Source organism: Stegostoma tigrinum, chromosome 20 (assembly GCF_030684315.1).
Source record: "Stegostoma tigrinum isolate sSteTig4 chromosome 20, sSteTig4.hap1, whole genome shotgun sequence".
Classification (NCBI taxonomy): Eukaryota; Metazoa; Chordata; class Chondrichthyes; order Orectolobiformes; family Stegostomatidae; genus Stegostoma; species Stegostoma tigrinum.
The window spans coordinates 57,008,783-57,152,961 of record NC_081373.1 but is presented as its reverse complement, the minus strand read 5'-3'; the positions used below and the strand labels follow the sequence as shown (position 1 = coordinate 57,152,961).

Here is a 144,179-nt window from a genome sequence, read left to right as displayed (position 1 = left end):
TGAGTAGCTTCCATTTGGCAAATTTATGTACATTGATTCAATGCTATTTTCTGTATTTAATGAGTCTCCTAGATCCTTAAATCAAGCTGTTATTTAAGCTCGCTTATTGCTTAACATGGGTTCCCTAAATGCATGTGTTCAACAGCATTCCTGACAACTTCATAGCCTTCTGCTTCTGAAGTTGTCTTTGCACTTCTGAACAACTCAGGACTTCTCTGAGCCTTCTACAAGCCTCCTTGTTTGAAATTTGGTATCAACAGCAGAATTGGTATCTGCTGTCATGCCCTCTTGTCCAGAGTGTGAACATTCTTCTGAAACAAGCCATGCCTTCACTCCACTTTAGAAGCCAAATTTCCTATTGATATGTTGATATTATTTGTCATCATATCTGTACAAAGTCAATAAAACAACATCTTTAAATGGTATTTTAACTTTTTTCTAAGCTTCTCTTCAATATTTCAGTTTAATTAGATAGATTTTACTTTTAGATATTAATAATGTATTTACAATAAATAAACAAAAACTTTCCATAACAATCATGTTCTATTTAAGTCAATTTTGACATGGCATTCATTTCCTGCATATTTGCTCTTAATAAAACATACATATTTTCTTTTCCAGTGACAGGAATGATATCCAAATTATATGGTTGTGGCAATAAACCACTGATGAGGTCTAAAATGCATGCTAAAGACGTAAATGCATGGCTCAAAAATTGGTAGAGGAGAAAAGGGTTTGGATTCATGGAATATTGGCATCAGTATTGGAGGGAAGGAGGAAACTGTTCCAATGGGATGGGCTCCACCTAAATCATGCTGGGATCACAATATAGGCAAATCGTGTAACTGGGGCTGTGGATAGGGCTTTAATCTAGATTGGGCTGGTGGGAGGGAGTTTCAGTTGCACAGAACATTATGGAAAAAGTTAAACATGGAGGGAGTGGGCTCAGGAAAGGTTATGGTTTGCAAAACAAGTAACAGGACAGAGACTATGAAAGTTCTCAGGAATTTAACTTCAAGCACAGCTGAAAAGGGGACAACTATGAAAAGGGCGGCAGTCAATGCAGGATTGGGAGTATTGCACTTAGATGTACATAGTATATGAAACAAGGTAAATGAGCTTGTATTGCAGATTGAAATTGGCAGGTACAATGTTATGGGTTTCACAAAGACGTGGCACCAAAAAGATTAGGGCTGAGAACTAAATATCCAAGGATTAATTCCCTATTGAAAGGACAGGCAGATGGCAGAGGGGGTGAAGTATCCTTGTTAGTAGGAAATAATGTTAAATTGACAACAGGAAGTATTGTAGAGTTGGAAGGTGTAGGACCTGTGTGGGTAGAGTTGAGGAACTGCAAAAGAAAAAAAGACCCTGATAGGAGCTGTATATGGGTCTCCTAGCAATAGTCAGGATGTAGGGAAGGAAGTAAAATCAGGAGATAGAAAAGGTACGAAAGGTACTGTTACAATGCAGTCTGAGGGGGAGAAGACTGAATTAGATGTAATCATATTACAACTGAGTAAAGATAACTACAAAGGCATAAGGGAGAAGCTGGCTAGAGTTGATTATAAGGGGAGCCTAGCAGGGTAGACAGTGGAGCAGCAATAGCAGGAACTTCTGGTGATAATTTGGGGGACACAGCTGAAATTCGTCAAAAGGGAGAAAAAACATTCTAAAGGTAGGACTATGGCTGACAAGGGAAGTCAGGGACAGTACAGAAGCAAAAACAAAACATACAATATGGAAAAGATGAAAGGAAAGCCAGAGAATTGGGAAGCCTTTAAAAACCAGCATTGGATAACTAAAATAATATTAAAGAGAGAAGATAAAACGTGAGGCTAAGCTGGCTAGTAATATAAAAGAACACCGCAAGAGTATTTTAGATACATAAAATGTAAGAAAAAGGCAAGAGTGGGCACTGACCACTGGAAAGTGAAGCTGGAGAAGTAGTAATAGGAAACAAAGAAATGGTGGAGGAATTGAATAATTAATATACAATAGTTTTTGCAGTGGAAGACACCAACAGCACACCAGAATTTCAAGAGTGTCAGGGAGCAGAGGTGAATGTAGTGGCCATTACTTAGAAGAAGGTGCTGGGGAAGCTGAAAGGTAGAAGATGGATAAATTACTCAGACCAGATGGACTACACTCCAAAGTTCTGAAGAGATTATGGAGGCATTGGTGGTGATCTTTGGTGAATCAGTGGAGTCAGGGAGGGTCCCAGAGGACTGGAAAATGGCTAATACAACACCACTGTTTAAGAAGGGAAGGAGGCAGAAGACAGGAAATTACAGGCTGGTTAGTCTGACCTTGGTCACTGGTAAAATTTTAGAGTCCGCTATTAAGCATGAGATTGCAGAGTACTTGGAAGTGCATGTTAAAACAGAATGGAGTCAGCATGGCTTTGTCAAAGTGAGGTCATGCCTGACAAATCTATTAGAATTCTTTGACGAGCTAACAGCGAGTTAGACAAAAGAGTCAGTGACGTGATCTATTTGGATTTCCCAAAGGCCTTTGACAAGGTGCTGCCAGGAGGCTGCTAAATGAGAGAAAAGCCCATGGTTTTAGGAGCAAGGTACTAGCAGAGGATTGGCTGATTAGCAGAAGACAGAGAAGGGGTATTTTTTAGCTTGGCAGCCAGTGACTAGTGGAGTTCTGCAGGGGTCAGTGTTGGGACCACAACTATTCATGTTAATTATCTGACAAAGGAACTGAGGGCATTGTTATTAAGTTTGGAGATGACACAAAGGGACAGATGGTGTTGGGGAAGTGGGAAGGCTGCACAGGACTTGGATAGGCTAGTAAAACAGGCAAATGAGTGGCAGATGAAATACAATGTGGGAAAACATGAGGTTGTACTTTGGCAGGAAGAATAGGAACAAAGACTATTTTCTAAGCAGGGAAAGGCTTCAGAACTCTGAAGCATAAACAGACCTTGGGAGTCCTATTTCAGGATACTCTTAAGGTTTACATGCAGGTTCAGCTGGTACTTAGGAAGGCAAATGCAATGTTAGCATTCATTTCAAAAGGGCTAGAATACAAGAAGACAGATTCACTGCTGAGGTTGTATAATGTTCTGGTCAGAGGCCGTTTGGAATATTGTGAGCAGTTTTGGGCACCGTAACTAAGGAAGGCTGGTTAGTTTGGTAGTTTGGTTGGGGGGGTGGTGGCCAGAGGAGTTTTACAAAAGCGATTCTAGGGATGAAGGGCTTGTCTTATGAAGAGTGGTTAAGGACTATGGGTCTCTACTTGAGAGAGTTTAGAAGGAATCTTCTAACAGTGCAGTCGTCAGCACTGTTTTCAATCAGTCAGACACCCTGAATCCATCTTCAATTCAAATTTAATACTGCTTTTTAATAAACCTGTTATCACAATGCTGAAATTTAGAACAAACTTCTGATCATCTTTAGATGAGGAATCTCATTGAAATTTACAGAATACTGACAGGCCTGGACAGAGTAAATACGGAGATGTTTCCATTAATAAGAGAGACTAGGACCCCCGGGCACAGCATCAGAACGAAGGAATGACCTTTTAAAACTGAGATGAGGACAGGAATTTCTTCAGCCAGCAGGTGGTTAATTTGTGGATGACATTGCCACAGAAGGCTGTGGAGGCCAAATCATTGTATGTATTTCAGGCAGCAATAGATAGTTTCTTAATTAGTAAGGGGTTGGCATTGGGAAACAAATCAGCCATAGTCAAAAGGCAAAACTGCCTTGACAGGCCAAACGGCCTAATTCTGCACCTATAGCTTATGGTCAACTCAAAGGTCTCTTATTCCATAGTTGAATATTTCTGCTGTCATGAATTCAGATTTTTGGATTCAGGGTGTCTTTGATTGATTGAAAACAGTACTGAGGACTGCACTGCTACCAACTAGTATTTTAATAGTAATGAACTACGCTAAACCATTTAAACTGGCATTATTGCCAATGCCAATCTTAGTGAAGTTTTATTTAAGGAGAACAAGATGGGAATTGATTGACTAGTTGGTAGCGGTGCAGTCCTCAGTACTGTTTTCAATCAGTCAAAGACACCCTGAATCCATCTTCCATATAAATTTAATACTGCTTTTTAATAAACCTGTTATCACATTGCTGAAATTTAGAACAAACTTCTGATCAAATCCACTCATGCTAAGATACCGCAAAATCATTTGTTTTATTTTAGGCACTGTTAATTCAGAGATTGGCCTTATTTTGCTTTTCTACACCTTTCTTGGCCTTGTCTCACACTGTTGGTCAAATAATTTTGTTTTGAAAAATTCACTTTTAGCCAATCTTATGGCCAAAATATAACTTTGCAAATAATGAAACAACATGTTCAAGTGTTGAGAATGTTTCTCCTAGGTTTGGTATTTTCATCAATACATACAAAACAATTGAATACATTTGATTGATTGTTGAAAATTTGTTAGTCTACTTTTCATTCCAAACAACATAATTTTACGTTAATAAAGTCTACCCAAGTTCACAAAAGAAAATATTTCTACATCAGTGAATGGAATTTGGTAATATGCCTTTATTAAAGCAATTTTTTGCAACAAATGTGATTGTTCAACACCCTCAATGCAATCGTCCTTTTCTGGAATTAAATAAGAATATGCATTTGTTACCCATGTTGATTTTGTAATAATCTATACACAATTATTGTGATCCATCTGGTCTCAGAACTGCCACAAAGATGAGCTCAAGCTACTGTGACTCACTTCAATAATGTCATGGTCCATCATGAACCTGACACATGTAGCTGGCCAGAGATAACAAGGTGTAGAGCTGGATGAACACAGCAGGCCAAGCAGCATCAGAGGAGCAGGAAAGCTGATGTTTCTGGCCTAAACCCTTCTTCAGAAATGGGGGAGGGGATTTTCCAGAGGGAGGAGGGTAACTTCTTCAAGGCAGGCATCCTTAGAAGAGGCTTCGCTGTGGGGTTAAAATTGTTTCAGATATAGTAGGAACTGTAGATGCTGGAGAATCTGAGATAGCAAGGTGTGGAGCTGGATGAACACAGCAGGCCAAGCAGCGTCTTAGGAGCCAAAAGCCGACGTTTCAGCCTAGACCATTCTTTGGAAATGGGGGAGGGGATGGGTTAGGATTAGGGTTTCCCCTCTCCCATTTCTGAAGAAGGGTTGAGACCCGAAACATCAGCTTTCCCTCTCCTCTGATGTTGCTTGGCCTGCTGCGTTCATCGAGTTCTACATGTTGTTATCTCAGATTTTCCAGCATCTGCAGTTCCTACTATCTCTGAAACACATGTAACTGGCCTACTTTCCCCAGTTAGTTAGTTAAACATGAATTTCCCTTAAGAATTCCACATTTTTCCATGTGAGCATTAATTCTACTTTGAACAACTGTTTCAAGGTTTCCAAATGCTAAAGGTAAACTGACTGGTCTATTATTGCTGAACTTATCCTTACAACCTTTTATTTTTGAACACGTGTGTCATATTTGCAATTCTCCAGACCTTCCTAGTTTGCTCTAACTTAATATGGTACTGCTTCATCTTCTAATACCATCCAACATTCTGCATCTTATTCTTCATTTCTAATATAGGCTGGTGTTCGTGCTAATTCAATTTAAACTCTTCCCAAACATTGTGAACGTCTTGCCAGGACATTGGTCCAAGTCTTGTTAAGCTGTAACCTGTCCTTTTTAAACAGAAGTGCATGGGTCCTGATGTAACAAGAACATGAAGCCCTTCTTCGTGAACCATACCTCACGCCATAGACTGGTTCTCCCAATGTTCCTGTTTCTATACTTTCTTACCAACCTGTTTAGAGGTGTCATTACTCTGGAGCAGATGGGACTTAAACCCAGTTCTCCTTGCTCAGATGTGGGGACACAACCACCGCACAACAAGAACCCACATTTCCTGTTTCCAGCATCAGCACAGCATACTGGAAATAATCTAGAGATTACAACCTTCAGAAATTCCTATTTTTAAATTTTCTTCCTATATAGAATCTGAGTAGAATCTGGTTGTAGGACCTCAATACCCCAACTTCTGGCTTGCTCTCTTTCTTCTGAAGGATATTAAGCATTTTTTCCATGATGTCCTTTACTGGTACAGGAAAGCAACCCAATGTGCAGAATACCTGTTTGTTTGCCCGACCATGGAATCTTCAAAATATTGCACTTATATATTTTGCATTGACAAAAGAGATATAAACATAGATTGACCTGGGGGTATGCATTCACAATTCTTTTGTGAAGGCAATTCTTTTGCAAGGCAAGCTTCTCAGGCCATTAAAAGTGCATTTGGCTTGTAAATATGGGAACTTGTCTTCAAAAAGGTGCCTGGGTTTGAAGAGGGTATGAATAAAATAGAAGCAAAGATTGTTTTCCTTTCAGCAAAAATGCAAAAAGGATAATTAAATAGAGGTAAAACATTTCTCTTTCTCTCATACTGACTGCTCCTCCCCCTACTTCCTCCATTTCTTATGTTTAAGCAAAACAGTCTTGAAAGGATTATGCATGAACATCATTAAATGTTATTGCAGGTGGCTCTCTGGCCACTCCAAGATGCTGTGGTTCACCTGCTCCAGAGGTGTGTAATATCATCTCTGAGCAGGTTGATTGGGAAATAGCTTTAAACCAGACAACTTCAGTTCCATTTAACAGTGAAGAGGCATTGGAGGTGGGTTGTATGTAGTCAATCATACCAAAGGCTGCACAGAAGTCGCAGGACTAGGAATGGTAGTTCATCTTTTAGCACAGTAACATAGTAGGGTTGCTGAAGGTAAGCATGCAGGTGCAACAGGTGGTAAAGAAGGCAAATGGTATGTTGGCCTTCATTGTGCGAGGTTTCAAGTACAGGAGTAGGGATGTGTTGTTGCAGTTATACAGGGTCTTGGTGAAGCCACATCTAGGATACTGTGTGCTGTTATGGTTTCCTTTTCTAAAGAAGGATGCTCTTGTTCTCGAGAGAGTGCAGCAAAGGTTTACCAGGCTGATTCCAGGCATGGCAGGGCTGACGTATGAGGAGAGATGGACCAGGCTAGGATTGTTTTCGCTGGAGTTCAGATGAATGAGGATGTTCTCGATAGTGGATGTTTCCAGCACCAGGGGTCACAGTCTGAGGATACCATTTAAGACAGAGATGAGAAAACATTTCTTCACCCAAAGAATGGTGAGCCTGTGAAATTTATTACCACCGGAAGTAGTAGATGCCAAAACATTGAATGTATTCAAGAAGCGGCTGGTTATAGCATTTGGAGTGAATGGGATCAAACGTTATGGGGAAAAAGCAAAATTAGGCTATTAAATTGGATGATCAGCCGATCATGATGAACGGCAGAGCAGACTCGAAGGGCTGAACAGCCTCCTCCTGCTGCTATCTACTTTTTTTCTAAATGATTAGGAATGGCACATGCCAGACAATCACAGGAAGGGAAATTTATTGCAGGGATTCAAACATTGTGTTCTAAGAAATGTGAACAAATGTTTAGGCATTGACGACATAATCAACATAGAGAAGGAAAGGGAGATTAGAGATGCATCAGTAGCTTATAAAAGATGGTGGGAAAGAAAGAAGAAAGGAGGGATAATACTAGGGGAGGCAGTAGCATTACGGTATTGTCACTGGTCTCATAATCCAGAATATGCATTACAGTGGCTTATGAGTAGCACGGTGGCTCAGTAATTAACACTGTTACCACACTGCACCAGGATCCTCAGTTCAATTCTAAACTTGGATGACTGTGTGAAGTTTGCACATTCTCCCATGTCTGCTTGAGGTTCTGCTGGGTGATCCAGTTTCCTCCCACAGTCCAAAAATGTGCAGGCTAAGTAGGCTGGCTTTGATAAATTGCCAGTAGTGTCCAGGGATGTGTCGGCTGGGTGAGTTCGTCATGGTAAATGTAAAGTTAAGAGGATAAGGTGGGGGTGTTGGGTCTGGGTGGGATGCTTTTCCAAGGATTGGTGCAGACTCAATGGCCTCTTTCCACACTATACAGATTCTGCGATTCTAATCCCAGCTATTGCTCCAAAGATGTGCATTTGCATCAATGAAAATGTGGAGATAAAAGCCATCCTAATCATTATATATTGTTGTATAAACCCATTTATTCACTAGTCCTTTATGTCATCCTGACCTAATCCAGCCTACATAAAATTCCAGGAGCATAGCAATGTATTGACTCTTAACTGCTCTTTGGAATAGCCTAGCAAACTACTTAGTTCAGGCGGCAATTAGGGATAGGCAATATATGTTGTCCCAGAGGGAACCGGTGAGAATAAATCATTGGCTAACTTGAAAGTCACAAAACAGAACTGATTATTCAACAGAGATAATTAGTTACAGAGCTGGATGAACAAAGCAGCCAAGCAGCATCAGAGGAGCAGGAAGGCTGACGTTTCAGGCCTAGACCCTTCTTCAGAAATTTTTGAAGAAGAGTCCAGGCCTGAAACGTCAGCCTTCCTGCTCCTGAGATGCTGCTTGGCTAGCTGTATTCATCCAGCTCTACACCTTGTTATCTCAGATTCTCCAGCATCTGCAGTTCCTTCTATCTCTGGTTATTCAACAGCAGAGTAGAAATGGGGTTAAAGGACCTCAGAGATATATTGACTGAACAAGATGATCTGGTGAATGCATTAGAGGAAATCAGAGGGAAGCTAGAAGAAGCCGCAAATCCAGAACACCATAGTGCCTAATTAAATTTTTTGTGGAAGATTAAAATGGTGCCGTTGAACCTCCTCATCAATTTGGTAACAATGCTGCCTTACAGCACCAGGATCTCCGGTTCGATTCCACCCTCGGGTGACTGTGTGGAGTTTGCGCATTCTGTCCGTGTCTACGTGGTTTTCCTCTTGGGTGCTCCAGTTTCCTCCCACAGTCCAAACGATGTGCAGGCCAGGTGGACTGGCCATGCTAAATTGCCCACAGTGTTCAGTGACGTGTAGATTAGGTGAATTATAGGTGAATGGGTCTGAGCGGGATGCTCTGACGGTCAGTGTCAACTTGTTGGGCCGATGGGCCTGTTTCCACACAGTAAGAATCTTTTAGATTCTACAGATCTTTTGAAAGAAATAGGTGTCAAGCTATGGGAACTGTTCAACTCATTTCAGAGTCTCTCTTTCAATGTATGTAGAAGGTGGAATATTTAGTTGACCAGGTCTGGATTGATAGTTTTGTTTTGACAACATTCAAGGAGAGGCTAAGTTTTATATACAGAATTGATTAGATTAAAAGTGATTTGCAAATCTGGTGCAGAGGTGAGCATTTAACAAAGATCTCTGCAAGTCAACACCTGCAGTTGTTGTTACCACACCCCTGAATTGCAGTGAGTCCTGGACTATGTAGCTGCAGAGTGAGAGCACAAATATGCCTCTGCCACATTCTCCAGATTCAATGGAAAGACTGTTGAACAAACACTTGAGACAAGTGAAGAATGATGCCTCATTATTAGCACTGACACACTTGCAGAAGTCAAAATTAAAACCTTTGTGCGATTCTGTGTCTTAACTTCTAGTTTCAAGAATATGTTTAATGCAAAGCCTTGGCTTTGCTTGGACCATGATGATGTCAGCAGTAAATAAAACATGTTATAAATGGAATTAACAAGCAGTCTGTAGCTTGGCTCATGAAGTCTTTTAATTTGTAAATAAGACAACTTCCTGTAATTTCTGTGCCATTCCACCCCATTGTACAGTTGTTCAATGATTGTTCAGTTGTTGTTGTTCACATCATTTTAATCTCCAAGATCAGAAGTGATTGGATATGGAGGTATATCTGCAACATAATCATCTCTTAAATCTCATTGCTCTATATCAACACTGAGTAGGCAACTCACTGATTGTGTTCTTAGTGTTAAACAATTACCAAGCTACAGACAGAAATATTTATAGATGCATTAATTGTGGAGGTATTAGTGGTTGTTAAAAGCTTTATTTGCTGTCACCCTACACAGATATAGCACAGTTGAACAGACATCAAGTAAAGATTCTATTCTGCTTCATCACAAAAAAGAACATTAGGTCCCCAAGTGTGCACAAAGAGAGGGGGCCTGGATCTAAAACTAGTACAGCATTCTGGTGAGCGAATTCCATATCATTGTTTTTGCTGCCAATGATTATTTTTGGGACAGAGTAGTTGGGCTTTAGAAACCTACCTAAATTGGGAAGTGGGCCATCCAAGTCAAGTTACTGACTTCAATGTTAAAGAACAGTTTGGATCTTTGGCAGGAAAGCAGAGGTTACATGCTGAATCAGGAATAGACCATGAGCATAGGGTCAGTAAATGGCAGGAAACTAGTTATAGACACACCATCACTTAGATCAGCCCATACAAGGCAACTACGTCTAGCAGAATTTTAGCTACTAAACCAAAACAGGTACCATCAAATGGAGATAAAATGTAGAGCTGGATGAACACAGCAGGCCAAGCAGCATCTCAGGAGCACAAAAGCTGTGTTTCGGGCCTAGACCCTTCATCAGAGACCCTTCCTCTCTGATGAATGGTCTAGGCCCAAAACGTCAGCTTTTGTGCTCCTGAGATGCTGCTTGGCCTGCTGTGTTCATCCAGCTCCACACTTTGTTATCTTGGATTCTCCAGCATCTGCAGTTCCCATTATCACAGCCATCAAATGGATACATTTTTTCTTTATTCATTAATAGGACGAGGGTGTCGCTGACCATACAGCATTTATTGCCTGTCCCTAATTGCCCAGACGGCAGTTCAAAGTCAACCACATTGTTGTGGGTCTGGAATCACATGTAATCCAGACCAGGTAAGGGTAACAGCTTCCCTCCCTAAAGGAGACTGGTGAACGACAATCGAAGGTCACTGTCATCATTGGATTCTTAATTCTAGATATTGTACTGAATTCAAATTCTACCATCTGCCATGGCAGGATTTGAACCCAGGTCCCCAGACCTATCTCTAGATTAACAGTCCAGTGAAAATACCACTAGGCCATTGCCTCCCCTTACATGTTGTGGGCAGAGTGGTTTGTACATTCTTGGGCAATGCAAATAATCATGACCCTCCAGGCATTATGGGGCCTAAGGGGAGGGAGAATTTTCTAGCTGAAAACAAGGAGGCAACAACTCACAATGAGAGTGCAATTCTCAGATATTAGGTCTAGTATCAATGAGAATCACCATCTTAAGCAGCAGAGGCAGTGTCCTGGACGCAGGCAAGCAGAGGAGCGGGACTTAACAACTTCTCCTGAAAAAAAAAAAATAGCTTTGGATCTCAGCTGCAGTGATATCAGTCAGATGTTGATAAACCTTCACACTATGGTAGTGACATCAAGCTACCTAGAACTGACTCTCCTCCGAGATGGGGACACATGGCAACAAAGGGAAAGCAGGTGGTCAGAAGCAATGTCAGCCTACTGAAGACTAAGATCATTAGACCATAAGAAATAGAAACAACAGTAGGCTGTTCAGCCCCTCGAGCCTACACGCCTCATGTCCACTTTCCTACCCCTTCCCCATTACTCTTTTTTCCTCTACTGATCAAGAATCTATTTATCCCAGCCTTAAATGTGCACAAGGACTCTGTTCCACAGCTCTCTCTGGCAAGGACTCACAACCCTCAGTGAGGAGAGATTCCTCCTCATCTATCTTAAATTGGTTCAGAGATAGTAGGAACTGCGGATGCTGGAGAATCTGAGATAACAAGATGAAGAGCTGGATGAAAACAGCAGGCCAAGCAGCATCAGAAGAGCAGGAAAGCTGACGTTTCGGGCCTAGATCCTTCTTCAGAAAATGTTCCTCTGATACTGGTTGGCCTGCTCTGTTCATCCAGCTCTTACCATGTTATCTTAAAGTGGCACCCCTTTATTCTTGTTTGAGATTCTCCTATGAGGACAGGAGAAACATCCTCTCAGCATTTAACCTGTCAAGCCCCTCAAGAATCCTATGTCTTGATGAGATCACCTCCAATTCTTCTCAACTCCAATGAGTAGAGTCCCAATCTGTTTAATCCTCACTCATAAGACAATCCTTCCATACCAGGGATCATCCTAAAGAACCTTCTCTGAACTAGCTTCAATTAAATTATATCTTTCCCTAAACAAGGGGCCCAAAACTTCTCTCAGTAGTCCAGATGTGGTCTCACCAGTAATTTGTACAGCTACTCAATTCTTTAAAACATAGAACAGTACAGCACACGAATAGGTCCTTCAGCCCATGATGTCGTGCCAAACATGATGTCAAATTAAACTAATGCCTTCTGTTGCTTTTGGTCCATATCCCTCCATTCCTTGCCTATCTAAAAGTCACTTAAACTCCCCTACCGTATCTGGCTCCATCACCACCTCTGACCGCACTTTCCAGACTCCTACCACTCTCTATGTGAAAAAACTTGCCCCTCACGTCACCTTTAAACTTCCCTCCCTCACCTTAGCTGCATGCCCTCTCGTATTAGACATTTCAACTGCCTATAGTCAGCATTGAATTATGTGTAATTGGTAGTAATTTTTGTGAAGAACAGAAACTTGAGCCTTGTTTCTACCAACCTGAAAGTTAATTGGAGAATGGAATGTATTTTTAAAATCTTTAACTTTTGTGATGACTCTGGGAAAAACCAGATTTGACTTCCAGCACACCAGTGAGGCATTACATGCAAAAATCAATAATTAAAAGACACAAATAAAGCATAAAAAATGACAGATTATATTCGCTTGCTTTCTTCGCACATTAAAGTTCCAAGCGTTTGTTGCTAACAAAGCCAAACAAAAATTCAAAATTGCTTTTCCTGCCATCACTGAACATTCCCTTACACCTTGATACCTCAATGTTACTTCAAAAGCTTTGCCACTAGCTTGCTTTAGCCTTACAATTCCCAACAAAGGGCATGCTTCAGCCCAAATGCATCTATGTGATAAGGATTGTTGTACCTATCTGGCACCTCCATATACATCCCAAATTCTGTCCAGCTTTGTAGTTCTTATTGTCAGGCATCTTGTATTAACCTTACTTTTAGTTTGCTCATAGCCATTAAGATTCCCAATTACTTCTGCTGCTGTCAGTATTTCTGGTTTGTACCATATTTCTTGTCCAGATTAAACCCAGTCCTGCATCTTGCCTTCTATCTCTTTCTGGGCTTTGTTTGGCCTTTCTTCATTTTAACTTTCTTTCAACAACTTTGATTTCATTCAAGGGGTATGCTCACTCCCAGACCCACTATTTGGGCTTGCATGAATTTTCATCCCTTTTACTTTTGTACTTCATGTTACCAATCCATGTGCCAAACCACTTGATCCTCATCCTGTACATTCACCCAGCTTTTATAATTTCTGAGGCCTTCCCTGCTCTACTTATAATAGTGGTATTTCTCCACTGACTAGTTCCTTCTCGTAAATATTTGACTTAAGAATCCACTTTTGGCAGTTGTCATTTGGGACTAATTACGTTACATCAATCATCAGAACTCTTCTGTCCTTTAGACAAACTGTTAATTATAGCAAGATAATAAAGTGTGAAGCTGGATGAACACAGCAGGCCAAGCAGCATCTCAGGAGCACAAAAGCTGACGTTTCGGGCCTAGACCCTTCATCAAAGCACGTCAGCTTTTGTGCTGCTGAGATGCTGCTTGGCCTGCTGTATTCATCCAGCTTCACACTTTATTATCTTGGATTCTCCAGCATCTGCAGTTCCCATTATCTCTATTAATTATAGCAGTCTGGTCCTTATAACTGTGAAACATATGAATTTAAGAACTCTCTGGCTCCATAGTATTTTCAATAACTCCTTCAGAATCTGCAAATTTGTCATTCATGTCAAACCACCCTGAATATTGTATCTGCATAGCCTAATCCCTATGTTGCACAATTATTAGTTTTCCATGTTTACCAATAATCTTCCATGGCTCTTCCATTCTTTAAGCCTCTGTCTCTTATAATAAACCACTGATCTCCCAGGCCAAAATTAGTTTCCGATTGTTTTATATAAAGCTGATATACACATCACCTGTACCCTCATTCCATTAGGTCTCAAACATTCCTTCACAGCATATTCATTGGTACTTCTAGGCTGACTAGTTTCTAGAGTGGAGACGTCCATGTTTCATATTTTTGTAGAAGATGAGTTACAGCCCCTCTTCCAGTATCTGAAGGGGTTGCTCCTCAATTCCTGTCGCATATCAGTCCCATGCTGCTGGTCTTTGGCCATCAACATGATCAGTCAGCAGTCCATAGGAGGACTACTCAGCCCGACTGCTTCTCTCTCTTACATGGTTACATGCATGCCCATGAGTCTATGGAGAGGGAGCATGTGAAAGGCACTGATATTCATGAAGCCTTCTGTGATCAGCGGGTACCAGAGTAAACTTGGGAGTATTGTCCATTTTGGGAATGACATTTTAATTGAAGTTTTTCTGTTTCCCTAAAGTTTTTGATTTGTTTTTGTTGCAGCTGTTCTCTTAACAGGGTATCAGTAGTATTCCTCCCAAATGGGGTACAAATCTGCTTATGCGTTTATTAACAAAAAGGTATAATTGACCACAGACTGAGGCTGTAGTTGTTGAGTCAGCAGATGTAAGTTTGTAACTTGTAATGCTGGGAATATTTTTGTTAGCTCTTATTTATAGATTTGCTCTGGTTCTAGCCTTCACCTGTCTGGAATATAAAATAATGCAGAAAGCACTAGGGAAACTCAGAACATCTGGAAACATCCCCTGTGACTCAAACAGTTAACATATGAGCCCAATTTGACTGTTCTTTGGATCTGGAGGAAGCTGAAAACACATTGGCTTTTATTCAGTTGTAAATGGGGTGGGGGATGAAACAGGAGCAAGTGGAATAGATGGGAAAGGTGTCCAATACAAAAAGCAAGAAAGTGCTAATGTAGTAAAGAAGGTATTGTAGATGAAAGGTACATGTTCATGGTAGGTGTTAATAGCAGAAAATGAATCAGCTTTGAGAACAAACCTATGAAAATAGAACACTGAGGCAATGGGCAAGGAGGTGGTAAACAAAGATAGGAGACAGATTTCATGATCTGTATAGTATTGTACCAGAGAAAGAGTTGTAGATGGGCCCCAAGAGGAATTGGAACAATGAATGTTCCATTTTTCCCACAAAGAGACAGGCATAACAGGGATCTATGTGGATATACATAGCCACCCTTTTACATAAGAAAGTGAAATGAGTTAAAGGAAAGCTGAGTTTCTCCATCACTTTCCGTTTTTATTTTAGATTTTCAGTATGCACAGTATATTGCTTTTATTCATTTGATGATTTTCTCTAATGATCTCTTGTTTGGCACCTAATCGAAGCTTTTGAAAATTCAAACATGCTACACGCATTGGTACCCCATCAAACATCTTTTTAGTTGCAATCTTAAAGAAGTATCATATTTGTCAAATACTGTTTGACTTTCACAGATCCATATTGATCCTGCCTTATGATTTTTCACATGTCTTGTTGCCATGTCCCCAAAAAAGATTCCAGCAATTTTTCTGCTGAGGTCAGGGTAACTTGCTTATATTTTTTCTCTCTCTCTTTTCCTCCTGTCTTGAATAGCAAGGTCATGCTTCCTGTCTTCTAATCCTCAGGGACATTCTAGAATCCAAGGAATTCGAGAAGAATGAAACCAATGCCCCAAGGGCATAGCTACATATTGAAAATCCTAGCATGTAGGCTATTTGGATTCAAGTACAATCACATACGACTGTCCTTCCAGGTCTGTTATAGTCATGTGACCTCCACCATGAAACACATACACTGCTGCCAGCCGCTGTACTGGCACTTCAAAGAACTGTGACCTGATTGCTTAAACACATGTCTTCTAGTGTTAGATATTTCAACTCTGACGAAAAGATTTTGACTGTGAATCCTATCTATGCCTGTCATAATTTTATAAACTTCTATCAGGTCTCCCCTCAGCCTCTGCCACTCCAGAGAAAACAAACCTGGTTTGTTTAGCCTCTCGTTATAGTTCATACTCTCTAATCCAGGTAGCATCCTGGTAAATCTCATCTGCATCCCCTCCAGAGCCTGCACATCCTTCCTGTAATGTGGCGATCAGAAGTGAATGCAATACTCTAAGTGTGGCGCAGCCAAAGTCTTATCAAGCTGCAACATGGCGTCCTGACTCTTGTACTCAATGCCCTGACCAATAAAGGCAAGCATGGCATACGCCATCTTTACCACCCTATCCACTTGTGTAGTCACGTTCAGGAAGCTATGGACTAGGACCCCAAGATCCCTCTGTACATCAATGTTATTCAGGGTCCTGCCATTAGCTATATATTTTCCTTTAACATTTGATCTCCTAAAGTGCAAAACTTCACACTTGCCCAGATTAAACACCACCTGCCATTTCTACACCAATATCTGCAACAGATCTATATCCCAACGTATTATTTGACAACCTTCTACACAATCCACAACTTCTTGAGCTTTGAGTCATCTGCAAACTTACTAACACACCTACCTATGTTTTCATCCAAATAATTTATACAAATCACAAACAGAACACCACCAGTCATGGACTCCAGCCAGAAAAACACTCTTCCAGCACTACCCTCTATCTACTATGGGCAAGCCAATCTGAATTCAACTGGCTAAGTCACCGTGGATCCAATGCATCTTAATCTTCTCAATGAGTTTACCATGAGGAACCTTGTTGGAAGCCTTACTAAAATCCACGGAAATAACATCCACCATTCTACCCGCAATCACCCCTGTCACCTCCTCAAAAAAAATCAAGTTAGCAAGACATGACCTGCCCCGCACAAAGCCCTAATTGTCCCTAATTAGGCCATGCTTTTCCAAATATGTATAATTCCTATCCTTAAAAGGCAAATGTAGCATTTTGGACTTGTGGCTCATCTTTCACAAGTGATACAGCTCCATCCTGCCTTGGATGTAGTGCCACACCAGGCAAAGTGTTGGGATATCCCACATCTGGCTACTAATATTCCAGCTGTGCAAGTCTCCTGCTTCTCATGCAAAGAAGGTTGCTAGGATTTGGCTGAGCATTGAGCTCACTGCCTTATGCTGATGACATACTCCTCATGGCTATCTATAAATGACTACAAGACCAGACCAGAACCTGGGAATTCACTGCAAAGTAACTTACCTCCTGACTCCCCAAAGCACGTCCACCATGTATAAGGTACAAGTCAGGAGTGTGATGGAATTCTCTCCATTTGTTTGGATGACTACAGCTCCAACAACATTCAAGGTGCTCAACACCATCCAGACAAGGCAGTCCACTTGATTGGAACTTCAGCTAACATGTTTAACATTCAATACCTCAACACCAACACACAGTGTCAACAGTGTGTGCAACCTACAAAGTACGTGGAAAGAATTTGCCAAGGCTCCTTCAACTGCACTGTCCAAATCTGTGACCTCTATTAGTTAGAAGGCCAGGGCAACAGAGACATAGGAATACCTTTACCGTCAAGTTTTCCTCTCGGCCGTACAAATCTCGATTTGGAACTTGGTGCTCTCCTTCAATGTTGCTGGGACAAAATGCTAGAGCTCCTTTCCTAACAGCACAGTGGGTGTCCCAGCACGATATGAAATGCAACAGTTTGACAAGGCAAAAGAAAACAAATAACTGTGAATGCTGGAAATCAGAAACAAAAATTGAAATTGTTGGGAAAATTCAGCAGGCAGCATCTGTGGAGAGAAAGCAGAGTGAATGTTTCCGATCCGGTGATAGTTCTGCAAAACAGTTCTGAGCACACTTTCTTAAAGATTCTCTATGGTTTCAGGGGCAAACTGGATGACATCCAGAGACAGGCGCTATGCTAACTTCTCCAGTAAAACACTCATCCACCATCTAGGATACCGCCAACGACACGAGCCCATACTAATGGAATGGAGTTCCTCCAATGTATTTTAAAAACCCAACAAGGCAAGATTCACCCTCTCCCCATCCCCTTCTCTGATGAAGGGTCTAGGCCCGAAACATCAGCTTTTGTGCTCCTGAGATGCTGCTTGGCCTGCTGTGTTCATCCAGCTTAAGATAATAAAATGTGAGGCTGGATGAACACAGCAGGCCCAGCAGCATCTCAGGAGCAAAAAAGCTGACGTTTCCGGCCTAGGCCCTTCATCAGAGAGGGGGATGTGGTGAGGGTTCTGGAATAAATAGGGATAAATAGATAGGTGGAGAGAGTATAGGTGGGGAGGTAGGGAGGGGATAGGTCAGTCCAGGGAAGACGGACAGGTCAAGGAGGTCGGATGAGGTTAGTAGGTAGGAGATGGAGGTGCGGCTTGGGGCGGGAGGAAGGGATGGGTGAGAGGAAGAACAGGTTAGGGAGGCAGAGACAGGTTGGACTGGTTTTGGGATGCAGTGGGTGGAGGGGAAGAGCTGGGCTGGTTGTGTGGTGCAGTGGGGGGAGGGGACGAACTGGGCTGGTTTAGGGATGCGGTGGGGGAAGGGAAGATTTTGAAGCTGGTGAAGTCCACATTGATACCATTAGGCTGCAGGGTTCCCAGGCGGAATATGAGTTGCTGTTCCTGCAACCTTCGGGTGGCATCATTGTGGCACTGCAGGAGGCCCATGATGGACATGTCATCTAAAGAGAATGGGAGGGGGAGTGGAAATGGTTTGCGACTGGGAGGTGCAGTTGTTTGTTGCGAACCGAGCAGAGGTGTTCTGCAAAGCGGTCCCCAAGCCTCCGCTTGGTTTCCCCAATGTAGAGGAAGCCACACTGGGTACAGTGGATGCAGTATACCCACATTGGCAGATGTGCAGGTGAACCTCTGCTTAATGTGGAATGTCATCTTGGGGCCTGGGATAGGGGTGAGGGAGGAGGTGTGGGGGCAAGTGTAGCATTTCCTGCGGTTGCAGGGGAAGGTGCCGGGTGTGGTCGGGTTGGAGGGCAGTGTGGAGCGAACGAGGGAGTCACGGAGAGAGTGATCTCTCCAGAAAGCAGACAGGGGTGGGATGGAAAAATGTCTTGGGTGGTGGGGTCGGATTGTAGATGGCGGAAGTGTCGGAGGATGATGCGTTGTATCCGGAGGTTGGTGGGGTGGCGTGTGAGAACGAGGGGGATCCTCTTTGGGCGTTTGTGGCTGGGGCGGGGTGTGAGGGATGTGTTGCGGGAAATGCGGGAGACGCGGTCAAGGGCGTTCTCGATCACTGTGGGGGGAAAGTTGCGGTCCTTGAAGAACTTGGACATCTGGGATGTGCGGGAGTGGAATGCCTTATCGTGGGAGCAGATGCGGCGGAGGCGGAGGAATTGGGAATAGGGGATGGAATTTTTGCAGGAGGGTGGGTGGGAGGAGGTGTATTCTAGGTAGCTGTGGGAGTCGGTGGGCTTCAAATGGACATCAGTTGCAAGCTGGTTGCCTGAGATGGAGACTGAGAGATCCAGGAAGGTGAGGGATGTGCTGGAGATGGCCCAGGTGAACTGAAGGTTGGGGTGGAAGGTGTTAGTGAAGTGGATGAACTGTTCGAGCTCCTGTGGGGAGCAAGAGGCGGCGCTGATACAGTCATCAATGTAACGGAGGAAGAGTTGGGGTTTGGGGCCTGTGTAGGTGCGGAAGAGGGACTGTTCCACGTAACCTACAAAGAGGCAGGCATACCTGGGGCCCATGTGGGTGCCCATGGCCACCCCCTTAGTCTGTAGGAAGTAGGAGGAGTCTAAAGAGAAGTTGAGGGTGAGGACGAGTTCGGCTAGGCAGATGAGGGTGTCGGTGGAGGGGGACTGGTCGGGCCTGCAGGACAGGAAGAAGCAGAGGCCCATCCATCCAGCTTCACACTTTGTTATCTTGGATTCTCCAGTATCTGCAGTTCCTATTATCTCTAAGGCAAGATTCACTATTGGATCTAATAACATGGGAGCATCCAGGACAGATAAGAAAAGCAAAATTTGTGAAACTTCTGAGCAATAGTAATCACAATATAATATGCTCCAAGATGATAAACCAGAAAGACCAAGTTAATAGATTGAATAAAAGCTGATTTTGTAGGGCTACAAGCCAAAATCAGAACTTGGGCAAACAAAATGGGTAACAATATTGATAAACACTTATGCTGATAAACACTAGAAAACATTTGCAATTATGTTCAAAACGATGATTTTTTTTTCTAAAATGAAAGAATACGCCAAAATACTGTTGGAGCTCTCACAATAAATAAAGAGATAAAGGAACAATCGAGGGTTAGGAAACAGACATACAGTAGGTACACAGCAGAGGAGTACATGTAATGAGATATTATGCCAACAAGCTTACAATTATGGCATTTATCACTCTGTCTTTTTTGAACAAGATGCAATGTGTTCAAAAATTGCAAGCCTCCAGTTCTCTGACAACTCCTATGCGACCAAAGCTTCTATTTTCTTTCATTCCTACTCTTCTCAGCAACTTAGGATGCTTGCTGTCTGTAGCTGACATTTCACTTTAGAGTGCTGCCAGCCTTCTATCTATTGACTTCTTTATTTGATCTAGTTCAATTTGTTTGTCTCCTTTATCTGATACTGGCACATCCTCAAATTTGTCAGGGAGGTACAAAGTACTCATTTCTTATCTCAGACAATTCTCTGCCTTCAAAAGATTATTTTGATTTTTAGCTCTAATTGACCTTACTCTTCCTTTCATAATACATATCTTCATAAAAAGCTTGTGTTCTCTTTTATCAGCTTTTGTTTCCAATGAACTGCACTGGATCACTTATCAACTCTCTGAAAATAGGGAGTCGTACCTCTAACGATATCAATATAAAAACTCAAAGTCTATAGAAAACAGCACAAACAAGTAGGAAAATACAAGGAAAGGCTCACTGATTAATCAACAGACATGATTTGTGAGCAGAATTAAGCCTTTCTCCTGATCAGGCTCTGAAATCCTCAGATTTTTCACAGGCATTCCAAAACTGGGGGGAGAAAGAAAGAATGAATGAAGGAAAGAGACAGAGAGATAGGGGTAGAAAAAGCAAGGATGAAAGAGAGGGAGAAACAGACTGAGAGAAAAAAGAGAAAAGAGAGAAAGAAAGACAGCATGACGGAGACAGTGAAAGTAAGAATGAAAAAAAGAGAAAATTAAGGAAAGGAGACAGAGGCAGAGAAAGCAAGGTTGAAAGAAAGAGAGGCGAATGTTGATAGTGGGATATATGCACAACGATACTGCCTTTGAATATCAAGGAATGATGGTTAGATTCTCAATGGAGATGATCATTGTCTGACACTTGCATTGCACAAACGTTACTTGCCACTTGCCATCCCACCTATTGTCTATCTTGTCTAGACTGCTTCAGTATCCAAGGAGTCATGAATGGTGCTGAACATTGCACAATCATCAGCAAACATCCCCACTTCTGATGGAGGACAATCATCGATGAAGTAGCTGACATGAACAGAATAGTAATTATCCTGAGGTATTCTTACAAATGAGATGACTGAACTCCAACAACCTCACTCATCTATCTTTCTTTGCACCAGGTATTACTCCAACCAGCGAAGATGTTTGCCCTGATTCCCAATGATTCTAGTTGAAACAAACAGATACATTTCTGGATTATTTAAGAACGAGACAAGACAAAAAAAGAAAACGGAGCGAAGATGACTGATGTCCAGTGACCACAACCATCTTCCTATGTGCCAGGTATGACTTCAACTAGCACAGACTCTGCTCCTGATACCCATTGATTCCAGTTTTGCCAGGGCTCCTTGATTCCAAACTCAATCGAGTGCAGCCTTAATGTCAACGGCTGTCACTCTCACCTCACCTCTGGTATTCAGTTTTTTTTTGTCCATGTTTGAACTAAGGCTGTAATAAGGACAGGAGCTGAGCAGCACTAGTGGAACTCAAACCAGGCATCAGTGAGCAGGTTGTTGCTATCAAGCGGCATCTGCTCAGCAATGTTGATAATGCCTTCCAGAACTTTAGTAATGATTGCGAGTGGACTGATGGGGTGATAACTGGTCGGGTTGGATTTGTCCTGCAGAGGACATACTTCAGCAAGTTTCCTCATCAGGTAGATGCCACTGTTGTAAACTGTGCTGAAAGAGCTTGACCAGGGGAACGGCAAGTTCTAGAGCACAAGTCTTCAGTACCATTGCCAAATGTTGTCAGAGGCCATAGCCTTTGTAGTGTCCAGAGACGTGCAGGCTAGGTGGACTGGCTGCGGGAAATACAGAGATAGAGTAGGAAGTGTGAGAATAGGAGGGATGCTCTTTGCAGAGTCAGTATGGACTCGAAGGGCCGAATGGCCTGCTTCCACACTGTAGGGATTGTATGATTCTATGACGCCACCTACTTTGCAGTAATTAGCAATATCTAGTCCCCCCTGTTCAGAAATGTTTTAGCTCAGAACTATCAACAAAATATCCCCAGAAATCTATCTCACTCATCAGTTCAACAAAACAGAGATAACTCATTAGTAAAGACACCTCTTGGTAAAGAAGCAGAATAGAAAACTGATAAGCTTTTTATTATTATCATACACAATAATATGAATTTTCTAACCTATCAGAGATTCATAAGATACTAACTAGTTTTAATCACAGAACTGTCTACTTCAATTTATGTTTTAAGAAAGCAACTCCTGACTTCTATGTGTTTCTATCATTGAGTACCATTTCATTCCCTGCTTTAGTCTAATTTTATTCAGAATCCCGATATTCCACATTTTGTTTATGGTGTTGTAATATGCTTTGGGATCTCATATGTGCGCCTACTTTTGATTCCTTCGTAAATCACACACTCGAGTTTGAGAATCTTGATATCAGCCTCAACATTACAGTAAAATTCCATCTAGCAGTGTTGTCCTATGCATCTATCAGTGCTAAAGCTTGGACAGCTTGTAGATGCCATATGTTAACAATATAGTTTACTTTAGAACAGCACCACCTTAGAAGCATCTTGGGATTTATGAGGGGAGGTTAAAAAAACAAACATGAGCATCCAAGACAGTCAAAACTAGGATAGTCTCACATGGTAAACCGATATGGACTGCGCATGTCATCAGAATGCCTGACACAAAACTGCTCAAGCACGTATTAATAGATTTGCCAGACAGTTTGATCACAAAGGACTAAAGAAAATGTGTTCACAACAATCACAAAACTGCACAAAGTTCCATTAACATTGTGAGGCAGATGTTTAGTTGCAATTAGAAGGATGATTCACGGAAAGAATTTCTAACAAGATCAGTCACTGAGATGGAAAAAAACTACTCAAATCAACAATGTGCTCCCAACTCTGCCTAATGTTCTCTCATTGGGTGAACCTGTAAGGCCAAGATTGGTTCATATCCTAAATCATCTGCGAACCCACAGCCAACACCGGGCCATCTGCAAGGATGAATTATCTATGACATGTGAGATAGCCACTTCTTTGCCACCCAGAGTCATAGAATTGTTACAGTGGAGAAGTAAGCCATGTGGCCCACTATGTCTGCCCCAACTCTGAGCATTTTGACTTTCTAGTAATCTCTTGCCTTTTTCCCCACAGCCCTGCACTTTGTTTCTCTTCAAATAATCACCAATACCCCACATGCTCAACTTAACTTCTATCCACTTCAATTTGAGGCACTGCATTCCAAACACGAGCTACTTAAGGAGTCACACAGCATGGAAACAGACCTTTTGGTCCAACCAATCCATGTCGAACATTATTCCAAACTTAACTAGTCCCACCTGTCTGCTTCTGGCCCATATCCTTCCAAACCTTTCCTTTTCATGTACTTATCCAAATGTCTTTTAAAAGTTGTAATTGTGCCCACTATCACCATTTCCTCTGGAAATTCATTCCACATGGCGAACGACTCTCCGTATAAAAAGGTTGCCTCTCACGTCTTTTTTAAATCTTTCTGCTCTCACCTTAAAAGTGTGCCCCCAGTCTTGAAAGCCCCCATCCTAGGGAAATGGCAGCATTATCCCTACCTATTCATCTCATGATTTTTTTAAACTTTTAAGAGATGACCTCTCAACCTCCTACCCTCCAGTAGAAAAAAAGTCCCATCCTATCCAGGCTTTCCTTACAACCCATACGTTCCATGCCAAGCAACATCCCGGTAAATCTCTTCTAAACCCTCCAGTTTAATAATATCCTTCCTATCACTGGGTGACCAGAACTGGACACTACTACGGAAAAGGCCTCACCAACGTCCTTTCTCTCGTGTTTTCTTCCCCTTGCATTTGCTTCGTTTGCAAAGTACCCTTTGAGATTGAGCATTCCTCTAATCCTCCGAATTGAATTTCCAACACGAACCTTACGAGCTCTAAAATTTCCACCACACATTTCCTCCCACATCAATCACACGAAAGGATGTTTGAGGAAGTACCTTATAAAGAGAGCTATTTGTAAATCTGATCTGCCTTTCATGCACTCATTACTCCGAATCAGCCCTTCCTTCGCCCAGGTGCAATACTAAACCCTGTCGCGAGGATCCGCTCGCTCCACTTCACTGGCGTCTCTTGAGATTGCTGCTTCACCTGTCTTTGATTGGTTGTTCAAATGTCCATCTGAGAGATTAAGCCTGTTGGTTGGTGGGTGTGCAAAGCTGGGCGGAGCCGGCCGGCAGGTGAGCCGGAAACGGGTGTTCCCCACGAATGTTTGTTGTGGTCGCGCGACGGACCAACGGCCGGAGCGGAGCGCGCGCTCGGAATGGAGCGCGCGCGTAGGGGGTCCAGGACGGGACCGCGCAACCACTGCCAGCGCTTCGACTACATCTGTCTCAAAATTACGCTCATCGTTTACTCCACTTTCTTCTGGGTAAGTGGCAAAAGGGAGGGGCAGTGGTTGGGATCTCTATGTGAGTGTGTGTGACTCATAGGAACTCCGAGTGGGAGCACCTTCCCTCAGCGCAGGTTGCCCTCACCCAGGAGACCTGGCGTTGGGGTTGGAGAGCTCCCACCCAGAACGGTGAATTCCTGCCGTAGGGATTGACGTGCAGTGTTCACGCCCGGGCACAACTGCAAACTGTCCTTACACAGGAGGCCTAACCCGTCCCAGGGTGCCGGCTGGAGAACCCCCACCCCGAGGCGTTGGCACAAAGCTACCAATGAAGACCCTGCAAGGAGTGTTGTTACTTTGAGGATCTGACAGGTTCACCCCCACGGCGGGGAGGGACCCCAACCATGGTACACAACACAGTCTGCTTCCAACCGTGGAGACCTAATGTGGTCCTGACAATGTGTCCTGACACAGAGCATCCACTATGTTTAGACACTTACACTTCATGCAGAGATTATTGTGCTTAGTAATAGCAATGGACCTGAAACCACAACACACTGGCATTCCTTAAAACTAGCACTGAGTGTCGTGCTCGAACATGTTTGAAGCTGTTACTCTTTACAGAGTCCAAATTCAGGCAGATATGAAAGAACAAACTTGCATTGTATTTAAACTTTTACTAAACTCAAGATGCATGTCCCAAATGCAACCAATGAAACAGTTGAGTAGCAGTCAATGGCGTTGAGAGATATGGTACTGAGGCACTGTCTGTATTGTGGTAATTGTATGAATCATGGCATGCACTTCAGGATTCCACAGTAGATGGTGGGCAAATGACCAATTGGTTCAGGGCTACATGATCAGCAAACGCTGGAAAACCTGTGCTGTTGTTCTCAATGTCATGGGATTCTTTATATTTAGAAGGCAGATTGGACTGTGTCAAGTCTTATATGAAAGACCAGACAAATGAAATACTTCTAAAGTGTACTCATTTTTGCAATACAGTGTGCATAATAGCATACAGATTGAAGAATAAATATGGGCTTACTTCTGCACTTCAGTGAATAGTAGCATGGGATCTGTTGCATCCATCCATTCATGAACCAGGCAAATGGCACCCTGGTTTGACATCTCTTCTGACACCCACAGCACAACACCCCTTCAGTACTGAATTGGAGTTGGACTAAAGTTACAAACCCAAGATGTAACCCACAGCTTAATAGCTCAGAGGCAAAAGTTCTAGCAGTAAAATAAGGATTTTATGTGACGTTGTTTTTGTATGGTGAATATTAATGTCCCTGAGATACCCTGGCATGCATTCCTGTTCCCAGATGAGGTTGGGCAAGTGTACCAATAGTGTATCTCTGCTGAATTTCAGAATATTGCCAGGGATTCCAGCTACTCCAGAGACCTTTTATTTTTCCAGAAGTTGCCGGGACAGTTCAACAGGTCTGGCAGCGTCTGTGAAGAAGAAAATCAGAGTCAGTGTTTCGGGTCTGGTGACCCTTCCGCAGAATCTTTTAATTTTCAACTGTCACATGGGTTTATCATCTTTCTTGCTGAATTGGTAGCTGGGAGTCTGATTTGGATATGATATTGAGGAATGAAGTTGAAGTCATTCACATTGAATACAGAATCTCAGTTGACAGCTTCTGCAAAGTGTTCTCTCCACTGAACACTCACTAATTGTCTGCCCTCGGTCAGCTCCACTCCATATTTGCTTCTCTGTGATCTCCAAGTCAACTTCGCATTTCAAGCCTAGGTTTCTTGTTGACTTAAATAGTCGAATTGTTGTCTGTAACAGTAAAGAAGAAGGTACATTATGCAGTGAGGGCACCTTCATGTTTGAGAAGGAAGAATGCCTTGTTTGCCATTGCGTTCCTTGGGGAGAAGTTTGAGATTAAGTTGCCTGTTGTGTTAAAGTGGTTTCTAAAGGCTCTATCATGGACACTATGACCTACCTCACCTTACAGGAAGTTATTAGAATCAAATCCTGAAATTTGATTATCAATGCTAATGATGCTTTCACAGTCTAATGAGTGGAGTTTAGTGGGCTACAAGAGTCAATTTAGAGTTCGGCCAGTGCATGATTTGACAGTGCTGAAGAAACAGCACATGACATTAATAATCCTCTTTAGCCATAGATGACGCCCCAGAAGAATGGAAAGTAGTCAATGTTACTTCCATTTTAAAGAAGGGCAACAGGGATAATCCTGGAAATTACAGACCAGTGAGCCCATGATAGTTTCAGATTTGAGAAGCCATAGATCATAGAATCCTACAGTGTGGAAACAGGCCCTTTGGCCCAACTAATCCATACACATCCTCAAAACATCCCAACCAGACCCGTACTGCTATAACCCATCTAATTTACACATTCCTGAACGCTACAGACAATTTAGCATGGCCAACCCACCTAGCATGCACATCTTTGGACTGCGGGAGGAATCTGGAGGATGCAGAGGAAACCCTTGCCGACATGGGGAGAATGTGTAGACCTGGGTCGCCTGAGGGTCGAGTGCGTCAAGTTCTTAGGAGTGACAATAACCGACAACCTGTCCTGGACTTTCCACATAGATGCAATGGTCAGGAAGGCACAACAACGCATCTTCTTTCTCAGGCTCCTTAGGAAATTTGGCATGTCTATAAGCACCGTCACCAATGTTTACAGATGTACCATTGAAAGCAAATGTCTGGGTGCATAATGGTCTGGTATGGCAACAGCAGTGCTCAGAACCATAAGAAACTACAGAAGGTTGTGTGCACAGCCTAGATGGCCACAGAAGCCAACCTTCCATCCGTGGACTCCATTTACATGGCTCGTTGCTACAGAAAAGCTACCAGCATCATTGAAGACCCATACCCCAACAATGCTGTCCTACAATCTGTTCCGTCATGCAGAAGATACGGAAGCTTGAACACAGACCAGCAGATTCAGGAACAGCTTCTTTACAGCCATCGTTAGAGTTTCTAACTTCAAACAATGCTGATCTTGCTAATGTTGACCTTGCCTAACGCCCACTGTGTGTGACATAACTTCTTAAGTTTTTTTTTCACCCTGTTATGTGTATGACCTTGCTTGCTATGATTTGCCTGTGCTGCTCGTAAACAAGGCTTTTCACTATACTTATGTACATGTGACAGTAAATAAATAAATCAAATTCAATAAATAAATAAAATTAGACTATGGAGTTACAGAAAGCTGTAGCACAGAAGGAAGCCATTTAGCTCTTTGGGTCTATTCTGGCACTCTGTAAAAGTCACACAAATATTTCCACTTTGCTGCCCCATCTATTAAGCCTGTAATTTTTTTAAAAATTAAGTTTGCAGCACGTGTGTTAGCCTTTAGTGACTTATTGACAAGGACACCCAGGTCCCTTTGTACGTTAACATTGCAGTTTCCTTACCATTTAAGAAACACTTTGCAAATCTGTTTCTCCTACTAAAGTGGTTGACCTCTTGTTTTTCCATATTATATTTCATTTGCCATGTTTTTGCTCATTCTTTAAGCCTGTCTGAATCCCCCTGAAATTGTTTTACATCTTTCTCAGAACAGATTCCTACTTAACTTTATATCGTCGGCAAATTTGGAAAAACTTTCATATTATATGGAATTCCATAGAATAAACAGAAACGGGCCATTTAGTCCAACCTGTCCTTGCTGGTGTTTATGCTTTGCTGCAGTCTCCTTTCACCCTTTCTATCGGGATTACTGTCAATTAATTCCCTTCTCCTTTTTATGCTTATCTCGAGTTCACATCATTACTGTTTGTCTCAGACTTTAGTAGCAGCACCTTAGATAAATATGTTCCTTGTGATTTTCTTACTTTTTTTTCCACACCTAATTGAATGATATTGTTGGCCTCTAGATTTGTATTTTCCCATAGTGGAGTCACTGTTTGTGTATCTACTCCATAAACACCTTTCCTAACTTTAAAGGTTCCTGTTAGGTTACCCTGTTCTATTCTAAAAAAAAATCTATTCTGGGTACATCTTTTCCTGATGGGTAAAACCTCCCAGTCCTGGTATTACCTTTGTAAATATTCTTTGAAAAAAACAAGATGCTCTGGATGCTGGAAATTTAGATTAGATTAGATTCCCTGCAGTGTGGAAACAGGCCCTTCAGCCCAACAAGTCCATACCGCCCTTTGGAGCATCCCATCCAGACCCATCCCCCGCTATTACCCACACGCCCCTGAACACTATGGGCAATTTAGCATGGCCAATCCACCGAGCCTGCACATCTTTGGACTGTGGAGGAAACTGGAGCATGCGGAGGAAACCCACGCAGACGCAGGGAGAATGTGCAAACTCTGCACAGACAGTTGCCCAAGGATAGAATCGAACCCAGGTCCCTGGCGCTGTGAGGCTGCAGTGCTAACCACTGAGCCACCATGCCACCCCTAAGAAAGACAGAATAGAAAAGCAGAAAATGTGTGAAATAGAAAATGTGTGATATGGCATCATCTGTGAAGAGAGTTAATGTTTCAGTTTGATAAACTTCTATCAGAACTGGCACAAGTTTAAAATATAAACGGCTTTGAGCAGTTGAAAAAGTGAAGGGTGGAAGAGTAGGATGATATGGTGGAAGTCAGGAAAGATCGATTTATAATTGTTATGAAAAATCAAAATGAGGCATAACCAAACAAGTAAAACAGTACAAGAGTGCCATTCAGATAACTAGTAAATGTAGCAACTGTTCAAATGAAGTGTAAAGGAATTTAAGAGCAAATAACTTTTTTTTAAAATCCAGCAATGTAAAAATGTTAAACAAAATGGGACAGAGTTCATGATCTAAGGTTGTTGAAAAAGTTGAGTCCAAGAGACTATAAAGTGTCCAACTGCAAGTTAACGTTCTGCTCAAGTCTATATTGAGCTCATTGGACTATCACCCATTCCATGACTTTACTGATGATCGAGAGTACACTAATAATTAGTAATTGGCCAGATTGGATCAGTCCTTTTTGTGAACAGGAAATACTTGGACAATTTTCCACAACATTGGCTAGATATTGGTGTTGTAGCTGTATTAGAACGATTGACTAGGTTGTGGCTAATTCTGGCATCAGTACCAGTACCATTGCTGGAATGTTATCAGGGCCCATGACCTTTGCAGTATCCAGTGCCTTCAAGCGTTTCTTGGCATAACATGAAGTTAATTGAACTGTAAAACTGCCATCTGTAATGGAGGGGCCCTCCAGAGGAAGCTGAGATGGATCACCTATTCAGCATGCCTGGTGGATGAAAATGCTTCTGCCTTCTCTTTTGCACTGCTATTCTGAGTTTCCCCATCATTGATGATGGGAATTCCGCAGATTCACAACCCTTTGGGTGAAGACATTCCTCCTCAATTTAATTCTAAATCTGGTCCCTCTAATTTCAGGCTATTCCTTCTTGTTCTAGTTTCACCTGTCAGTGGGAGCTACCTCCCTGTTTCTACCTTATCTAATCCCTTTATAATTTTATATGTTTCTGTAAGATACCCCCTCATTCTTCTAAATTCTAATGGGTATGGTCCCAGTCTACTCAGTCTCTCCTCATAAACCTCATATTGTTCAAGTAATAGTCCCCTTTTACTGTTATTCCTACCAAATTGGATGACTTCACATTTGTCAGCCTTGAATTCCATCTGCCAGACTTTCGTCCATTCACTCAAACTGTCAATATCCCTCTGCAGACTTTTAGAGTCCTCCTCACATTTTTCTGTACCACTCCTCTTAGTGTCATCTACTTTGACACACTACACGTGATTCCCCAACTACAAATCGTCTATGTAAATTATAAACAGTTGCAGCCCCAGCACTGATCCCTAAGACACACCCCTAGTCAAGGCTTACCAACTAGAAAAGCACTCATTTATCCCCAGTCTGCTTCCTGTTATTTAACCAATCCTTGATCCATTAGCACTTGACTCAAACCAGTCTTTTGGAACTCTGCCAATTTGGTCAGAAGGGATGTGACCAAACCATCTTTGGTGATAGACATTGGAGATCTCCCAACCAGAGTAAATTATGTGCACTTGCCATCCTCCTCCTTCCAATTATGTTCAATATGGAGTGGTACTGATTTAATAGCTGAGGGGAAATAATATAATCTGCAGGACATTTCCTTGGTATGAGACTTTGAAGTTCAGAGTTGATGCTGCGGACTCCCAGGTTAATACCTTCCAAATTCCATGAAACTGTGCCACTGCTTTGGGTGGGTCTGTCCTGTTGGTGAGACAGGATGTACTCGGGGATAGTGATGGCACCTGGAACTTTCTCTGTAGGCTTTGTTTCCCTGAGTATGAGGTTGGACTGTTGATGACTCATCTCTGGAACAAGTGTTCTTATTTTGTACTTGGAGATCTAGTAATTGATCACCAGTCAACATGATGACATGGACAATTAATGACTGTAATATCTATTACTAGTGCCCTTTTGTCAGCTTAAATTGGAAGACTTATTAACATCACAAGTTGTCCCTGTCGGTTTCCACGCTTTTTTTTCCTCTTTCTCCTTTTCCCCTCTACTACTACTGTGATTCTCTCCACCTGTCACATTTTCTTCCGTTCGTTTTTATTCTTTTCCAGGATGTGGGCATTGTTTGTGGCTTATTCCTAATTAGCCTTAAGAACATGATGGTGAGCTGCCATCTTGAAAACTTGCAGTCCATATGCAGTAGGTACACCCAGCAAGGAGTTTTCCTGATACTGAGAGCAGTGACTGGTGGAAGGACCTTTTTGAAATCAAAAAGAATGTGCTGTTATTGTGGTTAAGGAGTCAGTGCTGTTCCTTAAATTGTACATTGAGTAAATTTTAAGTTAATTCCTTTCATGGGTTTAAGCAGAAGTTTAATCTTGAAGAATATTTGATTTGCAGTTTCCTTCTGCTACTAATTGTGAATTCTGTGGGAGGCTGGTGTTCTTTATGTTTGATCAATAGTTTTTATTCATTTGTGGGATGTGGGTATCATTGGCCGGCCAGCATCTATTGTTCTTCCCTAGTTGCCATTGAGAAGATAGTGGTCAGCTGCCTTCTTGAATTGCTGCAGTCTGCCTGTTGTGGGTTAACCCACAATTTCATTAAGGAGGGAATTCCAGGAGTTTGACCTAGCAACAATTCACTTATAGATATTTGGTATCACGTTTAAAATTAATCTCAGCAGTTATGGAAATAGTGCATGTTAAATGTTGTAGAGTTTTGATTGTATCCCCAATTTATTTTATTTGTGCTGACACTTTATAAGTTGAAAGGTTACGCGCCATTCATGTATTTGGAAGTCCTTCACTTTATGTATGTTTCTTTTTGTGATGATTTTGTGAAAGCCTTAAATAAAGCAAGTGACGTTGCATATTACTAGGTAGCAATAACAGAGGTCCTGTCACATTTGCACATTCATTTTAGTACTGGACATATATGAAAGGAGAAATGAGCTTTGGTTGCCAATCAACAATTGTGAGAGACTAATTGCAGCAGATGGTTTAGTTGATAATATCAAGTAAGTAGTTGACCTGGAGATTTTGCAAAAGCATTTCTAGGTTGATTACGTGTTAGTATGCATTAGAAATGCTCTTAACTGACATTGGCATGCTTCCCAGATAAATATTTGCCTCTGCTTACCTACTTGAAACCTTTTAAAATCTTTGCTTTGATGAATGCAAATTGTCACTTTTTCCCTTCTCATTGTTTAGACGAGCAATACGAAAGTTATTTTCTACTAATGCATTATGTGAAAGGAACCAGAAGAGCAGCTTAGTTATTTGCTGCAAATATTACATTGATGATTTCACAATAACCTGATAAAATGTATGGTATAACAGAGATGAGTGTCCAATGCTTTGTGATGAAACAGCCTAAAGAAGCATTGTGAAATTGAGGCTACATAAATTCACCCTTTAGGTTTTGTGGCATCAGAACAAAAGTGGGACAGGCACAAATGCTTGACAGATTTTATTCCTTGTCATTCAGTGCCTCAGATTGCAAAATAAGCCTATGCTCTTTTCAAAGTCATTGTGATTAGATGAGAGCAGGGTAACCACCAACAATTCTTCACTAGATTATTTTGATGCAAAAAAGGCAGAAAAATGATAAAACAACAAATTAATCACAAATAATTGGTAGCTGGCAAGGCTGAATTAATAGTATTACTGCAGCTGTGCTAATAGGAATGATCTGTGCTACTCACAATCCACAGGATAGCATATTTGCAGGAAAGTTGTGTGGTAACTGATTACTGAGCTGAAAAACCAGCTGCTAATAACAACATACAAGAGGAAGAACAAAAACAAAGTTGCTGGAAAAGCTCAGCAGGTCTGGCAACATCTGTGAAGTTAAAAACATAGTTAACGTTTTGGGTCCAGTGACCCTTAGTTCTGAGGATGGTTACAGGACACGGAACATTAACTTTGTTTTTTCCTTCACAGATGCTGCTAGACCTGCTGAGTGTTCCAGCAACTGTGTTTTTGTTCCTGACTTACAGCAGCTGCAGTTCTTTCCGTTTTTACAAGAGGAAGAAGCATTTTTGGGGTGTATGATCCAGAAGATTTTTGCCTCAAAGAATAATGGCATGGAGAAGAAAGGATACAGATACTTCTAAACCCAGGAATGAATATTAGATGATAGTTTGAGGACAGCTGGTGATGTAAGCAAGGAGACACAGTACAACAAAGTTTTGGCTGAAGAACATCCTTTGATAACATTTTCTTAAGATTAACAATGTGTATCAGTCTTTCATTAAAACATCCATCTGCCCTATTTTATAAGGCATATCCCGGTCACTATCATCTTTGCTGACACTGCAGTATTGGTAGTGAAAATTCGGGTCAAGCTGAAGATGGTTCAAAATTCTTTATGGTAGAGTGAAGGAATCTTGAGAACTGGAAATTTGATAGAGCTAATTGTCTGAGATACCAGAATGTAAAGGTGTAGGTCAGGATAGAATTTTGAGAGGTATAGACTGGCATTGCAGACTACTAAAGATTGTACCTTTTTACATGTAGATCCATACCGAGATCTGTTCAAAGCCACCAGGTCAGAAAGAAAGATTTAGACGACTTGTTTTATTTAATTGATGGAAACCTGTGAAGGAGCAAACACACTTGTTCGAGATAACTTACCAAGAAGCAATTCCCTGTAGTGGGAATTGGGATTGAAAGTTTCTGAATGTCATAGAGGGCTTTGACTGGCTCAGGGATTTATGGAAAGCATTATATAGAAGGTAGAATACTGAACATAAATGAAAGCAAAGTACTCTTGCAGAACATTAAGGGAATGTTAACTGTCTTTCGCCGTGCACCCTCAACATCTGCTCCTCCCACTTTGTCGACAGTACATATACCAGCATTTCCAACCCCCTACAGTTTCAAAGAAGTGTCAGAATGGATTTGAAACATTAATGCTGACTATGTCTCCACAGAAACTGCCAGGCTGGCTGACTTTCTCCAATACTTTGCTTTTATTTGAGATTTCCAGCTATTGCAATATTTTGTTTGTGTACCTTCAAAGTAAGATATTTATAATCCATTTGTAAAAAATGTGGCTGAGTGAGAATGGAAAAGTGGCTGTCAAGACTATCTCTGATCAGATGGAATATTGTGATTCCTGCAACCTGTTGATTGTAGTTATAGAGTAAGATATTACCAAATTTTCTATTTGACACCCTGCCTTCTGAGCTATGGTCCATTGTTTTACATTGGGGCAGGCTTCCATTCTATCTTTCTTCTTGACCTCGCTGGTCGCATGTATGACAAACGTGTTGGGCAAAATGAATTTCTGAGGGACCACCTTCTCAACTGCTGTTAAATACCCCCTAATTTTTTTCAAAGATCATGGCTGTTCTGATTGTTGCGAAGTTGGGTACAGTATGTGTGGATTGGGTGGCAGGAAGTTTGAATTTGGTGTTTATAAAATGCTAGTGGGGAAGGATTGCACGGTCCCTTCAAAAGATTATGTGATTTTTCTGTGCTCAGCAATTTTAAATGGCTGTCTGTGAGCAGCAGCTTGAAAGTTTGCAAATACACAGAGAACACCCGAATTGATGCACTTGTATCGAAAGGCCTTACAGTTAGCAGGCCAAGCAGCACTTTTTACCAAGACGCTAAGTTTTGAATTTAGACAGTCAATTTGAACCACGTAGTTAGATACCAAAAAAGAAATTAAATTTAAATCTGATGGTTTTGACAACATGGAGCAATCCTATTGTAAGAAATTGATATGTCGTTAAGGGTATAAAAAAAAGGCCAATTGGACAAAAACGGGAGCGCTAACTGCCATCTACCAGAGTTAACAGCCCTCAGCTCTTGAGAGAATCACTGGCTCTGACAGAGTCCTCTAGGTCTTAGAGAAAGCACCATCTAAATATCAATGGTACCCATGTCACAGCTAGTTAATATTCCTGATGGAAGAATCAATGGACAAGACGTTCCTGACAGACGAATCGACAGGCCATTCTGGAATACACGTAACCTGGCTGTAATTTCGAGAGACTAAATTCTATCGTTATATATATGAATGAGATTTGTATTTATTGGAACAGCATACTATTAGAATCTTGTTGTATTTGGCTGTTCGGCATTTATTCGGTTTATTATTTAGTTTAATTGTTTGTTCACTGTTAGATAAATAAATTGTTATTTGTTGATTTGTAAAGTGAGTGTCAGGAATTTATTTTGTTTAACAACTAGAAGTTGCTGAATGGCTGGTTACACCACTGTTAACATTTCTTTCACAGATTATAAGGTGAGGTACTCCTTTTTGGGTATTTTCGTGTTAGTTCTTGGGATGGGGGGGGTCAACTTCTGCTTTGTGACATTTTGGGGGCTTGTTGTCTGGGATTTGGGCAATCTGAACAGATTTAGAGTACAAAAGCTCACAGTAGATTTAAACAGTCTTGGGGACTAGTGTCCTATATAGGTCTATAAGTAAAATTCAAGTGAGAAGTGGGAAATCTGTATAATTTTGATTTCTTGGTTAAATCATAAATCGGGAACTGGCTCTTAATGTTGCTAAAGGGGTTCTGGGGGTTGAAGATGTGACCAGAGAGTGGAAAAGAAGTGAAAGGCCTTGGGTGTTTTCATGGCAAAATTGTGGGGGACATAAAGTAACAGTGCTGGTGGTTTAAGAAAGGCACTGGGAAAATAATAGTATAAGAGGATAACCCAGTGGAACTGGTTGACGTAATGAAGGAAATCCCGAGAGAAGACAAGGAGCTGCAGGACATCACACGGTCTAATCAAGGGCTGGTTAGCAAGATAGCGCCTGATCTTTTCAAAAGACTTGACCTATATTGGTAAGATTTACTCAGGTAGGTAAAGAAGTTAAAATGTTGAGAGTTATGGGAGCTAGTCTGTCCCTAATAGTAAAAGATAAAAATATTTGCATTCCTTCTGAAATATTGCCTGAGATAGCGGTAATCCGTGGAATATATGGAGAGAATAGTAGTGTTCCCTGTGTAAGGTAAGACGAGGAAACCCAATCAGGACTGGGAAAGCGATAGTGGAAGTGATGGAAAAAAAATTGGCTATTCCACGTGTACAGTTTATTCTTGGAAGCAATATAGTTGGATCACAGGTGGGAGTGATGCCCATTTTAAATAGAAAAGCCAAAAGAAAACCCGGGAACTGAGGACTTAAAAGAAAATTACTTTGGAATTTTTCTGGACTGTGTGGTGACGAGATCCCACAGCCATGAGTCAAAACAAGAAAGGAAAGAAAAGAGAAAGATGAGATCATAGATGTCTTGTTAGCTGACACTTTTGTTTGATGAAATGGTACGAAGAAAAACGTACAGGTAGAGAATCAGCAGAGGTGTTTAGTTCTGAAAGATTAATGGACTTACAACAAAAAGAGAAAATGATAAAGATTTATGATATAAAGCCTACTCGGAAAAGGAGTCAGTCTATTCCAGAATCATGTGACCTTAAGGATAAATTCTTAAGGTGGAAATGGAGACCTTTGCAGGTTAGAGCAGATGAGAAATGGGCAGAAGTTCACCAGATTGTGTTGCCTGTAGAATACAGACAGGAAGTATTGCAGGTAGCACATGAATTATTTGTAAGAGGTCATCTAAGAATGAGGAAGACTCAGGCTAAGATACAGAAGCATTTTTATTGGCCTGGATTACATGTAGTTGAATTTTGCTGTATCTGTTATATGTGTCAAATGGTAGGAAATCCACAGGCAGTGAGAAAACCAGCCCCATTGATGCCAATTTCCACATTTGAAGAACCTTTTTTGCATGGGTTGTAATTGTGAAGGTCCGCTCCTTATAACCAAAAATGGGAACCAGTGCTTGCTAATGATAATGGATAAATGATTATAAACCAGTGAGCCTTACCTCAGTTGTTGGTAAAGTGTTGGAAAAGGTTATAAGAGATAGGATTTATAATCATCTAGAAAAGAATAAATTGATTAGGGATAGTCAGCACGGTTTTGTGAAGGGTAGGTTGTGCCTCACAAACCTTAGAGTTCTTTGAGAAGGTGATCAAACAGGTAGATGAGAGTAAACCGGTTGATGTGGTGTATATGGATTTCTGCAAGGCGTTCGATAAGGTTCCCCACAGTAGGCTATTGTACAAAATGCGGTGGAATGGGATTGTGGGAGATATAGCAGTTTGGATCGAAATTGGCTTGCTGAAAGAAGACAGAGGGTGGTAGTTGATGGGAAATGTTCATCCTGGAGACTAGTTACTAGTGGTGTACTGCAAGGGTCGGTGTTGGGTCCACTGCTGTTTGTCATTTTTATAAATGACCTGGATGAGGGCGTAGAAGGATGGATTAGTAAATTTGCAGACGACACTAAGGTTGGTGGAGTTGTGGATAGTGACGAAGTATGCAGTAGGTTGCAGAGAGACATGGATAAGCTGCAGAGTTGGGCTGAGAGGTGGCAAATGGAGTTTAATGCGGACAAGTGTGAGGTGATGCACTTTGGTAGGAGTAACCGGAATGCAAAGTACAGGGCTAATGGTAAGATTCTTAGTAGTGTAGGTGAGCAGAGAGATCTTGGTGTCCATGTACACAGATCCTTGAAAGTTGCCACCCAGGTTGACAGGGCTGTAAGAAGGCATACAGTGTTTTAGCTTTTATTAATAGAGGGATCGAGTTCTGGAACCAAGAGGTTATGCTGCAGCTGTACAAAACTCTGGTGCAGCCGCACTTGGAGTATTGCGTACAGTTCTGGTCACCGCGTTATAAGAAGGATGTGGAAGCTTTGGAAAGGGTGCAGAGGAGATTTACTAGGATGTTGCCTGGTATGGAGGGAAGGTCTTACGAGGAAAGGCTGAGGGATTTGAGGCTGTTTTCGTTAGAAAGAAGAAGGTTGAGAGGTGACTTAATCGAAACATATAAAATAATCAGAGGGTTAGATAGGGTGGATAGGGAGAGCCTTTTTCCTAGGTTGGTGATGGCGAACACGAGGGGGCATAGCTTTAAATTGAGAGGTGAAAGATATAGGACAGATGTCAGAGGTAGTTTCTTTACTCAGAGAGTAGTAAGTGAATGGAACACTTTGCCTGCAACAGTAGTAGATTCGCCAAATTAAAGTACATTTAAGTCATCATTGGACAAGCATATGGACGTACATGGAATAGTGTAGGTTAGATGGGCTTCAGATCGGTGTGACAGGTCGGTACAACATCAAAGGCCGAAGGGCCTGTACTGTGCTGTAATGCTCTTTGTGTCTACCAGGTTTCCAGAGGCAATTCCATTATGGAGTGTCAAGGCAAATAGGGTTGTGGAGAAGTTACCTGCTTTCATTACCCATTATGGACTACCTAGGGATATTCAGTTAGACTGAGGGTCCAATTTTACTGCCAAATTATTTAAGGAGGTTAAGGATAGCTTAGGCAGCAAACACTTTAAATCAAGTGCCTACTATTCCTGATTCCTAGAGAGCATTGGAAAGGTGGCATCAGACCCTAACAATAATGTTGAGGACTTATTGCCAGGATTACCACAATGATTGGGATAATGATAACCCATTTATGTTATTAGCTGTTAGAAATGCTGCAGATGAATTGACTTAGTTTACTCCATTTGAGTTGATAATCAGACAGGAAGTAAGAGGGCCTTTAAAATTAATTAAGGAAAATTTGATAGGTCCAATGTCAGAGATCCCACAGTTGAATTATGTATCTGAGATGACATTTGCTTGTGGGGTTGGTGCTTTTGCTTGATGCTGTTACCAGTGATCGAAGATCCCTTCAAAGCAAGGTTTAGCAGACCCTATAAGATTGAGAAGAAGTTAAGTCAGGTGAATTATCTTGTAAAGGTGACAGATAGGAAAAACAATTAATGGGTATGTCATGTGAACATACTGAAACCTTAGTAATGACAAGGGAACCAGAGAAACAGTTAATAGTTACTGCCACCCAGAGTGAGGAATCAAATCCAGATGATTTCGATTTTGATATGCCTCAGAATAGATTGAATAATGAGGGAGCCGTTAAGGAATGGGATAGGGTAGTGAGCTATTTGACCCAGAACTGAATTAAAAGACATGGTACAATGTTATGAGGATTTACGTAGAAATAGATTGGGGAGAACTGTTGACGTAGGGAATGCAGTTGCAATAAAACAGCACCCCTACAGGCTTCATCCTGTCAAAGTAGTGCAGGTTCAGATGGGAGTAGAAGCATTGCTCCAAGAAAATCTCATAGAAAGCATGGAGGAAGGCATGAAGACTTTGGAACTTAGGGCAGTTAGTAGTGATATCTTGGGGATGGTCCATATCACAGCAGAGAGCTGTTGGAAGTACTACTCTATATGAAGGTGGATAAATCTTCTGGTCCCGATCAGAAATATCCAAGAACCTTGCAAGATGCTAGAGAAGAAATTGTGGGGGCACTGGCCAAAATATTTACATTATTGTTAGCCATGGGTGAGGTTCCAGAAAATTGAAGGGTAGCGAATGTTGTTCCCTTATTGAAGAGGGTCTGCATAGAAAAACCTAGAAACCATACACCAGTAAGCCTAACACCTGTCATAGGTAAGTTACTTGAGAAGATTCTGAGGGATACAGATGAATTTCGAAAGACCAGGTTTGATGAGGAGTAGTCAGCTTGGCTTTGTGCGTGGGAGATCATGCCTCACAAGTTTGTTAGAGTTCTTTGATGAACTGACCAGGAAGGTCAATGAAGGCAAGGCAGTAGATGTAGTTATATGGATTTCAATAAAGCCTTTAAGGTTCCAAATGATAGGCTGCTCTGGAAGGTTAAATCGAGTGGAATCCAGGGAGAGTTGGCAAATTGAATACACTATTGGCTGAATGGTAGGAAGCAGAGAGTAATAGTGGAAGGATTCTTGTCGGACTGGAGGCCTGTGACTAGTGGTGTACCTCAGGGATCAGCTGCGGCCATTGATTGCTGTTGCTATCTATATCAATGGTTTGAATGAGAATGTACAAGTCATGATTAGTAAGTTTGTGGATGACACTAAAATTGACAATATCATGGACAGTGGGGAAGGTTGTTAGAAGTTGCAGCAGGATCTTGATCATTGGAGAAGTGGGCCAAATAATGGCAAATGGCGTTTAATATAGATAATTGTGAGGTGTTGTGTTTTGGAAAGTCAAATCAAGGTAGGAGTTTCATGGTGGAGCGTAGTGGAACAGAGACACCTTGGAGTTCAGGTACATGGTTCTCTGAAAGTGGAGTCACAGGTAAACAGCACAGTGAAGAGGGCTTTTGGCACATTGGCCTTCATCGGTCAAGGCATTGAGTATAGAAGTTGGGAAGTCATGTTGTAGTTGTACAGGACATTGGTGAGGCTGCACTTGGAGTATTGTGTTCAGTCTCGGTCATCTTGCTATGGGAAGGATGTTATTAAACTGGAAAAAGTGCAGAAGAATTTCATAAGAATGTTGCCAGGACTCGAGGGACTGAGTTATAGGGAGAGGTTGGACCTTTTTTATTTAGAGTGTGGGAGAGGGTGGATCTTATTAAAGTGTATACGATCATGAGAGGCATGGATAGGGTGAATGTACTCGGTGTCTTTATTAGGGTTGGGGAATCAAAGACTAGAGGGTATCAATTTAAGGTAAGAGGGTAAAAAGTACATGGGAACCGAAGGGGCAACTTTTTTTTACACAGAGGGTTGTATGGATTTGGAATGAGCTGCCATTGGAAGTTGTTGAGGTGGGTACATTAACATTTAAAAGGTATTTGAATGAATAAATGGATAGGAAAGACTTAGAAGGATATGGGCCAAGTGCAGGGAAATAGCATTAGTGTGGATGGACATTTTGGTTTGTTTGGGCCGAAAGGCCTGTCTCTGTGCTGTAAGAATCAATGACTCTGAGTCGAGTCAAAGTGAGTGAAGTTGACTGATCATGTTGGCTTCCAAACCTGATGGTACTCAACGATTCTGCGTTCATTATCGGAACATCAATGCAATGATCAAATCTCACTTATACCCAATTCTGAGGCTGGAGGATTTCATGGAAAAACGTGGGATGAATCACTTGCATCACAAAATTGGACTTACTTTGTGGTTTGCCAGTACCTTTGTCAGAGAGAGCAAAATAAGTTTCTGCTTTTGTAACCCCAGATAAGCTAAATCAATTTAAAGTAATAGCCTTTGGAATGAAAATGCACCAGTCACTTTTCAAAGGCTGATGAACAGAGTTGCGGCAGGATTGACTAATTCTGCCATCTACATAGATGACTTGGTGATTTTTTAGCCATTTGTGGAAAGATCACATGGAGCAATTGGTAGAGGCCTTTGAGAGACTGTAGGAAGCAGAGTTGGTTATAAACTTAGCAAAAACAGAAGTTGCGAAAGCAGAGGTGACATGCTTAGGCTACAACATCGAATATGGACGGATGACACTGAGGAACATGAAGACGAAGGCCATCAACGATTTTTCAAGACCATCCACGAAGAAGGAAGTGCTATGATTTTTAGGATTGAGCGGATTCTACAGGAAATTTTTAGAAAACTTTAGTTGCATAGTGGCACAGTTGATAGACTAGTTAAAATAGAACACAAAATTTTGGTGGACAAAACAATGCCAGGAGGCAACATTAAGAGATTAGATTCCCTACAGTGTGGAAACAGGCCCTTCAGCCCAATAAGTCCACACCGCCCTTTGGAGCATCCAACCCAGACCAATCCCCCTATAACCCACACATCCCTGAACACTACAGGCAATTTAGCATGGCCAATCCCCCTAGCCCGCACATCTTTGGACTGTGGGAGGAAATGCATGCAGACATGGGGAGATTGTGCAAACTCCACACTGACAGGCCCAAGGCTGGAATCGAACCTGGGTCCCTGGTGCTGTGAGGCTGCAGCATTAACCAATGAGCCACCGTGCTGCCCACTTAAAACCAGAGTTAACCACCACACCGGTTTTGGCCACGCCAAATTTATTTGAAGCCCTTCAAAGTCACCATCAACACAAGCAATGTACGTGTTGGAGCTGTGTTGTTACAGGAGGATAATTGTGGAATTGAAGGCCAATCAGTTATATTTCAAAAGAACTCCATATCCACCAGAAAAAAATTCAACCATTGAGAGAGTTATTACCCTTGCAACAGTTTACTGTTTACATTACAAACAACACTTCAGAGATCATTGTGTATACCAATCACAATCCTTTGACATTCCTGGAAAGATTTAAGTACACAAACACTAGATTATTTGTTGGAGTCTCATGTTACAAGCAATTAGTTTATAGATTGTGCATGTTGTGGGTTGTGAAAATATTATCGTGAATGCTTTATTGTGAATTTAAAAGAAAATTGTTTTTGTAGGATTTTACAGTATTTATGGATTGGGAAGGGGTTGGGGGCTACTTTAAAAGATTACATGCCTAACCCTAACCCTATCGCTTAGAGATTTAAAATGGAAGTCTGTGAATAGCAGCTTGAAAGTTAGCAAGTACACAGAGAGCATCTGAATTGAATCATTTGTATCAAAAGGCCATACACTTAGCAGACCAAGCAGCAGTTTGTTTTTAGCAAGACAAAAAGTTTTGAATTTAGCTGATCAATTTGAACCAGGCAGTTAAATGTCAAAAACCAACTAAATTTAAATCTGATGGTTTTGACAACATAGGACCAATCCTATTGTAAGAAATTGAAATGTCACCAATGGTATAAAAGAAATGGGCAGTTGGACAAAGAGGGAGAGAGAACTTCCATCCGCCACAGATAACAGCCCTTGGCTCTCAAGACAGAGATGCTGGCTCTCACAGATTCCTTTATGCCTTAGAGAAGGCGCCATCTAAATACCAATGGTACCCATGGCACAGCTAGTTAATATTGATGGAAGAACCGACGAAGAACAACATTCTGGAAAAGAGAGAACCTTGCAGTAATTTCAAGAGACACTTTTTTTATATATATGAGGTATTGTATTTATTAGAACAGCATGCTATTAGAATACTGCTTTTGTCGGTTATAGTTAGTAATTAGAAGGGATTTTATTTGGCCTATTAATAGTTTAGGTAATTTGTAGTTACTTGTAGATAAATAGTTACTTGTTGATTGTAAAGCGAATGTCAAGGATTTATTTTAACCACTAGATGTTACAGAAAGGCAGGTTACATCACTGTTCATACCCTTTTTCAGATTATAGGATGAGGTGCCCTTTGGGTGTTTTGGTGTTACTTCTTAGAGTGGGACAGGTCAAAACAGGTTAAAAAAAGCGCGCTTTGGCTGCAAGGACCCTCTTTCAAATGAGTTTGGCCAAGTTCATGAATATGAACTTCTGCAATATAATTCTACTTGAACTGCTCAGGCTTGAGAAGCCAACCCTTATGCCAATGAGCAGAAAAATATAAGAAGCATTACAGACCATTTAATGTCACAACTGCGAACTGATTGCAAAATACAAGAACAAGAGATTGAACTTATCAGTGTTGCCACAGACGAAGAGACAGATTCCAGAAGCATTTCCACGTGTTTGTACAGACAACTGATGTTCTAAGGTAGTGGGGATTGGATAGTGGGACAGGGTGAAGTGGACTTTCTCATGATCTTATGACAGAGAAGTGTGTGCCTGAATACATTGTGGGAGCTTGAGGACAGCAAAAGGTTCCCGGGCAAACAAGTTTATGCAAAATGTCTGTGACTTAAAATTACTATGCTAGGGAAAGAGTTAGAAACATTCTGACACATAAGGAAGAAGGAGGAACTGTTAGACAGATTTACCCAGAATAGACACACACTGCACAGGCAAAGATGAACTGTGCCTATTGAAATTCTTCTTGGAGGTAACCTATGTTGTATATGTAGAGAAACTGGTGTTTGTACATACAGGCATTTGAAGAAGACTGGTTGGCTATTCGGAAGCAAAGAGTAGACACAAATGGGTCATTTTCAATTTGGCAAGATATAATTAGTAAGCAGTGTATTAGTTGTTAAGTAACAGGTGTAGGGTGTTATGCTACAAAAGATAACTATCTAAATGTAATTAATGTGCACACTTGTACATAAGTGCTTTATTTCACACTCCACAAAACTCACCTCACTGATTACCAGCTCCTGACTTTTTTTAATATAACCAATTCCAACTCAATTAATCAATGATTATATCCATCACCAATTCTTCCATTCCATTAGTTCTCAGGCATTCATTCAGATTATATTAGATGATATCAAATCCCCCTTTTCTTTCTAGTTAAATCAAACTATAATCATAAAAGAAACAAAATGACAACATATATTCTCACTTTATTCTTTGCATATTACAGCTTCAAATGTCCTCTTTCTAATATGTTTAACAGTTTCTTAGAATTTGGTGCTTTCTTTGAAAAATAATCAGCTGATTATTGCTAGCCAAACATTTCAATTTGGAGAATTCAATTCTCCAACATCTGTTTTAAACATGCATTATTGATCCACAATCTTTCTTTATTCAGACATTTCATTGATCATAAGTCTCTCTGGTATAACATATTCAATGTAACATTCAATGCATATTGCTGCAGAATCCCTTTTAGAATTTCTTCCAATATTTTCGCTAAGAAAAATGCCACGTCTGCAGCCTCACCAACAGCGAGAGTGACTAAGGCACTTCCCATTACTCTTCTGATCTTTTTAGCTTTCCAAGCTAAAGGACAACATTTATTTCAATTTCCCACAAGAAAACAAAATATACACACTCCTGCATTTCTGAACCAAAGAGATTTGAATAAGAAACATGCTTAAAAACAAGTTTCATGTTGCTGGCAACTCTGTGATGAAAATTTCAAACGTAAAACTCCATTTTAATTATTTTCAAAGTTTGTTTTACCCAAATAATATCTTCCATATTAGGATTTTTCATAGTTGTGCTCAACTTTAAATGGGAATCTGGCCTTGTTTGGGTGTCTTGCATATTCAGCTGATTATAGTTTGATTTAACTAGATTTCGCAATTCCTCCAGTTCTGTTTTAGAAGCCACTATCATTTTATGATGCCCTACTTTGACTAATAGCAATGAGGCCACCAGTTTCTAAATAAAGATTGCTGATACAAAGTGAACCTTAATCCATTCCGCCTGATATTCATTTCAGTGCACTTAATAGCCCCAGAAGCCTGACTTCAAATTTTGATTTCTGTTTTAAGCTCATTTATGACAATGTTTTCAAATTCACTGCTCCTACCACACAAACAAAAATTACATGCATTCTGAAAATGTCTGCAATCTGCCCCTTATGATGTCAGTAAAACATGGCAAGATCTGCTTTTAACTCGTCAACCCAATTTTAATGAGTAAGACCTTACTGAGAAGTATTAGGTTATATAGACACACATATTTAGCCTTGAAATGTCCTCACATCATTTGGTGGCTGTTTTGGAGTACGCAGAAACACTTCTGTCTTAAGCTGGTCTCCCTAATAAAATGTAGCTTTAATATTAATTGATTTAGACTCCCTTGTATTTTGTGCTAACAAAGCCAAACATCTTCAAAATACCTTTCCTGCTGTCGATGAATCTACCATTGTATTTCAGTCCCCAGGTTTTCTTCAAAACCTCGACCATGAGTCTTGTTCTAGTCTTATAAGTCCCATCAGGGGATATTTTGGGTGCATATTTGCCAGTTGTACTCCATCTGGCATCTATGATTTTACCCCAAATTTTCTCCAACTTTGTAGTACTTCTTGTTTGGCATCTTTTATAATGTCTCTTCTAGTTTATTCATGGACAGCAAGACTTCTGCTCCCAATGGTATTCCTGATTTGTACTGTATTATCCTTGTTAGACTACACTCTCTGTCTTGCCTTCTATCCATTTCTGGACTGTCATTGTTTGTCGTCCCTCTCCTATCAATAGGATTTCTTTCAACAGTTTGTAATCTCTTTCTAGGTGCATAATCGCTTGTGGACCCACTATTTGAGTTCACACCGTGTTTTCTTGCCTTCTGTCAATGCACTTCGTGTTCCCATTCCATGGGTGTAACGTCCTGCCTCCCCCTCCTGTATGTTCATTTAGCTTTTATATTTGCAGTGCTCCCCAGCTGAAGCTCCATCTAGTAAATGTTTAACTTTACTATTCACTTTTGGCAGATGTCCTTTTGTCACTAATTACCTCCTATCAGCCATCAGAACTGTTCTGTCCATTAGACAAACTATCAGTTGTATCAATTTGATCCTGATAGCTGAGCAACATTTTGATTAAGAACTACCTGACTCCTTAGACCTTCAGAATCTGCAAATTTTTAATAGAACATAGAATTGCACAGCACATGTCAGGCCCTTTGGCCCACGATGTTGTGCTGAATTTTTACCCTAGGCCTAAGGTCTATCTAACCTCCACTCCTATCTTATACTATCATCCATTTGCCTATCTCATAGCCTTAAATGCCCCTAATGAGACTGACTCCACTACCCTCTCCAGCAATGCATTCCATGCCCTTACCACTGTCTCTGAGTAACGAAACTCTGACGTCTCCCCCATATCTATCTCCACTCACTTTAAAACAATGCCCCCTTGTAACAGCTACCTCCTCCCTGGGGAAAATTCTCAGGCTGTCCATTCTATCTATACCTCTGATCATTTTTTACACCTAATCTTTACCAACAATCTTGAAGATTATATGCGAACAATGTGGTTCCCATATTATCTAAATACCATTTTTGTACCTTTACTAATAACCTTTTATGGGCCTCACCATTCTTTTAAACTCATCCTTTTTTATAATAAACCATACCATCCAGATTGAAACTGGGACCAATGGCCTTTGACATATACCTTGCCAAGTTAATTAAACTCTATCTGCCTATATGCCGATCATTTAAAAACTCTGAATAACTAGAGTAGCCGCTCCTTGACAAGATGGGATCTGATAAATTATCATTAGTGGGACTTTCGGATTTCAGTAAGGTCAGTGTGCAGCTACTGTAAGTAAATAAAAAAAATTGGTAGAATGTCATCGTTTATCATGAGAGGAATTAAATTCAAAAGTAGGGAGTTATTCTTCAGTGACAACACAGTGTGGAGCTGAAGGAACATAGGTCAGGCAGCATCAGAGGAGTAGGAAAGTTGATGTTTTGGGTTGGGACCCTTCTTCTGAACTGAGTTCCTATTATAAGAAATTGATATGTCATCAAAGGTATTAAAGAAGGGGCCAGTTAGACAATGATAGGAGAGCTAACTGTCATCCACCAGAATTAACAGCCATCAGCTCTCAAGAGAAAAATGCCGGCTCTCGCAGACTCTTGTATGTCTTAGTGAAAGTGCTGTCTAGATACCAATGGTACCCATGCCACAGCTAGTTAATATTCCTGATGGAGGAATCGACAAAGAAGGCATTCCTGATAGAAGAATTGATGGCGAAGGCACAGAGCATTCAGGAAGACATGCAATCTGGCTGTAATTTTGAGAGGCTAAATTTTATTTTTATATCAGTGGGATTTATATTTATTAGAACAGTATATCATTAGAATCTTGCTGTATTCGGGAATAGTTAGTAGTTAGAAGTTATTTACTCAGTTTGTTATTAGTTTAGTCAATTTGTTCATTATTAGAGTTGGATATATAAATTGTTACTTGTTGATTGTAAGGTGAGTGTTAATGATTTATTTAACCACTGGTAGTTGAAAGGCAGGTTAACCACTGCTCACACTGCTATTACAGATTATGAGGCAAGGTGTTATTCTTTGGGCAATTTTGGTTTTAATTCTCAGGGAGGGGGTAGTGGTCCTCCTGCATTGTAAACTTGATTTTGATCTCAAACCCATATTCATGCCTACCAACGATAACCTTTTACCCTCTTACATAATAAGGATCAGTACACCTCTACCTCAAAAATATTTCAACTGTAACCTTAGTACTGGATTCTCTGTTGAGATCCCTCAGGATCTTGTATGTCAGGAATGCCTTCTCTGTCGATTCTTCCATCAGTAGTAGCTGTGCCATAGTTTTTAGATGGCGCTTTCCCTAAGACATAGAGGAGTCTGTGAGAGCCAGCAATTCTCTTTTGAGAGCTGAGTGCTGTTTTCTCTGGTGGATGGCTGTTAGCTCTCATGTCTTTGATCAACTGTCCCCTTTTTTTTAATACCATTGATGACATATCAGTTTCTTACAAAAGGATTGGTCCTTTATTGTCAACTCCATCAGATTTAAATTTAGGATTATAAAATGTGAGGCTGGATGAACACAGCAGGCCAAGCAGCATCTCGGGAGCACAAAAGCTGACGTTTCGGGCCTGGACCCTTCATCAGAGAGGGGGATGGGGAGAGGGAACTGGAATAAATAGGGAGAGAGGGGGAGGCGGACCGAAGATGGAGAGTAAAGAAGATAGGTGGAGAGAGTATAGGTGGGGAGGTAGGGAGGGGATTCGTCAGTCCAGGGAAGACGGACAGGTCAAGGAGGTGGGATGAGGTTAGTAGGTAGATGGGGGTGCGGCTTGGGGTGGGAGGAAGGGATGGGTGAGAGGAAGAACCGGTTAGGGAGGCAAGAGTATAAAGGATATGTTTCCACATTTAAAAATTGAAATACTTCTGATTATTAATGCTTCCTCATTGATAAGGAAACCAAGTGTGCAAATTTTGATGACTTCTCCAAAGGAGCTGTTGAGGTGACCAAGATGGGATCTTCAACAGCAATGCCAAATCAGCCCAAATGGCAAGTCAATTTCTCAACAGTTACTCTGAAGTAACTGCTGGACAAAAAACAGAAGTTATTCTAGTGGCCAATAAAGTACAGCAGCACAGCACAGAGGTCCTGAAACGATTGATAGAGTTGAAGTCTTGAGAAAGCCTTTTTCCTGATGTGACCTTTGCTGTGATAGAATCTTGACTTCTTTAGTTTAGTAGTATTGATCACACAGTCAGATTAAATTTCTGGTTTGTTCTGAGCATGCTATCGTATTTAGATAGGCATTGAATTGCTGCAATTGGCTTACATGAATTAGCCTTGCTACAGAGTCTTTTTATATAGGTGACTGCCAAGAACAGGATTTATCACCATTGTGGTGACTTGCATGACTAGAGTCTGATTTCAGTGATTGACTATATTCGTATGAAGTATGATGAATTGCTGGACATGTTGTCAGGAGTAAACTGGAGAAAAAAATGACTGAATGTGTTGTTAAAAAATTGCAGGATACTGGAAGAATATGGCATATTTATGATAACAAGTCACTTTTTTGAGGACTGTCACATTTTAAATTAACGGCTTGATTCTTTAAATTGACGTGACAGTCCAACCTTCAATCATGCAATGTGATAAATATGATTTGTGTTGAAATCATATTCAACATATGAATGTACAGGGAATTTACTGTGCTGTAAGGCAAGACATTAATTGTTTCAAATTTTGTTTCTTTTTGTCGCACATTAATCTCAAAAGGACTTGAACTTGGAGATGTGACCATACTGATTTTCATGTTCTGGTATGAGTGAACTAATTATTGATCAGGATAGTAAGAATTCCATTATTTATGTTGTGACAACAGAGCATTGATTTTAGTTTTACAGTCTGCTGCGTTCATATTTGAGAATTTATCTGCCCGTTTCATACTTCCCTTGCGTGTCAAAGAGATTGCAAATTCAATGTGAAAATTTTTAAATAACACTGAATGCTGAGGTAGCGCTTCTACGGCTGTGTTGCTTTTCCTCATATTTGTGCGATTTTTTGGAGTGGCTTTTATTGTAGTTTTTTATGGTATTGAATTGAATTAGCTTTATTGTCATGTATTCAAATGAGTACAATGAAAAGTTTATAAGTTGGCATTTATAGCATCATCATAGGTGCAATACTTAATTACAAAACAGAGAAATGAAGAAAAAATGTTACATTACAGCTATACACAGTGTAACCATTGGTCAGAAAAACAAGAAGCAAAATTAAAAAGGCAAACATCACATTGTCTCTCCAAAATCTTTCCGCAGCAGATCAGTGCAGGTGGCAATGACATGGCCTGACCCCTGGCTGCCCAAGCTCGGCACTGGCCACTGGTCACTGGCGTCCTCGTTCCAGCTGCTGGCGTCCCCATTGACTGCTGACCCTACTTCGGTGACTAGGACTGGGTGCCCAAGGCTGAGAAGAGAGGGAGAAAAGAAAGAGAAGAAAAAGAACAGTTGCAGCAGAAGAACTCCTGCTGGAGCACCCTACCCTGCTGCCATCGACACAGTGGCTCAGTGGTCAGCGCTGCAGCCTCACAGCACCAGGGACCCGGGTTCAATTTCATCCTTGGGCAACTGTGTGTGTGGAGTTTGCACATTCTCCTCGTGTCTGCTTGGGTTTCCTCCAGGTACTCCGATTTCCTGCTACAGTCCAAAGATGTGCAGGTTAGGTGAATTGGCTAAGCTAAACTGCCCGTAGTGTTCAGGAGTCTGTAGATTAGGTGGGTAAAAGGGGATGGGTCTGGGTGGGATGCACCAAGGGTCGGTGTGGACTTGTTGGGCCAAAAGGCGTGTTTCCACACTGTAGAGGTTCTAATTCTAATTCCATCTTGCTGGAAACAGGAAAGAGGCCAGCATTTATATCCCATGCTGAATTGCCCTTGAGAAAACACTCATGAGCTGAGTCCTCTAATTGCTGCATCTCTGTTGTGTAGGAACACCCACAGTACTGTTTTGCAGTGAGTCCAGAGGTTTTGATCCAGTAACAGTGAATGAATGGTGATATGGTTCCAAGTAAGGATAATATGTGCTTTGGGCAGCTAACAGATATTGGTGTTCCTTGTGATGGCTGCCTTTTCTTTAACCTAGTTGAGGCTGCAAGTTTGAAAGATGCCTTTGAACAAAGACTTTAAGATGTCACACGCTGCTGCATATTTGTGCTGGTATTGGAGGGATTGTATATTTAAGGTGGTGGATTGGATGCAAATCAAGTGGGCAACTTTTCCCAGATGGTATTGAGATTGATGAATGTTGTTGGAGTGGCAATAATCCCGAGAACACGTCATACATCAGGCTTGTGCCTTGTAGATGGTAGACAGCCTTTGGAGAGTCAGAAGGTGAGTTATCCACCGCAGAATTCCCAGTTTCTGGCTTGTTCTTTAGCTACATTAATTTTATGGCTATCCCAATTACATTTTCAGTTGGGGCATGTTAGTAAGGATTCAGCAATAGTCATGCCATTAAATGTCAAAGTGAGATGTTTAATTTTTCTCCTGTTGGTGAATGTCATTGGCTGTTACTTAAGTGCCAAATAAAAGTTTCAGTACACATCGGGCTAAGTCTGAATGTTATTTCTGTTTGCAAGGAATGGAAGTGAGAGTTCAAGTTTCCTGGAACATGAGAGTAATGCTGTAATGATTTATGAATAACTGAGATCATTTCAGCAGGAGAGTATGAGTGCTTCCTGAGAAAAGCACAATAATAATAATTTTATATTGTTCTATGTTAAAATGTCCTGATTCATACTCACACAAAATACTTCTGAAGAGAAATGTTTACTGCTATGTATGCAGTTTTTTTTCTGCACGTTTTTTGTTGCTGAAGATAAAGTTGAATTTTAAGGAGAAAATTTGCTTTGTTTTAACCATTTTGTCTTCCATTGACACAAGCCAGAAAGTTCAGATTAATCGTAGGGATGCTGTGTTCTTCAGTCTCAAAGATTTCTGAGTTTGCAGTAGCTATTTAACACATTTACAGAAATAAATTTCCACCAGATTTTTTTGGACGACTGTTACAGGATCCTAGCCTGGGACTCACCTATACCTATAAGACCATTTGCTTCATCCAGGAGATTCGTGTGCATATTCTTCTTACCTGTTGTTCCAGCATTTATTCTTACATCATATCATGATAATGTTAAAGATATGGTATAGACTTGTGGGACTAGACACGTAGGTTTTCCATAGTCCCACTCCGTCTGATACCTTGTATGTATTTCCCGTGTCCAGCTGGATTCCATTGGAGATCCTTGCATAAGGCTTGGTCCCAGCAGGAATTCTGAAACAACTAACTAACTGTCAGGGGAGTTATTGTTTACTAATGGGATGCAGGGTAACATAATGAGCTGAATGATCCTTTAAAATATCAGGATCACGTGATTTCATTAAATTACTGAAGATAAAAGACTGATAGCCAGGCAGCTTATTCAACATACATCACAGTGTTATCTTAGTGTATTAGTAAAAATACCAAAAAGGAAAATATACCTTAAATCAATTTGCTGTCATCACAACGATACAGTTGCAAACATGTAAAATTTGGAAAGATACCTGATTTGGCCAGTGTAACTTTGTGTGTGTGTGTGTGTGTGTGTGTGTGTGTGTGTGTGTGTGTGTGTGTGTATGTGTGTGTGTGTGTGTGTGTGTGTGTGGAATGAGCTGTCAGAGGAAGTGGCAAAGGCTGGTACAATTACGGCACGTTGAACTGGAGGTTCTGTTTCCATGCTGTACAACTCTATGACTCTATAATGGATTCTACTGTAAAGTGACCTTCCACATTTTCATGTCACAATAACATTGGGGTTAAATGTGCCTGCTGTTATAAATGGGAGTGTTGTGACTTCAAGTGATGATAAGGTACATAGTTCAAGACAAGTGTCTAAATGTTGTTTGTGTTAAATTATCATAGAATCCCTACAGTGGGGAAACAGGCCCTTCAGCCCAACAAGTCCTCACCATCCCTCCAAAGGGCACCCCATCCAAACCCATTCCCCCACCCTTTCCCTGTAACCCTGCATTTCTCATGGTTAATACACCCAATCTTCACACCTCTGAATACTATGGGTAATTTAGCATGGCCAATTAACATATCCTGCGTATCTTTGTATTGTGGGGGGAAAACTGGAGCACCTGGCATAAACCCATGCAGAGTTGGGGATACTTCACCATTGATTTTGTAGAAATGGCATCTCACTGTCCAGCTCGTCACTGAAGTGCTGGAAATGGCAAATTGTCTTTTTTTATTCAGCCATGGAATGTTGGTATCACTGGTAAGGATGATAAGTTACCCTGTGTTGGAATCAAAGAACAGTTATTCTACAAAAGGGTGCCATTCAGTCTGTCACATCTTGTTTGTCTCTCTAAGAGCACCTCAGTAAGTCTCTCTCCCTCCCCTTCCCCCAAAGCACTCCACATCTTTTCCATTCAAACAATTATCCAATTACATTTTTAAACAACAATTGAAACTGCTAGCATCACAGTCTTAAGCAGTGCAACCAGATTTTAATGATTGCCTGAAAAAGTTTTTCTCTTGAGTTGGTTTGGATTCATTTGCCATTTGTTTGAAATTGACGTGCTCTAGTTCTTTACCCTTCTACAAATGGTAGCGATTTCTCCATATCTGTACGAACTCCTTCTGATCGTACCTTTCAAATTGTTCTTGACTTTTTTCTCGACGAAAAACCTTAGCTTTGCAAATTTATCCATATAACTAAAGACTATTATTCCAGAACTGTTCTCTCAAACTTTTATGTTCTCTGTAAAATATAGTGCCCAGAACTGGACAAAATGTTCCTAAATGAAGCCAAATCATTAGTTTATAAAGACCAGAATCCAGAGGCCTCATGAAACACTTTCTCAACCTGCCTCGCCACTGTTAACAAATTGTACGCACACATCCCCAGGTGGCACTCCTAAACTCGTATGCTATTGAGTATTTTATTTGATAATTTGCCTCCTTGTAATTCCTTGTAATTTGTAGCAAAGTGCATCATTCACAAGCATGCACTTCACCAGTGTTTCTGAAATCTAACATTATCCTCTTCACCATTCGTAATACTTCTAAGTTTTATGTGATAATGAATTTTGAAGTTATGCCCTGTATAGTCAAGTCTAGGCCATTGATATGAATCGAGCAAAGCTGTGGTCCTAATATCAACTCTGGGGAATCCTACTATCTTCCTCCAATCTGAGAAAAAGGCACTTACCTCTATTCTTTGTCATTTTACTCAGCCAGTTTTATCACCATGCTACAACTGTGCCTTTTGTTCTATGGGGTTCAAATTTGCTGACAGCCTGTAATGTGGAACTTCATTTATACAAGATAATGAGAGGCATAGATAGAGTTGATAGCCAGAGACTATTTCCCAGGGCTGAAATGGCTAGCACGAGGGGTCATAGTTTTAAGCTGGTTGGTGGAAAGTATAGAGGGGATGTCAGAGGCAGGTTCTTTACGCAGAGAGTTGTGAGAGCATGGAATGCGTTGCCAGCAGCAGTTGTGGAAGCAAGGTCATTGGGGTCATTTAAGAGACTGCTGGACATGCATATGGTCACAGAAATTTGAGGGTGCATACATGAGGATCAATGGTCGGCACAACATTGTGGGCTGAAGGGCCTGTTCTGTGCTGTACTGTTCTATGTTCTATGTTCTATGAAATACCTCTTGAAAATTCATGTACACCATTTCTTTCCATCATCAAAAAAATACAGTAAAATTCATGAAATGCTATTTTCCCCTAAGTTTGTGCTAGTTTTCTTTAAACCAGAGGACTGCTAATTTTATAGAACATAGAACAGTACAGCACAGTACGGGCCCTTCGGTCCTCGATGGTGTGCCGACCTGTCATACCGATCTCAAGCCCATCTAACCTACACTATTTTCTTAGATTATTATTTCTAAGAGCTTCTCCACTACAAATTAAGAGTGATTAACCACTAGTTGCAGGCCTTTTCCTTGCAACATTTTCTGAATAGGGGTGTAATATTCACAATTTTCCAGTCTGCTGGTGAAGGACTGGATTAGAAGAACATAAAAGGTGCTGGAATTCCAAAATAAACACAGAAAATGTTGGCAAAATTCAGTAGCCTGGGCACCATCTACAGAAAGAGAAACGGACTTATGTTTCAAGTCAACCACCTTTTATTATAATCAGGATTGAAAGATTATTGCCACTGCCTCTGCAATTTCTACCTTTAATTTCTGTCTGTATTCCCAAATGCATGTGATACAGCTCTGGTCATTTATCAACTTTGAGTACAGATGGTTATTCTAGTACCAAGATTTTTTTGACTTTTTAACACATCCAGTACTGCAACCTCCTTTTTCAGTAAACTGTGGCAGCGTCATCTTAGTAAAGACAGATGCAAAGTACTGATTAATGCTTCAGCCGTGCCATCTGCCTCCATGTGTATATTACCATTTTTTTTGTCAATAATCAGCCATCTCCTCGAACCACCTTTTAAAATTAATTAAATACCTATGGAAGACTTTTGACTTCACATTTATTTTGACTACCAGTCATCCATACTGTCCTTCTTTGTTTTTCACTTCCTGCTTAAATGTTATCTATTCTGCCTGCTTCTCACTTCTGTTATCAACCAGACATCCATCATATCGTCCTCTCCAATGCTTTCCATGACAGTGGTATTAAAATCCAATATCATAGAGACAGGACATTATGTAGTCTGATGCAACTTCATGAAACAACCAAGGTCTTTCAAGGACATACATCACAATTTCTTTTTTGTTGACACTACATTAGCTGCTAGTTTGGAACTGGACATGCAGTGTCACATTGACATGTTCTGCAACACGTATTTCAACCTTGGCCATACTGTCAGCGCAAAGCCTGTGCCAGGAAAGCCCTGATCCACTCCACATTCCCCAATCCTTCAACACTGGCTCACTCTTGCCAGTCCTGAGCCTTCATGGGAGCTGCCTTTGCCCTTGTCCCCCACCTTGTAGATTTCAACAAGGAAATCCACTGACCACAGATACAATTATGCAAAGCCAAAGGTGCAAACCAGTTTTAAACAAATGTGAACCATGTGTGACGTGATTTCATGTGCCGCTGACTTTATCGTGAAGGCAGAACACAATTAGGAAAATCTGAAGGATTTTTCTTTTAGATTAGATTAGATTCCCTACAGTGTTGAAGCAAGCCCTTCGGCCTAACAGGTCCACACTGCCCCTTGAAGCATCCCACCCAGACCCATTCCCCTATAACCCACATGCCCCTGAACACTATGGGCAATTTAGCATGGCCGATCCACCTAGCCTGCACATCTTTGGATCGTGGGAGGAAACCGGAGCATCCAGAGGAAACCCACGCAGACACAGGGAGAATGTGCAAACTCCACACAGACAGTCGCCCGAAGCTGGAATCAAACTCCGGTCCCTGGCACTGAGAGGCTGCAGTGCTAACCACTGAGCCACCTTGCCGCCGTATTCATGGCATGCAAATCCATTATAAGTAAGAACCTGCCATCATGAATGAAATTTCAACTCTCACCTAATTAAGTTAGCCCACTCACCACTATGCCACTCTTACAGGCCCCATAAAATCCCTTCCTTCCTTTGTCCAACGTCTCTGTGGCATTAGACCAAAAACATTACCGCTATGCTCCTGATCATGGTAGATATAAACTAGTTGTTCCTTTGGTATTTTGTCTAATTATCTTTTTAACTATGTGCTAAATGTTTATTTGGTGGGTGGGGATGGGTGCGGTTAGCTCAGATGGCTGGATGGCTGTTTGCAATGCAAATAAATGCCAACAGCATGGGTTCAGTTCCCACTCTGACTGAAATTACCATGAAGGCCTCTCCTTCTCAACTTCTCCCCTCATCTGAGGCATGGTGACCCTCAGGTTAAAGTGCCAACTGTCATTTCTGTTTGATCAGAGAGCAGCCTATAGTCTCGTAGGACTGTGGCAACTTTACCTATATTTATTTATTGGCTCCAAACATCCTCTCACAGACTGAACATTAACAAATATAGTCTCCATCCTTTTAAGTTTGAATTGCTGCGAATGCAAAAAGTGTATACTTTCAACTTTTTTAGAAAATAGTCTTTCTGTCTCTTTTTCCTCTGTATGCAGAATTCAGTTGTGACATACTGAAAATAATGTTTGCAAAAGTTTTTTTTAATGTTTACAAAACTAGTATATCAAGATTCAATGTTGTACTTATCCATGCATGTCTTCACCCTCCTCACTGCTGAGTCATAGAGCCATATAGCATGGAAACAGACCCTTTGGTCCAATCAGTCCATGCCAAACATAATCCCAGACTAAACTAGTCCCACCTGCCTGCGGCTGGCCCATATCTCTTAAAAACCTTTCCTATTCATGTACTTACCCAAATATCTTTTAAACATTTAAAGATAAATGTATCTACATCCACCATTTCTTCTGGAAGTTCATTCCACGCACGAACCTCTATTAAAAAAACTTCCCCCATACCTTTTTAAAACTCTCTCCTCTCAACTTAAAAATGTGCCCCATATTCTTGAAATCCCCTGTCCTAGGGAAAAGACAACTACTCTATCTATTCCCCTTTTTTTTATAAACTTCTGTTACGTCGCCTCTCAATCTCTTATGTCCCAGTGGAAAAAGTCCCAGCCTACCTAGCCTTTCTTCGTAACTCAAACCTTCCATAACCAGCAACATGCAAGTCAATCTCTTCTGAATCCTCTTCAGCTTAATAATATCCATCCTGTAACTGGTCGACAAGAACTGAACATAGAATTCCAAAAGAGGCCTCCCCAGTGTCCTGTATAACCTCAACATGACTACCCTACTCCTGTACTCAAAGGACTGAGCAACGAAAGCAAGAGTGCCAAATGCCTTTTCAACTACCTGGTCCATGTGTGGCGCAAACTTCAAGAAATTTTGTACCTGAACTCTAGATCTCTCTGTTCTATATCACGACCCAGGGCCCTACCACTAATTGTATATGCCCAACCCTTGTTTGTTGTACTAAAATGCAATACCTCGCATTTATCCAGATTGAATTCCATCTGTCAGTTTTCATCCCATTGACCCATTTGACCAACATCTTTTTGTAATCTTAGAAAACCTCTTTCTTTGTCTGCTATGCCACCAATTTTGGTGTTTTCCACAAACTTACTATCCATGATTTCTGTATTCTCATCCAAATCATTTATATAAATGACAAGCAAAAGAGAACCTAGAGCTGATTCCTGTGAGACACTGAAAATGACAGTCCTCCAGTCTGAAAAGCAACCCTACACCACCACGCTGTGTCTCCTGCTGTTAAACCAATTCTGTATCCAGTTGGCAGGCTGACCTTGAACCTCACATGACCTAACTTTACTAATTAATCTATCATGCAGAACCTTGTCGAAGGCTTTACTATAGTCCAGGTAAAAGTATCTATTGCTCTGACCTCCTCATGAGCTACGTAAACCACTTGTGAAACACATTCTGCATTCCACCCCAGGTTTGGTCACTGCCTGTAATTGTAGTAGAGGCAGAAAACATTTCAAAAGTATTAAGATGTACACTTGTGATGCTCATATACACTAGGCTATGTGCCAAGCGCTGGAAAATGGGATTAGAATAGCTAAGTGAAGGGTCCAGGCCCGAAACGTCAGCTTTTGTGCTCCTGAGATGCTGCTTGGCCTGTTGTGTTCATCCAGCTTCACACTTTGTTATCTTGGATTCTCCAGCATCTGCAGTTCCCATTATTTGGGGCGGCACGCTGGCTCATTGGTTAGCACTGCAGCCTCACAGCTCCAGGGACCCGGGTTCGATTCCAGCCTCGGGCAACTGTCTGTGTGGAGTTTGCACATTCTCCCCGTGTCTGCGTGGGTTTCCTGCGTGTGCTCCGGTTTCCTCCCACAGTCCAAAGATGTGCAGGTTAGGTGGATTGGCCATGCTAAATTGCCCGTAGTGTTCAGGGATGTGTGGGATCCTTCAAGTGTGGTGTGGACTTGTTGGGCCGAAGGGCCTGTTTCCACACTGTAGTTAATGTAATGTAATTATCTCTTAGAATAGCTAAGTGCTTTTTCTTGGCCAGTGCAAACTCGATGGGCCAGATGGCCTCTTATTCTGTGGTGGACCTCTATGACTCATTGACCATTTTAGGGTTCTGTTTTGCAGTATATCAGACTGAAGGAATCTTCCACGGATTTTAAATTATGCCATTCGAACAGCAGTGTTGTCAATTCATTGGATAAACATATGGATGACAATGGAATAGTGTAGGTTAGATGGGCTTCAGTTTGGTTTCACAGGTCGGCGCAACATCGAAGGCCAAAAGGGCCTGTACTGTGCTGTAATCTTAAATGTTCTATGGACTGTCAGTTCTGGCAATTACAAACTGAGGACCAGGTCCAATACAGCTGGCACCCTTCCAAGTTACTATTTATTCCCAGCCAGTTACTTAAAGGGCACACCTTCTGAACCATATTGTTTTTTGTATTCAGCTTATAAGTAGGAGGAGGTCTCATAAAACAAATAGATTAGCTCATATATAGAAATTAAGAAGACTCTCATTTAATATTGGCACATACGGTCATATTTAATATGGTCTTTTGAAAACCGTAGAACAAATCTGTGTAACAAAACTTGAATTCTACACACAGGTACATAGTTATTATAACCTTGATAATACATTATTTTTAATAAAGAATAGTATTGCACTGTTGTGACAAAAAATACCCTCGACTTGCAGTTAGCATTGCCACTGGAATGCTGGTTGTAAAAGGCCTGTTCCTAGCTTGCACCTTGTGTAAAATAGACAGACTATGATATCAGTATACAGTGCTTGGTGCATTTTTGTGTTTCTCTGCTATGTTCATCGCAGGATTAAAAGCTTACTTCAACCAGAAAATGGAACTGACAAACAGAGAAACTTGTTATGACTTTGTTATAAAATCACAAAATTGTTACGGTGCAGAAGGAACCCATTCCATTATGATAATATTGCACAATGTCGTTTACAAACTCATGGGGACAATGTTATGATTTGGCAATCACAGCATGGTCCATGATAGCTTGCCTGCTGGGGTTTTGGGTGCAGAGATTAACCTGACTCACATGCAAGTTTCTGTCCATGTGCATTGTTTGACATCTAAACGTGCACAGGGACTTTTCTGTGCCTGGTTTCCTAATGTGCACCCCCAGCATCCAATGTGTTTTAAGTATGCTTATGATAATGGCTAATGAATGCAGTACATAATTCAGAGAACCTCCTTAGTGGTGAATACGTGGATTTTGGTAGCATGACTGGGTGATCAAAGTAACATCAATTGAGGAGGACTAGAAGGATATATTAATATAGTGTGATGAATAAAAGTTAGAGGAGGCTTGTCAACCATAAATGCTGGCATGGACATTGGGAGAAATTATCTGTTTCTTTGGTGTAAAATTCCAAGTATATTCCATGTCATCCTTTTGTCACATCTTGGAACATATCAGGGTATTAATATGGTGTTGTATACTGGATAGTTAGTTATATACTGGATAGCTTAGCTAGCGGGAGAGCTGGTTTGCTATACAAATTGAGGCCAACAATGCAGGTTCAATGAATGAGAACAAGCCAGCTTGGCGAAGAAGTCAGCAATCTTGGTCTACATTTGTTTATTTAGATAGACCTGCTTGTAGGTTCAAAAATGATAAGAGGATAGGGGAGGGTGATGGTATAATCACTATGCTATTAACCTAAAGACATGGTGGATCCAGGTTCAAATCCTGCCATGGCAGATGATAGAATTTGATTTCAACAAAAGTCTGGAGTTAAGAGTCTAATGATGATCATGAAACCATTGTCAATTGTCAAAAAAAAACCCATCTAGATCACTAACGTCCTTTCGGGAAGAAAATTACTTTCCTTGCCTCATCTGGCCTGTATGTGACTCCAAACTCTCAACAATCTCCTCTGATCAGCTAGATATGGGCATTAAATGCTGGCTAGTGGCCTTAGCCAGCAATACCCACATCCCGTGAACAAATAAAAGAAAACTTAGCCATTTCATCAAAAAGAATTTAAAGACTTTGTGAATTTAACTGAAGAAACTATACTGCTTGAAAATTAATTACATGTTTTGTCCAATTTTAAGCAAAGTTTCTCACACAATATACTTTTAATAACAAAGATTTTCCACTTGCACTTCTCTAACATTGTCCCCCCTCCACCAGTGCCTCAGTCCAACCACCATTTAGTTTTATACTGACTCAACTATTCTCATGGTCTCCTGGTTGGCCTCCCAACTTCCACTCTCTAAACTCAGCCAAGCTCTGCTATCCACATCCCAATATGCAGAAAGTTCTGCTCACCCACCACCACATCATTGACTCCTTAATTCCTGAACATCCTGAATTTTAATATTTCCATCTCTTGTGTTAAATCCTTTGTGATATCCCCCTCCATTTCTCTTTAATTTCCACGAGCCCTAAAACTCAGTTCTTGCACCCAGTATTCTTCTGACTCCACAGTCTGCACTCATTCCCTTTAGAACATAGAACATAGAACATAGAACAGTACAGCACAGAACAGGCCCTTCAGCCCACAATGTTGTGCCGACCATTGATCCTCATGTATGCACCCTCAAATTTCTGTGACCATATACATGTCCAGCAGTCTCTTAAATGACCCCAATGACCTTGCTTCCACAACTGCTGCTGGCAACGCATTCCATGCTCCCACAACTCTCTGCGTAAAGAACCTGCCTCTGACATCCCCTCTATACTTTCCTCCAAACAGCTTAAAACTATGACCCCTCGTGCTAGCCATTTCTGCCCTGGGAAATAGTCTCTGGCTATCAACTCTATCTATGCCTCTCATTATCTTGTATACCTCAATTAGGTCCCCTCTCCTCCTCCTTTTCTCCAATGAAAAGAGACCGAGCTCAGTCAACCTCTCTTCATAAGATAAGCCCTCCAGTCCAGGCAGCATCCTGGTAAACCTCCTCTGAACCCTCTCCAAAGCATCCACATCTTTCCTGTAATAGGGCGCCCAGAACTGGATGCAGTATTCCAAGTGCGGTCTAACCAAAGTTTTATAGAGCTGCAACAAGATGTCACGACTCTTAAACTCAATCCCCCTGTTAATGAAAGCCAAAACACCATATGCTTTCTTAACAACCCTGTCCACTTGGGTGGCCATTTTAAGGGATCTATGTATCTGCACACCAAGATCCCTCTGTTCCTCCACGCTGCCAAGAATCCTATCCTTAATCCTGTACTCAGCTTTCAAATTCGACCTTCCAAAATGCATCACCTCGCATTTATCCAGGTTGAACTCCATCTGCCACCTCTCAGCCCATCTCTGCATCCTGTCAATGTCCCGCTGCAGCCTACAACAGCCCTCTACACTGTCAACGACACCTCCGACCTTTGTGTCGTCTGCAAACTTGCTGACCCATCCTTCAATCCCCTCATCCAAGTCATTAATAAAAATTACAAACAGTAGAGGCCCAAGGACAGAGCCCTGTGGAACTCCACTCACCACTGACTTCCAGGCAGGTAGACTCCAGGCAGACTCCACTGCAGGTAGTTATACTTAACTTGTGTGGCTCTTTTCATCCTTAAGTCCACCTTTTCTCCTTTTAAAAGTCATCTCCAAACCTATTTCTTTAGCTCATCTTTATCCTGTCCACTCATCTGTTTTTAATAGATTTGAGCTGTGTAAGGATATTTTTCTAAGTAGCAATTAAAGGTAAATAGTTGTAAGTGGATAATGAAGCAGATCACTGTGGATTCTGAACATTTGAAGTAAAAACAGAAAATGCTGAAGCATTTAGCATTTCGGGCAATATCTGTAGAGGGACAGGAAATTGAGTAAACAGTTCATGTTTCTTCTTTTCATCAGAGCTGAGAGGAAATATTAGAAATGTAAAAGGTTTTGACCAAAGGGTGAGTGGGACAAGGGAGGTCTGTGATAGAGTGAAAGAATGAGAGGTTCAGTGACAGAATGATTGATTAATTTTATAGTGTCAAAGGAAATAAAATACTGCAGAGATAGTAAGAACTGCAGATGCTGGAGAGTCTGAGATAACAAGGTGTAGAGCTGAATGAACACAGCAGGCCAGGCAGCATCAGAGGAGCAGGAAAGTTGACGTTTCGGGTCCGGACCCTTCTTCGGAAAAATCTTTTTTCTGTACACCTTGTTACCTAAAATACTGCAGATGCTGGAAGTCTGAAATAAAAACAAATCCTTTGACAACATCTGTGGAAAGAGAAATGGAGTTAACGTTTCAAGTCCAAAGATGACTTCTGTATAGGGTAGTTGTACGACTAAGGAAGAGAATGAAAGGTGCAAGCTTCAAATCATAAGAATCAGATACAGAAATCACATAAATATTTGCATGTAAAAGTTTATTTTGAAAGTCTTTAGAAAGAAATTTTAAAATTTTGGGATGTGGGGAAAATTTGCTTAAAAGATTGCATGAAAATATAAGGGAAATAATAAACCTCTGAATAGGATGGCTGTTTGTTGGAATGTGTGATGTATGTAGAAATTAACACTAAGATTTGTTTTTTCCCATGTAACTTTAATGTGCTAATACTTTGTTTTCATATTTTGCAGTTAATTGGAACTTTCATCCTTTGTATTGGCATATATGCAGAAGTTGAGAGACAGAAGTACAAGACACTGCAAGGTGCCTTTTTAGCTCCAGCTATAATCCTGATTTTGCTGGGAATTCTGATGTTTGTGGTGTCGTTTATTGGTGTTTTAGCATCTTTGCGGGACAACTTGTGCCTTCTGAAAGTGGTAAGACATGCTTTGCTAGTATTATAATCTTTGCTCGTACTACAATTTTATTGGCTGTTTATTTCCTAACTTGACATTGATTCTTTTAAAATATGCTCTCAAGGTGAAAGAAGCTTAGTTTAAACAATTTGAATGTGATTTCCTGTCTAGTTGATTGAATAGTTTCCCAAAACACTTCATTTAAATCCAGACTGCATTCTATGAATAATAATGATGTGAACTAGAAAGTATTACTCTTTAAACTCATATTTATTGTATTGGCCATAAACTCATGTTTATTGTATTGGCCATAGACTCATGCTGCACCCTAAAAGCTAGTAATTACCATATTGAAAGTCCACATGTTCTTCCTGACACTGGTGTCATTTTGTTTGCTGTGTGATATAAAGATTAATTGTTTAGTTCGTAAAACAAGGTTTAGGTGGAAATCATTTGTAAAAGCACACGTGAAATACAAAAAAGAAATGCTAAAATATAACACCTAATAAATTATAGTCACCTGGAAATTATTACATTATCAAGTAAACAGGTAGCATGTTTTCGCTTCTATTTTACCAAAACATTAACCAGTATGTTTCAAAATTTAATGTTTTGCAACTATATAATTGGTACAGACAAGTCAGTTGGCCCTTGCTACTGATAACTTAATGAAAAGTTAGATTTTGTTAGTTTAACTTCATGATTAATACTAATCAATTTGAATTTACTGAGGTACTTTCTAGGATAAGAAAGAGAAATGTGACTCGTTTGATGAAATACGTTTGATTTTGGTCCTATAGAATTCCTTGAATCTAAAATAATTTCTGCGGATCAGTAACATTCATGAAATCACGATAGGAAGAAGAAACATAGAAACACAAGAAAACAGGAGCAGGAGTAGGCCATTCAAACCTGCTGTGCCATTCAATACAGTCGTGGCTGATCATCCTACTCAGTACCCTGTTCTCTCTTTCTCCTCATATTTCTGATCCCTTTACCCTAAGTACGATATCTAACTCCATCTTGAAAACATTCAAAGTTTTGGCCTCAACTGCTTTCTGTAGCAAAGGATTTCACAGGCTTTCCAGGTGTAAATATTTCTCCTCACCTTGGCCCTAAATGGCCTAACCTATATTCTTAGACTGTGACTCCTGGGTCTGGATGCTGCAATCATCAAGAACATGTTTATTCTGTCGTAGAGTAATGTAGCATGGAAACTGGCCCTTTAGCCCAAACTGACCATGGTGCCCACCTAAGCTAATTCCAATTGCCCACATTTGATCTATATCCCTCTGAACCATTCTCATCCATGTACCTATCCAAATGTTTTTTAAATGTTGCTATTGTACCTGCCTGAAACACTTTGTCCAGCAGCCCATTCCATAAACGCACCACTCTTTGGGTGAAGAAGTTGTCTCTCTGGTCCTTCTTAAATCTTTCCCCTATCACATTACACCTGTGGCCTTTACTTTTCAATTCCCCTTTGCTATCAACAATGCTTGTTAATTTTGTATCATCCGCAAACTTACTAATCATGCCTTGTACATTCACATCCACATCACTTATATAAATAACCACTGTGGCACACCACTAGTCACAGGCCCAAAGTCCAGCAAATAACCTTCAGCCATCATCCCCTGCTTCTGACATCAAGCCAATTTTGAATCCAAATAGCTAGCTCTCCCTGGATCCCATGTGACCTAACTCTCATGATTAGCCTGCCATACAGGACCTTGTCAAAGGCCTTACTAAAATCGATGTAGACAACATTCACTGCCTACCCTTATCCATCCTCTTGGTTATCTCTTCGAAAAACTCAAAGATTTGTCAGACATGATTTCTCACACATAAATCCATGCTGAAAATACCTAATCAGACCTTGACTATCCAAATGTTGATTGGTCCTGTCCCTCAGTATCCTGGCCAGTAACTTGACATCCATTGATGTCAGGATCAGTGGCCTGTGATTCCTTGGCTTGCCTTTGCTACCTTTCTTAAAAAATTGAATAATGTTAGCCACCTTCCAGTCTTCTGAAACTATACCAGTGGGTAAAGATGAAGTAAAAATCTCTGCAAGAGCCTCTGCAGTTTCTTCCCTAGTCTCCCACAACATTGGAGGATGGACTTGATCAGGCCCAGGAGATTGCTCCACCTTAATGCGCTATAAGGCTGCCAACACCACCTCTCTGGTAACATGCATGTGGTCCAAAACATCCCCACTTGTTTCTGTGATAATAGGATCTGCAGATGCTGGAGAATCCGAGATAACAAGGTGTAGAGCTGGATGAACACAGCAGGCCAAGCAGCATCTTTGGAGCAGGAGAAAATCGGTGGAGAGGAGACAGACAAGTTAAAGAGGCAGGGCTGGAGCCAGTAAAGGTGAATGTAGTTGGGGAGGTAGGAAGGAAATAGGCCAGTCCAGGGAGGATGGACAGGTCAAGGGGCCGGGATGAGGTTAGTAGGTCGGAAATGGGGCTGTGGCTTAAGGTGGGAGGCGGGGATAGGTGAGAGGAAGGACAGGTTGGGGAGGCGAGGATATGTTGGCCTGGTTTTGGGATGCAGTAGGGAGAGGGGAGATTTTGAAGCTTGTGATATCCACATTGATACCATTGGGCTGCAGGGTTCCCAAGCAGAGTATGAGTTGCTGTTCCTGCAACCTTCAGGTGGCATTGTTGTGGCACTGCAGGAGGCCCAGGATAGACATGTCATCTGAGGAATGGGAGGGGTAGTTGAAATGGTTCACGATTGGGAAGTGTAGTTGTTTATTGTGAACCAAGTGTAGGTGTTCTGCAAAGCAATCCTCAAGCCTCCGCTTGGTTTCCCCGATGTAGAGGAGGCCACAGCGGATGTAGTATACCACATTAGCAGGTATTCAGGTGAACATCTGCTTGATGTGGAAAGTCGTCTTGGGGCCTGGGATGGGGGTGAGTGAGGAGGTATGGGGGCAAATGTAGCCCTTCCTGCGGTTGCAGGAGAAAAGTGATGGGGCTGGAAGGCAGTGTGGAGTGGACAAGGGAGTCCCAGAGAGAGTGGTCCGTCTGGAAAGTAGGCAAGGGTGGGGAGGGAAAAATGTCTTTGGTGGTAGGGTCGGATTGCAGATGGCAGAAGTGTCGGAGGATGATCAGTTGGATCTGAAGGTTGGTGGGGTGGTACGTGAGGATGAGGGGCTTTCTTTTTTGATTGTTATTGCAGGGACAGGGTGTGAAGAATGAGTTGCGGGAAATGCGGGAGACACGGTCAAGGGTGTTTTAACCACTGCAGTGGGGCGACGTTGCGGTCCTTGAAAAACGAGGACATCTGAGTTGTACGGGAGTGGAATGCTGCATTCTGGGAGCAGATGTGGCGGAGGCGAAGGAATTGGGAATAGGGGATGGCATTTTTGCAGGAAGATGGGTGGGAGGAAGTGTATTCTAGGTAGCTGTGGGAATCGGTGGGCCTTGAAATGGATATTGGTTGCTAGGTGGTTGCCCGAAATAGAGACAGAGAGGTCCAGGAAGGTGAGGGATGTGTTGGAGATGGTCCAGGTGAACTTAGGGTTGGGGTGGAAGGTGTTGGTAAAGTGGATGAACTGCTCGGGCTCCTCGTGAGTGCATGAGACAGCGTCGATACAGTCATCAATGTGGGGTTTAGGGCCAGTGTAGGTACGGAAGAGGGATTGTTCAACGTAACCTACAAAGAAGCAGGCATAGCTTAGGACCTTGCATGTACCCATGACCACCCGTTTTGTCTGTAGGAAGTGGAAGGAATTGAAAGAGAAGTTGTTGAGGGTGAGGACAGTTCGGCTAAGCAGTTGAAGGTGTCAGCGAAGGGGGACTGGTCAGGCCTGCGGGACATGAAGAAGCGGAGGGCCTTTAGGCCATCTGCTCCTCTTATTTTGCGCTGTAGTATGCTCCTACACTTTTTATAGTCATCTCGAATTTCACCTGAGCCTGATAGCTTAAACCCAACGTATGGCACCACTTCTTTCCTTTTCAGAGAGAACAAGGTTTCTTTCCACAAAAATGATATAAAATTAACATGCAGGCACAGCACAGGAAAACAAACATATAAAGTTTTTGAGAAGGTTTGTAGCTCAGGTTGTGGATGAGCTCATAGACTTTCTCGCCGAGCCGGTGTGTTTGATTATAACTGTTTCGTCTCCCTGCTAGGCAACAGCAGAGGTGCACTGACAACGTTACCTAGCAGGATGACGAAACATCTGCAATCAAACACACCGACTCAGCGAGGAAGTCTACAACCTCAAACAAATGTGTGATAGACCTTATTGTAAATGGATTGAGACAATTATTGGGAAAGTTCAGTAAAATTACGTAACATCTATGTGAAATTTTATCTAGAGAAATATTGATAATTTACCTGAATCTCAAAACTAGACATCCAAGAGACTCTACGGGCCATCATCATTAGCAGAATTGTAACCTCATAGTTTAACTCCCACTCTATCATTACTTAAGCCAAGTGATCAAACCTTGCTCATAAAAAAAAATGTGCAAGGGCAAGGTAGGAACAGCATCAGATGTACCCAAAAAAGGAGGTGCCAACCTGCTACTGTTCCGACCAAAAGTCAAAATCAGGATTACTTGTATTCCAAACAGTGTAAGCAGCACATGATAGAGAGAACTAAGTAATCCCACAACCAACAGATCAGATCTAAGTTTTCAACCATATCAAAACTAGCTGTGAACGCTTGTGGGCAGTTGAACAACTGACTGGAGGAGGAAAGTTTGCAAATGTCCCTGTTCCCAATGATGGGGAGTCCCACGCATTGGTTCTCGAGGATTTGCAAACACTTTCAGTCAATGTGCTGAGTGGATGATCAATCTCAACACCTTCTGAGGTTCACAACATCATAGATGCCGGTCTTAAGTCATTTTGATATACTCCAAATCATATAAAGTGATAGCTAAAGCACTTGATTATCACCCTATCAGTCTACTCCCAATCATCATCAAACAATGGAATACGTCATCAATGGAGCAATCGAGCAATGACACTCAGTTTTGGTTCTGCCCATCAACTCCTGACCTCATTACAATCTTCATCCAAACAAGGACAAAAGAACTGAACTCCAGAGTTGAGACGAAAGTGATTTCCCTCAACAACAAGGAAGTATTTGTGAGGTGCCTCAGCCTAACTGAAGTCATTGTGAATTAGGATAGAAAAATCCTCCAGTGGTTGGAGTCATAAGGGAAGATGTATGTAGCTGTTAGAGGTCAGTCATCTCGGCTCCAGAATATCTTTGGAGGAGGTCCTAAGGGGAGTGTTCTAGATCAAGCCATCTTCAGCTGACTCATAATGTCCTTCCCTCCAAAGCAGAGTCAGAGATGGCGATGTTTAGCTGATGGCTATACAAAGAATATGAGACAAAACCTGGACAATATTCAGGTTTATGCTGATGAGTGACAAATACTTGTGAGCGGCAATGATTATCTTCAAAAAGAGATAACTATCGCCCCATGGTATTCAATGGCATTACCATTGTTGATTTCCCCCCCGCTATCAAATTCTGAGGCTTCCCCATGGCCAAAGCTGAACTGGACCAACCTTACAAATATTGTGGCAACAGGAACATGTCAGAAACTGGGAATTCTGAGGCAAGTAACTTGTCTTCTAATATACCTAGGTCTGACCACCATCTACAAACCATAAATTAGCACGATGATGGATTATTCCCCATTGCCTGGCTGAATTTAGCACCAACAACATGCAAGAAGCTGAACATCATTTTAAAGACTTTTTGTTGTATTTTTGATTGTGGGCTATAATGAGAAAAGAACTATTTTAGAAAAGACAATGATTGTGTAAGGGATTACTGAAGTTTTTAAAAGCAAGCCACCAGTACTTATCCTAATTTCTGGTTGCACACTTGTTGGTCAACCACTGGGGGCGATTTACTACAGACAAGCTGGCACCATGGGATAGTGCATGAAGAAAGATTCGGCCATCAACAAGTTACACGGACAGTTACCCGAGGCTGGAATCAAACCCGGGTCCCTGGCACTGAGACTGCAGTGCTAGGCACTGAGACTGCAGTGCTAACCACTGAGCCGCCATCACCGGATGTGAACAATATTAACGGAAGCCTTTGAACCTCCATAAAGGAAGGTTCTAGCTTTGTCTGTGCAGCAGAAAATATCTAAAGCCTGAAGAAGACCAGTTTATTTTCTCTCACCAGTTGCTGTAATCCATTGTTTTTAACAAATAAATCATTTGTGAACCAGTGCTCTGTGCCTCCTGGAAGGAAGTAAAAAGTACAGAGCGAGAGCGATCCACAAACAGCAATTCCTGACAAGTCAAAAGGACCACTTCAATCCACAGTGAATTCTCTGGGCAAGGGGCTTTCCCAGTTTTTCCTTCTATCCATGACATTAGTGACTGTCTACCTGCGTGTATAATGGGAGTTTTAAAAGGGGTTAGTATTTTACCTTGTAAATTGTAGATGTCAGCAGGACAGGTTAAGAGAATAGTTAACATGTCAGTAATGGCATGGATGAATTAGATTATAAGAGCAGGGAGATCATGTTGGAGCTGCGCAGAACTGTATACTGCTGAAGTATTGTGTGGCATTTTAATTATTGCATTGTAGAAAAGAGGTGCTTGCACTGGAGGAAATGCAGACGAAATTCCTCAGGCTGTCATAGGTTTCTGTATGAAGAGAGGTTGGATAAGCTTGGGTTGTTTCTTCAGAGCAGAGAATTTATTGATGTGAATATGATTATAAGGGCCTTGGAGAGGGTGGATAGGAAGTGGCTGTACCCTTTAGTCAAAGGCCTGTAGCAAGAATGGCACAATTTTAAGCCAGAATACAGTAGAGTGGCACAATGGCTCAGTGGTTAGCATAGTTACCTCACAGAACTGTGGACCCAGATTCAGTTCCAGCCTTGCATGACTATCTGTGTAGAATTTGCACATTCCCCCTGCGTCTGTGTTAGTTTCTACTAGGTGCTTTGGTTTCCTCCCATGGTTTTCTCCATAGAGGCTGCCAGACCTGCAGGGTTTCTTGTTTTTTTTCACTTTGTTTTTGTTTCGGATCTCCAGCATCAACAGTTGTTTGTTTTATTTTGGAGGTAAATTGGGGAATTTTATGTATTCTTTAACTTTTGTGGCATTGTAAACTTTGAGTGAGGCCTCCTGCTGTTTGTGGAATCCTGTTCTCCTTCATTCAGGCTCAGACCCAGCACGATAGCAGCAGTGGAATCAGCCAGAACAACTGTTCCATCTCCTCCGAAAACAAATCCCACTCTTAATGCTTCTCCTGATCATGGATTCTGCCTCTCGAGAAGCAGCAACTTTGGGAGAGATGGAACCTGTGATTGGAGAAAGAAGAACCACAAACTTGGGGGAGGCAGACTCTATAATTGGAGGAGCAGCTCCTCAGATCTTGGGGCTACCACACTTGGGCAAGTTTTCTCTCTTTTATCACCACCCTGATTAACTTTTCATGAGCTTTTTGGGGATTTAGAGGGCAAATTTTCCTGCTGTCCTTGTGTATTTTTAACTCTGTTGCTGACAAATCATTTGGAGCTCTGATCACTCTGTATTGTTTATGCTGAAGTAAATACTGTCCCCTTATTAGGAGAGCTTATATAAAAACCAACTACAGACCTAGCAAAACACTGGCAGATGTCAGAATCTGAAGTCTGAGTGTGGTAGCAGAAGCCAAGCCAACCAAGTATCCAATGATAGAGTTGTAATAGATTCAAACCCAAGACTTCCTCCACTGAGATAGGAGCAGAATAGTAAGATGGAGAGAGCAGCAAGCTGAATTAATGCGTAACTTTGAAATTATGCTCCCGCTGTGACAGAAATTCTTCACGAAGGAGACTAAGAGACAAAGAAGTGGCAATATTAGAAAAAAAAATCTCCAGCTTATTCAAGAAAAAAAATCGCAAAGGAATAACCCATGAATGTATTAAAGTTATTTCTGGGCTCTAAAGGGGAATAATATTTTCATTTCAATTCTTTTGTCCTCCTAAGTGCAAAGATATGCATTAGGTGAGTATTCTGTTGGTCTTTACAACTCTCCTGTATTTTGTTCAAGGAGCCATTCCCTAAATATTAGCTTTAACAGTGAATGATTTTCTTCTTGTATGGATACTTAAGTCAATTTTGAAGTGAGTTTAACTAATTAAACCATAGAGAATGTGGGCTAAACCTAACTTGCAAAGCTTTTTATCAGAAAAGCTCAGAATGGAGGCTGCCAGGCCCTTCTGAGCTTTTCCAGTAATTTCTATTTTTGTCTTTGTATCAGGAAATGTATTTTGTATGTGGACTGAGCAGGAAACCTGAGAATATGATTTCTATAAACATTGTATGTGTTTGATAGGTTTGAGATGGGGGGTGCATGTGGCAGGGGGAAAGAGAGAAAGAAGTCTTAATTGTTTTGTCTTTATTTACAGTTTCTCTATACACTTGCAATTGTGCTGATACTGGAATTGCTGGGTGGAGTTGTGGCATTGATCTTCAGGCATCAGGTAATAAAATCAACTTTTCGTCAAATATATATGAAGCTAGGACTGGAATATATCCTGCCACCATATGGTACAGGAAGTCAGTGACACTAATATCATTGATGTGCACCTAGAACGGCAAATCGCACCCACAGCTTTTACAACCCTGATATATAGATCGTTTAAGTCAAATTTCTGGATTTTCGGACTTGTCCTCTCTGCAAAATGCAAAATAACTGAATTATCAGGAGTAATCAGTGGTGTTATAGTACTGTTAATGGAGACTATCATAAATACTCTTTATTATTGGATCATAAGATAACTTGGTAGTAGATCTTAATTCAATGTAACTTCATGTTTTTCATGACAACTTTTAAAGTTGTTTGTTAGTCTCGACATACTGATAGCACACTCGCCTCCAACTCAGAAGATCACAGAGTTCATTTGGTGCCTACTCTAGGCAGATACTTGAGTGCAGCACTGAGATTGCTATGCAGTCTAAGATGCCACTTTTCAGATGAGGCATTAAACCAAAGGCTCATCTACCCTGTGAGATGTGAAAGATTTCATAGCACTGTTCAAAGAAGAGCTTAGGGAGTTTTACTGTTACCTGGCCAAAATTGGCTTTGAGCCAGCACTAATAAAAAGCAAATGAAGTTCAGTTTATCTCATTGCTATTGGTGGAACGTTCTTATGTTCAACATAATTACCACAGTTTAATACTTAAACATGGGCGTTGTTAAAAAGAAATTCACTGGGTGTGGAGTGGTTTAGAATGTCCTGATGATATGAAAGTTGCTAAGCACATGCAAGATTTCATTATTTTCTGTGCGTGAGCAGCTACCAGCCCTCCTGTCATTGAACTATCAAAGCAGATAAATAATTTAACTGTGGCAGATATAGAAATGGAGATTTGCATCAGATGCTACATTCATCTAAATTTATTATAAAGCATTGATAGATTTTTTAATGCTGTTACTCAGGTATTCAAAGCCGGCTTTCTGATAGTCCTAGAGCCATATAGCATGGAAACATCCAATTCACCCATGCTGACCAAGTTCCTAAAGTGAGCTAGTCCCACTTGCCTATTTTGCTCGTATCCCTCTAAAGCTTTCCTATTCATGTACCTATCCAAATGTCTTTTAAACGTTGTAATGCATCTGCATCTACGAATTCCTCTGGCAGTTCATTCCACATGTAAACTACCCTCCGTCTGAAAAAGTTGCCTGTTGGGTCCCTTTTAAATCTTTCTCCTCTCTCCTTAAAAATATGCCCTCTATTTTGAATTCCCCCACCCTAGTGAAAAAACCTTTGCTATTTACCTTATCTATGCCCCTCATGATTTTGTAAACCCTTGTGGGGTCATCCCTCAATCTCCTACACTCCAGTGAAAAAAGTCCCAGCCTATCCAGCCTCTCCTCAGAACGCAAACACTCGGAGGCTCAGCAACATTCTTGTAATTTTTTTCCGAACCCCCTCCAATTTAGTAATATCCTTCCTACGGCAAAACTGTACATGATACTCCAAATATGGCCCCACCAACGCCTGTACAACCTTATCATGATGTCCCAACTCCTATACTTAGTGGTGTCAGCAATAAAAGCAGGCATGCTAATTGACTTCTTAACCACCCTACCTACCAAAATAGAATACTTTGCATTTCTCCATATTCAATTCCATCCATTGTTCCTCAGTCTGTTGGCCCAATTGATCAAGATCCATTTGTAATCTCAGATAAACTTCACTGTCCACTATACCACCAATTTTGGTGTCATCCACAAATTTATTACTGTGGCCTTTAAATGCATTAGTGCTTAATTCATAATCATTGAATAGTGACAAAATGATTGTCACAGATAGGGAAACAATTTCTGCATCTTCCAAAAGGCAAAGATTGGGGCAAATCTAACCAACAGTTACATCTAGAATCTTTGAATGGAGCATATGTCAAGCAGAAAGGCCTTTGTTGAGGCAATCCACTTAGGGGAAAGGTTGTTAGAGGAATTGGTGGACTAAATTGGGTACATTTGAATATGTTTAATTTTTTTCAGGATGATGAAGTTTTTTAAATATATTTTTTAGATTTAGAATGCTACTGTTATAGGTTTGAAATGCAGTAGATAGGTGTTGTGCTGCTTTTTTTCCAGTGTCCCAACCGTAGATTATTTCAGCTCTGATGTCATAGATTATTCTGCACAGAGAGCTACACTTTCTATATTGTTGACAGTGTTTATCCTTGCCCTGAAACCTCAGTAACATGTTAATAATTTGCTCTAGTAAAACAATAAAACTGATAACAAACCTGTTTTACACAACAAACTCCCTTCGATTCTGCGAGATCACATCTTGTTTCTCGAAACTGGCAGAATATAACTCCAGAGTTACAATAAATTTGTCTCATATATTTTTGCATGAATAATGAACCAATGAAAAATCAAACGACGATAATTTATGATGTTTTAAAAATTGTGCTTGCATGCCCTTTCTCTTTTTTCCCATTATAAATACCTACGTTGACATTTGAAAACAATTAATGTAAGCCAGACATACTCCATTTACTCACATCTTTGCTTGATATTTTAAATTTATAACAAAGTTTGATATGATCTTGGAATATACCAGAAGACTGGAGATATGTTGTGGATGAGTTCCAGTGTTTTAAAACAGTAACTAGACAAGGCCTGAAATCAATTCCTGCATATAGTGCTGAAAGTTTATCTAGATTGGTAGGCAAGAATTGTCGTACACAGCGGTTCATGCAGGTAAAACTCTCTTTTGAGAATGGTTAAGGATAGGAAAATCAAAATAATTTACAGTGAAAAGATTGCTTTAAAAAATAAAGTGTGAAGCCTGTGATGTGGAGGACGTAGAGTGAGAAAAGGCAGAAATGTTCACAATTCTGTAGCCCTGCTTCATTCCTCCACCTTTCAACCTCCACACATCACTTTTGTACTGAAATGATTAATCACACCTTATGGGAACTACACATATTTTTCCTTGTTTTATTCTAACACATTCAGCCCTTTCATTATGTCATGATATGATTATCCCAGAAGATGTCCAGAACTTGGCTTCATTCCTGACATGTGTGGGGTATGGTATATTCATCACATGGTCTATTTTACTTGTACATCAGAACAATCTGCTTTTTAATAAATTTGAAAATTTCACCAATATTTGAATGCAGCCTAACTGCTTGCAGCAAAATTGAGTGTAATATAACAAATGCAAATGACAGTGTTACATTTTATACGGCACCTTATTACATCACTGGTATCCTCAAAACATCTCATACTGTAGGTTACAATCCAAATTCTAAAATTGCCCTTCAAAAGACTGCAAGCTGGGTTAAATACAAGAATGATTGTAGCATTTTTGTGATTTGTAGCACATTATTTGACTCTAGCTGTTTGGCTTGTGATCAAGTTATACTGCATAATTATTGAGTCAAGGTTAATAAGCTACATCTTCAGCTATCAGTATATTCAGTCTGATTAGCTGTAGCCACTTTTGCTAATGTTTCATCTGTTGGTTTAATATTCTGTTTATTTATTTTCCAGACATTAGACTTTATAAATAAAAACATCCGTAAAGGCATTATACATTACTATGATGACCTGGACTTCAAGAACATAATGGATTTTGTTCAAGAGGAGGTTTGTAGGTTTTTGAAGTCTTGGCTGTTATGATACATGTAGAACTTGCCACCTAACATGCTTTATTCACCCGATGTTGTATTGTTTTAATGACTTTATGTCCAGGCCAAACTACAAGCATAACAGGTTGCGTGGCATTTTATCATCCAGTTCAGGTATATGAAGAACCATGCACTCCATTAAATGGCAGAGTATAAGGGTCATACAGCACAGAAACAAACCCTTAGGTCCAACCAGTCCATTGCCAAACACAATCTCAAACTAAATTAGCCCCACCTGCCTTCTCCTGGCCCCTAGCCCTCCAAACTCTTCCTATTTATGTACTTATCAAATGTCTTTTAAACTAACTGTACCTGTATCCACAGCTACTTCAGGAAGTTCATTCCACACACGAGCCACCCTCTGTAAAAAAAAAAAAAAAATTGCCCCTCAGTTCTTTTTTAAATCTCTCTTCTCTCACCAGAAAAATGTGTCCCCTGGCCTTGAAATTCCCCATTCTAAGGAAAACACATCTACCATTAACCCTATCTGTACTCATTATTTTATAAACTTCTGTAAGATCCCCTCTCAACCTTCCACACTAACCAGCTACCAAGAGACATGACTAACTATCATTCATTTCAGTACACATGGACAAAAAGGGACACTGTAGCCATCCTTGGACAAGCCAACCAAAGACATGCTCAAGAATTCCTGGAGGCCTGGCACTCAAACCAGAACTCCATTAACAAACATATAAAGCTGGACTCCATATACCAACTATTTAGAAACAAATCCAAAAGTGATACCACCCACCCAGCAAACTGAGACACAAATTGCAAGCGGGACAGAACACTGACACTTCACTGGAGACACACTGATGATGTTACCGAATATGGTGACGAAACATCTGCAAATGAACTTATCAGCTCGGCAAGCAAGTCAACAACTGATTCTGTGCTCTAGTGGAAGTAAGTCCCAGGTATCCAGTCTTTCATTATAACTCAAACCTTCCATACCCAACAACATACTGGTAAATTTTTTCTGACCCCCCACCCCCCCCATAGATTAATAATACCTTTCCTATGACTGGGCAACCAGGTCTGGATGCAGTATTCCTAAAGAGACCTCACCAAAGTCCTGTACAACCTCAACATGACTTCCCAACTCCTGTACTCAAAGGACTAAGCAATGAAGGCAAGCGTGCTAAAAACCTTTTTAACTATGAATTGTGTATCTGTTTTCTTAATCCTTTTTACCACTGCAGGCTATCTCGGCTCTCTGCTTTCCACCCAAACTCCTTGAACAGTTCTCTTCCCCCCAGGTTCTGTCCATTCCTTCTTAAAATCTATCATCTTCACTTTATTTTTAAGAAACTGATCCAAATTCCTCTGTGCTTGTAAACCACCACCCTGTCTCTCCCTCCTCTTCTGCTTCAAATACTTGAATAGAGTGTTGCCTTTCAAGTCCAATATGCCAATATTTTCTTGATGGTCAATCAGATTTCCATCCATGCCACAGCACCTAAATGTCTCTTATCACCAATTAATTCTGTATGAAAGTGACAAAGCTACACTATTCTTCCCCATTCTTCTCAATTTGTCTGCAATAATTGACATAGCTACAGCATCATCCATTGCCATCCACTGGGTGGGACTATGCTCATTTGATTCCATTCCTGTTTATCTAATTGTAGCCAGAAAAGCACTTACAATAGCTTCTGTTCCTGCTCTGATATCCCTTCAATATCTATTGTTGCCCCACTCATATTACTGATCTAAAGTTGTATGTTGGTGGAAAAAACTTCTGTTTTCAGGCTGATAAATAGAATCCCTGTATGAAAAGCAATGTCCTGACAGACACTGTTTTTAAAACAAATGATTTTTAATATTTTTGATAACTATTTTTAATGTCTTGGCTCCCAAATTAAAGGAAAACAATCCCTTCTTCTATCTCTGAGAAATTAAGAAATCAGCTGCACTAAATCTCCAACAAGAAGCTAAGCATTGAAGCATTACTAAAAATGATTGCTTCCATGTTCTTTGAGTAACCTAAGGTTGGGAACTTAAGTACACGTTTTCACAGGTTTAATTTTTTGAATGTTTTAATTGGTTTAAAATATTATTTAAATTAAAGTCTTTTGTCATAGCTTCGGTAAACTGCAAGGAGACAGCCATTATGAATGGCAGGGCCATGAAGAGGAAACTGGTTCAGATGATAAGGCAGTGCTTAATGTGGCAGTCATGTGAATGTTTATTTCACATGGTTAATTGAAATTGATGACAGAAGAGTTGGAGTTTATTAGAACTGAAGAAGAGTCGTGGTGGGCTTAAAACATTAAGCGTTCACATTTGTGCTTGTGCACTGTCTCTCGCTTGCTCACACTTTACTCGCTGTCATGTTTTTGCACGGTCTCCATATTTACTGTCAGACCCACTCAATTTCTGCGGTTTTTTTTTAGTGTCAGATTTTCAGTGGCTGTGATATTTTGCATTTAGTTGAATAATGCCACATTTGTATTATTGCCTTTGTCCTGACTTTGCTGAAGCTATGTCTTGCAATATGTCTGTCTGCACGGCACTATTTACTAATGTGTAATATCTTGAGTGCAAATTCAAAAGTAATATATTCTCCATTAGTTCAGTGTCCTGGAAGTAGCTTTTTGCTTATCAGTTCTCTGGTTGATACTACATTCTGAAAAACTACAACAAAACTTGGCAGTGTGGAGGAACAGAGGGATCTTGGTGTGCAGATACATAGATCCCTTAAAATGGCCACCCAAGTGGACAGGGTTGTTAAGAAAGCATATGGTGTTTCGGCTTTCATTAACAGGGGGATTGAGTTTAAGAGTCGTGAGATCTTGTTGCAGCTCTATAAAACTTTGGTTAGACCGCGCTTGGAATACTGCATCCAGTTCTGGTCGCCCTATTATAGGAAAGATGTGGATGCTTTGGAGAGGGTTCAGAGGAGGTTTACCAGGATGCTGCTTGGAGTGGAGCGCTTATCTTATGAAGAGAGGTTGACTGAGTTCAGACTTTTTTCATTGGAGAAAAGGAGGAGGAGAGGGGACCTAATTGAGGTATACAAGATAATGAGAGGCATAGATAGAGTTGATAGCCAGAGACTATTTCCCAGAGCAGAAAATGCTAACACGAGGGGTCATAGTTTTAAGCTGGTTGGAGGAAAGTATAGAGGGGATGTCAGAGGCGGGTTCTTTACACAGAGAGTTGTGAGAGCTTGGAATGCGTTGCCAGCAGCAGTTTTGGAAGCAAGGTCATTGGGGACATTTAAGAGACTGCTGGACATGCATATGGTCACAGAAATTTGAGGGTGCATACATGAGGATCAATGGTCGGCACAACATCGTGGGCTGAAGGGCCTGTTCTGCGCTGTACTGTTCTATGTTCTATGTTCTATTCTGAGCAGCTCATTAAAATAATTAAGGTACCTTAAACCTCATATATTCATGTTTTTTGATGAAGTCCTGAGGGACAGAATGTAGTTGATCGAGATTTGGGCAGCAGCAACATGAATGATCCAGATATCTGTTACAGAGCTGTGACATTCAATAACTAGTCATTGGAGTGGTAAAATGTTCTGGCATGTAATAAACTAAAGGATGCAACAATTATAGACAAAACTTCAGCAAGGCTTTTGACAGGGTTTCACATGGGACCCAAGGAAATTTGGCAAATTAAATACACAATTTGCAAAGTAAGAGGAAGCATAGAATGATTGAGCAGTGTTTTTCTGACTGGAATTCTGTGTGCTGTGTGATCCCATAGAGGTCAGTGTTAGGGCTTTGCTGTTTGTAGTTTCTCTAAGTGATTTAGGCTTGAATGTAAGACTGTTCATCAGTAAATCCTTTTATGATACAAAAATATAGTAAGGAGGATAGCCTTAAACTGAAAGAGGATATTGGATGTGGCCAGAACCAGGGATCATAGTATGAGGATCCGGATAGACGATTCAGGACGGAGATGAGGAAACATTTCTTGACCCAAAGAATGGTGAGCCCGTGGAATTCATTGCGAGAGGAAGTAGATGATGCTAAAACATTGAATGTATTCAAGAGGTGACTATATATAGCATTTCAAGTGAACATGATCAAAGGTTATGGGGAGAAAGCAAGATTAGGCTGTTGAGTTGAACAATCAGCGATGATCGTGAAGAATGGCAGAGCAGGCTCGAAGGGCCAAATGGCTGCCTCCTGCTCCTATATTCTATGTGTCTGGCCAGATGGGCTAATCAATGTCAAGTAGAATTCAATCTGGAGGTGAAGTGATGCACTTGAGCAGGACAAGCAAGGGAATACATGATGAGTACTAGAACCCTGGGAAGCACTGAGCATCAGAGGAACTTTGATGTGTATGTGCACCAGTTATCATAGAGTTTCAGGACAGCTCGATAAAGTATACTTATAAAGTATACTTGTCTTTATTAGTCAAGGCGTAGAGTTTAAGGGCAAAGAGGTCATGTTGAACTGTATAAAATGTTGGTTAGGTCACAGTTAAATTATTGTGTGCAGCTGTAGAATCCACGTTATAGAGGGGATTTGAAAGCAGTAGAGAAGGTGCAGAGGAGTTTTGCCAGGATGTTGCCAGGGCTGGAGTGTCAGTTATGAAGAGAATTTCAACAGACGGGAGTTGTTTTCATTAGAGGAGATTGAGAGGAGATATTGTTTGAGATTCATAAAATTATGAGATGCGTATATAGAATAGATAAGAAGAAACTTGCCCCTAGATGGACAAGGGGCCATAGCTTTAAGATAAGGCGCAGAACATTTAGAGAAGATGTGAGGAAAAGCTTTTTCACCCACAGGCTTTTGGGAAGCTGGTACCATCGGCCTGGTAAGGGTGATAGAGACAGAAACCCTCATAACATCTAATGTGCAGTTGTGATGCCAAGGTATATAAGGCCATAGGCCAGTTGCTGGAAATTTGGATTAGAATAGTTTTAGACAGGTGTGGACGTGATAGGCCAAAGGACCGTTTTCTGTGCTGTAAATTTCTATTGCTGTGAAATGCAAGCCCAGCAGTGAATTAGAAACTAAGGCATAGACCTCTTCCCTTTAGCAGCAACCTTATTCATGAAGTCTTATAAATCTGTTGATAATGGACCCTGGTGACCCAGCTGTCACATTTTTAAGTGCTCAATGGCAATTAAGTAACAGCCATATGATTGACATTAACAATGGGACATGCCAGAGCAGCTTTGGGTAAATACACTTTTTATTTTGAATGCTTAGGACAAAGATCTGTTTGCTTAAAACACAACTGACCAAAAACTGAAGTGGTCCAGCTATGCCTACAAGTGCAGGCCAGAGGCTGGGAATTCTGTACTGAATTTTTGATGAGCTTTTGACTCCCCAAACATTTTGCCCAACTAAAGGCATAAGCCATCCAAAGGTAAATCCATCCATTCACTAACCATGGCACATGGTAGTTGCAGTGTGTAGTCATCTAAAGGTGCATTTTGGCAATTCTTTGTGGCTTCTTTTGAATCTAGTCCAGAAGGACAGTGTGCATGCGAATAGCACTTTTGCAAGTTGTCCTCCTCATCACACAGGCAGTGACTCGGAAGCATGTTTTTGTGCCTTTACTGTTGCTGGATCAAAGTCTAGAACTCCCTCCCTCACAACACTGAAGGAGTAGCTTCATGTAAAAATGCTTCATGTGAAAGATATAGAACAGATGTCAGAGGTAGTTTCTTTACTCAGAGAGTAGTAAAGGAATTGAATGCTTTGCCTGCAACGGTAGTAGATTCGCCAACTTTAAGTACATTTAAGTCGTCATTGGACAAGCATATGGATGCACATGGAATAGTGTAAGTTAGATGGGCTTCAGATTGGTATGACGGGTCAGCACAACATGGAAGGCCGAAGGGCCTGTACTGTGCTGTAATGTTCTGTGTACTCTGCTGAAGATCAAAACAGTTCCAGAGATTGAACATTTGTATTTGTGATGAAGAATCATACCAAATCTAAAACCACATAAACTATCATATCATTGAATTTTATTCACAGGAAACAAATGCATTTTTAAGAAACCTGCCCCTTTATAATTTCTTTCAATACATTCTTGGCAGTGTCGTCTCAATAGTGTAGTATATATGTTGATTGCTTAAAGACCGTCTGTTCTGCCTACAAAGTCAGGCAGTCATAAGGCTGAAGATGACATGACAGTCTACCTGTTCAATATATAAAAGAAGCTTGTTTAAGTTTTCCAGTAGAATAACACTGATGTCTTTACTGAGTAAAACATCCAGATCTAAGTTGCAATTTATAATCATTTCCCGTTTATTTAGTAAATCTCAGCGCGGACATATTTTTGGATTGGCATATAAACTGTCCTTCCAACTTGAAAAAAGTTTCTTTTTCATACTGCATCAAATCTCACTGCAGTTTTGAGGAAAAAGTCAGGAACATTTTGACCTCTTACCTAAAAGTAGCCAGGTGATTAAAGAGGCAGTTGGTGATCAGGTCATATTTGTACATCACCTTAACTAAGCCAAAATCAAAAAGGCTGCACTCTCAAATTATCAATGTACTACCACACCCAATTCCCTCAAGAGGAACAGGGCCTAATTTAATTGATAAATTCACATCCCAATTGTGTGATCTGAATACGAATTTCAATTTAAGAAGACCTACTGAAAGGCAAAGATAACAAGATGTGGAGCTGGATGAACACAGCAGGCCGAGCAGGAAAGCTGATGTTTCGGGCCTAGTCCCTTCATCAGAAACTGGAGGTGGTCCAGAGAATTGGTTTGTTGCTTTCCTTTTTACAGGCTCTTTGTGAGACTTGAGGGAATTGTGTACCTGACTCCAAAAGGATACCTTAAGTCCCTAGATTTTACCCCCCCCCATTCTGGTCATGCATAGTCCTGAAACTAACACCTTGCCTTCCAATATGCTTACTTCAGTCCCCATATCATCAATTCCTGCCTGATTTTAATTTGGGGCTGCCATCTCTGAGCACCCATTGTTCGCTGAAAGTCATTCAAGTTCCACTTTACCACAGATTTTTAAATTATATATTTCTTTTAGAGAGATCCCACATTTTTATTTGGTATGATTCCAAAGTTTGAAATGAACAGTTTCATGTGGATGCATGTAGAATGATATACAATAGAAGAATAGAAACCTGATTAGAGGACTGTGGATGTACAACAGAGGTCTCGTGTCTGTGGGAAGTGATGTAGGTGTTTGTAATTTTACAAGTTTTAAGTTTTTGTTAAAGTTTTAGCTTTTGCATCAACATGTTATCCTTTTGAAGAATTGGAAGCCTCTTAATTCATTTAGTTTACTTTGATTCTGATTTATGTTAAATTAAAACTTATGAAAAGTGAAGCATCATTGATAATTTGGTAAATTTGGTTATTTTGATTTACTCATTCTCTGGGGGGAGCACTATACATGATGCAAAGAGCTGAATGGATATGACTGGCCAAATAGGTGCTTTCTATGTTGCAACCATTCTGATTCTGTTATAATACATAAGTTTTCAATACGTGGATTGAATGAAAACAGAATATTTTGGGTACTTATAGTTATGTGTGTTACACTATTTTCCTCCAAAAAATGCTGTGTACTGCATTTAATTAATATGATCAATTGGTTGTGCCAGATTTGCAACTTGATCTGTTTTCTTTGTAGTTTAAATGCTGCGGTGCAGAGGATTTCACTGACTGGTCACTGAATATGTACCATAGTTGTGAAGGACATGCAGCTGGGCCACTTGCTTGTGGTGTGCCATACTCTTGTTGTAGACGCAATAAGGTATGACTTGCTGTTCTTTATCATAATCACTAACTGAAAGTGTAATTTTTATTACCATTTCAATTACTGTAAGTATTTATATGTGATATGTTGCATTTATTAACTGCAATGCGGTTGCAGTTTTACACAAATGCAATTGCAATGAATTGATCCCTAGCCTGGTAATAATTATAATTTTCAGCACTTACTCATGACAGCAGTTTCAGTCAATGCTAGAAGATAATAGAAAATTATCACTTAGATGGCCAGCTTCACCTGCAACCAAAATGTGATTGTCCTTAGTCGCTTACAATGACTTTGAACATGGGGAGCTAAGATTAAAGCATTTTTTTGCAGAAGGATTAGAATAAAAGAGGGTGAGAACAATGTAAAGGACAGAGAAGGGAAAGTGAAAGTGAGGAGAAGATCAGCAATTAAGAGAAAAAGGAAGGAATGAAGTGAGTATAGGCAATGAAGACAAGGAACAGCGGTGTTAGAAGGGAGAGACATGAAAATGGAGAGAAAAAGAAAAGAATTTGGCTAGGGATAGGCTTAGGCAAAGGAAGCAAGTGGAAAAAGCAAGAAAGTAGAAGTGAGTGAAGAGGTGTATTGGCTGGATAAAGAAGAGGACATAAAGAGACTGGACAAGATAAGATGAGGAGAAGAGATAGTTGAGAATGGAAGAAGGAATGAAGGATGATCAGTGGTATGAAATGCATTGGAGAGAGGGAACAGTGTGTAACGGAATAAAATAAGACAGGGAGATGAAGGATGAGAATGCAAATTAAAGGAAGAAAGTGGGGGGTGGAGTCAAAGAGAGAGGAAGAAGAAAAGAGGGTTACTTGGAGAGATCAGGAAATAGAGTTGAAATGGGAGGAATCAAGAAGTGAGCAAGATAATGGAAATACACTGAGGTCATCTGGGGGGAGGCGTATAGCAGATTCGAGGACAGGAGTGCTAGCAAAGTATGTGGAGAATAAAAGAATGGTGGAATAATGAATCCAGAAGGACAGGCAACTAAGCAGGAAATGGGAATGATGATGGGAAGGATGGGGGAAACAGGCATAAAATCGGAAACATTCAGTGACTTACACCAAAACAGCCGTTCAATGGGATCATGACATTGTATTGTTGATCTGAATGTAGGTGTTGAGTAAAATCTGTAAATTTGCAGATTTTTACAAAGATTGTATGAACTGTAAACAATGTGTAACTATTATGGCTGGACCTTAATACGTCGTGAGATTGAGTTTAAGACTAGCTAAATGTTTGAACACCTGTGTTGTGCGTGTGGGCATCCTCTACATTCATGTACTCTTCATGGAAAATAACTAAAGAATCTGGAGAAAGGGAGATCTGGGTACTGTAGTACACATGCTTGGAAGTGATTGCTAGAGCAAGGTGGTTATGGGGATGGATCAGGGTATAGGATGCTCTGATGGTCAGTGTGGACTTGTTGGGCCGAAGGCCCTGTTTCCACACTGAAGGGATTCTGTGAGATTTCTATGAAATCAATGGCCAGGCCTCATCAACCCTCTCCATTATTTGCTCAAAAACTCTCAAGTTAGCTGGATATGAACTTTCCCCAAACAAATCCAAGCTGACTCTTTGGAATCAACACTTATTTTTCCACGTGAGCATTAGTTCTATCCTAAATAATTGTTTCTAGAAATTTGACTACTACCAAAGTTAAACAGGCTGCTCTAAAATTGTGAGGTGATCTTTACAAACTTTGTCAAACAAGGTCATGATGTTTGTAAATCTTCAATCCTTCAGCACCTGTCCCCAAATTCAGGGAACATTGAAAAATAGCTGCCAGTACCTCTGCAATTTCACTCTCACTTCCTTTATTATCCTTGGATACATTTGTCTAGTCCCAATACCTCATAAACCTATAGTAACAACAGGTGATCTAAAGCCAGCACTTACACTTTAAGCCATTCTCGACACTAAGTTTCCTCCTCTGTCACCATGGCCTAGACCGAGCATTCAGACTCTCAAATTTGATTTGCCATTCAATAAGGCCATAGCTGAACATGCATGCCTACCCCGAAGACCTCCCTCTCCCTCCCCACAACTATCACCAACACCACATTGTTTAACAAGAATCTATCTAACTCTACCTTAAAAGTATTCAAACTTTGCTTCCAACACCTTTCAGGAAGTGTGTTGCAAAGACTCATGACCCTTTGAGAATTTGCTTTGCTTAATTTCTGTTTTAAATGGGCTATTCTTTATTTTTAAGTAGCAACCTTCAGTTCTGGATTCTCCTGTAGGAGGATGCCATCTCTTAACTTGTCAAGATCCCTCAGAATTTTAAACGATTTAATCAAGTTATCTGTTACTGTTCTAAACTCGAGCAGGTAGAAGCCTAGCCTGTCCAGCCTTTCTTTGGAAAACAACCCCACCATCTGGGCTTCTGTCTGGTAGTGTGGTAAACCTTCTCAGAACTACTTCTCTTGCATTTATGTTCTTTTTTGTTAAATAAGATTACCAATACTGTACACAATGCTCCTGATGTGATCCAGTACCCTGCATACCTGAAGTGTTCTATTCCAGAAACTATTTGACCTTTCTCTAATAGAACCATTTTCCCCAGTATTGTAGTTTTAAACTCGACAGTTAAATTTATAAAAACAGAATTGAAATGCATATTGTACCAAAATGATTCTGTGGTGCAGTAGTCTCTGATTCAGGACTGTGACAGTGCTTTATGATCTTGGCACTATTAAATTGTGTATCATCTCATTTTCCATGAGTACTGCCATAAGAGAACCTCCAGACCTCTGTATCTTTTTAGTAAAAAAAGACTGTTTGAAAGGAAAGCTTGTACATTTTTTGCTAATATAAATAGATTTTACAATGATGACTTTGGAATATTAACAGTGAAATTGAGCTTTTAATAATACTGTGCCATTAACATCTGTAGGGGTGTAAATTATGTTCTTTCATATTGCTGAAAAAAGGCATATTAGACAAGGCAGGTTGACTGTGATTGATCAAGGCATGCCTGAGAAATAAACCAAATAAGGCTGTCACCTGTTTTGGTACATTATAGGGGTGTAATGTGTATATATATATATATCTTCTCCCTGCAAATAACAGGGCCCTATGTATTAACGTAAGTAGCTGACAGTACACATGCCATACTGAGTTCAAATGACCATTTTAATTTGGTTGTTAACATAATTCTTAGAACCCCGACAGTGTGGAAACAGGCCCTTCGGCCCAACAAGTCCACACTGACCCTTGGAGCATCCCACCCAGACCCATCCCCCTATAACCCACCTAATCTACACATCCCTGAACACTATGGGCAATTTAGTCTGGCCAATTTACCTAGCCTGCACATCTTTCGATTGTGGGAGGAAACCCATGCATATACGGGGAGAATGTGCAAACCCCACACAGACAGTTGCCCAAGGGTGGAATTGAACCCGGGATCTGGTGCTGTGAGCCTGCAGTACTAACCACTGAGCTATCGTGCTGCACATAACTCATTACACACTCAGGATTTGCAGCAAATCCTATCTAATTGCGGCATCACGTCTAATGTTATAAGTTTTGCAAGCACAGACTGGTAGGGTATGGTCAGTACTGTGCATTTTGTTGGCAGATAAAGGTATATGCTGTTTGATACGACCTGCCAGGCTTTGAGACCATAAGATAGAGGAGCAGAATTAGGCCATTCGGCACATTGAATTTGCTCCATAGACGCACAGTCACATATCTAGTATCATGCCAGCATTACAATTCATATATTACATTACTCACTTGTGTGAGGAACAGAGCATCTTTTGGTGTGACAGCAGCATGTGATTAGTGGCGAATACACTTGTAGTTTTACTTCACATTTCCAGGATAATGTAACAAATGTGTTGATAATTAACTTAGGGTTATCAGTTGGGCTCAAAGTATGGTACGTTTGTGTGTACTATAGGCTACACTACTTGTTATTCACTTGTGGGAGATGAGTGGTGCTGGCTGGACCAGTATTTATTGTCCTTTCCTAGTTGCTGTAGTGGTGGTGAGCTGCCTTCTTGAACTGCTGCAGTCTACATGTTGTAAGTTAACCCACAATGCCCTCAGAGAGGGCATTCCAGGATTTTGATCAAGCAACTCTGAAGGAACAGCAATATATTTCCAAGTCAGAATGGTGTGTATCCTGGAGGGGAATTCGCAGGTGGTGGGGTTCCCATATATCTGCTGCCTCTGTCTCTCTAGATGGAAGTGGTCGTGGCTTTAGAAGGTGCTAACGAGTTTTGAGAAGATTTGTAGCTCAAGTTGAGGTTCTGGATGTGTGTTTGCTTGCTGAGCTGGAAGGTTCGTTTTCAGACGTTTCGTTACCATTCTAGGTAACATCATCAGTGAGCCTCTGGTGAAGCGCTGGTGTTATGTCCTGCTTTCTATTTATCTGTTTAGGTTTCCTTGGGTTGGTGATGTCATTTCCAAGAACAGGAAATGACATCACCAACCCAAGGAAACCTAAACAGATAAATAGAAAGTGGGACATAACACCAGCGCTTCACCGGAGGCTCACCGACGATGTTACCTAGAATGGTGACGAAACATCTGAAAATGAACCTTCCAGCTCAGCGAGCAAACTCACATTTAGAAGGTGCTGTCTAAGGATCTTTGAATTTCTGCAGTGCACCTTGTAGTTAGTATTTTGCTGCTACTAAGTGTTGGCTTGTTTGTGGATGTAGTGCTAATCAAGCAGGCGGCTTTGTTCTGGACGGTGTCAAACTTCCTGAATGTTGTTAGAGCTATACCCATCCAGGCAAGTGGACAGTATTCCATAACACTCCTGACTCATATGGGCTTTAAGGAGTCAGAAAGTGAGTTACTTGCCGCAGTATTCCCAACCTCTGATCTATTCTTGTAGTCACTGTATTAATGTGACAAGGCCAGTTGAGCGTCCAGTCAATGGTAATTCCCCAGGATATTTATAGTAGGATTCTGTGATGGTAACACCATTGAATGTCAAGGAGTGATGGTTAGATTGTTTGTTGTGGAAATAGTCATTGTCTGGCATTTTTGTGGTGTGACTGTTTCTTGCCACTTGTCAGCCCAAGCCTGAATATTGTCCAGATCTTGTCGCATTTGAACATGGACTGCTTCGGTATCTGAGGAGTTGCGAATGGTACTGAGCGTTGTATAATTATTGGCAAAGATCCTGACTTCTGACCTTATCGTGGAGGTAAGCTCATTGATGAAGCAGCTAAAGATGGCTGTGCCAAGGATACGACCCTGAGGAACTCCTGCAGAGATGTCTGGATCTGAAAGACCTACCTCCAACAATCACAACCACCTTCCTATGAGCCAGGTATGACTCCAACCCGTAGAGACCTTTCTTCCTGATGCCCATTGATTCCAGTTTAGCTAGGGTTCAAACACGACTGATGTCAAGGCTTGTCGCTCTCACCTCACCTCTGGAGTTCAGCTCTTTAGTCTATGTTTGAATCAAAGCTATAATGAGGTCAGGAGCTAAGTGTTTCTGGCAGAACCTAAACTGGGCATCACTGAACAGATTATTGCTGAGCAGGTGCTGCTTCACAGCACTATTGATAACACCTCCCATCACTTTACTGCTGATTGAGAGTAAACTGATGGGGTGGTTACTGGGGACCTGTTCTTTACACTCAAAAGGAACATGAGCACATGCACCTTTTTCATTGCAATGAAATAGGTGACAGTATCCTTTAGTTCATTTCTCGAGTCGATACCTTTTCTTCTGATTTACTCCTGATACATGGACCTTGCTTGCTAGACCAATATCTATGGCCATCTTTAGTTACCCTTGACCAATCTGAGTCAACCTGCTGTATTTAAAATGTAAACAAAGTTTGGCAGTTGACTGTCAGTCATAGTTAACTGGTTTATTGCCTATGGCAATGTGTCCTGCAATCAGAGCCCACTTACCAACCGATTAGCACTGTCCTCGCATACAGTATAAATGTTTTTTGTCCCTCCAGTTAGTTAGCAAACTGCCCTGATGAATGTAAAGCTGAAATGTTTCAGCAAAATATAACATGGGCTAATGAATTTCTAACCTTTACATCCAAAGGATTAAAAACAAGAGAGTGGAAGTTACGCTTCAGCTACACAAAGTCTTGTTTGATTACACCTGGAGGACTGTAAGCAGTTCTGGGTGCCATTTATGGCAGGGATTTTATTAGCTTTGGAGAGAGTGCAGCATAGGTTTACTGGAATTGACTTTGAACCTGCTGAGGTGGTGCACAAACATGACTGCTTTGAGAGGCACATTGATTTAGTCTGTTTCTACCACAGATTAATCATCCCATCTCAGTTTTATTTTTCTCTCCTGTCAAATCTCCTCTCACTGTATCCAAGATTCTTTCAATGCCCTCTGTCATTTTAGTTGGTTTCTGATTTTGTAGCCCTAATTGTTTCCTCCTCATCTTGCCCACCCACTCTTCACTCCCACCACACCACATTGAGGGCTCTGGGCTTTCTCATTAAATAGAGGCCTAGTTAATCCCAACCTTTTCCAAACTTTTTCTGACTGGTTAAATGTATCACTTTGAGCAACCTATCCTGTAACTCTACTCATTTTCTCCAAATAAAATGTGTTGCCATGGGTGATTATATGGGTCCTAGCTGTGCCTATCTTTCTGTGGAAGATGTAGAACATTCCCTGCACTAGCCTTATTCAAGTCTCCTCCCTCATCTGTTTTTCATGCGTGCTAATGAATGCATAGGTATCATTTTTATTTGTTCTTGCCTGAATTGGAAAATTAATTCAACAATTTATTCAATATTCGTTTCAATTTCCACCCCAGTCACCTTCGTAACATCCATCTCTGACACTTCCCATCACTTCCAACATTGTCTATTTCCGGTGATCAGCCATCAACAAACATTTGCCATTATCCTTCTTACTTTTACAGCCACCTCAAATACACAGTAAGTGCTGCGTGAATTTTCTGAGTTTCTGGTGTACTTATTCAAATGGCAAAAACTCTCTATGCCAGCACTTCGAATATGTCTTCAACCACGTATTCGCCTCCACTGTGGTTGACAGTGCTCTCGAATATGCTTGATCCATTTCCCACATTTCTGTTTTGATCCCTTTCCATCCCTCCAGTAACAATTGATCTTGCCTTCTACTCTGCCATGTTCAATGAAATATCCCGTACCTTTCTCCAGTGTCTAATGTGTTACTCTTTCCCAATATACATTCCCACTCCTGCCAATTTCAGCATTACAAAGGAATCATTCTGCCCCTTTACTCCCTGATGACCTACTCAATCACCTTCAACACCCCTCTCTTTCTCACAGATACAACATTTTGAGTCAGAGAAAAGCTGCGGTTGCTTGGACCACTGTGTCCTCTGAAAGAGCAACTGAGTTTGTCCCTTGAGTTTGCTTTATTTTGATACCTTGCATATATTTTTTCTTCAGATATTTACTCCAATCCATTTTGAAAACCGCATTAACTTTGCCTGTATCACACTCTCATGTAGTGCATTCCAGATCTTAACACTCACAATGCATAAAATGTTTTCTTTATATTACCTTTGGTTCTTTTGTATCTTAAATCTGTGTTCCCTGATTTGCAAGCATCCATCAATGGGAACAGTTTCTCCCAAACTACTATGTCACGATTTTGAACATTATCAAATTTCATGCCAACCTTCTCGAAGCACTGCAACTGAAACTTCTCTAATCTATTCAGGGAACTGAAGTTTCCCCATTTTTAAGACTCTCTTCTGCTGTTGGATGTGAAGTTGTCCTGGAAAAGACAGGAAGTTTTAAGAGTGGACCAGGATATCACGGACGGAACAGTCTCTGTGGAATGCTGACTGAGAGGGAGGGGTGGGGAGAGGAAGGCAAGCTGTGCTTGGTGGTGGCATCCTCCTAGCAAAAGTGGCAGAGATGATCTTTTGAAGGCAAAGACTAATGGGGTTGAAAGTGAGGACAAGGGCAACCCAATTGTTGTTCTGTGAAGGTGAGCAAGGGGTAAGGGCAGAACTGTGAGAGTGGGTTGGACATGGCTATGGGCCCTGTCAGCTGCGATGGGCAGATCATACTTGATTGAAGAATAGGGTCATGTCTGAGGTACCCTGGTGGGAAGTGCCATAATTGGAACAGATGCAACAGAGATATAGAAATTCTGAAAATGAAATGGAATCCTTGAAGGAAGCGGTGGGTGAGGTGGCGTAATCAGAGTTAGCTGTGAGTATTGAGAAGCTTGGTGATGGATATTGATAGACAGTCCTTCCCCAGAAATGGAAACAAAGAAGTCAAGGAAGGGGAGGAAGTGTCACAGATGGACCAGGTAAAAATGAGAGAAGGATGGAAATTGGAAGAAAAACAGATTAATATTTCCAGTTCCGGACAAGAGTAGGAAGCAGCCCCAATGATGATGTCATTGAATTAGAGAAAGAGTTGTGGGTGGATCCAAAGTAGGATTGGAATACGGAATGTTCCTGTATGCCCCACGAGGAAACAGGCATAACTGGGACCCAAGATAACAAAGTGTGAAGCTGGATGAACACAGCATGCCAAGCAGCATGCGGGTACCCATAGCCATACCTGTGAGTTAATTTTAGTCAAAATGAGGACAAGCTTAGCCAGGCAAAAGAGGATGCTGGTTGATGGGAATGTTCAGGCCTCTTTTCAAGGAAGTAATCTGCAGACCATCGTGATGGGAGAATTGGATAGTAGAGGGCGCTGGTATTGTAGCAATCAACAAGGCTGTCTGAGGACAGTTGTAAGCCTCTGATATTTGCAATTTTGGTTAGGTTTGAAATATGAAGGATGGATCAGAATTTTCATTTCAAGTTGACTAAGTAACAGTAAAAGGATTAACATCCAGTTTAGCAGAATAGGAATTGTGTTTTTTAGAGCTGGTTGGCAGCAAACAGTAGGTGTTGCCGTTAGCTGGAGTCCAGTGAAGAAGATTCAGAAGCTTCTGGAAATGTGAAAGTGCGATCAGGCTTGACCGTTTTAGGAGTCCATCGAGGTTGTCTGTGTTTAAAAGAAGCAGAATTTAAACGTGAAAATATGAAAGAAATTTTGAAATTTCTTTTCATGCTTTCTGGCCAGTACGAAGAGCTTAATTATGTGAAAAAAACTAGGCAAAGTAAGACTGTTTTCACTGGAATTGGAAAGCTTAAAGGATGATCCAATAAACTTGTAGATTTCAAAGGGAACAAATAATGTAGATGGAGAGAAACTATAGTATTTCCAGTGGTTGGTGAATCTAGCATTAGCAAATTTGGTTTAAACAAAAGGGTTCAACATTCAGAAGTGAAATTGGGTAAAGACTTAACACAAAAAGATGATAGACATTTTGAACTCTCCAGTGCAAATGCCATTGAAGCTAGGTAAGTTGTTAATTTTAAAACTAACTTTGTTAGATTCTTGTTGTTCAGAGATAACAAGATCTGAGCTAAAGGTTTGTGGGTACAGGTTGCACATTAACCATGATCTTGTTGAATAGCAGAACTTGCTCAAGGGTCTGAATATATTCTATTTCTAATATTTCAATGGCAGCAAAACATAGACGATCAAGGAACAAGAGTAGGCCACTCGGTCCTTCAAGTCTGCTCCCCTATTCAAAAAGATCATGGCTGATCTGATTTTAGCTGTAACTGTAGATTTCTGCATATCTCCAATCATTTTTAATTCCTGTCTATCTATTTGTCTATCTATGCCCTAAAAATACAATTCTGCACCACTGCCTTTTGCAGAAGGCAATTCCAAAAACTGGGGGAGAAAAGAATTATTTCCTCGTCTTTGTCTTAAATGGGTGACCTCTTAATTTAAACTATGCCCCTCCTCCCCACTGCCACGCACGCACGCACACACACAGATAGTAAGAAATTTCCTTTGTACATTCACCCAGTCAAGCCCCCTCAGTCTGCGTGAAGTTTCCTGTGATGCGTTCAAGTTTTAACCTCTTTATTTTAGACCGGTCATATTTTAACTAGCTAAAGCATAAGCCATAGTTAACATACCACATCTTTCGTGCTGAAAGACTGCAGACTTTACTTCACTGAAGTATTCAGTTATTGATAATCATTTGTTGCATTATTGGGTGTTTCAATACAATTTGGGCATTTACTTCTACTGTGGAGCACAATCCTACATAACTAACAGCTACACTTGCATGTTTTAAAATGTGTATTTTTCATCCTGAATTTCTGATCGAACTTGTTTGCTGAACCCAAAATCTGCTGTGATAAATGCAATTGTTTTAAAAAGTATTGTTGGTATATCTAAATGGTTAATTGGTAAATTTTGATTAGTACACCTAATAATTATTTAAATAAACATTTTATGAGTATCAATCCTTTGCCTGTAAGTAATACGATTTTAAATGACTAAATGTGACTTAAAATATACAAAATTATTTTCTAGGTAGCTTGAGCTATTGTAGCCTATTTCTCAAAGTGAAAATGATGATTCAATACTTTCAAAACACACCTGTAAGGGTGTAGACATGCTAACCGAGTCGGTGGGTTTGTTTGCTCACGTTTCATCACCCTGCTAGGTAACATCATCAGCACACCTCCAGTGAAGCATCGGCCTGCTGTCCCGCTTGTTGTTTGTGTGCCTCGGTTTGCTGAGGTGGTCAGTATTACTTGCGGTTCTGTTTCTCAGTGGTTTATATATAGGGTCCAATATGTTGATTACACCTTTGATTATTAAACGAACGAAAACTAGAAGAACCCCGTCGACACATAAACAACACCTTTATGGAGATAAAAATTCATGAAAGAAGAAGAGAATGACAACCAACTACCCTTCCTGGACATAATGATAGAATGCAAAAACAATGGGGAGCTCCAAACTAGCATATTTAGAAGGATCACACATACAGATCAGATACTCAACTACATTAGCGACCACTTGAATGCCCACAAACGAAGCTACATCAGGACACTATTTAAATGAGCCCCAACACGTTGCAGCAACATGGAACCAAGTAAAGCAGAACAGGAGCACCTATGTGGAGTTTTCAAAAGGAACATCACACTCCACCACTACTTCAAAGACAGACCACAACAGGGAGACACAACACAACCAGACTCGGTAATCACCCTACCATACATCAAGGACATTATGGAGATGACCACAAGCCTACTCGGATGCCTAGGTGTCAAGTAGCCCACAAACCAACAACCACCCTATGACAGCTACTGACGAACGTAAAGGGTCCCATGTCCAAAACCAGCAAAATTGGTGTAATATACAAAATACCGTGCAAGGACCATGAGAAACACTACATAGGCCAGACCAGAAGAAAACTGACAATACAGATACACAAACACCAACTAGCTGCCAAAAGACATGACCAATTCTCACTACACACTGACAGCAAGGGACATGGATTCGATTGGGACAACGCATCCATAATCACACAAGCCAAATAGAGACACGCCAGGGAATTCCTGGAGACCTGGTATTCCAACTAGAACTGAATCAAGAAGCACATTGAATTAGACCCAGTGTGCAAACCACTGAAAAATAGAACTGGAAGTAATACCACCCACCGCAGCAAACCGAAGCATATAGATAACAAGTGGAACGGAACACAGACACTTCACCAAAGGCGCACTGACGTGTTATCTAGCAGGGTCCTGAAACATTTGCAACCAAAACAACTGGTTCAGCAAGCATATCTACAATGTCATTCACAACCCGAACTACGAATCTTCTCAAACATTAAAAACGCACCTGTTCCCCTGTGCCCACAATTTCCAGCTTGCTATTTCAGTACCAACTTAAAGGCTGGATAGGCTGGGACTTTTTTCACTAGAGCATAGGAGTTTGAGAGATGACCTTATAGAAGTTTATAAAATCATGAGGGCCTTAGATAAGATGAACAACAAAGATATTTTTCCTAGGTAGGGGGTTTGAACACTAGGGGATATAATTTTAAGGTGAGGGGACAAAGATTTAAAAGGGACCTGAGGGAGCAACATTTTCATACAGAGGGTCATTCACATGTGGAATGAACTGCCAGAGAAGAGGTAGATGCAGATACAATTACAACATGTAAGAGACATTTGGACAGGTACATGAATAAGAAAGGGTTAGAAGACTTTGGACCAGATATAGGCAGATGGGACCAGTTTAGTTTGGGAAACCTGGCCGACATAGGCAAGTTGAACCTAACGGACTGGTTCCATGCTATGTGACTTATGACTTTCCACAAGTGCTTAAAGCATTTATACTGAGGACTCAAAGCCGGAAGTTAGCTGTGTAAGAGTCCTGGCTTGCCCTAATTTTGTTTAACAAGGACCACTGTCACCAAGATATTCAAAACCTACAATTCATCATATGGGCTTGTCACAAGGAACTTATTGACTTGCTATGTTTCCCACTTGTTGATCCAAACTGACAATACAGATACACAAACACCAACTAGCTGCCAAAATTAGCTGACCAATTCTCACTACACACTGACAGCAAGGGACATGGGTTTGATTGGGACAACGCATCCATAATCACGCAAGCCAAATAGAGACAGGATGTTGGCTGGTAAATCTTGCTTAGGAAGATTGCTCGGTGTGGGGCACTGAGATGGAAGACTGGTAGTAGATGTATCGAGTAGATCATCATGGATCACCAAGTGTGGGGTAGCTAGGGTGGTTTTTGGCTTGCCAGTTTTCATCAGTTAAAGGATGTGTAGGTGAGTGATGTTGTGAAGACTGGAAGACAGAAGAGGTTTTGGGTGGAGTGTTCCTGTTATAATACAAATTGTTGCACTCAATTGAGTATTGGCAAGCTGTAATGATGACCTGTGCCAGACAGATACACACAGTGCTCTGCTCCGGAGTGTCACTGAACAAGCGCTGAAATCCAGAGTGTGAGAAACAGCGCCACAATCTTGTTGAGAGTCTGCTTATATAGCATAACCAAGTGCAAACTTCAGAATTTGATTATTGAGGATATTTGGGGAGGAACCGATGCCCCTATAAATACGCAGAAGGGAATTTTAATTTCACAGGTGAGAAACCCCCAAGCTGATTTGGAACATTTTATGGCATCAATGGAAAGTAGGGTTGTGTGGGGTGTTAAACCAGCATTGCACACGATGGCCGGGCTGGTTGGCAAATTTAGGGTATAATTTCAATTAATCTCCCCAGCATCAGAGACTCTACTGTTGTTGGAGTTGGATGCAATTCTGTGTTTGAAAGAATTCAGTAAGAAATGTATTTTTTTTAAAGTTCCTGATCTTCCTGGTGACATTGAAGTAAAATGCATTTTACTTCAGTTTTACAACTGTATACTCTTGCTTCCTCCACTGTCAAAGTAAATCTTGTAATAATGCTAAAGCAGGCTTATAACTGTAAGGGTAAATTCAGTACTTCCAAGTTTGTGTGGGAAAACTGAGCTTCAAGGTGACCTAGCATATGACAGCTTTATCTAATTTTCTGTCAAGCTCATGAGACTTCAGATTGCAAGTGATGATAAACAACAGCCGTTTGGAAGAACACAACGAGAATGATTAGGATATGTAGAAAGTTTGTGAGGGATTTGTGTGTGTGTGTGTGTGTGTGTCTGTTTGTGTGTGTGTGTGTGAGACACTTTGGAAATCCTACTTTGTGTCCAAACGTTGGCAAGTAAGTGAGTATGTTCTTCTGAATCCATCCTGACCCATGCCCTGAATTTGCATTTGTATACGTTTTAATAGGAGTCAAAAAAGAATTTCAAGATGGTCTTTGGGAATGGTTTGCCCTTTGTAAAAGTTAACAGTGTATTTAATTCTCATTTCAGACAGATGTTGCCAATACAATGTGTGGTTATAAAACGCTTAATGAGCAAGTAAGTAATTTCTAACATTTTAAGAAATGTTTTATTTTCCTTTCCGTTTTCTTCTCCTAAAAGCTCAGTTTCTGGCTGTACTGAAACCTAACACTTGTCAGTTGCATTCACCCAAACCACTTGGCTTCAGACCTCATTACAGTCTAAAGAAAAGACTTGGAGTCATAGAATCACACAGCATAGAAATAGACCCTTTGGTTCAATTAGTTCACACCAACCATGTTCCAAAACGAAACTAGTCCCACGTGCCTGCATTTGGGCCATACCCCTCCAAATCTTTCCCATTCATGCACTTATCCAAATGCCTTCTAAATGATGTAACTGTACCTGCATCCACCACTCCCTCTGGTAGTTCATTGCACGTACAAACCACGCTATTTAAAAAAGTTGCCCCTCGTGTTGTTTTTACATATTTATGCCCGTCATGATTTTATAAACCTGTATAAAATTCCAGATGTTTATCAAAAATGGCTCCCTTGGCTTCACAGCTGCACTTGACTGAGTGTGGCATCAAATAAGCATCAATGAAGTTTGACAGAAAGTCTTCCAGTATTGAGTGTCATTATCAACAATGATTCAAGAGAATAATTCAAAAGTAGTATTTCAAGGGCAGTCAGACATTGGTGATAAACATTAACATTGTCTATGTACAGAAAATTTATTCTAATAACCTTGAATCTGTATTAAAGGGATATTCCAGGTCGAAGCAAGATGAGATGGGGTGGCATGGTGGCTCAGTGAGTTTGCACATTCTCCCTGTGTCTGCGTGGGTTTCTTCCCACATCCAAAGATGTGCAGTTTAAGTGGATTGGCCATGCCAAATTATCCATAGTGCCTCAGACTGGGTGGGATGATCTTTGGACGCTCGGTGTGGACTTGATGGAAGCAGGCCATTCGGCCCACACTGTACGGATTCAATGACACCTAAATTAAACATTATTGTGCATGTTTTACTGGCACAGAATGGGCAGTGATCACATAAGGACGTATGAATTAGGAGCAGAAGTAAACCAGTCAGCCTCTCAAGTCTGCTCTGCCGTTCAATAAGATCTTGACTGATCTCTTTGTGTTTTGAATGACATATTCTACTAATCTGAAATAAGCCCTGACTAAAAAAAAATGACCTTACCTCCACTGCCTTCTGAGGTGGTGTTCCAAAGTCTCTGAATCACAGGTAGTAAGGAGAAACTGGGGAACTATAGACCTGTGAGTCTGACTTTGGTTGTGGGTAAGTTGTTGATGATTATAAAAGATAGAATTTATGGACATTTAGAAAGGAAAAAATTGATTAGGGATAGTCAACGTGGTTTTGTACAAGGAAAATCATGTCTGACAAACATTGAGTTTTTTGAGGAAGTTACCGAAAAGAATGATGATGGCAGAGCGGTAGGTGTTGTTTACCTGGAGTTTATTAAGGCTTTCGACAATGCTCGGCATGGTAGACTCAATAGTAGAGTTAGGTTGCATGGGATTCAGGGTGAACTTAACAATTGGAAATGTAATTGGCTTAATGCCAGGAAACAGAGTGGAGGTGGAGGGTTGCTTTTCAGACTGGAAGCCTGTCACCAGCAGTGTCCCAAGGGATCAGTCATGCGTCCTCTTTTGTTTGTCATTATATAAATGATTTGGATGAGAATGTTAAAGGCATGGTTAATAAGTTTACAGATAACACCAAAATTGGTGGCGTAGTAGACAGTGAAGAATGTTTTCTGAGTTTACAAAAGGATCTTGATCAAATGGGTCAAATGGGCTGAAAAATGGCAGATGGGTGTTCAATCTGGATAAATGTGAGATCTTGCATTTTGGTACAACAAATGAGAGTAAGGCTTATACAATTAATGATAAGGCCTTGGGTAGTGTGGTAGAACAGAGGGACCGAGAGATGCAGGTACATAATTCTTTGAAATTTGTGTCACCATAAACCGGGTGGTTAAAAAGGCATTTGGCACACTTGCCTTCATTGCTTAGTCCTTTGAGTATAGGAATAGGGAAGTTGTGTTGAGGTTATACAGGTCATTGAGGCCTCTTTTGGAATACGTGTCCCATTCTGGTTGCCCAGTTGTAAGAAGGATATTATTAAGCTGGAGAGGATTGTGATGAGATTTTCTAGAATATTAGCTCTACACCTTGTTATCTCAGATTCTCCAGCATCTGCAGTTCCTACTATCTTTGCGAGAATATTACAATGTATAGGTTTGAGTTATAAAGGGCGGAGAGGCTGGGATTTCTTTCACTGGACCGCAGGAGATTGATTGATTGCTGACGCAATAAAGTTTATGAAATAATGTGGGGTATAGATAGAGTTAATGGTAGTTATCTTTTCCCTAGGTTGGGGGATTTCAAGACTAGGGGGCAGATTTTTAAGGTGAGAGCAGAGAGATTTTTAAAAAGACATGAGGGGCAAGTTTTTTACACAGACAGTGGTTCATGTGTGGAATAAGCTTCCTGAGGAACTGGTGGATTTGGATACAATTACAATGTTCAAAAGACATTTAGATAAGTACAGGAATAGGAGGGATATGGGCCAGGAGCAGGCAGGTCGGACTAGTTTAGTTTGGGATTATGTTTGCCATGGACTGGTTGGACCGAAGGGTCTGTTTCCATGCTGAATGACTCTGACTTTGAGAGAAATGTTTCTTTCCATCTCTGTCCTGAAGGGAATACCCCTAATTTTAAGACCAGTGGCTGCTAGTTCTGAACTGATCTACGGAGGAAACATCCTTTCTTTGTCCAACTTGCCAAGACCATTCAAGATCTTATACAATTCAGTCAAGACGTGGACAAGTTGAATTGAATGATTTGTTCCCATTCTGTGTGACTTTATGACTCTAAGTCACACCTGGCTCTTCTCAGCTCAAGTGGAAAAAGGCCCAGTCTGTCTAATCTATGTGTGAAATCGCAAGACATGGGTGAGACACTAAAATAGTATTTCACATCAGTATTTACTGAGGAGAAGGATATGGAATTTAGAGAACTTGAAGAAATAAAGAGTGACCTCTTGAAAAGTGTCCATATTACAGTGGAGGAGGTGCTGGATGTCTTAAAGTGCGTCAAGGTGGATAAACCCCTGTGACCTGATCAGGTGTATCCTAGAACCTTATGGAAGCTAGGGACAAGATTGCTGAGATATTTGTATCATCGATAAACATTGATTAGGTGCCAGAAAACTAGATGTGGTGCCATTGTTTAAGATAGGTGGTAAGGAAAAGCCAGAGAACTACAGACTGGTGAGCCTGATGTCAATGGTTGATGAATTGTTGGAGGGGATTCTGAGGACAGGATTTACATGTATTTAGAAAGGTGAGGACTGATTTGGGATGTTCACCATGGCTTTGTGCATGGGAAATTGTGTCTGACTAACTTGATTGAGCTTTTTGAAGCAATGACAAAGAAATTTGAAGAAGGCAGAGTGGTGGTATTGTCCATGTGGACTTTAGCAAGGTATTCGATCAGCTTCCGTGTGGTAGACTGGTAAGCAAGGTTAGATCACATGGAATCCAGTGAGAGCTATCCATTTGGGTATAAAATTGGCTTGAAGGTAGGAGACAGAGGGTGATGGTGGAAGGTTGCTCTTCTGATAGAAGGCCTGTGATGTGGTGTGCCTCAAGGATCGGTGAAGGGTCTGCTGCTTTGTATAAATGATTTGACTGTGAATATGGAAAGTGTAGTTTGTATGTTTGCAGATGACACCAAAACTGGTGGTGTAGTGGACTATGAAGGATGTTATCTCAGAATACAATGGGACCTTGATCACATGGGTTGAGGAGTGGTCGATGGAGCTTAATTTAGATCAGTCTGAAGTATTGCATTTTGGTAAGGCAATCGGGCTAGGATTTGTACACATAATGGTAAGGTCCTGGGGTGTTTCACTGAACAAAAATCCTTTCGGTGCAGGTTCATAGTTCCTTAAAAATGGAGTCACAGGTAGAAAGGGTAATGAAGAAAATATTTGGTACACTTGCCTTTATTGGTCAATGCATTGAGTATAGTTGTGACTCTACAGGATATTGGTTAGGCCACTTTTGGCGTTCTGCAAGCAGTTCTGCTTTACCTGCTATAGGAAAGATATTGTTAAACTTGAAAGGGTTCAGAAAAGATTTATGAGAATATTGCTCGGGTTAGAGTGTTTGAGCTATAGGGAGAGGCTGGTTCTATAGGCCCAGTCTATCTTCCCTGGAGCATCGGAGGCTGAGGGGTAAATTTAGAGGTTTATAAAGTCATGACGGGCAACAATAAGGTGAGTAGCCAAAGTCATTTTTCCTCAACTGTGTATCTCTATGACTCTATTAACATAAGAGAGCTGCTCGTTCAGCGTCCTCTTTTGAATCACGAATGACAAATATAGCAGAGCAGCAGCTCCCATTTGCTTTGTGTTGGCAGTCAGGTTGCCAGTAAATTATGCAAGTTACATTTCCTGTGTACAAATTGGCTAAGAGTTCTATGTATAGGTGAGTTGCTGGTTCTGTATCGTCTGCACAAGTTAGCTCTGATTTCTATCTGTAAAGCCTATCCTGGGTCCTGCGTGCAGGCTGATTTTAGGCCCTGTGTGAAAAGTTCACTGGACATTTTTCTTGATGCTTGTCACATTTCTTGAGAATGTTCTGGCATGCATTCAGTACTTGTGTAAGTAGAGGTGTATTTCATGCTGCCAACACTTTCATCAAACAAGTTAAGAGGAAGTGATTCATATTTCACATTTTATCCACAGCGTTCCACTGTCCTTCAAATCATCTATGTTGGTGGGTGCACGGACGCAGTGTTGAATTGGTTCTTGGGACACTATGCAGCCATGGCTGCCATCCTATTTGGTATAATAGCACCACAGGTAATGTTTGCTTTAGTATAGGCTTATTTCATGGTAAAGCAAAGGATTATCAGGTCTTTCGAAATTTTGCTTGTCCTTACTATGCTTGGTACTTATTCTCTGTGGATACATATGTAACCCTAGCTCCCATACAGACTCGTTTGCTTTAATCCATAAGGGAATGAGCCACTCATGTTTGCCTGTTACTATCATTCAACACAAGAAGCAGCTGATTGTTTTTTAATGTTGAAGCAAAGGGTTATTAGCTTGTTAATGTACAAGATAAGCCCTGATATGCATGTCATCCTCTTTCTATACAGTGATAAAATGGCTATAACACAGAAAAGGTCATTCGGTCCATTGTATCTGTTCTGGCTCTCTGAACAAGCAGGTTACTTAATGTCAATCCCCATCTATTCCCCATAGCCCTGCAAACATTTTCTTTTTCCTGTAATGATCTGATTCTTTCTTGAATTCCATGATTGAACCTGCCTCCATCTCATACTCCAGCAATGCATCCAAGTTACAAACTACCCATGAAAAAGATTTTTCATCATTTTATCCTTTTCTCAGTTACCTTAAATCTATGCCATTTCCTTCTTGATTCCTTGATGAGTGGGAACAGTCTTTCTCTGATAATTCTATTCAGACTCTTGAATGCCTGTACCAAATCTCCTCTCAATCTTCTCTACGAAGAACAGTCCTCTTCTCTGCAACTACCTGCATGTTTATCCCTGTGAATTTTCATTTCATCTGCTGTAACATAGAACACACTACAGAATTCCATGCTCTGGCAGAGGATGATCTGTTGTTTTAAACAGGCTTGTTGGAGCTTGGTTTCTTTTTGTATTCGTTCCCCTTCTGATAAAGTCTGTGGTGCTGATGTTTAAGCACTTCAATCAGATTCCCTCTCATCCCTCTAAACTCAAGTGAATATGGGCCCAATTGAACCAATCTGTCCTTGTAGGAGAGCCCTGTCATCCCTGATATCAACCGAGTGAACCTCCACTGTATGTCCTCTATGGCAAGAATATCCCTTCTTGGATAGGGAGACCAAAATTGCAGTACATCAGGCATGCTTACACCAAGATCCAGTATAGCTGCAGTAAGGAACATACATAGAACATTACAACACAGTACAGGCCCTTCGGCCCTCGATGTTGTGCCGACCTGTCATACCGATCTCGAGCCTATATAACCTACACTATTCCATGTACGTCCATATGCTTGTCCAATGACGACTTAAATGTACCTAAAGTTGGCAAGTCTACTACCGTTGTAGGCAAAGCGTTCCATTCCCTTACTACTCTCTGAGTAAAGAAACTACCTCTGACATCTGTCCTATATCTTTCGCCCCTCAATTTAAAGCTATGCCCCCTCGTGCTCGCCGTCACCATCCTAGGAAAAAGGCTCTCCCTATCCACCCTATCTAACCCTCTGATTATTTTATATGTTTCAATTAAGTCACCTCTCAACCTTCTTCTCTCTAATGAAAACAGCCTCAAGTCCCTCAGCCTTTCCTTGTAAGACCTTCCCTCCATACCAGGCAACATCCTAGTAAATCTCCTCTGCATCCTTTCCAAAGCTTCCACATCCTTCTTATAATGCGGTGACCAGAACTGTACACAATACTCCAAGTGCGGCTGCACCAGAGTTTTGTACAGCTTCACCATAACCTCTTGGTTCCGGAACTCGATCCCTCTATTAATAAAAGCTAAAACACTGTATGCCTTCTTAACAACCCTGTCAACCTGGGTGGCAACTTGCAAGGATCTGTGTACATGGACACCGAGATCTCTCTGCTCATCTACACTGCTAAGAATCTTACCATTTGCCCTGTACTTTGCCTTCCGCTTACTCCTACCAAAGTGCATCACCTCACACTTGTCTGCATTAAACTCTATTTGCCACCTCTCAGGCATCCTTCCTATAGAAGAGTGTTAAACTTGAGAGGGTGCAGAAAAGATTTACAAGGATGTTTTATCAGAACTGGAGCGTTGAGTTATAGGGAGAGACTGAATAGGCAGAGGTTTTATTCCCTGCAGGGTTGGAAGCTCAGTGGTGACCTTATAAGGGACTTATAAAATCTTGAGAGGCATGGATAAGGTGAGTAGCCAATGTCTTTTTCCTAGGCTGGGGGAGTCCAAAACTAGAGGTCATAGGTTTAAGGTGAGAAGGGAAAGATTTATAAAGGACCAAAGGAATAACTTTTTCATGCTGAGGGCAGTCCGTGTATGGAATGAGCTGCCAGAGGAAATGGTTGCAGCGGATAGAATTACAACATTTAAACGGCATCTGATGGGTATATGAATAGGAAGGGTTTAGGGAGATATGGGCCAAATGCTGGCAAGTGACAGTAGGTCAGATTGGGTTATCTGGTCAGCGTGGATCAGTTGGACTGAAGGGTCTGTTTCTGTTCTTTACAAATCTTACTTCTGAACTGAAATACTGTTGTAGTGACGGTCGTTATTCCAATTACATTCCTAATCGATTGCTATGCCTGCCTGTTTACTTTCATTGTGTACACGGACACCCAGATCCCTTTGTTACATCCAAATTTCTCAACATATTGTCATTTAAAAATGCTCTTGCTTTCTGTTTTTCACATCAAAATTGTTTAATTTAACATTTTGCCACACTGATCTGCATCTGCCATGTTTGCCCACTTACTGAACTTGTCTAAATCACCTTGAAGCCTACTTGCATCTTTTACATAACTCTCAATCCTCATCAGGTTTGTGTCATCAACAAGATTGCAAATTTTGTATTTGGTGTTCTGATCCAGGTACAGTAATTTAAGTATAAATTTAATATAAATTTAAAGGGATTCTGATTCAATGTATTGTAGTGAATAACTGAGGCCCAAGTACTGACCCTTGCAGTACTCCACTTGTCATAGCCTGTCTCTATGAAAAAGACCCATGTATTCCCACCCACTATTTCCTATATGTCAAAACTCTTGACCCATGCCAATATATTACCCCCTATTCCATGTGCTTTAACTTTGCACATTAACCTTAGCAAAAGCCTTTTGGAAATCACCACATCTGCTTAGGTTTACCCTAATTATTCTCCTCATTACATCTCAAAAAAAACACGTTGAGCATAAACCCATGCTGGTGTTGTCCAATCCCTTTAATGCTTTTCAAATGTTCTGTCATCACGTCTTTTATAATCAACTCTCATTTTCACATCATTCATGTTTAGCTAACTGGTATATAATTCTCTTTATTGTTTCGCTCCCTTTTTAAGTAGTGAGGTTACACTTGCTAGTCTCTGATATTTAGAAACTGCTGTAGAGTCTACAGAAGTTTGGCAGATTACCACCTATATATCCAGTATTTCCAAGGCCATACTCTTACTACTTTGGGATTTAAAAGATCCCCTCAGAAAATAGACTATAACATGGTAGAATTGGCAAAGACACATGCCAATGAGGCAGAAGGATCTGTATAGGGGATAAGCCATTCATGGTTAAAGATAGAAGAAAAACATACAATGTGGCAAAAATTAGTCATAAACGTGAGAATTGGGAAATTTTTTAAATGAACCAAAGACAACCTACAAGTAATAGAGAAAGTTAAGAAACTATAGGTGTAAACTTGCAGACAATATCAAGATGGACAGAAGGAGCTTCATAAATGTGTAAAAAGAAAAGAGAGGCCAAAATGAACATCAACCCCATAGAGAACAAGGCTAGGGAAATAATCAGGAAATGACAGAAAAGTTGAGTAAGTACATTGCATTAGTCTTCATAATTGATGTCATTCCAAAGTTACTAAATAGCCAAGGGATGAAAGGGAGAGAGAAAATAAATACAGCACCTGTCACTAGAGAAAAAAAGTACAAGGGTAATTATTGGGACTAAACACTGATAAGGCTCATGGACCTAATGAGATGCATCCAAGGATACTAAAAAAAGTAGCTACAGAGATAGTGGAGGCACGGGTAGTCATCTTTCAGGAATTCTTAGATTCTGGAAAATTCCCAAAAGTTTAGAAAACTGCCGATGTAACACTGCCGTTTAATTAGTGAAGAGACTGACAAAGAGGTACCTGTGGATTTGTTAGCTTAATGTCTATTATTAGGAAAATGGTAGAGTCCGTTATAAAGAAAGTAATGGCAGGGCTAATAGAAATATGTAAGACGATTGAACAGAGCTTCGTGAAGGAGAAATCATGCCTGACAAATTTACTTGAATTCCTTGAGAAGGTAACAGTCAAGATAGATAAAGGGGAAGCAGTGGATGTAATATATTTGAACTCTCAGAAGGCATTTGATGAAGTGCCAAACATTGGGCAACTTAGTAGGATAAGAGGCAAAAGTGTTGGATGTACTATATTAGCATGGATAGAGGTTTGGTGAACTAATAGACAAGAGAGTTAGCATTAAGGGTCATTTTCAGGATGGCCACCTGTAACTAGTAGGTGTGCCACAGGAATCAGTGCTAGGACCACTATTACTTACAATTTTATATTAATGACTTGAATAAGGAAAGTGAATACACTACAGCCAAGTTTACAGATGATACAAAAATATGTGAGCGGATAATTGGTAAGGATCACACAAAATGTCTGCAAAGGGATATAGAAAAGTTAAGTGAATGAGAAAAACCTTGATGGATGGAATATGATGTTGGGAAATGTGAGGTTATGCACTTTGGCAAGAAGAGTGGCTGAAGTGAATATTATTTACATGGAGAAGTACTACAGTAAAATGCAGCTCAGAAGGATTCGGGCGTCGTCATGCTTAAATCACAAAAGGCCAGCATTCATGTTCAGCAGATAATATGGAAGGCAAATGGAATGTTGATTTTTTTTCAAAAAGACTGTAGTATAGAGAAGTCTTGCTAAAACTATACAAGGCACTATTTAGATAATACCTAGAACATTGTAAATAATGTTGTTCTCCTTATCGAAGGAAAAATATACTGGCATTGGAAGCAGTCCAGAGAAGATTCTCTAGCCACGCTTTGAAGGACTTTGAGGAGAGACTGAGTCAGGTGGCCCTGCTCATTGGAGCTCAGAAGAGTGAGAGGTGACCTTCCTGAAACATACAAGATGCTTTTGGAGCTTTACAGGGTAGATGCAGTGAGATTGCTTCCCCTAATGGGACAGCCATGGACGCGAGGGCATATTCTCAAAGTAGGACAGAGATGTTGAGGAATTTCTTCTCCCAGAGGGTAGCAAATCTGTGGAATTCTTATTTGCAGATGATTGTATAAGGCTGAGTCATTAAGTATATTCAAGGTTGAAAAAGAAGATTTTTAATGAGTAAGGAAATCGAGGGCTTTGGAATAAAGCAAGAAAGTTGGTTTGAGAACTCAATCAGCCATGAGCTCATTTAATCAAAGAGCTGAATGTCCTACTTCAGCTCTTGCATAGAGTCATAGAGTAATACAGCATGGAAATAGGCCCTTCAGCCCAAACTGGTCCATGTTGAACTTGGTGCCCATGCATCTTATGATTTTCACTCACCTAACCTTTCCTGGCTAAGGCAAATGAAATGTTGGCCTTTATTTCAAAGGGAATGGAGGGTAAAAGTTGAAGGGTTTTGCTAAAACCACACAAGGCACAAGTCAGACCACAGCTGAAATACTAGTGAACAGTTTTCGGTCCCTTATGTAAGAAATGATGTACTGGGATTGGAGACAATCTGGGGAAGGTTCACTGGTCTGATACCAACTGTAGAGCACTGTTTTATGAGGTTGATTAGATTGGACGTGTATTCTAGATTAATTTCCTCAGCTTCTGATTGTAAGGGACCTACATTAGTCTTTGCTAATCTTCTTCTCCTCACATATTTATTGAGGCTTTTATGGTCAGTTCGTAGTTCCCCTGCAAAGTTAATGTTCAATTCTATTTCACTGCTTAATCATATTTTTTGTCCTATCTTCAAGTTTGCTGTCTGTTCCGCAATTTTATAAATTTTGTCTTTCGATCTAATACTATCTCTAATTTCCTGTGTAAGCCGTAGTTGGCCACTTTTCCGGTTTTAGTTTTGCACCAGACAAGAAAGAATAATTGTTGTGATTCAAGCACACATTCTTTAAGTTTGAACCATTGCTTATCTATTGTCAACCCCTCTAGTAAGGTTCACCAATCCATCCTTGCCAATTCATGCCTTATACCCTATTAGTTCCCTTTATTTAGGTTCAAGACCCTGCTTTAGGAATCAACTACTCTATTCTCCATCTTAACAAAGAATTTTATCATATTTTGATCACTGCCTTTCCCAAAGGGACCCCACACAATAAGATTGTTAATTAATCTATTGTCATTGTACAGTACCCAGTCTAAACTAGTTTGTCCTATGATTCGTTCTTCAATGTAGTAGTCTGAAAAAAACTCTCACATACACACTGCAGGAAATCCTCCTCCACGTTCCCATTCCTAATTTAGTTTGGACAACCTTAAGTACATTAAAATCACCCTTGATTACAGTTATACTTTTATTGTACGCACCTCTAATTTCTTGTTTAATGCCTTGCCTTACATCACCACGACTGTTTGGGAATCTATGGACAATCCCTAACAAAATTTTCTCCCCCTTGGTGTTGCCTACTGCCCCTCCTACAGATTCTGTGTTAGGATTTTCTGAGCCAATATTCCTATGTCACTGTTGCATTGATAATACTCATTTAATGAAAATATTACCCCACCTCCTTTTCTTTGTCTGCCCTCCTAAATAATTAATACCCCTGGATATTTAGTTCTCTTTCGTTGGTAGTCCTACAGCCCTGTCTGTCTAATTGCAATTATATCATAACATTTACACTGCTAATTCGTTTACATTTTTACAAATGTTTTTTTAGACTTGTCTTTTTAACCTTGTTGGTAATCTTAGCTTTACTTTGCACTTTGGCACCATTTTTTTGCCGTTGATTTTTCTGCCTTCCACTTTTGCTTCTTTGTTTTCTGTCTTTTGTATTTGTTACTATTCTTCCTCCTCTGTCTCCTTGCTCTGGTTCCCAACTCCTGCCATTCTTTTTTAAACATTCCCTTTCTACAATAATTATCACACATTAATCCTGAGATTACTACCTCTGAGGTTGTACTTTTCAGTACACATCCTAACTCTCTCTTCTGTTTGTAGGATTTCAATCCCTTTATTCACAAACTAATTTTGTTGGTACCAATATATGCCACGACCTCTAGCTGTTCATCCTCTACTTTGAAAAATTCTTTGCAGCTATTCCAACCATCCATGAATATCCGCACTTCTGTCTGTATAGTGGAGGGAGGATCATTGATGAAGCAGCTGAAGATAGTTAGGTCTTGAACACAACCCTAAGGACCTTCTAAGATAATAAAATGTGAGGCTGGATGAACACAGCAGGCCAAGCAGCATCTCAGGAGCACAAAAGCCGACGTTTCGGGCCTAGACCCTTTATCAGAGAGACAGAGAGACTCTCTGATGAAGGGTCTAGGCCCAAAACGTCAGCTTTTGTGCTCCTGAGATGCTGCTTGGCCTGCTGTGTTCATCCAGCCTCACATTTTATTATCTTGGAATCTCCAGCATCTGCAGTTCCCATTATCCCTAAGGACCTTCTGCAGTGATGTCTTGGACTGACATGATCACTTTCCAATAACCACAACCCAGCAGATTCTCATTTACTCTAGTTTTTCTAGATTTCCTTGATGCCAGATTCAGTTAAGTGATGTCAAGGGTGTTCCGTCTCTCATCTCATCTGAAGTTCAGCTTATTTCTCCATGTTTGGATGAAGGCTACAATAAGTTCAGGAGTTAAGTTGAACCTAAACTGAGCATTAGTGAGCAAGTTATTCCTTTGCAAGTGTGCTGCTTGATAGCACTGTTGGTGATCCCTTTCATCCTTTTATTGATAATCAAGGGTAGATTGATGGGGCAGTGTTTGAACTGTAGTAGCAATGAAGTCAGGAGCAGAGCAGCCCTAGTGTCGCTGAGAAGGTGCTGCTTGATAGCACTGTTGATGACACCTTCCATCATTTTCCTGATAATCAATCAGTGAGGTCAAGTATGTTTTTCCCTCTTAAGATAGACAGGTCAAGGAGGTGGGATGAGGTTAGTAGGTAGGAGATGGAGGTGCGGCTTGGGGTGGGAGGAAGGGATGGGTGAGAGGAAGAACAGGTGAGGGAGGCAGAGACAGGCTGGACTGGTTTTGGGATCTGTCCGTCTTCCCTGGACTGACCTATCCCCTCCCTACCTCCCCACCTAAACTCTCCTCTCCACCTGTCTTCTTTTCTCTCCATCTTTGGTCCGCCTCCCCCTCTCTCCCTATTTATTCCAGAACCCTCACCCCATCCCCCTCTCTGATGAAGGGTCTAGGCCCGAAACCTCAGCTTTTGTGCTCCTGAGATGCCGCTGGGCCTGCTGTGTTCATCCAGCCTCACATTTCATTATCTTGGATTCTCCAGCATCTGCAGTTCCCATTATCTCTGATACAGTTTTTCCAGCTTGTTGGTTCCCTCACCATCTACCACAGACGCAGTCTAGCAGCCATGTCCTTTAGGACCTGACCAGCTTGATCAGTGGTACTGCTGCCGAGCCACTGTTTGTGGTGGCCGTTGAAATCCTCTACCCAGAGTGCATTTTGTGCCCTTGCCATCCTCAGTACTTCCTCTGAGCATTGTTCATTACTGAGGAATACTGATTCACCAGCATCCATTCCTGCTCCCAATCAGTTATTCTTGCACTGTGACTCGCATTACTCCCCTTGGATACTTATACCCTTTTGGTCCCCTCCTCTGCCTGTTCCCCCAGGCCAGGGCCCTTTCCAGGCTAGCAACAGAAGGAAGAATGGGATGACAGTGGACCCATTCCCATTTTGTTTCTTTTTAATGTTCTGCACTTAATGCATTTCAGATTATTGCATGGGATGTGGGTGTTGCTGAGAAAGCCAGCATTTGTTTCCTATTCCTAATTCCCATTTCAGAATGCATTTTTCTGGGTCTGGGTTCACATTGCCAGAACAAGTAAGGATGGCTGATTTCCTTCACTAAAAGGTATTAATGAACCAGAAGGTTTCCATAACAATGGTCACCTTCACTGGGACTAGCTTTTAATTGCAAATTTATTCATTACATTTGAATGGTGGGATTTAAACCCATGTTCCCAGAGCATTAGCCTGGTTCTCTTGATTGCTAGATAGACCAGTGATATTACCCATATATTACTATCTCCCCAAACAAAAATAAACTAGATTTTTGAACCTGCACCTACAGTAATGTGCTGATATACTGTGATGCAATCACAAAGTGTTATCATCCCCGAAATGGGAAACAAATGCATACATTCATCGTGTAACCATTAAATTTGAACATGCACTGAAGGCAGTCATTGCCAACAAGTTTACAGATGATGTATTCTTAGTACAAGCTGATATCTGGTTATTACTAACAGAAAGGAATGATCAGCTTTTAATTTTACATTTGTTGTGCACAGATGTTGTGCAATGAGTTCAGTATCTGTACTCTAAATGGCCTATAGGCTTATTAATAGTGTAAGATAGTGCCAACACAGGCTGACTCTTTGTGAGCTGTCTACAGCAGATCTTAGTGTCACATTTCTTATAACTGACCTATACTTAAACTTGCACAGGGTCAGTATTTTCTAACTTGTAGCAATGTAAAACTTGGTTCCCAATGCAAAAGGCTTAGTGCCGAGGCAAGAAAATTTACCACTCTGTTATCAAAAGGTTCTGCTTAAGTCAGAACTTTCCACCAAACTGGAATGGTGGCATGACACAAAATGATGGAAAGAGAAATAGTTAATGTTTCTGCGTCCAGTCTGACTTCATCAGAAGTGGAATAATGGCACATTCTTTCAAAGTTAGGCACCATTTATATGATAAATGTTGGTTTCCTGGTTGTTCTAAATTTCTGAGATTAGTAAGTGATGTAAAGCTTTCCCTTCTGGGGAGGCAGTAGTGTAGAGTAATATAGAAGCGGAATGTGCTAATATTTTGGGGAAATGAGCTTGAATTTCACCATTGCAGAAGGTGAAATTTGAATTCATTAAAAGTCTGGAATAAAAAGCTAAACTTGACCATTGCCAATTGTAGTAAAAACACAACTGATTCACTAATGTTCTTTCAGGAAGGAATTTAGCCATCCTTATCTGGGCAAGCTTACATGGGATTCCAGACTCTCAGTAATATACGGGGGAGGTGATGACCTAGTGGTATTATCACTAGACTATTAATCCAGATACCCAGGTAATGCTCTGGATATTCAAGTTTGAATCCTCCCATGGAAGGTGATGGAATTTGAATTAACTAAATATCTGGACTTAGAAGTCTAATGATGACTGTGAAACCATTGTCAATTCTTGGAAAAATACATCCATTTCAAAAATGTCCCTTAGGGAAAGAAACTACAGACTTTACCCAGTTTGGCCCACGTGTGACTCTAGATCCACAGCAAAGTGGCTGACCCTTAACTGCTCTCTGGACAAGTTAGGGATGCCCAGCAACAGCAACATCCTGTGAATGAATAAAAAAAAGTTGTGGGTGATGATTAACTGCCAATAACCTAGACAATCGGCCCATGAAATAAACTTTAAAAACTGAGTTTCTTTTCAAAAATGTCAAAGGTAAATGCTTAAAAGTTGTGCTTTCCTGGTTTTGGCCCAAATATTATTTTACTGTGTTCGTTGACCTAGTGAGATAGAAAACAGTATGTTGTTTTCACTTTGATTGTTTCCTTAGAAATGTATTTGTTTCCATTTAGAGCAAGTTATATTTTAAAATATTGTTCTTCATTGTGTAAGACTCATATCAAAGTTGGAATTACATTAGGTGTTTTACTTCTGGATCTGAGAGAATGGCCAATAAATTAATCTCTAATATTTAATGCTGAAATAACAAGTGAGCATATTGAAAGAACATAATGATTCTCTTGGCAGCAAATGGAGAAAAGTAACATATCATACTTGGTGGAGCTAGTTATTGCCAAAGACATATGCCACCTGATCGACTTTTTCTGCTTTCAGAAACTGACTGATGCTATGTATTTTGCCATATTCCAAACATTTCTACCCATATTCCTAGTCGTCATGTGGCTTTTCTTTTGCCTCAAACACAGACAGGCAATTCTCTGACCATATCCGTCACCACTCTCAAATTCTTTCCTCCTCCTTCTGAATTCAACCATTGGAAAACACCTCCACAAGTCACTTGGTGTTGCACTTTCACTCAACTGTCTATTTTTTGACCTTCCATTCACCACGAAAACTCTGCAACTACTGAAGGTGAAAACTTAAAACTGTTAGAGAAATTCAGCAGGGCTGTCTCTCTACAGAGAGAAATAGTTACCATTTCAAGTCTAATTGCTATTCTTTAAAATGGAAGGGAGCTGGAAAATTTGAGATTTTATGCTGTTGACAAGAAGGGAGGGAGCAATAAGTGGAGCAAACATTTGCCGTTTCTGTTTCCAGACAAAAGCCTTAAGCTTTTTCACCCTGGTTGTTTTCCTTGGTATAACACATCTCTGTATCTTTTTATGTTAAGAGAGCAGTTTTGAATGTTTATGACACATCTAGTTTTCATATCTACTCTTGGATCTTTTCGAAATGAAAACAATGTATACCAACCTCTACCCTCAACAAAGTGTCTCCTTAAACCTATGTCCTTCTGTCCTCAGCTCCAACAAAGAGTGCATACAGAGATCATGGATTTTGTCACCAAGATTGAGATTTATCTATTTAGGTACTTCTGATCCCATCCCTTTGCAAACCTACCAACCTCTGCCAAAAGTTTCCTGTCTGTTGCCCTGAATTCAATATGAAGACACAACTCCTAAAACTTCTTTGACATTCTTTCCTCCGTCATATTCTCCCTAAGACCTCATTTTTGTCCAAATTTCAATCATCATAATGTTAGTTTGTGCCTGATTTACTGTTCGATTGCTTGGTGATAATCACAGAATCCTAAGAATTCCTACAGTGTGGAAATACTACATTCAGTCCAACCGGTCCACACCGACCCTCTAAAGAGCATCCCACTGAGACCCAACCCACCACCCTATCCCTTTGTCCTTAAGAGGCAAAGAATTGTTACAGTGCAGAACGAGGCCATTTGACCCATCATGTCTGAACCTACTGTTCAAACAAGCATCATTGCATAGTGCCAATCTTTCTGCATTTGTCCATACCCTTGCTCGCTATATCTCTATGCTAATAAACATCCAATGCCGTCTTGAATACCTCAATTGAATCAGCCTTCACACATTTCCAGGCAATGCATTCCATTTCCTAACTACTCACTGAATTTCTTTCAACAACCTTGCTTCTTTTGCACATCACTTTAAATCTATGCCCTCTAGCTCTTGTTCCTTTTACGAGCAGGAACAGCTTCTACCACTTTCTCCAGTCCGTACATGATTTTGAAGATTTTTAAAGATGTTGTTCAATGGTTAGCACTGATGCTTCACAGCACCGGGAACCTGGGTTCAATTCCACCCTCGGGTGACTGTCTGTGTGGATTTTGCACATTCTCTCCGTGTCTGCGTGGGTTTCCACCCGGTGTTCCGGTTTTCTCCTACAGTCCAAAGATGTGCAGACTATGCAGATCAGTCATGCTATATTGCCCATAGTGTTCAGGGATGTACAGATTAGGTGGGTAACAGGGGAAATGGGTCTGCGTGGGATGCTCTGAGGGTTGTTGTGGATTTGTTGGACTGACGGGCCTGTTTCCACACTTCAGGGATTCTATGATCTTCTATGAACTGTTATACAAACACAGACTGTTACTTAAGCAACTGAACAGAATATTGGACAGATTTGCTCAAACATTTGTGGATACCCGAGTCCAAACCTCCTTACTATGTTAAAAGTACATTGTTATTGTGGTTATCTTTCTAAAATCTCCTCAAACTACTAGGTTTCCTCAGGTAATGCTCTTCTGATTGACTGTAGAAGCCAGTATAAATTATTGTCCAGTGCTGCAGCTTTATAGTGCAATTTTGAATACTTAACTGCCTTTCATTGCTGCTCATTGCTCTCTGTCTTTCAGTTTTTTGGTGTTTTAATAACTTGGCTGTATATCAGCCGGCTGGAAGATATCATCTACGAATACGATGCCATGGATATTGGACTGATGAGTGGACCATCTTACAGACACTATGGAGGTGCAAGCACATCAGGAGCAGGGTGCTGTTGGTGTTTGCCTACTCTTGACGCTGTTGTATGAAATTTGTTGTATGGGATAATTATATCATGTTATAGGTGTCTCAAGGAGCAGCACAGGCTGTAATACAATCCAGGGGTTCCAATAGTGTTTAAAGAGTTTATATTGCAGCAGTTTAAGACAATCTAAGTTGACCAGAAAAAACATTTTGGAACAGAGAGTAAACTGAGCAGTTTTGCGTGGAGATCAGAGATAAGAGTCGGTGTCCAAATTGAAATCCACCTTTTAAGTTTTTGGATTCGGAAGACCAGGGTTGTATTACCAACGTTTTCTGTACGCTCCCTACATTTCGTATTACTTAACGCTCTAAAACTCCCATTCCCATTTAATATACATGATATCTCACTACACTTTTTAAAGGTGCTGTCCTGTGAACAACATATTTTGGTTTCAGGCCAAATATGTCTTGTTTTGTCATGGTGCAACCTTGTATTTTTCTACCTCTCTGTCCTGTTACTGCTCCTTTGAAATAGTATAACTATTCCGAGGTGCAACAGGTACTTCATCCATGTATTTCACCGTCGTAACCCTGAGCGCCATCTTACAAATTGAGACAAGAATTGGAACCATTCTATTTTGCGCATTATGATCATGGGTGAATTGCAGATGTAACCACTCCTTCAGTTGGACTTGTCTCCTCATAACTGTATTCCAACTGTTTTGCACAAACATGGGCTTGTGTAGTTCATTTAAACCAATCTGTGTTCCACAGGTGATCATTCAGGATTTTAGGCTGACACGCAACCTGTTGTCTTTTAATATTTTTTATAGATTTGATTGTAATGTGTATCTAATTGTTAAAAGGATAGACAAGCAATGACTAATTGCAAGGATTTTTGCCAACTACACATGAGAAAAATCCCAGGTATGATTTTTTTTCATCCATTACGTTACAGCTGGTGAGAAACTATTTACAAGTTTATCAGAGGCAAACACAGAGAATTCTGAAGAAACTCAGTACCTCTTGACAGTATCTAAGGAGAGAGAAACAGAGTTAAAGTTTCAAGTCTAGTATGACTCTTCTTTGGAAATAGACTCAAAACATTAACTCTGTGTTTCTCTATCCTCAGATTCTTAAAGATCTGCTGAGATTCTCCAACATTCGCTGTGTTGTTTGATTTCCAGCATCTACAGTATTTTGCCTTTATTCGAAAGTTTATCAAAAGTTTGGTGTGATTTCAAGTTTTCATGGTTTTTTTTGCAAAATTCATTTTCATGCCGCAGAATGAACAGGAGGTGCTCCAGTACCACACTTGCAAGTTTCCAAACAGTCCAATTCACTCAAGGATTTTGGACCCAACAACATTCCAGCAGTAGTACTAAAGACATGAGCTACAGAACTTGCCGCATCCCCAGCTAATGTATTCCAATACAGCTGCAACACAGTTATCCACCCACACAATTTAGAAAATTGCCTAGCTATGTCCTGTACACAAAAAGTAGAACCAATCTAACCAGATGGCACCGTGGCTCAGTGGTTAGCTCTGCCACCTCACAGCGCCAGGGACCCAGGTTCATCCCACCCTTGGGCGCCTGTCTGTGTGGAGTTTGCACATTCTCCCTGTGTCTGAATGGGTTTCCTCGGGTGCTCTGGTTTCCTCCCACAGTCCAAAGATGTGCAGGCTAGATGGGTTGGCCGTGCTAAATTGCCCGTAGTGTTCAGGGGTGTGTAGGCTGGGTTATAGGGGAGTAGGTCTGAGTGGTATGCTCTAAGGGCTGGTGTGGACTTGTTGGGCTGAAGGGACTGTTTCTACACTGTAGGGATTTTTAGAAAAAAGAAATCAACAATTACCATCTCATCTGTCTACTCTTGAATATCAGCAAGTGATGGAAAGAGCCATCAATAGCGCTTTCAAGTGAGCATCGTTGTGGTTGTTGGAAGTCAGTCATCTCAGCACCTGGATGTCATTATAGAAATTCTTCAAGGTAGTGTTATAGACAAAGCAATCTTCAGCTGCTTCATTGCTGACATGTTCTTGACTATAATGTCCAAAGTGGGGCTATTCATTATTGATTACGCACTTAATACCAATCTCGATGATTCACTTACCAAACAAGTGTCTATCCGTTTGCGAGATGGATAGCATTTGGGCTCAGGCTGGTATTTGGCAATTTGCATTCTTGCCAGACAATGACAAATTCCAACCAGAGAGAATCAGACTCTCTGTCCTTGATATTCAATGGCATTACATTGCTGAATCCACCACTGTCAACATCCTGGGATTTATCATTGACCAGAAACTGAAGTGGAGTAGCTATATAAATGCTGTGGCAACAAGAGCAGGTGAGAGGCTGGGACTTAGGAAGCGAGCAACTCATCTCTTGTTTCCTCAAAGCTTTGTCCACCATCATCAAAGCATAACTCGGAAGTGTGATGTAATACTCTCCTCTGACCTGGATATGTGCATCTCCAACAGCATTCAATCTCAATAGCATCAAGGTCAAACTAGTCCATTTGATTGGCATTGTTTCCACATTCACTCTCTGTAACACCAGCACGTACAGTACAGGGACATGGAAAGATAGGGCAGTCGATAACATGGGAATACTACCACCTACATTCTTCATCCCCCCGCCAAACCAAAAGCAGCAGTCCTCTTGACTTTGAACCAAAGTACTGTTCCTTCACCATCACCAGGTCAAAGGTCCTGTGAATCCCTTCTTGTTAGCATTTTGGGCAGACCAAAGACCACATGGATTACAGAAGACAACAGCTCATCACCACCATCTTGTGGGCAGTGAATGCTGAACTAGTTGGTGATGCCCTTATCCTGTGAAAAAATTGAGCAAAATAAAATTGCATATTTCCTTTAACTAAAACATTACACTGTTTAAAGCATTTTCCTGAGACCTATGATTTCAGATTTTATTAAAATTAAATATTAATGGTTTGTAGATTTCTTAAAATTAAATTCCACAGACTGAACAAAATAATGGAAAAATTAAATTCAATATGCTCAAAAGAATAACTGATTATTTTGTTCATTCTTAGAGTTTAGACATTTTCGTACTGATTGACTTAATTTATTTTGCTTATGAGGTATGATCTGACTAACTGTGAGACAGGCATTTTACGACGCTAAGATCTTCCATCATTTTCACCTCTTGCCCACTTCTTTGATCATGAGTCTTCACTGCTGTCTGGGATCCTGCCTCTTCCTGAATACTTCTCTAGCCTCTAATCCACTCTAGATCATTTTATTGACAACTGATCCCCTCACTCACTGTCACCTGTCTCATTTTGAACTTTAAACGGTCTGTTCGTAGAAGCCCAATGTCCAACATGGTCACCAAATTTTCTGAATAAAAGCCCAAACTCCAAATAGCCCATTGCTACCTGTGACGATGCTGTCACTTTAAAAATGTTATTTTGTCCTGGGTATTTTTTTGAACAAAAGTTGTAAAGGCAGAGATGGAAAACTGGCCACTGGAGGTGGCTGAAGTAAACAGCTTGGGAGGTCTTTAACAACAACCACAGCAACAAAAATGGAGAAATTGCTGGAAAAGCTCGGCAGGTCTGGTAGCATCTGTGAAGAAAAATATCAGAGTCAATGTTTCAGGTCCGATGACCCTTCCTCAGAACTCAGTACATTTTTCCAACTGGCCTGAAATTGACCAGGATATTCTCATTGGTGTCTGTTTTACAAGTCATGACAGCCTCTCACGTATGTTTCAGTGCTGCACAATGCAATGTGTTGAAACACTCACTGTGTGTTGCTTAAGCAGAATAGTACCGGAGTTTTATTAACATTGCTGTAATCTCATATCTGCCATAGGGGTAGTGGCATGATGACAGTTATACTTCCACTACCTACATATTTTTGACTCAAATATAAAATCGGCATACCACTGTGTATCTACCCTAAACCAGATGTTCTAACTTTGCTGCATAAAGAAAACAATTTTTAAAACCTGCAAGAACAGTGACAAGCATGATTCTCTAACCAAGCAATAATTAATCTCAGAACTACATCAGATTATATTTTCTTCACTGACTCTTGTGGCCGTAAACATTTCAGTCAGAACAGCAACCTTTTGGACTTCTCTCTGTCCTATCAACTGATTAAATGCAAATGAATCTTAAAGCCATGACCAACACAAATGCGATAGTCAAGAAGGCACAATAACACTTCTTCTCCTTCAGGCGGCTGAGCAAATTTGGCATGTCCATAAGGTCCCTCACCAACTTCTACAGATGCACCATTGAAAGCATGTTGTCCAGGTGCATAACGGCCTGGTATGGCAACTGCTCTGCCCAGGACTGTGAGAAACCAGAGAACGTGGTGTGCATAGCCCAGACCATCACAGAAGCCAACCTTCCATCCATGGACTCTACTTACACGGCTTGCTGCCATGGAACGGCAGCCAACAGCATAAAAGATCTATCACACCCTGGTAGTGATCTCCTACAAGCTGTTCTGTCAGGTAGAAGATACAGAAGCCTGAACACACACACAAGCAAGTTCACAAACAGCTTCTTTCTGGCCTTCAACAGACTGTTGAATGGACTCTAGCCTGAAAAAATTAACCTGCACTGCAACCTGTATGCTTCTAAGTCTTTTTGATCTGTGCATCATTTGCTAGCTGTGATCTACCAGTACTGCTCGTAAAACAAGCTTTTCACTGTATTCCAGTGCAATGTCAATAAATCAGTTGCACTTTACTTGCTGACCAATTCACTGTGCTTTATTTGTTCCCTTCTTTATAAGATAGCTTGTCTTATGGCTTACCAGGAGCAGCATCTTGAGATCCAGCAGTATTCTGTTCAGTGTTGGTGTTACAGTTTCTGTTGCTGCAACCGGCTGGTACATGATCAACAAGTGCCACCCTTTGGATGAGACTTGAAATCAAAGTTCTGTCTACCTGTTCCAATGACTTCAGAGCATGATTAAACTTCCAGAACATTATTGAAAGTAAGTTGAGAGATTTCTCTGATACCATGGGTCAAACTTTCCAACACCACCAAGTGCTGATTATCTTTTCATGAGGACCTCAGTCACTCAACTGAATAAAATATTTAATTTGCTAATTCTATCATCAGCATCCTCTGCAGTACTCCCGCATGTAAATCCTTTGATCCAATGCCTCATTCCATATTAGCGAAAAGAATTCTCTCAGATAATGTTGAAATACAGTGAAGTCAGATTAAATACCTTGGAACTAATGAGTGTATATAACCTAGTAACATTGTAAGTATTTTTAATCAATCTGGTGAGGCTTGAACGTGTATTTTCTAATCCATAGGTAGGGATGCTACTAGAGCCCTCTTAGTGACGTTGTACACTGTGTGTTTCCTCAAACACCAACCCTGACCCCCACACCCCGTGCTCCTTATGGAAGTTACTTCACTGTTAGCAGTAAGTAAAGATAGCTGGGTGATAACAAAGTAAAGGGTTACATTGCAAGAAGTTATGATTGTGCTTCAAATAGCGCCATAGTATCCTGACATTCACAAGGTCCTGACAGCAATCTGATCTGTATCTTCTTCTGCCACAACCTGCTACTGGGCGTGGCTTCCCTAAGTTTATGCTTCCACTGGAGAGCAAGCCTCTGAGCTGCAATGTATTTGTGTCTTACCTGCTCATTACTCAAGAATCATCACCGGTGTCAGTACTCTGCAGTAATTGTGGGCTTCTCTGGACCTAAGATTAAGAACATTTCTCCAGCTGCCACGTCCACCTCCCTTCCCTCTATCATAAATCAAACTTCCCTAAGATTTGTCCTGCCCTAACCCTGAAGTCTGTTGTAGGAGTATAAGTTGTCCACACTGGACTGGATAAATTGGTTAAAATAAATTGTGGAGATTTGGTGGCAGATATTTAAAGAACTACTTCATCACCTTCAATAAAGATACATTTCAGTGAGGAAGAAAGACTAGCAGAAATATATGCCATTCCTGGCTAACTAAGGAAGTGAAGTGTGATATCCAAATGAAACGATGGCATGTGAAAATTAGTGGTAGGCCATAGGACTGGGGAAGCCTTAGCAAGGATTACTAAAAAATTATAAACAGAAATGAGACAACTCAAGACATAAGAATATTAATCCTACAGCTATCCATGGAGTAGATGAACATCAGGCAACAGGAAAAGAGAAATGCTGAATAATCACAGTCACTGAGTACTAGGAAAAATAATGTGACTATAAACTGACAAGTTCACTGATCCTGATGGTTTGCATTTTAAGATCTTAAAAGAAATTTCTCCAAAGATAGTGGCTACATTAGTTGTATACATCTAGAATGGAAATGTAAAACATCATCAAGGAAAAAGAAACAAGATAACTATAACCAGTTAGCCTAACCTCTATCTTAGAAAAAATGTTAGAATAATCATGCATAATACACTGTTGGGGATGATATTAGCATGGGTAGAGGATTGGCTAAGTAACAGAGCATTAGGATAAATGGTCATTTTCAGATTAGCAGCCTATAATCAGTGGAATACTACAAGATCAGGCATGGGGAATCAGCTATTTACAATTTATATTCATGACTCGAATGAAGGGACCAACTGTATTGTAGCTAAAGTTGCTAGCAAAGCAAAGGAAAGTAGGAAAGCAAATTTGGAGGATGCAATGGGATGTCATCAGTTACTTGAGTAGGTAAAAATTCAACAGATAAAATACAATGTAGGAAGATATGAGGTTCACTTTGGCATGAAGAATGGAAAAGCAAGTTGTTGTTTAAATGATGAGAGACTGCAGAATGTTGTGGTATGCAGACATCTGTGTGTTCTTGTATATGAATCATAACAAGCTATCAAGTAATTAGGAAGGCAAAGGGAATGATGGCCTTAATTGAAAGGGGGATGGAGTATACAAGTAGTGAAATCTTACTACAATTGCACAGGGCCCATTCACACATAAATGCATTTTTGCTCACCTAATGGGAGGGATATATTTGCTTTAGAAGTGTTTCAGAGGAAGTCCTCTAGGCTTATCCTGCGATAAAGTAATTGGTTCACGTGGAAAGGTTGAGTCTATACTCATTGGAGTTTAGAAGAATGAGGGGTGATCTTATTAAAATTTCGAAGATTCTGATGGGGCTTAACAAGATAGATGCTGAGTGGATGTTTCCACCCATAGAGCAATCTAGAAGTGGGGGCAAATTTTCAAACTATGGAGTCCCCCATTTAAGACAGATGAAGAATTTGTTTTGCTAGAGTTCATTAGGCTTCAGAATTCTTTAGCTGAGTGCTTTGGAGACTGGGTCATTGAGTATATTTAAGTCTGAATTGGACATAGTTGTGATGGACAAGAGAATCAGAGGTTAGGGGAGGGCAGGCAGAAAATTGGAGTTAAGGCCATAATCAGATCTGCATGACTCCATTAGCTTGTGGAGTAAGCTCTAGGGGCCAAATGACCTCTCACCTCTGTTTGCCATGTTCTATTTCCTGTCCTGAGGCTCAGCCTGACTTGGTACAGCCATAATGTTGCATTTCACTCCAAGATAGCTTCTGATCGCATATCCACAGGGTAACCAAGACTGTGTATATCCGCCTCAATAGATAACAAATTGTGCACTGGCTCAGCTGTTCTGCTGCTGAAATGTTCATCTCTACCTCTAAATCTAGTCCTGTATTCTCCTGGCCAATCTCCCACCTTCCTCACTACAAATTTTAAGCTCATTCAATACTCTGCATAATTCTCACCTCATCTAATTTTTCAAAGATCTTTATTCTTCCAAACATAGATTGGGTTCCTGGCAATGCCTTGATTTTAAAATTCTCATGCTTAGCTGAACTTTGAGAGGCTAAGAGAAATGTTTGATGATTGTTACATTCTGATGTCCCAGCCAATATTTATTGCCCAACTGGTGTCAATGCAGCCGATAAAGTGGTCATTATGGCCTTGCTGTTCATGACACCTTCATGTGTGTTACTTGGCTGTCACAATGTTGCTTTGAAGACTTCACTTCATTTATTGTGAAGCTTTCATAGCAAACTGACATTGTGAAAGCTGCTATACAAATGAAAATTCTTATTCAGCCATTAGACCGTGAGATGGATGGGTGATTAAGTAAACAGTGCAAATTGTACCTACTTTGAATTAAATTGGTGTGTTTCTTAATAGAGTTTTTTAAATTAGGCTTTATTGTTGTAGATATGGGACATCTTTTTGCATGGATTAGATGCAACAGCTGCCTCAGTAAACACTACAGCCTTGCAGTAAGCATAATCTCATTGTTTTGTGCAATACATTGTAATACTTTTTAGCAAACCACAGGCACTGTTGATTGACAGATAGTCTCTATCATCCTCAAAAGCAGTATCTGCTATTAGTTACTTAGCCCTGAGGTATTGCTGAAGTGCCCTGCTGTTGGGTGTGCAAACTTTTCTTGGAGCATTTCATCAGAGCAAAAGTTGTGTTAGGTAAGAGCATTAAGGTTACAGAACAACGGCAAATTGATGGAATTCAGATAACATCTGCCATGATCTAACCAAATTCCTGAACAGGCTCAATGGGTCTCCACTTGTGCCTATATTTCAAATGGTTTTTACAATCTATTCAATACAATATTTTTTTGAAAACTAAATATAAAAATCATTTCAAAATCATTTAGTTTGACAGATAAAACTGACAATTTTGTTCAAAGATTCATCAGATCATTATCTGTCTTTGGTTGCCTTCATGAGTTGCACAATATGAGGAGAGTTTGAACGTTCTGCATCTTCTGCTGTGTTTTTGCTATCCAGTCAGCATATTTAAAATAAAGTTCTGTCAGTCTGCACTATTTTTAAATTATGATTCTGACTACTATTACACAGGCCTTTAAATAATTACTTATGGATAATCTGGTTTTAATGATTTGTGATGTTGAACATTTTAAAATGTTTGTTAAAGATCTAATAAGTTTTATTTCTGTATATACATTTCACAATAAAGTCTGTGTTAATGGCAAAACTTTAATTGTGTGCAGAAAGAGATCATTCCCACTGAGTATGTCATGTCTCACAGTTAGTAACACATCCATGATTGTAGGTTTACACTCAAGCAGTGGCTGGCTCCTCAGTGTCTTGGTAAATTACAGTGATATTAGGTCCCAATGGTAAAGGAGCTGATTTACATGGCTGAGTTTTTGGGTATCATTGTAGACTAATGACATTCAACCATTAAAGAAAACATTGGAGGTGCAAGTTACAGTGCAGTGAATATAGATTCCCAATTGCTAATACTTGAACAGACTGCCTATTGTATTGAATGACCAAATACACTTTCACTGTAAAATATAACAAAAATGTTCATACATTGTTCCAGAACACCCATAGTGACAAAACCTAGACTTAACAACGAATGTGCAATACTGAGTTTATTTCATGTATAGACTTTGTTTTCTAAAGTCTAATCATTTACATGGTCACACATCTGTTACAAGTCAGTGTGTAAGTGTCCTTAGAAGTTTATTTCTGTAAATATAGCCTTTTAATAAACAATAACAGCGAAGTTTGCATGCTGTACCATTTGTAGTTACAAGTTACCCAATATTTAAAGTCAATAAAATGAACTGTTACTCTTGAGAAAAATCCATGTCCATTCTAGTTAGTCTTACTTTTGCATTGAATATGGAAGATTTCATAATCTGTACAGGAGTTCCCTGATTTTCGAATGTGACCTATTACAGGAATGCAATTTTAAAGATCTGACATATGAAAGCAGCCTGTACTTACAAACGTTATTTTACATAGTCTTGAATTGTGTTCTCACGTGTGCAAATCAACTTGTGAATGGACTGAAGAATGGACTGTTATATTTTACCAGCCAGGAGACTGCATCCATCCTCAAACTTTCTTCACAGGGAGTGCAGCTGTCAACCACATTTCAGCAAAGTGCATCTGCTTCCTTTTTTGTAGACCACTTCCACATAATACCTTTATAAACAAGGTAGCATACTTTGCTAAAACTTTGGAGTAGATAGAACTGGTGTGAGAAAGCAGAATTTATCATTACTCTGACTCTCCCACTCAAGTATTGATTAAAATACATAGAAGCAAAGCTAGACACACTCTCTGAACTATTACATATCCTCATTCAATTAGTGTTAACATCCAAATAAACCCAACTGGTTACCCTTGCTGCATTAGGGTTGCTTCAAGATTTGTTAATCGACATTACGCTGCATGGTGCCTTTATCAATGGTATTGTGGAAAGAGGACATTCAGCCCGTTGGGTACATACTGCACTCCAAAGAGCATTCCACCCCCATCCCACCTCTGTAACCCCACAATTACCATGGCCAATCCATCTAACCTGCACATCTTTGGACTGTGGGAGGAAACCGAAACATCTGGAGGAAACGCATGCAGACACAGACAAAATGTGCAAACTCCATTAAGACAGTTGCCCAAGACTGGAATCAAACCTGGATCCCTGGTAATGTGAGGCAGCAGCGCTAACCACTGTGTCACCATACTGCCCTAAATGTACCTTGACAATGGCATTGTTGTCACTGGTTTTTCTCATAACAAGTGAAAACTGTTTCTTGCTCTGCACCCCAATGACACTGCACATGCTCTGCAGTGAACTTGCATAAAGGTTCAGACTCTGGTAACAAACAAGGTAAGAGCTTTGTTAGGTACTTACCAAAACCAACAAATCAAACACTGTTTTTACAGCTGTTAGTTGCTGTATCTCAACTATGACTCTTACCTTGCCAGGATCAGGCCAAAGCCATTTTACTGTCATATATAACCCAAGTGCTTGATTTCAGCATCTTCAATTACTTCTTGTTTAGCTTCAGGTTCATCTGGTAGCTCTGTAGAGCAAGTACATTAGATTCTGATCATGGTTTGCATTGGCTTCTTCCATCATGTCTCCACATCCATAGACTAACAGAACACTTCTATACCAAAGAGATCACTGATAATCTCATACTGTCTGCACTGATACTCTTCTGAGCAGTGAAGATGCCACATGGCACATCCAAGATCTACATTCTGAAACTGCATCCAGTAAGTGGTCAGAAAACTACCGCTTTCATCCAACGTCATTTGCCGGTATTCATCCTTTGCATCAATGGTAGTAAAGACCTTTGGAGACAGAAAAGACCGCAGATGCTGGAAGCTAGAGTCAATAAATGTGCAGCTGGTAAAAGCACAGCAGGTCAGGCAGCATCAGACTAGGAATGTCAAAGTTTCGGGCTTGAACGCTTTGTCAGGGCTGGAGAGGGGGATGGAAGCCCAGAAATAAATAGAGGGATGGGGGAGGGTAGGTGGGATGGGGATAGGTGGATGCAGGTAGGGGGTTACTGTGGTTGGTCAGTGGTAAGGTTGGACCAGATAGGTGACTTGGACGACAGACAGGTTGGTGGTGGAGAGGTTTTGAAGCTGATGAAGTCAATATTCAGGCCATTGGGCTGTTAGTTCCCAAGGCAAAATATCAGGTGTTGTTCCTCCAGTTTATACTTGGCTTCACTCTGTCAGTGGAGGAGGCCAAGGATGGATATGTCACCAGGGGAGTGGGAGGGGGAGTTAAATTGGATGACAGCCAGAATGTCAGATTGGCTGGTGTGTGTAGAGAGCAGGTCCTCTGCAAACTGTTCCCAGAGACTGCATTTGGTCTTCCTGAATTATAGGAGACTGCGTCGGGAGGAAAGGATACAGGAGATGATATTATATGAAGTGCAGGTGAATCTCTGCCAGATTTGGAATGATTTGTTTGGGGCCTTGGACGGAGATGAGACGGGAGGTGCAGGGGCAAGTGTGGCATCTCCTACGGTTGCAGGGAAAGTTCCGGGTGTTTGTGGAGAGTGTGGAGCTGACAAGGCAGTCGCCAAGTAAATGCTTCCTGAGGAAAGCAGATGGGTGAGGAAGGAAATGTCTTTTTGGCAGAAGTGTTGGAGAATGATGCATTGGAATTGGAGGTTGCGACCACAGGTGAATGAATTTCACACACACCTCTATTGAGGTCCTTTTCTGCAGCCTCGGCCTCTGCTCTTATTTCTTTGAATGAGAATCTAACCCACCCTCTGATGACCCCTTCTCCTGTCTCCAGGAAACTTCATCTTCCTAGACACCCCCTCCTGGCCTCCTACCCTCCCTCGACCTCTTCATCCCCAACTGCTGCCATGACATTAATCATCTGAATCCCTCCAACCCTCTCATTCCAACCTCTCCCCATTGGAACGTGCAGCCCTCCACTCCCTTCGCTCCAACCCCAACCTCACCATTAAACCTGCTAACAAGAGTGGCACAGTAGTAGAAAGACAAACTGACCTCAACATCACTGAAGCCAGATGCCAAGTCTTGAAGCTCATTCTACCATGTCCTGGATCACGACCCCACCTCTGATCACTAAGCCATCACCTCCCAGACCACGAACAACCTCATCACCTTAGGAGATCTCCCATCCACAGCCTCCAACCTAATAGTTCCCCAATCCCATGCCATCTGTTTCTATCTCCTACCCAAAATCCATAAACCGGACTGCCCATAGTCTCTGCCTGCTGCTGCCCACTGAGCTCATCTCTTTTTACCTTGACTCCATTCTTTCCCCTTTTGTCCAGGAACTCCCCACCTACGTTCGGGACAAAATTCATGCCCTCCACCATTTCCAAAGCTTTCAATTCCCTGACCTCCAACACCTCATCCTCACCATGAACATTTAGTCCCTATACCCCTGTATCCCCCCACCCACAAAAAATGGCCTAAAAGCGCTCCATTTCTTCCTCTCCCATAGGTCTAACCAGTCCCCCTCCACCAACACTCTCATTCATTTGGTGGAACTGGTCCTCACTCTCAACAATTTTTCCTTTCATTCCTCCCACCAAAGGGGTGGCCATGGACATCTGCATGGGCCCGAACCATGCCCACCTCTTTGTAGATTTGTGAAACGGTGCCTCTTCAACAACTACATCAGCACCATTCCTCACGTCTTCCTCCACTACATTGATGGCTCCCTTGTGTTCCAACGACGAGCTTCAACAGTCCATCAACTTTGCCAAAACCTTCTACCGTGCTCTGGAATTCACCTGGACCATTTCTGACACCTGCTTCCCCTTCCTGGACTGCTCTGTCTCCATCTCCAGTAACCGACTCACTATCGACATCCATTTAAAATCCACTAACTCCCACAACTATCTTGACTACACCTCCTCTCACCCACAGTCCTGCAAAAATGCTTTCCCATAATCACAATTCTTCCACCTCTGCCACATGTGCTCCCAGGATGAAGCATTCTACCCTAAGACTTCCCAGGTATCCTTGTACTTTAGGGACCGTAGTTTCCCCTCCCCTGTTATTAAGGATGTCCTGAACTGCATCACCCCCATTTCCCATGCTTCTGCCCTCAAACCCTTTCCCCCAACAACAATAACAGTTGAGTCCCCTTAGTCCTCACATACCACCCCAACAACCTCCAAATACAATACATCATCCCCCAACATTTCTGCCACCTACAATCAGAGCTCACTACCAAAATTATATTTCCCATCCCACCCCTGTCCACTCTCCACAGGAACCGTTCACTCAGCGACTCCCTCGTCAGCGCCACACTCCCCACCATCCCTCCACCACACCTAGTACTTACCCTGCAACCACAGAAGGTGTTACATCTGCCCCTGCACTTCCCTTCTCACCTCTGTCCAAGGCCCCAAATAATCCTTCCAAATTTGGCAGAGGTTCACCTGCACTTCATTTAACCTCATCTGCTGCATCCCTTGTTCCCAATGCGGTCTTTGGTATGTTGGGGAGACCAAATGCAGACTTGGGGAATGGTTTGTAGAGCACCTGCACTTTGCACTCACTAACCAACCCAACCTTCTGGTTGTCATCCACTTTAACTCCTTGTCCCACTCCCCTGGTGACATGTCCATCCGTGGTCTCCTCCACTGTCAGAGTGAGGCCAATGTAAACTGGAGGAACAACACCTCATATTTCGCCTTGGGAACTTACACCACAATGCCCTGAACATTGACTTCACCAGCTTTAAAACCTCTCCACCACCAATCTGTCCATCTTCCAACTCACCTATCTGCTCCACCCTTCCTACTGACCAATTACAATAACTCTACCTGCATCCACCTATCTCCATCCCACCTCTCCTCCCCGCAGTCCCACTGCCCTCCCTCTATTTATTTCTGGACTCCTGTCCCCTTCCCCAGTACTGACAGAGAGTTTCAGCTCAAAACGTTGACTTTACTGCTCCTCAGATACCGTTGATCTGCTGTAGTAAAGACCTCTGCCTCATCAGACATTATATTGTTGGCATGAGGTACTGAGATTTTCAAGGCTTTATTGAGATCTTTTGAATCAAATACACTGTCAGCCTTTAAGGATTGTTCACTGCTGTCATATTGCTAATCCAGTTGTCACTTTCTTGATTTACCCCTTCTTTATCCAACCCTTATATCTTTTCAAGGCTGGACTTGAAAGCATATGAAATGATCCTTGGAAGATCCTGAGTATGAGATAATATTCACCAGGAAGACATCCAAGATCTATGAAAATGTCATTGTAGGCTTTTTGATTTTCATCTGTTCAGCATGCAGTGGTTTAGTGGTCTACAAAATGCTGCCAATGTCTTCTGGATGGGTAGGGTTATCAGTTGAAGCTTTATACTTGTTTCAGCTGAGATTCATGGATTTTGCTTAATACCTACTGTCTAGAACTGTGGTTCTTCTTTCATCCCTTTATATTAGGCTGTAGACTTGGTTTGCCCTTTTGGAATGAGAATTATTCTATTGTATAGCCTCAATAAAACCTTCACCCATTTCAGTTTTGGGTCTCCATCTTGAGCAACACGGAACAGGTCTACAAGCACATGATGTTTCACAAAGAATTAGGTCTATCTGACACTTCATACTCACATTATGATGTCTTTCTGCAGTCATCATTCTGACAGTCACAAACTGTTTATCACATTGAAATTGGGCAGTGTCCAACTGTTCTGTGGTGGAGGGTGATTCTTTCAGCAGCCATCCTCTTAGACTTGTTATGCGACTTTCTAATGAAACACATGCGTACAAAGTGATTCAGCTCCTTACAGTTTAAGAATTGCTAGGACCAGTTGTTCTCTAACTGGCTTCTCATTGAATAGAACCATAGAAATGATACAGCACAGAAAGGGGCTATTCAGCCCATCTTGTCCATTCTAACCAAAGGTATTCAGATGCCCTATCTAATCCCATCTTCCTGCACATGACCTATAGCCCCGCAGCTTACAGCACGTAAGGTGCAGGTCCAGACTTGACATAATTGGCTTCTCTTGATCACTTTGCTATCTTGAAATCTACAACACAAAAAATGGTTATTTGGCCCATCTCATTCATGCCAATCAAAAACATCCACCTAATTATTGTAATCCCATTTTCCAGCACTTGGCCATTGTCTTGAATGCCTTGACAGTGCAAATTCACATCTAAATACTTATTAAATGTTATGAGAGTTTCTGCCTCTACCACCCCGTCCTGCCCAAATATATCACTTCATATTTATCTGTCACTTGGAACTAATTAAACAACTTTCTGTCATCTTAAGGGTATTGAGGTCAAGACAAGTGCAGTCTCAAAATTGAGAAGTGTTCATTGTACATCAAGTACACATTCTCAACTCTTTGATGTTATTTGCTATGCACACTTCTTTTGTAATCTACCTTCAATCTTGGAAGTTATGTCATCCAACTCATGCAGTTTCATTTCTGTGGTCTGAAACTTCTGATTCTTCAGCCATGGTATTTGATCTCATAAGACAGTGACACTCCATATCAGCTTTAAAATAAGTGTGATGCCTGTTGGCATAAATATATGTGTCAAACCTGGTTGGTTGGATCACCAACTTCCCTTGAGAATGCACGGATTATCTTTTCTAATCCTGATTGTTCAATTGCATTAACATGTTTGGGTGAGCAGGCATTTGGCATTTAGCTGCGCAGAAACTTTGTTCAATTCCTCTGGCAATGATCTTTACTAGTGTAGCATTCTTTTGTCATAGCTACGCACTGCTCATGCTAGTGAGATACAATTTTTTCCACAGCCCTGACACTGACGTTTAGAGTCTGCTCTGGATGTGAGTTTGCTCGCTGAGCTGGAAGGTTCATTTTCAGACGTTTCGTCACCATTCTAGGTAACATCATCAGTGAGCCTCCGACGAAGCGCTGGTGTTATGTCCCGCTTTCTATTAATAAATAGAAAGCGGGACATAACACCAGTTCTTCGTTGGAGGCTCACTGATGATGTTACCTAGAATGGTGACGAAACATCTGAAAACGAACCTTCCAGCTCAGCGAGCAAACTCACATCCAGAACCTCAACCTGAGCTACAAATCTTCTCAAAACCCGTTAGAGTCTGCTGTTTGGACCACTATTTTTGTTGGCTTTTCACGTGTATTTTTAGAGTGCTTATGTCTTTTAACTTGGATAGATTCTGTTGATTAACGTTCTTCTCTCAGGATTTCTGTGATTCTTCCTGTTTCTTGCTTCCACCATGCTCTTAAAAACATTTCCTAAAGTCCCTTCTTTGGACTGTGATAATTCTTGCAAAGACTCATCAATAATTCCATTAACATTTCTCTCCATTAAAAGTTCTGATTGCAAATCTCCACAGTCACAATTTCCCACTGATCTGTAGGGATTATTAGTAAAATTATCTAAAGCTTCCCTGGTTGCTGAGTTATGCCATTAAATCTTGCTCTTTCAGGAATTGTATGTGTTTTCAGATTAACAGCTTGAATAACATCTTCAAAAGTATTTGTGCTTTCTTTTATGTTTGGCATGTTATAATGCCATCAACTGTAAATCCTGTTAAACTTTGTAATTCAGCTCTGGATGTGAGTTTGCTCACTGAGCTGGAAGGTTAGTTTTCAGACTTTTTGTCACCATTCTAGGTAACATCATCAGTGAGCCTCCGATGAAGAGCTGGTGTTATGTCCCGCTTTCTATTTATCTGTTTAGGTTTCCTTGGGTTGGTGATGTCATTTCCTGTTCTTTTTCTCAGAGGATGGTAGATTGACCCCAAATCAATGTGTTTGTTGATGGAGTTCCGGTTGGAATGCCATGCTTCTAGGAATTCTCGCGCGTGTCTCTGTTTGGCTTGTCCTAGGATGGATGTATTGTCCCAATGAAAGTGGTGTCTAGCCACAAAACGACATGACCCACTATCACTAGTATCCTTACATACAGATGAGGAAGGACACCACTTTGATTGGAAGAAAATGGGCTTATTAGTGATAGGCAGCATGGTTTTGAGCAGGGAAGGTCATGGCTTACCAACTTAATAGAATTCTTTGAGGCAGCGACAAAGTTGAAAGATAAAGGAAGGGCTGTAGATGCCATATGCATGTACTTCATTCAGGCATTTGATAAGGTTCCCCATGGTAGGCTGATGGAGAAAGTGACGTTGCATGGGGTCCAGGGTGTACTAGCTAGATGGATAGTCCGAGGTCTTTTCCTACTTCTTCAACCTCATCCAGCAACTTCTGTTTTTGAGCCCAATTTATCAATTTTGTAGCTCTATATATCTGCAGTGGGAATGTTGGTTCTGCAGAGTCATAGAAACATAGAAGATAGGGGCAGGAGGTGGCCATTTGTCCCTTCGAGCCTGCTCCACCATTCTTCCCGATCATGGTTGATCATCCAACTGGATAGCCTAATCCTGCTTTCTGTCCATAACCTTTGATACCATTCGCTCCAAGTGCTACATCTAGCTGCCTCTTGATTACATTCAATGTTTTGACATCAACTACTTCCTGAGGTAATGAATTCCACAGGCTCATCACTCTTTCGATGAAGAAATGTCTCCTCTTCTCCGCCCTAGATCATCTACTGCGAATCCTCATACTGTGACCCCTGGTACTGGACACACCCACCATCAGGAACATCCTCCCTGCATCTAACCTGTCCAGCTCTGTTATAATTTTATAAGTCTCAATGACAACCCCCTTATTCATCTGAACTCTAGTGAAAATAATCCCAACCTAGTCAATCTCTCCTCATACATCAGTCCTGCCATCCCCGGAATCAGCCTGGTAAACCTTCCCTGCACTTCCTTAAGAGCAAGAGCATCCTTCCTCAAGAAAGGAAAACAAAGCTGCACACAATATTCTAGGTGTGGCCTCACCAAGGCCCTGTACAACTGCAACAATACATCCCTGCCCCTGTACTCGAAAGCTCTCACAATGAAGGCCAACATGCCATTTGCCTCCTTTACTGCCTGCTGCACCTACATGCTTACCTTCAGCAATTGCTGCACAAGGATGCCCAGGTCCCATTGCATACTCCCCTCTCTCAATTTATAGCCATTCAGGACATAATCTGCCTTCTTGGTTTTGCTTCCAAAGTAAATAATCTTACATTATCCAAATTACACTGCATCTGCCATTGATTTGCCCGCTCACCCAACCTGTTCAGATCATGTTGAAGGATCTCTGCATGATCATCACAGTTTACCCTCCCACCCAACTTGGTATCATCTGCAAACTTGGAGATGTGACATTTTGTTCCCTCATCCAAGTCATTAATTTATATAGCTGGGGTCCCCACAACAACCCCTGTGGTATCCCACTCGTTACTGCCTGCCAATCTGAGAAGGACCCCTTAATTCCGACTCTTTCCCTCCTCTCTGCCAACCAGTTTCCTATTCATCTCAATATACTTGCCCCAATCTCACGTGCTTTAATTTTACACATTAATCTCTTATGTGGGACTTCGTCAAATATTTTCCGATACATCAACTGCCTCCCCCAGTCAACTCTACTAGTTACATCTTCATAGAATTCCAACAGATTTGTCAAGCATGATTTCCCCTTCATAAATCCATGCTGACTCTGTCTGAATCCTGCCACTGCTTTCTAAATGCTCTGCTATAAAATCCTTGACAATGGATTCAAGAATTTTCCCCACTACCAAGGTTAGGCTTACCAGTCTATAATTCCCTATTTTCTCTCTACCACCTTTTTTGAATATCGGAGTGACATTAGCCACCCTCCAATCTGCAAGCACTGTTCTAGAGTCTATAGAATCCTGGAAGATGACACCAATGCATCCATTATTTCTAGAGCTACTTCCATAAGTACTCTGGAATATGGATTATCAGGCCCTGGGGATTTATCAGGCTTCAATCCCAACAATTTTCCCAGCACTATTTCTTTACTAATATTGATCTCCCTCAGTTCTTCCGTGTCACTAAAGCTTGCATCCTCCAACAATTCTGTATCTGATTTGTGTTCACTTTTGTGAAGACAGACACTAAGTATGTATTTAGTTCCTCAGCCATTTCTTTGTCCCCTATTATATATACCCCTGTTTCTGTTTGTAGGGGACCTACATTTGTCTTCACCAATCTCTTTCTCTTCATGTACCAGAAGAAACTCTTAACATGAACCTTTATCTTCCCTACAAGCTTATTTTCGTACCGTATTTTCTGCTTCTTAATCAATCTATTGGTCCTTTTTTGCTGAATTCTAAACAGTGAGAATGTTGGTTCTGGCAGAGTCATCTGGTAGATTACAACAGCATCAAAACCAAGAGATGGTCTAAAGATGCTGTGGTGTTTTGAGGTGAACAAATTATTGCAACATACTGTAGTAATAGGAGACTCTACCATTAGAAACAGATATGGGCAATTCAGCGGTTAGCACTACTGCCTCAAGGCACCAGGGAGCATGGTTTGATTCCACCCTTGGGCAACAGGCTATGTCGAGTTTGCACATTCTCCCCATGTCTGCATGGGTTTTCACTAGGTGCTCTAGTTTCCTCCCACAGACCAAGGATGTGCAGGTTTGGTGGATTGGCCATGCTAAATTGTCCCATAGTATCCAGGGATGTTCAGGCTGGGTTGGTTAGCTAAGATAAATGTGATGTTATGAAAATAGGGTAAGATGTTGTTCAGAGGGTTTGTGCGGACTTGATGGGCCAAATAGTCTTGTTCTGCACTGTAGAGATTCTATATAATACTGTTAGCAGTGAAGTCCGAGGTCTTTTCAGCCTCTTTTCAACTTCTTCAACCTCATCCAGCCCTGCAACATTACAACAATTTTGTGTTCCTCCAACTATAGCTGTTTATGAATCATCAATGCCTTATTCCCACCATTGATTGCTGTGTCATCAGTGCTTTCAGCCCTGTGGTCTAGAGTTCCCTCCTTAAATCACTCCTCCTCTACAAATATCTGTAAAACGCAACTCTTTGATGAAATGTTTTGGCACATCTCCTAATGTCACCACATTTGTTTCAGGATTAATTTTTATCTGATTACAGTTCTGAGAAATGCTTGTTTTTAGTACGTTAATAAAATACTACATAAATAAAAGAACATTTACATCCAAAAACACACTTCATCCATTTATCCATTACATAACCATTTAAAGTTAGTGTTACATATGAAGCACATGTCAGTTTCCTCCAATATTGTACATCTCTACATTTATAGCTACAGTTAATATCTACACAACTTATTCAGTGTACGTCTGAAGACCCAAGACAAGGCAGTGTCTATGAAGATTCAGGATAAGCGAGTGTCTGAAGACCGAGGACATGAGAGTGTCTGTGAAGATCCAGACCAGGGAGTGTCTGTGACGACCTAAATGCAGGAGTGTCTGGGATGACCCAGGACGAGGATGTGTCTAACAGCAGGTTGGCGGCTCCCTCTTTCTCAATTTAAAATGGAGAATGACTTTATTGACCCTTACTACAGCCAACTGCTGAACAAAGAATTGGCCAAACTGCAACAAAAAACAATTCCAAAACTCTGACTCTTATCATAATCTGTTGGGTTCCAGTTAATAAAATATATAATCTAATTCTTCAATGATGTTGAATTAAATTTTAATTAAAATAATCTAAGTTTAATCTTGGCGTGATTTCTGCTAACAATGATACCTGGCTAGTTAGGATCCTCCAGACAGCCTTCAGAATTACAACTTAAATAAACCAGAGGAAATGAGGGCCTGAGGATTCATTAATGTCAAAAAGAAAGAAATAGCATAAACTCCAGACGAATGTCTAGGCCATTACATGCAATGACAAACAGAAATACTTGGAAGCAATTTTGAAGTCAGACAATTGAAGTGCTCAGATTGCACTCTGGTGACTTGCAGAAATTTATGCCTTTGCAATATTCCTTTAGTACTACCAAATACATGATTATGATTGAAAGGGTTAATTAAAAACTGGAAGAAAATATTTCCGTTGTGAATTCTGGCTGTGCAATCAAAACATTCTCACTGTCACCAAAGTATAAATGAATATTGTACAATGGCCCTGAGTCTCTAAACATCAATTTTAAAGTCGGATTTTTCCATTTGTCATTATAGAGACATGGTATGTGCTCGGAAGTGGTTTCTGAAACAAAACTTTGTGAAAGCCGAAAGGTAATCCTTTTTTTTTAAATCTTCAAGTGTTATTCACTAAAACACAGACATTATTCACTGTGGTCAACTTGGTTGATAACATTATATAATTGCCAAAAATGAAAAAAGACTGAGGAAGTCACCTTACTTCTGCATTTGGTTTGCTAAACAATGCACAGACTTAGTGAATTTTGCCACTTTCTTTCAGCCACAACATTTCTGATAAAAACTGCCTCGTCTGTCCCATATTTCTAAATGTGAATGAATATGTGTATGCCAAAATCTTCCCTTCCCCCACCGCATCCCTAAACCAGCCCAGTTCATCCCCTCCCCCCACTGCACCACACAACCAGCCCAGCTCTTCCCCCCCACCCACTGCATCCCAAAACCAGTCCAACCTGTCTCTGCCTCCCTAACCGGTTCTTCCTCTCACCCATCCCTTCCTCCCACCCCAAGCCACACCCCCAGCTACCTACTAACCTCATCCCACCTCCTTGACCTGTCCGTCTTCCCTGGACTGACCTATCCCCTCCCTACCTCCCCACCTACACCCTCTCCACCTATCTTCTTTACTCTCCATCTTCGGTCCGCCTCCCCCTCTCTCCCTATTTATTCCAGTTCCCTCCCCCCATCCCCCTCTCTGATGAAGGGTCTAGGCCCGAAACGTCAGCTTTTGTGCTCCTGAGATGCTGCTTGGCCTGCTGTGTTCATCCAGCCTCACATTTTATTATCTTGGAATCTCCAGCATCTGCAGTTCCCATTATCTCATATAATCAATGCATCTTCTGTTTCATGTTCATTGATGAAACCTGGCGAGAGTTTATTTTGTCTTGGACCGTGCTCACAGTCAGGCATCAACCATTCTGGAATTTAAATTGGTTACATTTCACGCATGCAATAGTAGGGCTCGATTTCCAATGCACTATTTCATGCAGAGTTGTGACGAGATACAAAGAACAATGAAGGACTCTGGGTATGTACTTGATGGAGTCTAGAAGGATGAGGGACATTCACATCCAGATCATTCATGTAAAGTTCCTCTGGATGCTATTCCACATGTAGTCTGACCAGAGTACATCTCTATTCTTGTATTCTAACCCACTTGAAATGGTGTTAACATTGCATTTGCCTCCCTAACTGCCAACTGAACCTGTTTGTTATCCTTAAGAGAATCCTGAAATAGGACTCTCAAGCCCCTTTGTGCATCAGATTTCTGAAGCCTTTCTCCTGAACCTCTATTCTGTGCCTCTATTTTACCTAGTGAAGTGCATAACCTCACCCACATTTTATTCCATCTGCCACTTCTTTGCCCACTCTCCTAACCTGTCCCGGTCATTATGCAGCCTCCCCAGTTTCCTCAACAGTACTTGTTCCTCCACCTATCTTTGTGTCATCTCCAAACTTAGCCACAATGTCCTCTGTTCCTTCATCCAATCGTTAGTGTATAATGTGAATAGCTGTAGTCCCAATAATGACCCCCACAGAACTCCACTAGTCACCAGCTGCCATCCTGGAAAAGACCCTTTATCCCCACTCACTGCCTTCTGCCAGTCAGCCAATCCTCTATCCATGTTTCTAGTGTCTTCCACCCTGAAGACTGATGAAAAATACCTATTCAGGTCCTCTACCATTCACAACCTCATCACCTCAGGTGACCTCCTACCCACAGCCTTCAAACATATTGCTCCCAAACCCCACACTGCCCACTTCTATCTCCTTCCCAAAATCCACAAACCCACCTGCCCCGGTCGACCCATTGTCTCCACCTGCTCCTGCCCCACCGAACTCATCTCCACCTATCTCCACCACCCATTTTCTCCCCCTCGGTCCAGGCACTCCCCACCTATGTCTGTGACAGCAACCAAGCCCTCCACCTCTTCCAGAACTTCCAATTCCCCGGTCCCCAACACCTCATTTTCACCATGGACGTCCAGTCCCTAAACACCTGCATTCCTCATGCAGATGGCCTCAAGGCCCTCCGCTTCTTCCTGTCCCACAGGCCCGACCAGTCCCCGTCCACTGACGCCCTCATCTGCCTAGCCGAACTCGTCCTCACCCTCAACAACTTCTCCTTCGATTCCTCCCACTTCCTACAGACAAAGGGTGTGGCCATGGGTACCCCCATGGGCCCAAGTTATGCCTGCCTCTTTGCAGGTTACGTGGAACAGTCCCTCTTCCACACCTACACTTGCCCCAAACCCCACCTCTTCCTCCGTTACATTGATGACTGTATCAGCACCGCCTCTTGTACCCAAGAAGATCTTGAACAGTTCATCCACTTCACCAACACATTCCACCCCAACGTCAAGTTCACCTGGGCCATCACCAAGACATCCCTCACATTCCTGGACCTCTCTGTCTCCATTTCGGGCAACTGAAGTCCATTTCAAGCCCACCGACTCCCACAGGTACCTAGAATACACCTCCTCCCACTCACCCTACTGCAAAAATTCCATCCCCTATTCCCAATTCCTTCGCCTCCACTGCATCTGCTCCCAGGATGAGGCATCCTACTCCCACACATCCCAGATGTCCGCATTCTCCGAGGACTGCAACTTCCCCCCGCAGTGGTTGAGAACGCCCTCAACCGTGTCTCCCGCATTTCCCGCAACACATCCCTCACACCCCGCCCCCGCAACAACCGTCCTAAGAGAATCCCCCTAGTCCTCACATACCACCCCACCAACCTCCAGATACAATGCATCATCCTCCAACACTTCTGCCATCTACAGTCCAACCTCACCACCCAAGACATTTTTCCATCCCCACCCTTGTCTGCCTTCTGGAGAGACCACTCTCTCCGTGACTCCCTTGTCAGCTCCACACTCCCCTCCAACCCCACCACACCTGGCACCTTCCCCTGGAACTGCAGGAAGTGCTACACTTGCCCCCACACCTCCTCCCTCACCCCCATCCCAGTCCCCAAGATGACTTTCCGTATCAAGCAGATGTTCACCTGCACATCTGCCAATGTGGTATACTGCATCAACTGTACACGGTGTGGCTTCCTCTACATTGGGGAAACCAGGCGGAGGCTTGGGAACCACTTTGCAGAACACCTCCGCTCGTTTCGCAATAAACAACTGCACCTCCCAGTTGCGAACAATTTCAACTCTCCCTCCCATTCCTTAGACGACATGTCCATCATGGGTCTCCTGCTGTGCCATAATGATGCCACCCGAAGGTTGCAGGAACAGCAACTCATGTTCGGCTTGGGAACCCTGTAGCCCAATGGTATCAATGTGGACTTCACAAGCTTCAAAATGTCCCCCTCCCCCCGTGCATCCCAAAACCAGCCCAGCTCGTCCCCTCCCCCCACTGCATCACAAAACCAGCCCAGCTCATCCCCGCCTCCCTAACCTGTTCTTCCTCTCACCTATCCCCTCCTCCCACCTCTAGCCGCACCTCCATTTCCCACCTACCAACCTCATCCCGCCTCCTTGACCTGTCCGTCCTTCCCAGACTGACCTATCCCCTCCCTACCTCCCCACCTATACTCTCCTCTCCACCTATCTTCTTTTCTCTCCATCTTCAGTCCACCACCCCCCTCTCCCTATTTATTTCAGAACTCTCTCCCCATCCCCCTCTCTGATGAAGGGTCTAGGCCCAAAACGTCAGCTTTTGTGCTCCTAAGATGCTGCTTGGCCTGCTGTGTTCATCCAGCTTCACACTTTGTTATTTCGGATTCTCCAGCTTCTGCATTTCCCATTATCTCTCAGCTCCTCTACCATTTCTTTTCTCCCCAATAATACATCTCAATCCTCATGTTCCAGTGGCCCAATGTCCGGTCTATCTAGCTTACCCTCATATTTCATTTTCTCCCCCATAAATGCTATTTTAATTATCTTCGACTGGTTCTTAAAGGCTTCACGGTCTTCTGGCTTTCCACTAATCTTCACCACATTGTATGCTTTTTCTTTTGCTTTTATGTTGCCCCTGACTTGCATTGTCAGTTGTGGTAGCATCATTCCCCCCCATTAATATGTTTCTTCTTCCTTATGATGAATTTCTGCTGTGCTTCCCACATTATGCCCAGAAACCCCTGCCATTGCTGCTCCACCATCTTCCATACCCTAGAATTAACTCTGGCCAGCTTCTCTTTCGCATTTTGGTAGTTGCCTTTATTCAATTGTAATACGGTTACATCCGATTCCAGCTTCTCCCTCTCAACTGCAGGGTGAATTCTATCATAGTATAGTCTCTGCCCCCTCAGGGTTCCTACAACCTTAAGCTCCCTAAACAAATCTGCCTCATTACACATCACCAAACCCAGAGTTATCTGTTCCCTAGTGGGATCTACCACAATCTTCACCAAAAAAAATCTTGTAGACATTTCATCAATTCTGTTTCTTGAGATCCACTACCAACCTGATTTTCCCAGTACGCCTATATATTGAAATGCCCCATGATTAACGTAATAGTGTCTTTGTGGCATGCCTTTTCTATCTCTTGATTTATTTCCTCCCCTTCATTCTGACTACCCATAACTCCTTTTTTTCCCTTGTGGTTCCTCAACTCTACCTCCACAAATTTTACTCCTTCTGATTCTATATTATTTATTGTTATTGATTTAATTTCCCTTCTCACTGACAAGGCAACCCTGTCCTGTCTGCCCACCTGCCTGTCCTTTTGATAGGAAGTGGAGCCTTGAGTAGAGTAGCAAGGTGGGTCAGTGGTTGCACTGCTGCCTTTACGTAGCCAAGGACCCAGGTTCAATTCCACCTTCAGGTGACTAACTGTGTGGAATTTGCACGTTCTCCCACGTCTATGTGGTTTTCCTCCCACAGCCCAAAGATGTGCAGGTTAGGTGGATTGGCCATGGGAAATGCAGGGTTACAGGGATAAGGTGAGGGGGTTGGTCTGGCTGGGATGCACTTTGGAGGGTTGGTGTGGGCTCAGTACGCTCAATGGCCTACTTTCACATTGTAGAAATTCTACGATATTTAGTTCCCAGCCCTGATCCCCTTGCAACTGCATCTCTGTACCTGCCAAATTTCAATCTGCTCTACAAGCTCATTTACCTTGTTTCATATACAGTGTGAATTTAAGTACAACACCCTCAGTCCTGCATTGACCGTCCCCTTCTCTGCTGTGCCTGAAGTTAGATTCCTGACACTTTCCATACTCACTGCCTTGTTACTGGTCCTAGAAACTTTAACTAACTAAGAATTAGCTTCTGCTGTGCCCTGACCCCTTTTACTTTTTCAGTAATTTTCCAAGCAACTAAACCCACCCACTATTTAGTTTAAAGCTATATTTGCAGCCCTAGTAATGTGATTCACCAGGGCTCTGGTCCCAGCGTGATTCAGGTGGAGCCAGTCTTACCAGAAACAGTTCCTCCTTCCTCAGTACGGCTACCAATGCCCAATGAATTCAAATCTATTTATTCCACATCAATCTTTGAGCCATGCATTTATCTCTTAGTTCTATTGACCCTGTGCCAAATAGCTTGTGGCTCAGGTAGTAATCCAGAGACATGGTTCTGCTTTTTCATTTAATCCCAGGCTGCTCATATTCCCTCAGGAGAATGTCTTCTTACTACCTAAATTGTTGATACCTACATGGACCAGGGTAATAGCGTGGTTCCCCTCCCACTTCAACTTCCTCTGCAGCCCAGATGAGATGTCATAAACTGAGGCACCATGCAGGCAACACAAAGCCTTTGGGTCTCGATCCTGGCCACAGAGAACAGTGTCTATTCCCCTGACTATACTATTCCCTGATTAGAATACATTTGTCTTCTCTCTCCCCCACCCCCTTGAATGGTTCCCTGTACCTCAATGGTATGGTCAGTTTGCTCATTCTTCCTACAGCCCTGCTCTCATCCACAGAGGGAGCAAGAATCTCAATCCTGTTAGACAAGCTCAATGGCTGAGTCTCCTTTAACACCACTGCCTGCATCCCTTGCTTGCCTCGTTTGCACTCATTCCCTGCTTTCGCTGACCACTGACCAAATTTGAGGTAGTTCATCTGAGGGGTGTGACTGCCTCCTGAAACACAGTATCCAGGTAACTCTCCCCTCCCTGATGTGGTGTTCAAAGCTCAGAGTCCAACTCATCAATCCTGAGCCAGACTTTTTCAAGCAACCAACACTTGCTTGAGATGTAGTCACGTGAAACACAATGGGGCCCACCAGCTCCCACATCGTGCAGATACAACCGATGACCGGGCCCTGCATCTCTATCTCATTTACTTAGTTCTTAATTCGATTTTTAAAAACTCCCTACTTGTCATTTCATTTGTAACCTATATTATTTCCCCAGTTTGCCTGTAATCTGAAAGTAACCTAAAACAGACAAGCAAATTAGCAGCTATTACCACTGAATGAACTTGGACCTGAGGGCACAGCCTTAGAGTAAAGGGAAGACCTTTTAGAACAGAGATAAGGAGAAACTTCTTCAATCAGAGAGTGGTGAATCTACGGAATTCACTGCCACAGAAGGCTGTGGAGGTCAAGTCATTGAGTATATTTAAGACCAAGATCGATAGGCTCTTGATTGATCAAGGGAATCAAGGGCTAAGGGGAGAAAGCAGGAGAATGGGGTTGAGGAACTTATCAGCCATGATTGAATGGCAGAGCAGACTCAATGGGCCAAATGGCCTAATCACTGCTCCTATGTCTTATGGCTTTCCTGTGACATCCTTTGTTCTTTTGTGCTGGTATCCTGATCCTGGGTTTCAAAGTGTCCTTTTAAAACAAACCTTATAAACTATGAGCCAAAAAAGCAAGCAATAAACACCTCTTTCCCTCTGCATCAAATTTTCCCACTCCTCCAAATTTGTCAAACTAAATACTCACCAAGGCTTTGTCACATTCCAATGTGATCTCTCCTCCCTGACCGTGTGCAGACAGTTCGCTAAATGGCTGGCCTTAACAGCTTTTACCAAATTTAACAAAATGGCTACAAATGTGACGCAATCATTAGAGAATCATTCCTCCACGAAGAAAAGTTAATTGTGTTAGAATTCCTCATAACATTCTCTTTTCTCTAGTTCCCCATTGTAAACATTTTGTGTTTTCACATGTTTTATGGTCCAATGGACAGTCCTTGGATTATTTAATTAGCCTTTGTGTTTGCCTCTTAAAATAATTATGGTCTGATTGTCTGCAATGGAATCCGCATGAGAAATCATGTAACTTTCTGGAGCCTTGTGACCATTTTAAAGACCTTTCTTCACAAAAGTATATATTATAAATAAACATTTTCAATTCATTTCATTTCATTCAACAAATTGAAAGGTGGATTAAAATAAATACACAAATCATATTTTTTGATTCACTTCAAAACTATGTTTGGGAAAATCAGGCCATTTCAAAATAGAATCACAGAGTCATTGAGATGTATCGCACAGAAAAAGGCCTTCAGCCCATTGAATCTGCACAAGTCAAAGGCGACCACCTAAATATACTAATCCCATTTTCCAGCTTTGGCACATAGCTTTGTTTGCCTTGGTTTCACAAGTGCACGTCTATATACCTCTTAAATGTTAGGAGGATTTCTGTCTCTACCACCCTTACAGGCAGTGAGTACCAGATTCCCATCGCGCTCAGGGTAGGAAGATTTTTCCTCACATTTCCGCAAAACATTGATTCCTCCATCAAGGTGAAAATTTTCTTCCTGTCTACACTACCTGTGCCCCACATTTTTTTTACATCTCAATCATGTCCCCCTCAATCTCCTCTGCTCTAAGGAAAACAATTTCAATCTGTCTAGTTTCTTCTCATAACTGAAGGTCTCCACTCCAGCAACATCCTGGTAAATCTCCTCTGCACCCTCTCCAGTGCTAACATATTCAGCCACATTCAATGCAAAAGACAAGGCTGAAGCCAGAAATGCCAGGTAGATGTTCAGTCTTGGCCTCCAACAGTGGTCACCAGCATAACAGATACCAGTCTTCAACCAATTCGATTCACTCCACGTGATAGCAAGAAACGGTTGGAGGTACTGGATAA

The 144,179-nt window shown here is 41.2% G+C and overlaps 1 protein-coding gene across 1 annotated transcript; it reads left to right on the top strand.

Moving 5' to 3' along the window:
* The first annotated feature begins 24,445 nt into the window (after positions 1-24,445).
* Positions 24,446-123,765, top strand: tspan15 (tetraspanin 15). Its single transcript, XM_048551154.2, has 8 exons — positions 24,446-24,628; positions 63,169-63,354; positions 71,733-71,807; positions 75,344-75,439; positions 83,076-83,198; positions 96,933-96,980; positions 101,689-101,805; positions 114,775-123,765. The coding sequence occupies exons 1-8, from the start codon at positions 24,521-24,523 to the stop codon at positions 114,949-114,951; spliced, it is 930 nt and encodes a 309-aa protein (XP_048407111.1). The 5' UTR covers positions 24,446-24,520; the 3' UTR covers positions 114,952-123,765.
* The last annotated feature ends 20,414 nt before the right edge of the window (positions 123,766-144,179 follow it).

Excerpts from the sequence above, each read along its gene's own strand:
- tspan15 (XM_048551154.2), top strand. The coding sequence starts at position 24,521 with ATGGAGCGCGCGCGTAGGGGGTCCAGGACGGGACCGCGCAACCACTGC. Across the intron at positions 63,355-71,732 it reads ACTTGTGCCTTCTGAAAGTG|TTTCTCTATACACTTGCAAT; the intron begins GTAAGACATGCT and ends CTTTATTTACAG. Across the intron at positions 75,440-83,075 it reads TGGATTTTGTTCAAGAGGAG|TTTAAATGCTGCGGTGCAGA; the intron begins GTTTGTAGGTTT and ends TTTTCTTTGTAG.